Source organism: Pseudorasbora parva, chromosome 19 (assembly GCF_024679245.1).
Source record: "Pseudorasbora parva isolate DD20220531a chromosome 19, ASM2467924v1, whole genome shotgun sequence".
Lineage (NCBI taxonomy): Eukaryota > Metazoa > Chordata > Actinopteri > Cypriniformes > Gobionidae > Pseudorasbora > Pseudorasbora parva.
In genome coordinates this window covers 20,690,768-20,834,946 of record NC_090190.1, presented here as the reverse complement: position 1 = coordinate 20,834,946, position 144,179 = coordinate 20,690,768, and the positions used below count along the sequence as shown (strand labels likewise).

Below are 144,179 nucleotides of genomic sequence, written 5' to 3'. Positions count from 1 at the left end.
AATGGTGTCATTAATCTAGGATTTGGTGTACCAAAGGCTGGCGGTAAAGTTGTCCATTTTGTGAATGCATGCCACTCTGTGTTTCTATAACAGTCAAGAAAAGCAGATGGCAAAAACTATTAAACTTGTGTACAACATGTTTGACCACTAAACTTTTGGTGTTTTGTTTTTCAGGCAGCAACTGTTTGTTTGTTCATTAATGAGCATGCAAACATAAAGCCATCAAATATATCTACACACAAGGGTAAGATCAGATGCTGATGTTGGGTGTTTTTCATCAGGATAGAATCTCACTATTTGTAATGTCCTAAGATTCAATCACAGAATTCCACACATCTTCCAGATAAACCCACTAATCTAATAATGCCTAGCCTGCTAAGATGGCTCTCTATGGAGAACAGCATAAGAATGTAAGATTTGAGATGGTACAAACGTATCCTAATTATAGGAATGTTATATAATTTGTGGCTCAGAGCATCAAATTATCACTCAACATCTGGGCAACTCTAAATGTAGTGTCCCATCCTGCTGTAGTCTGAAACCAGTAGAAGATTGAACTAGCCCAGAGCAGCCAGCAGTCACAGACACGACAGAGACTGAGAGTACAGTTAGCAGCCTGTCCCACAGCAACAGAGTCATGGCAACCCCACAGTCACACAGCTTGAGGATATTTACGGCACTCCTTAGTTACGGTTCTGTTTTGAACTTATGTACATGTTTCATGGCCATACTGGAGTATCCTGTTGCCAAAGCACAATCCCCAACCCACCACTCCGTAGAAGAGGAAAGAAACCACGGCGCGTTGCCTGCTGTTACATTCCTGCACCTCAAGTTCCCCAACCCTGAGAAATAAAATTCCCATGAAAACAAGAGACATCGTAGCACGGCACAGCACGATAAGACCTCTGTTTGCAGCAGATATCCACACATTTCACTGGGCTGCAAAACTATTATACAAATGTAAAACTCAAACATTGTTGAAAAGCTTTAACACACTGTAGAGAAGAAAGACACGTGTTCTGAGGTTTTGGTGGGATTAATTAATTTAATTATCATGCACTTTGAACAATTCTAAGTGTTAAAAGTTCATTCAGAAGTTTAGTGCTAATTTAAAAGGTTGTATACATTGAGACAATAAATTCTGTTTTTGTGAAGACTACTTATAAAAAGTTCCATTTGAATGAGAACTCATACTGCATATGAATAAGACATTATGGGAGTACATCTCAGCATAACCGGTGTCTGAAGCATGTGTCAAAATGATGACGGCCTATGATCTATGGTTCTTATATCCTCTGATCTAGCAGGCAGCGCTCTTCTGGCTTCGAGCCGGGAAGAGCAGGATTGGGCTGATGAGGTATAGGAAAAGCTACTTGAGGTTATGTCCTGTGCCAAAGACAGATTCGATCTGCCTTGGTGGCAGAGGTGTGGACTCGAGTCATGTGACTTGGAATCGAGTCAGACTCGAGTCATGAATTTGATGACTTTGGACTCGACTCGACAAAATGTACAAAGACTTGCAACTCGACTTGGACTTTAACATCAATGACTTGTGACTTCACTTGGACTTGAGCCTCATGACTCGAGAAGACTTGCTACTTTTTGGCCATTTTTCTTTCACACGGCCGCGCTGCTCTCAGTGAAAAAAAGCTGCACCTGTATGCATGCAGAGAGCACGCGCGCTGCCAGCACGACATCCAATCACTGTAGTCCCACGTTGGTTTGATTCAACAGTATCCATAGCTACCAAGTCCGCGTATAACACGTGACTTTGGGCTTCTTTTTTTGGCAAGTCGCGGTAAAAAAATCTCGAGTTACGGGTCGCGGTTTTTTGGGCTTATTTGAAAAAATGTGGTTGCTTGTTAGGAAAATATGACAAGCAACTTCGTTTCTTTACATTTATGGTCGCTGTTTTGTCCAAATACATTGACTGACACTGTCTCTCACAGCTAATAGCCATAGTGCAACGATGCAAGTGCTGTATTCATTCGTCCTCATACATCCCGCCTCCTTCCCCTCTTTGAAGAAAAATCGCGTTCAACGTGCAGGCATGTGATGTGATGTTATAAATGTAATGATAGTTCATAGACGTAAATAGACGAATACATTTTTTTTTTTTTTTTTTTACAAACAATGCAACCAGCAAAGATATACAGAGATGGAGAGGAAACAGGGAGGTAAGCCACCTAATTTAATCTTAATAATATGTTTTATAATGTAGGCTATTTATTATGACTGTTATTATTTGGCTATTATAAAAATAAGAATAAATAATAAAAAAAAGTATAGGCTGCTAATAATAACAGTAGGTATGGTTCGAATGTATATTATTATAAACATGTCTCTATATTGCAGTGCTCTCAGTGTTTTCCTGTGCACCAACTCCCAATCATAGACTGTAAAAAAGTGCATAATAATCCTAAATAGTAGCTGTGTGACATTAGTAATTTTCAATACTATTTAGAGCAGATTGCACATTGAGATGCAGGGCTTATCCTTTTACGGTTTATAGTGTGCATGTTCACCACTGCTCCTTATATGTGTGCAATAACTCCGACTGGAGTTACCATAATCCTTCACGTCACTTTTTCTCTTTTTCCATCTACAAACCTCTTCTGTTCAGTCTTTATTGCAACTTGAAGAATTTTGTAAAATCCCATCTGTATTTGCATTTTAAACTCCACGAGATTTCAATTTAAAATGTTGCAGGGTCATTTATTGATAAATTATTGATCATAAATTATACTGATGATAATAAATAATATAATAATATTGGGCTTGTTTTGGGCCCCCCACCCCTCTAGGTATTCTTCATACCTGAGAAGAATATGAAACAGATGTCAGAAAATCCCTTATAGCCTCACGCTGTATTTGAAACTACTCTTTACTCATATCAGTGTTGTTGTGTTAATATTCATTGTCTATTATACACTACGGTATACGATAATATTTCAGTTTCAGTGTATGCAATATTAAGAATATTTTCACTGCTTCAAAAGTCATAAGAAAGCCCTTTCCCTCCAGAAACTGAAGTCATATGCTTTATAGCAGTGCTTTTCAAAGTGGGGACAGGGACCTCTGGGTGCCGCGAGGGGATGCTATAGGGGGGCCATGGCAAGCTGGCATAAAAAGTATAGCAAAACAAAATAATTGAATAAATTAAATTATTAAAGTAAACCAAATTAAACCAAAAATAAGCTAAACAATATTCCCAAAATGTTTCCATAATGACCATATCTATTTGAAAGTTGAACTGTTTTGCCATATGAGGTCAACACAATACAGGACTGAAGCCGCTGTGCATTGTTCTAGTGTTTCTGTTTTTTTTTTTACTGTATTTGCTTAATGTCATTGTATAAAAAGAGGTTTAAATAAATATAAATCTTACAGACATACATGATTTGTATAATTTTTATTTCTGTGGTAAGATGACTTGAAGTGACTCGAAACTAAAATGGTAGGACTTGGACTCGACTTGAGACTTGTTGGCTTTGACTTCTGACTCGACTCGAGACTTGCCTCATCTTTGACTCGACTTGACTCGGGACTCGAGGGCAAAGACTTGAGACTTACTTGTGACTTGCATAACAATGACTTTGTCCCACCTCTGCTTGGTGGTGTGAAAGATGTAAAGTCACTTGTGGCAGAGTGTTTTTTATCTGGATATAACTGCTCTTTTCCTGTAAGCCTGCTGTTTCTTCCTGATCTCCACACTGGGTGAACTTGGCTGACCTTGGGGAGAAAGAGAAAATTATCTCCTCAAAGTGCCGGTTTCCCTTTCTAAACTTTCCGGCACACCTGTCGAGACAGTGGACAGGAAGTTCAAGGAGGTGAAGGTGTGGTCTGCAGCCTTTTAAACCTACATACCGTACATACCAAGCCTCTAAGGGTACTGATCCATCTGACCATAGACAGGACCAGAAGGTGAACATTGTCTCCCATGCCACTCCTCCTCAGAGTAGGTTGCAGAGAAGGTGTGAAGTGAGGAAGAGGAAAAAAAGATATGAGGGATGTCATCCAGACCAAACACACTCAGCGTTCTCATGCTGTAGAGGGGTGGGTGTAATAGAGGGCACACACACTATACATCAGGCCAATGTTTTGGCTGTCTAATTTTTTTTGTTCCGCCTTTCCCCTTGTTTTAGAGGGTAGTCATGCTGAGGCCTCCACTCTATGGATTTGAGTCTAGATGGTATCACCAGATGTGTACGGCTCTATTTTCTACCTCCTTGATATGCAGTTTGTTGGAGGGAGTGTTGCCAAATTCTCAGATCTGATGACAACATAGAGTTGAAGGCTCTTTCTAAGCCTCTTGGTAGGGCTATCCTTTGCATAGAGTGTAGGCCTCCCCTTGTTCTAGAGGGTCATCATGCTAAGGCCGTCGTTGTTTTAGAGCTAAGTCTAGATGTATCACCAATTGTGTATGGCTCTCTGTGAGCCTCAATGGTGAACAGTCATAGAGTTGAGTGTGGTTAGGTTTCATTTTAGGGAGACATCCTGATAAGGCATTAACTCCTCAGAGCTCCACCTCAAGTTTGATGGCCTCCTTGAAGGCTTTATTAGTGTAGAGTGTAGTTAGACCTCCCTTTGTTCTAGAGCAGAGGTGGTGAACTCCGGTCCTGGAGAGCCTCAGTCCTGCAGAGTTCAGCTCCAACCCTGATAAAACTCACCTGCCTGTAGCTTCCTAGTAACCATTCAGACCTTGAATAACTTGTTCAGGTGTGTTCGATTAGCCATGAAGCAAAACTATGCAGGGCTATGGCTCTCCAGGACCAACGTTTAGGTCTCCTCTCTGTCTAGAGAGTCATTCTGCTGAGGCTTCCTCTCCCCATAGTTCTGCCTTGGTAGCAATATTGAGTTCTAGGGCTCTACAGAGCCTACTTAATACCACTATTCGTAGTGTAGAGTGTAGTTCTGCCTCCTCTCATTTCAGAGGATCATGATGCTGAAGCCTCCACCCTTTAGAGCTCAATTTAGATGGTATCACCAATGGTGCATGGCTCTCTTTGAACCTCCTTGGTGGACAGTCATAGGGTTGAGTGTTGTTATGTCTTCTCTCGATTTAGACTTGTTCTGCTCCCTAGAGCTCCACATAGATAACATTCTCAAGTTGAATGGTTCTCTTAGAACCTCCTTGATAAGGCTATACTTAATTAGAATAGGTCTCCCCTCGTTTTAGAGGGTCGTCATGATGAGACCTCTGCTCTGCAGAGCGCAGCCTAGACAAGGGACCTTAGGGCAGAGTGTGGTAGGCCTCCTCCTTATCCAGAGAGTTGTTCTGCTGAGGCTTCCATCCTCAGGGCCCTGCCTGCATAACGGTCTTGAGATATATGGCTCTCTCTGAGCCTCCTCGAAGACCCATCAGTAGCATAGAATCTTTCTGCTCTTCAGTCCATCTAGTCAGGTGACACCAAGGTGTCTGGCTCTTGTAAGCCTCCCTGGCAAAGCTGCTTTTTAGAATAGAGTATGGTCTGGCCTTCTCTTGTTCCAGAGGTTGTTCATGCTGAGGCTGCCACTCTCCAGAGTTCTCTGTGCTCCATGTACACAGTGGTACTATTGTGTTGGCTCACTATGAGCCACCTTTGGTGAACTGTTTACGGATTGGGGTAGGCTCGGATTCCTATGTCCCCCGTAAGTGACAGGATTGTTATTTATTAATGCGTGGCCGTATTCACTTTAAGGTATTGATGATATACGATACAGAGCCTTTGAGCTGCTCATGAGTCGAGAAGCTTCTCTTCTCAGGGAACCAGAGTTACATTTGTAACCTAGATGTTTTCTATAAAAAGTGTTTTTTTACAGGGTGCCGATCCCACCTTGTGGCTATTTTGCGATCAGAAAGAATCCTCATTGCCACCTCTGTAGATACACTATAGAACTCTGCAGAGTTAGTTAATGTGTAGACCATTCTCTTAAACTCAACTCAACTAAAACTGTTTACATAAAAGACGATCATGCTGATCCATGTCGATAGATGGCAGTACAACGTCTAACACCATAGTGGTATCAGTCCTGTAAATACATGAAGAACTGCGATGCTAACAGTAGCTGAATAACTGTTAAATCCACCTTTAAACTTTATCACTTTAAGGGACAGTTAATCTAAAAAGGAAAATTCTGTCATTATTTTCTTTATTTTTGAAGAATGCTTTTGGAAAATATGTGAGTGTTGTTGTGCCTACAATGACAGTCAATGGGGTCCTAAAAATATTTGTGTTGGACCCCCAACAAATATATATTTGAATATGAAAAATGTTTTTCAAAATATCTTCTTTTGTGCTCCACAGAAAAAAGAAATTAAGGTTTGGAACAATGGAGACACCAAAATAACATCAGAATATCACCAGATTTGGGAGTAAAATCTTTTTCTACAGAAATGTGAAAGTCTAGGTTGAACCACTTACTGTTGGTCGGCACATTTTGTCTCTTTTCTCTCATACAAAACCTGACTGACATGCTTCAGGAAATAGCTGCAAGGAGGGAAAAATAAACAATTCCATTCTACCATGTTTCTTTCTCTGCACCTGATGGATTTCATGAGCTTGTTTTGTAACACACTGTCCTCTGTGTAATTTTGTCCCAACAAATATTTAATTGCAGGCCATGTCTGCCCTGCAGGCCTGTCTAACATTACATCATGAGGTGGGAAATTTCTTTTTTTGTTTTGTTTACTGTTTAATGTAATACCATTTGATGCCAGTCCAAACATGAAGCAGGCATGCATAGTTTCCCACATCACTTGTATGACGTCGAAACATTGTTGCGTTCCGATGGTATCTGATAAACATTCTTATCTATCATCTGCCAAAGTATCTTGAATTATCCATAGGTTTGCCTATTAATATTCAGAAAAATAGCAGTCAGACCATGTGCAGAAACCAGACATTTTCCCATGTGCACGCTCTGGAATCTGGGGTATGATTAATTGAAAGGCTGGTCACCAGCATCTTTTGCATTTTCAAACATTATGGAAAACCATCTGGAATTGAAATATTTTCACCCCTCTGGGTCGCGTGGCATGACTCCGGTGGGCTACACCCCATTCTGGTAGTATTTAAAGAGGGGCTCTCAGCTCTCCACTTCACTACAGTCCAGCAGTCTAACCGTGATCACAGACACCAGACAACCAAAACAAACCCGTGGAGTGTGCTTCTGTTGGAAACTCTTTGAGGAAATGGCTGGAACAGTATTCACCAGATTATGCACCGTTCTCTTCTTGCTTATACACACGGTGAGTGAACAGAGCAATAATATATTCAAAATGAAAAGATATATAATATATAATATATAAAATCTTTATATATTATATGTAAAAGCTATAAAATCTTTGCAGAATTTACATAAATTAGCTGATTTGATTTTGTAAATTAATTATGTTTTATTTTACTATCATTTATGAGATATAACACATAGTAATTAAATAATCAGTGTAAAAGTGTATGGTTCTGCTACTATCTGCAGAGTTAGTTGGGGATGTGGTTAACATCTTAACAATAGTTTTGGGTAATTGGCCTAATTAGGTTTACTTTAATGCATTCAAATAAAGTTTCCCATGATAACATGTAATGAGGAGATTATGTAAGTCATTATACTGGATTGTGTTCGCATGTGATTTTGTGATGCTCAGAACAGTGATCTCAATGCAAACTGAGTCATTCGAAAACAAATATTCTGCATACTTTAATGTACTATTTATAAATGCAAATTGTTTTTAATAAATATGCCCAATTTATTATTATTTACATATATTTATTTACTGTTTTATATTCAGTACAGCAGTCACTTTTTAAACCTGTAATAAATCATTTTAAACATGCTTCATATGTTATTACATTATACTCAACTTCCTAAATTACAAATCTACATAATTTGTAATGCATTTTGGCCCCTTGTGGCCATCAAGAGTATTATGTGATGATAATAATTAATTTGTCCCAGGCAGAATAAACAGCAGTCAAACAATGTAAAGAAACCTAATTTTTAGCTCTGTGCGTGCTCTGGAATCTGTGGTATGATAAAATTGTTATTACCACATTTATGAGAATCGCTAAATCTGCTGCACGTTAAAACCCTAAACATTGTGTCATTGTTCTGTGCAGGCGATGTGTCAGGAATGCTCTCAGCCCTGCGACTGCCCAGCTGAGAGCCCTTTATGTCCCGTAGGCACCAGTCTAGTGCTGGATGGCTGCAGCTGCTGTAAAGTGTGTGCCAGACAGGCAGGAGAGCCTTGCTCTTTCCTGGAGCCATGTGACCATCACAAAGACCTTTATTGTGACTACGGAATGCTCAGTGACACTGAGACAGGCATCTGTATGGGTGAGTATATGAGTGCAATGTTGTGTTTTTGGAATGTAATTTAAAGGTTACACATTTGTTATATAAAGAGGAAAGAACAGAAATGGATATCAATGTCTTTGCATAGATTGCACTACACTTTTTGTCCACAAGTAGGAGCCTCTCATTGTTATGAAGTTGCCTTATGCCTGCTGTATGTGTTGTAGCTCAAGAGGGTCAGACGTGCGACCTGGGGGGTGTGATTTACCGCAGCGGTGAGACGTTTCAGCCCAGCTGCAAACATCAATGTGTCTGCATGAATGGGGAGATTGGCTGCGTACCAACCTGTGCCAGCAACATACGGCTGCCTTCTCCAGACTGTCCCTATCCACGACGCGTCCAGATCCCTGGGAAGTGTTGTGAGGAGTGGGTGTGTGACCAGATCCCCCAAGAAGACACCTTCCAGTCAGCAATGGCTGGTAGGTCAATCGGCAAGTACAATTTTCTTTCATTTTGCTTGACTAGGTTGAAACTGCTGCACCTTTTTCTAAATCTCCCAAAAGCCCTCTGTCGTTGTGTCTGGAGAAGGGGACTGCCTATCAATAAAATATAACGTAATATGGTCCTGGGCCTTGTGAATTTACACATTTCAGGTCCTTTTCCATACTAAACTTATTTTAACAGCCTTTCACCATTACAATTTACAGTTTAATATAAGTTGTTGTAATTGGCACATGCATATAACATCCACTTTATCTTCTTTTAGCATACAGAGGAATAACTGATCAGGGTGTCCAGCCTGAGAGTGCAAGGGACAACTGCATCGTTCAGACCACTGAATGGAGTGAATGCTCTGCAACTTGTGGCATGGGTGTGTCCTCTCGTGTAACCAATGACAATGAGCAATGCCAGCTGGAACGGCAGACCCGCATGTGCATGATCCGTCCCTGCCATGCAGAGCTGGAAAGGGACATAAAGGTAAGATGGATTGAGAATACAAAGTAAAGCTGAAAGTATACTTCCCTTGTCCATGTTCCACTCCAGACTGTATACAGTCCGCATTAAATAATTTTTGCATCCTCTATGTATAGTGTATATGACCTAGATGTGTCCATCCATGCTCACGATAAACAAAGTATACTTTGAAAGGTACACTCTAAAAAATGCTGGGTTAAAAACAACCCAAGTTGGGTTGAAAATGCACCGACCCAACAATTGGGTTGTTTTAACCCAGTGGTTGAGTTGTTTTAACCCAGTGGTTGAGTTGTTTTAACCCAGTGGTTGGGTTAAATGTTGCTTAGGACAACCCAAGTGCTGGGTAAGAACACCTCAACCATTGGGTTAAAACAACCCAATTGTTGGGTCGGTGCATTTTCAACCCAACTTGAGTTGTTTTTAACCCAGCATTTTTTAGAGTGTATGGAGCGGAACATAGAATATGATGTATGTAAAGGGCCTTAAGGCTGAAATTATGAAGCCATTGGCATGATGTGGAGGACAAAAATAAAATACATTTAATACATTGGTTAAGAATTCGTTACCATGACATTTATTTTAGTGCGTTATTTATTTCAGTACGTTCTACTACTTTGTTCCCTTGTTTTAATTTTGTTCAATCATGGCCATGTTGCAACTAATTGTGTTGTGGACATGAATTTGACAGATTTCACTTTTTTTTCATGTCAAGTGAAGGGCTCCATACGAAAAATACTTTACGCAAATCGTAAATCATAATGCCATGCCAGCATGCATTGTTGCATGGTGCAATATGGCGGCCATTAGTGTAAAATGTGTTGTTGTGCAGTTCATTTTAGCATTGAAAAAAATCAAAATAGACTAATTAGTTAAACAAGTTAGTTAAACTGTCACCATGTTTATAGCTATTTAACAGCGCAACATTGACATTTGAAAAGTAGAGACAAAAGTTTTTATAGTAAAGCCCATTTGTGTCTGCAAACAGGCTCTGGGCCTACTAGTGATTTAAGCATGAAAAATGTAGAATGCCTGCACTGTAAAAAAAAAAAAAATCAAAAATAAGTTGCCTGGTTGCCTTAACATTTTGATTTCATCTAAATAATTTGAGTTAACACAATGAACATTTTTGAGAATTGGCAACCTTTATTTAAATTTTAAAAGATTTTGTAAGCATATTGGGTAATTGTGTGTGGGTTTTTTTTTGATGACGCAGTGAAACATGCAAAATTTTGCTTTTTTCATGATTTATCACGTTTTTTATGTGGTTCATATACAATATTTTGAGTTTGTATTCTTAAACCAATTTCCTTCATTGTATCAACTCAATTTTTTTTATTTCAATAAACTCAATTTAAGGCAACCAGGTTACTTACTTTTTTAAGTTAAACCAACAGTATTTTTTTTACAGTGTGGGCCGCCTCCTTGAAAATGTAACAAAAGTAACACGAAAACATGTGCAGAATGGGACCCAATGCATGCAGAAAGTTTGTTTCTGGCCTTTATATTTTTCTTTTTCAGTAAACCCATAAAAACATCTTAAATATTAATAGCCAACCTCTTTCACCATTACAGAGAGGGAAGAAGTGTGTGCGGACCCCAAAGAGTCAGCGTGGGATGCGTTTCGAGTTGTCTGGATGCCAGAGTGTCAGGCTGTATAAGCCAAAGTTTTGTGGGGTGTGTACAGACGGCCGCTGCTGCACACCCCACACCACCGTCACAGCCGAGGTGGAGTTCCGCTGTCCTGAGAGCGACACTTTCAGGAAGAGGATGATGTTCATTAAGACCTGCTCCTGTCATCACGATTGCCCCCGTGAGAACGATATCTTCCTTGCCTCAAACTCGAGGAGAATGATCGGGGACTATGATAATGACATGTGAGGAGCTGTCCAGTGTAACACACACATACACACACTGACAATCAAGCACATGTGCACATGAGGCAGCTCCGTGTTTTACTGAACCCTGAAATACTCACGTCCTGTGAGCATAAAAAACTAGAATGTTTGACATGAAGTGGGCTTAAATAATGGCCCAGCAAAACTTTTCTTCTCTTGTTTGTATTTTGTGATGCTCTGAAGTCATCTGGCTGTTTGACTGGTCATGCTATAGCAGACCTGAAGCACTGAGAACTTTGTGTTAATGGGATAGTTCACCCAAAAATGATAATTCTGTCATCATTTATACTCATCCTCATGTTGTTTCATGCCTATGAGCTGTTTTTTTGTTTGTTGACAAAAAGGGAGAGTTCGAAAGAATCTTGATGCAGCTCTTTTTCATACAATAAAAATGTATAGTTCCGCATTAGAAATAGATTTAAATTAGTAACAATTTGGTCACTATGTACTGTGTGTTGTATAAAGAAGGGCTGAATGATGATTCTTTAAAAATTCTCCTTTTTGTTCACTGAAAAAAAGGCAATGTGGGTTTTGAATACTGTGAGGCTATATAATTACATATTTTTAAATAATTTGTATTATTATTATAATTATGATTATTATTAATGATTATTTTTGGGTTAACGATTTCTTTAAGACATTGTGTAGTAATGGAGTAGTTAATTTCAAGAACGTTTTCCTCAACACAGGAAAAGATTGAAATGACAATAATGTAATCGTACAACTGATATGTATTTTTTTTCCATTAATTTGTAAAATGTCATTGGGTCATCATTATTTACGATTATTTTTACCTTACAAGAAGGAATATTTAACACCGGACGTAATACATTAAATGTTTGTATCTAGTTGAACCCAATCTTTCAAGTATGAAAATCTAAAATGAGTCCCAAGGTATTTTGGGAAGAAAACATTCCAACAAACGAGGCTCAGATAATGAGATACTGCCTATGTTGTTTACTGTTTATTTAATAGAAAATTAATGGAAAATGATTGAACAATGACGAATACACCTTGTGTAAATACTGTAAGAAGACCGTGTACAGATTGTACTAATTTATGTAACTGTCGTTTAACTCTTAAATGTAGTTTTTTTAATGTACTGTATTACTCTGTGTTCATTGTAATCACCTGGCAATGATACCAGCGAGTTATTTTCTGATGCACTTTTATTTTCCAATAAAGAAATTATATTTTTATATATACTCCGTGGATTATTGAAGTCACTTAAACCTATAGCACTATATCAAGAATAAAATCCAACTAAAAGGCAATAAAAGGCAACAATTGATTGTGACTAATATATAAGTATAATTAATAGAGGTCTAAATAGGAAAAAAGTGCTGCAACTACGCAATTCACTTGGCCCTGTCAACCAAGCTCACAATAACATCACTTTGGCCACATTTACATAACAGGGTTCATGTGACCCGATTTTTTTCCTCCCATGTGGCACAGATTGATAGAAACCACAAATGTGTAATCAGGAAAAAAAGCACATGGATTCTGATATTCTCAGATCGGTTGCAGGCCTCACTCATATGTGGAAATAAATCTAAAACTGAATAGGAACGAGAGTGGCGAATGACGTCTACTCATTAGGACAACCAACCACGATCACATGACTCTTTTCAATGCCCAGGCTGCAACAAGGGCTTTCCTCTTTTTTTCTCCGCCTTAAGAGACCAATGCATTGCAAAATTATAAAGATAGTGTTGAAAGTTTGTATTATCATATAATCTGTGTCCATTGCAAAGTGAGACATTTTTATTTGCAGGTTATATGCCAAGCTTATAGTGTAATGCAGATATCGGATATGGGTTACTTTTAATAGAAGATGTAAGCTGATCATCAAAAAATTGTCAACAGATATAGTCAAAAATCGCAATGGGTCATCAAGACCTGCAGTGTAAATGTAGCCTAGAGTCTGACTCTTACTTAAAGGGATAGTTCACCAAAAAATGAGAATTCCCCCATGATTTACTCACCCCCGAGTAATCCTATAGTATATGACATTCTTCTTTCAGACGAACACAATCAGAGTTACATCAAAAAATGGCCTGGCTCTTCCAAGCTGTATAATGTCAGTGAATGTTGCTTATTTGAAGTCCATAAAAGCCCATCTATTCATTATATAACTGCTCCACACGGCTCCAGGGGGTTAATAAACGCCTTCTGAAGTGAAGGAATGTATTTGTGTAAGAAAAATATCCATATTTAAAACTTTATAAAGTAAAATTTCTAATTTCCGGCAGATTGTTTTCTGTATTCAACTTACAGAAAAAGCAAGTGCTTCTCGAAGTTCAAAATGCTTACACTACGTCTGACGAGCATAACAGTTGTGCAATGTCATCAGACACTCCGCCAAAAGCTAGAAATGTTACTTTATACAGTTTTAATTATTGTTATTTAAAAAAAAAATATATTGACTCCCGCTGATTTTTTAATGTCTAGTTTCTATATAGCACTATGAACTTGATAAGTTGTAATGGGACAAACATTAAACACTCGTTCAGGGCAATGTTCAGCAAGTTCTGCAAATTTCATAGTGGTACCATAATTAATTTATTCAGAATTTGAAACAACAGAAAAATAATTATTAAAAGTTTCAGCAATAGCTGCTTTACATGCCCTTAACTACAGTTTGTAGTTACTTGAAGTCGACATAGATTTAAAGGGGTGGTTGCATGTGATTTCACTTTTTTAACCTTAGTTAGTGTGTAATGTTGCTGCTTGAGCATAAACAGTATCTGCAAAGTTACAGAGCTGAAAGTTCAATGAAAACGGAGATATTGTCTTTTAAAGTTATGGCAGTTTATTGCCTACAAAAACGGCCGGTTTGGTCTAAAACAAGCTTCTTCCTGGGTTGGTGACATCATAAACCCTAGCTAGTCACCACAGATGTAACTTCTGCCCGTAATGGTAAGGGGCATGGCATTTCCGGACAACCTGTGCTTGGCACTTCAACCAATGAAAATAGATGAAACTACATTTGGCCATCTAACCAATCTAAGACCATTGCGTTTTTTGGAGGGAAGGGCTTCATAGATCAGGAAGCAAACAAGCCTTTCAAAGGACAGAGGAGACAGCGGTGTGGAATAAAGGTCAAATATTAGAAAAATACTGCATTTAATAAAAAAGAAGAAGTATTAAGACATGTTATACCGCGCCTCAAAAACAAAACCAAACCTAAAAGAAAAAAAAACGGAACCACCCCTTTAAAGACGGATTATGCCAATGACATGAGCATTTCCTTTTAACGGTGCAGAGTATTAACAGGAAGCAGCACACATCACAGCAGCGCCTCTAAAGCTGTAAGTGAGCATTTCTATACAAAGACAACTATCTTTGTTTTTAAAAGTTGGTCATTTATAAACTTAATTGTCTTGAAAGTTGGTCAACATGGGGAGGTGTAGCATTCACAATGTAAATGGTAGACAACAAGGGATGGGCATTTTCCCAAAATATTGTATTCGAATATTTGAGCTTATAAAAATTGAATATTCGAATATTCGTTTATTTAAATTAGGTATTTTTTATTATCACCATTTCTGAACAAGCTTATGATTAGGCAATGTACACTTTATATCTTAAGAATATAAAACATTAAACAGTATGTGTAAAAAAAAACAAACATTTATATATATATATATATATATATATATATATATATATATATATATATATATATATATATATATATATATATATATATATATATGCCTAAAGAACAAATTAGCATTATAAGCTCAAGCAGCCAGCGGAAAAAACACAAAATCAGAGCGGCGCCATGTTATTGTGCAGAACGTAAACACACACACACACACACACACACACACACACACACACACACACACACACGAGTCGGTATAAGTTATGGTTGTCGTGTTTGTATTTTTCATGTTTCTTTTTCATGTTGAGAGAAACGATAATATTATTGGATGATTATATTATTATTATCTGAAACGTGCCACTGACAGACGTGGTGGAGACAAAGGATCGATTAAGTGAAGTTTGAGTGAAGCACTTTGTGTTTTCTGTTCTTAAACCCTCGACGAAACTTAAAGGAAGCATTTGTCTCGAGAACATTGTTGCTATAATAAGTTTTCTCGCCCTCACTCGGGGTACAGATGTGCTTACCCGCACTCGTGAACGCAATGATGGACTCTTTCCTCATTCCACTGTTTGGATGTGATTCTCGTTGTGCTGGTGATATTATGACAACTCAGTTTCATTAACTGATTTTATCTAAAATTTTGTAAGATCATTTTCAATTGTCATCTAAGTAATTCCACACATCGCGAGGCAGACGAGGACATTATTGATCAAATACACTCAACTTATTTACCTGCTCCACATCGCCACCTAGTGGATTTAGTTATAACTGTGGAATTTAGAGGGATTTCTCATAGAGCCACTGAATTTACATCACAGCAAATCAACGCAGTAAAATTCGAATAGCATTTTTAGCTTTCGAATATTAATTACAGATAGAATATTCGACTATTTGAATATTCGTGCACACCTCTAAGTACAACCAAGAAAACAGCTTCAATCATGTTGTTTCAATTAAAAAAAAACATGCTTGGGTTTCATTTGGGTAGTGCTAGAGCCTATACAGGCTGCCATTCTTTGTAATAAATAATAACCTAAAAGAAAGTTTATATATTATATTTTCTAGTTAATTAGATTATTTTTTTATATATATAATACACCATACTTTCACCCAAACTGAATAACTAAAAACAAGTTAAAATGCTTATTATGTGCATTTTGAACACTTTTTGTGTGAAATCATAGTTATTTTGTTCATCAAAATTATGCTTTCACTTTAATTGAGCTTCAGCAATGCAGCAAAAATAGACTTGGAGCCAAAACCCCTGCTTCACTGCTGCTCACGCAAAAAAATAAAATAAAATAAATTTTCTGAAATGTCCCTTATGGATGGTCTGAATGTCGGCCACGGAGATGAGAAAGGCTTCCGGATGTTCACATTGAGAGTTTGTTCGCTAGTGAGTATGCTTCAGCAATAGCACCTAGCACCAGGTTATATCCTCTAGCAAGTAAACCTGTGGGTTCACTCACAAAATGGGACACCAGAGAACCATGAGACAGCCAGTTAGGGCATGTATATCTTCCCTAGCAGAGAGAATAGAAACAGCAGTGACATGCCAGCTGAAGTTCTTGACCCCAAGATGTCCGAGATGCCCAAGATTGGACCGTCAGAAAGCTGCTTGGTGAACAGTGAACACAACCACAGAAACACTGTAAGGAGATCGGCCCACCGAAAACCAGCATGTCTTGTTGAAGATCAGTAAATTACTCTTGAGAAATAGCAGCCACTGTTGTATGACGGGTCCAAATGCACCATCCTCCTTCATTTGGCATCCCAACAGTTCGGATTTACTGGTCGACCAGAAGATCTCATACTGCATACAGTTAGACAAGACCTCCACATTCTGCGAGGTGCATCACTGACCTTCAGAGTGTCGCTAGTGTCCTAACCCAAAACCTCATTCAGGATTCATTAAGCCTTTACAGCAGATACAATGGGATTAGCCAAGAATACATATCCAGTTGATGAGTTACAATGCCATTTACAAGGTCTACATTTGAATGCACATGTTGAATCTGTCCAAACTCTCCTCCTTATTTGGTCAGATTACCCTTCATCACCCCAGTAAAACCAGTCTGTCTAGGCCCGCCTGGTCCTACCGCCATAAAGACCAAACTAGGTTGGACCCTGCAAGGTTGCACTCAAGAGACCAAGCATCACCTTCCTAGCAAGCAGTGTCTCTTCACAGCTAATTCAGGGTTGTATACTGACCTGTACAGACAAGTGGAGAAATTGTGGCAACTAGACTTGCTCCCTTAATGCAGTGAGAAAAACTCAGAGCAAGATCAAGAGGCCATGTCACTGCTCAAATCCAAGACTACTAGGGTTACAGTAGATGGTGTAGCCAGATACACCACACTCTTATTAAGAGTGAAATATATGCCTCTTCTGTGAGCCTCCCCTGATACCACTTTATGTTATGCCACAGGAGGATTTGATCTGAGACAACGGGCCAGCAACGTCCCACAAATTCTACACCATATTCCATCCAGAAGCCAAGTTAAAAGCCTGTTGTTTTGGTTGACCCAAGTTTAACCAGATGCACAGGAGTCCTTAATCAGACTACACTGACACTATACCTCCGACACACTGTCATACAAGCATTGTACCATTGAATGCTCTGTCCATATATACAAGGTTCTAACCAGTTATTATGATCGTTTCTTACATTGCCCTTTACATCACAAAAAAGCAGGTCTAGTGTCAGTGGGATAAGAAAAGGGAATGGGATTACACTCAACTTCAAGAAGAGTTGCTTCAAACCTGGTGAACATGGAAGCAAGGGTTAACAGACAATCAGCGAATCTCCCTTCCCAGATGTTAAACTAATTCATGTCGATTTAAAGTCTTCATTAGCCCAAGGGTAGCATAAATACAAAAGTTGACAGACCCCAAGAACTGGCATTACGTCGATTCCAAGTCTAATCCTGCCGACAATATCAAAGGGAGCAAGAGATTAGCCAAGATAGCCAACCAAAGCCAAGCCACTGGAGTAAATGCCCATTGTTTCTCCTCCTGCCCCCAGATCAGTGGCCTCAGAGTCCTCTCCTGCTGCAAGCTACTGAAGAGAGCTGAAACCAATCACTTTTTGTGGACTTGCAGTTCATCACCAACTCAGTCCTGCCTGATTGCAACCAGAACTTGGAGCAGCTACCCCTACATAAGCGCTAGCAGCCAAGGATTATGAAGAAGTCAAACTAGCCCTCCTTCATCAAGCACAGAGCCAACGTTTTCTAGTCAAGATGGCTCATCTTAAGTCAGGCAAACCTCTACTGATGATCAGTCATTTTTTGTATCTTGCTCCAGAGTATGACAGCACTACACACCTCATAAGAGTTTGTGGTCATCTCAGAAACACAGAGCAGCTAGACAAATTTGCTATTCACCCCATAATTCTGGACCCTAAGCATCCCTTGAGCAGACAAAACTCTACATCAGGGCTATTCAAATCTTAACTCAAATCAAAATCTTAACCGTAACTATCTTTAGAACGACAAGTCCACCAGAAGGGGCACAGAGAGGCAGAGAACCTGCAGCATGGCACAGTTGTCATTGTTGTTGATCATCAATTACCCCAAATTATATGGCCAGTTGAACAAGTAACACAAGTATTTCCTGGAGAAGATCAAGACAGCCTGGACTCCAAAGTGGAAGTCAAAAAGAAAAATCTCTGTCCCATCACGTCACATCTGCCACCTTACTACCCTTACTACTATCCCTCACTTGATAGTGCCTTTTTTGAGTTTACATAGCAAATGTAGGGGAGGCTATAGAAAAGGCCAGCTTATATCTAGAACAAGAAACAAAACAAAACAAAACAAAATAAACCTTTCACAATTTAAATGTTTCTTATGTGAGACATTAATGATGTTCCATTAACATTAAATTGAGACTTTTTCTTGAGTCTCCTGTTTCTCACACTTGTCTCCTGAGACAAAAACTCAGACATTTTTCACATTTGTATTCCTTAAAGTTTTAGAAGAGATCTCAACAACATCACATACTGCTCAGATTTTTCTCTTTAGTGAGAAACACTGGAGCTCTCACACCTGTATTCTCTGAAGTTTCATAAGAGATCTCAATAGCATCAAATACTGTGCTCAGACTTTTCTCCTTAGCAAGAAACTCTGAAGCTCTCACATTTGTCTCCTCCTCAGTTTGATGGGCTGAATGTGGGCCCCATCTTGGATAAAGTTGTGGGGCCCAGTTAGGTTGCCCATTATTGTTTATTTGAGGGTCCCATGTGGGCCACATTTGGGCTATATTTAGAATTGTAACGTTTCATTGTTTGCAGTTGGTTGCATTGGTTTTGTTTTTGTACAATTATGGGTAAAGCCTAAAGGCGGGCGTACACGGTGCGATTTTTGGTGTCGTACGAACTCGCAGACGATTTTTTTTTCTCGGGAGAAATCGCGTGGACATCGTGGATGCTCGTATGGTCGCGGCTCGCACCGTGTGAGAGGAAATACGAGACGAGCCGAGCACGTTAAGAGCACCTCCCGACCTTACGATCATTTTTAAACATGTTTAAAAAGTTCGGGGAGTTGGCCCGATTTTTACAAGCTGTCCCCTATTGCCAAATCATGCACAAGCACGTCACATAGGCTCAATCTATATGACTAGCTCAGTGGCTGCCACATACTGCGTTCACACACACACACACACACACACACACACACACACACACACACACACACACACACACACACACACACACACACACACACACTTTCTCTCTCTCACGTGCACTCTTCTCTCTCCCTCTGGTTTTTTCGGTTTTAAAGGAATGGCTGTTCTCTGCTTTTCAACAAATCATTTTCACACCTTTTTTCTTTATTTTTTTGTATATAAAGCCATAGCAGCAACATTGAAAGCTCCGGTGTCTGTGTTACATGAAAACTGGTGTGATCGCGGCCGGCTCGCGGTGCAAACAGTCGTGTCGTGTACCAGCTGATTTGATGCGATGATCAAATTAAATTACTCGTAGCGTCTGCAATATCTCACGACCTTCCGAGTGTCCGAATTCGCACAGTGTACGCCCGCCTTAACCCTAACAACTGATTTCATAAGTTTATATATAACTTCTTAATTTTTCCATTTTATTTTTAATTTTTTTTGTTGATTGTTTTAAGTCTGTAGCACTTTGAGATTTTTTGAGTATTAATAAATGTAGTTCTTCCCACAAACCCAGCTGGGCTCCCTATGTGGGACCTAGATGGTTCACTAATGGGAAATGAGTACATGGGTTGAAAATGGGCAACTCAGTGGTCTAACTCATTCAGTCAAGACAAGTGCAAACACAGTCAATCCAAAGGTTGATTGGATAGATAGCACACAAATATCACCCTTGAAATAATTTGTATTGCTATTTTGACACTTAAACACAATCCGACTTCAATCTAATCAAAATCTAAAAAGGCCCGCACAATTGCAATTTTACCAAATATTATGCCATTTAGTGATAACAGGCATCAAGAGCCTGTGGATACAGAGTAAAAAGGCAATACAAAAGTTTATATTGTGATCACAGAAAAGCGCCATACAGGGACCATTTTAGCTTTTATTCTAAAAGTGTGCACATTGAGTGAAATATTTCCATTCTCAAATGTTTCGTTTTAAATAGATCTTTAATAAATGTTTATGTTGACACAGAACAACTAGTTTGAGCAATGAGATCTGAGGAGCTTTATCCATCTCCTCACTCAGCTGTCTGTGCTTTTTCCCTTTTTTATTTAGTGCTAATTCAAATAACAAATGCACAAAAGATACCCAATATAGTAACACTTTAGAATACTGTTACAAATAATTTGTAATGCCTTCAGAAGGATTTGGTAATACTCAGTCATTATTAGTAGGTTACAACAGGATCTTCACTTTATAATTAAATTATATAACGGCTCCCTCCTCTATCACACCTGATTCAACTCATGAGCTCATCAGACTGAAAAACCTGAAATGGGTGTGTCAGATATAGGAGACATACAACATCTGCAGGGCTGGTGATACTCCAAGACAGGTTTGTAACCATAACCATAACCATTTTTTTTTTACAACACATCTGCTTATGATTCTTATTAAGTGGGGGTCATTTTTTTTAGGATTCTTTAGCTAACTGAAGTCTCTGAGATCCTGACACCTTCACTTCTGGAGACTCCAGGTAGGTTGCAGTTCTGGAAAATTGTGCTGCTGGAGACTAAAGGGTTTCTGATGGTTTCACACTTAATTCTTCACCTTCATTTGGAATTATTTTGCATTTAGCTTCGCCATCTGTTTTTGTCTGACGTGGGGTACCAAAAGGTGGCACAATGGTTGATTCATTTGTTTGGTCTTTTTCAAAGGGCTGTTGGGAGAGCGATGACAGAGGAGTGAGGAGCTGTACTGTTTTTCTTTTATTTGTTTGTGAAATACATTATTTTAGACTATATTTTTTTATTATAAAGTTGTAAATGTAGTCATTTTCAAATTATTCCAAATAAACCTAGCTTAATAGACTAAAGCATGAACTACTGGTTTCTGTTCATTGAATACTTTTAACATTTTAGTGTAGTCAGTGGATTACATGTAATGTTTGTATTTAGGGGTTAACTAGACAGTAAAAGAAATGGACCGAGCGATCCCATTGCCTTCTACGGCGTTAAGTGATGTCAGTATAGGAGCACTTACTTCCTGATGGCTGAGCGAACTGCGCAGGCTCAGACTGAGCTTGACGACGTAGATGTGACGTGAGCCTCCTGTCTGACAGCTGTAGGTCTTCTAGTAGATGTGGAATGTGAAAGCTGAATCACGTTGTTTAAATATTTTTTCCCGTTGCTTTTGGCTCACTATGGGCTTCTCCCCATTCTTCCCCCTTGACTTTATCAGACTTTATGTCTCCATGTCCCCCCGACTGCCTCATAGACAGTAAAAGATTGTTTCTGAGCGTCTCCTCCTGTCTATACGGTAATTTCTCAACTGTGCGACAGGGTCGCGTTGGTTATGACGCAATCGTTAGCCTATTTTTACAAAAACAGCTTCTGCGGGGCGATAGTGTAAGATACAAGGTAATGGAGCCTTTTATTCATTGTCGTGTTTCTTTAGAAATAAACAATGGACAAATGGAGTCTTTAAACGTCTCAGATGTAAAGTTATTCACTGTCAAAGTGACTCAAAAATGAATGGGAGTCAATGGGATGCTAACAGCAGGTGATGGCTTGGTTAGCAATGGCAGCCCCTAGGGGTGGAATGCTTTCCGAGCGCTAGATTACCCCCTTGGTTAACTATAAGATAACCCAAACAGAAAATATGGTAGCCCATCTATATTCCCATTGTGGCCCATAAGAGCCCTACATAACACCCATCTGGATCCTGTCATCAACCCATATGGGCAGACCCATGTAGGTCCCAAATGGGTGCTACCTGGGTGACCCATATGGGCCCAGTATGAGCCCATCAAGAGACCGTCATCAACCCATTTAGGCCCCATAAGGGTTCTGTATGTGGCCCACATTGGTCCCATTTATTAGAACTCATATGGGACTCATGTTGGCCCCTATAATGAACATACAAATGGGCCCCACTTAGAGCCCACTATGGACCCATGATGTGCCCCTGTGGGCTAACACACATGGGGCCCATGTGGAGCCGATGGACAAAATTATACGGGCCCCACTTGGGTTGCCCATGCAGGGCCCAAGTGACAGCCCATCAAAAACACATCCCACATGGCAATGTTGGCTGGGTAGTCCATGAGAAAACAGATTTATATTAAATATAGGTTCATATGAAATTATTTTTTAGTTGTCTTTTAAAGTTGGAGAGAGAGGGCAACACCTTAAGGCTATCATCAATCCCATTCCAGATCTGCGGCCCCCTACAGGCAACACTCATACTAGAGCGCACGTCGGCAACATTTTCCTGATATAAGAGGCTTAATTCTTGTTAGTTATGTAAGCTGGGGGCTGGGGATGGAAACAAGAATACACTATCTGAAGTTCAGCCTGTTAACAATTTGAAACATAAGGCAGGCATTATGATATTCATTTACCTCAGCTAGTCCTAATAACTCAAAACGGTGGAATAGAGGGTGGGTGGGTGAATTTATTTTCTGATCAGGACAAAGCCCATATGACTTTTAAAGTTGAGAGAGTCATCAATGAGGATCCCCAGCCAGGAATTTAGTGTAATAAACTCTTATCTCCTTCCCATTCATTTGAATTTTAATCAGGCACTGAAAAATGTTATATATATATATACATTTATACATTATATTATATATATACATATTTTTTTTATTTTTTACAAGTAGAGTTATGATCATCGACATAGACATACTGTTCCCTCTCGTATAGGTAACTTCTGAACCATTCAAGTGCTAAACCTCTAATACCATAGTAATGCAATTTGTGCAATAAAATGTTGCGGCTGCTGACTGGTGTCATGAGAAATCTTGTCCCCCTGGGAAACCAACGTGGTAGCTGTTTTAAATGCCTGATCAAAAGCTGTTTTCGCAATGTTTTGTTTCATAGTTAATAAATATGAATTCATTATCATACTAATTACACACAAACAAAATTTATTTGAAATATGCAATTGGTTGCTATAATGGAAGGAATGACATGCCTAACATAAAGTAAATTATTTTAATTGATAAACTAAGTAATAATACCATCACAAAACACCATCATAACATAGTAATGCACCTATAATGTAAATAATACAAATATTTAAAAAAAAAAAAAATTTCAGAACTGTTGCACAAAATTAATACAACAGGATTTAAAAATTAGGGCTTTTAAGATAAGTGCAACCGTGGTGTATAAGCTAAGCTAATCGGGTTGCTGTATGCTGACGTACTCTAATTAAAAAACATTAAGAACGAGATATGCTTGATTTCACACACAACTTATACACTGTGAGTGAGTGGAAAAATATTTGCTTGCTTCGTCGATTTCAGGAAGGCTTTTGATTCCATTTGGCATAAAGGATTGTTTTATAAAATCATTCAAAGTGGTATTGGGGGAAAAACATATGACTTGATAAAAAACATGTATAACAAAAATAAATGTGCAGTAAAAATTGGTCATCAAAGAACAGAATATTTTACCCAACAGCGAGGGGTCAGACAGGGCTGCTGCCTCAGCCCAACTCTATTTAACATTTATATTAATGAATTGGCAGATCTATTGGACCAATCAGAGAGTCCAGGACTTCAACTGTTTGACACAGAAGTCAAATATTTACTGTATGCAGACGACTTACTAATTCTGTCTAAAACACCAGAAGGCCTCCAGAAAAACCTCGACATCTTAACTAAATACTGCCAGGACTGGTCCTTAGAAGTCAACTCCCAAAAAACTATGATCATGATTTTTCAGAAGAAACCCAGAAATCTGGAACATAGACATATATTTACTCTAAACAACAGCACAATTCAACACACTTTACATTATAATTATCTTGGTCTGGTTCTAACACACACTGGAAACTTTAAATTGGCAATTAAAACATTAATTGCAAAAGCCCGCAGAGCCCTGCACGCTATACGAATGAAATTATTTAAAATAGACATCCCCATTAGAATCTGGACAAAGATATTTGATAGCGTCATCCTGCCCATTGCACTGTATGGAAGTGAGGTCTGGGGCCCAGCGAGTAACTTCAGCCATAAGGTCTGGGACAAACACCCTGTAGAAGGCCTACATGTAGAGTTCTGTCGAAACATCCTCCACGTCCACAGAAACACACCGAACAACGCAAAAAACAACGCATTAAAAAAAGAGCCTTGAAGTTCTGGATCCACCTACACTCAATCTCTAAAGATGATCTTCAGTTTAAAGCCCTACAAACCCAGAAAAGTAATCTTTGTGTAATGGTGTCAGAACTGATGAACAAAGCGTATACCACTGCTCCTGTAAAATCTGCAGAAATCAAAGAAATAATGAAAAACGAGAGAGAGGCATATATGCAGCATTGGAAACATCAAACCAAAGAGCAAAGCCGTCTCCAATGTTATCTGGGACTAAACAGAGAGTACAGTCTGGCTAACTATCTCATCTCAGTCAGAAACACAACACACAGAGCGTTATTAACGAAGTACAGGCTGAGTGACCACAAGCTGGCCATAGAAAGAGGGCGGCATAAGAAGACATGGCGGCCCACAGAAGAGCGTATCTGTAGAGAGTGTAGATCAGGAGCAGTGGAGACAGAGGCACACTTCCTCCTCCACTGTGATAAATACACCGCCCTAAGAGACTCACTGGACGGGCAAATACAACACATTATCCCTGACTTCCAGTCACTACACCATTACGAAAAACTGAAGGTCTTACTCGGTGAAGGACCTGCTTCCACTTATATAGCACAGCATATCTATAAATGCCACAGATTGAGATGTACTGAGTGAACACATCCTGATTACAGTTTTTTTCAGTCGCTAACAAGCGTTTGTCCAATCACTTGTCACATTTTCAAAACTCTAAACACAATTAGCACAGCATCAGTCTTTTGTGGCCATACCTTTCACACATTTCGTGTCGTTTTCACACAATATGCAGTTAGTGAACACATTTCCACAATGCTTACATTTTCTTAACAGACAAGTTATACCTCCCAACAAAATTATGGATTGTTTTTGTTGTATTTTCGAATGCTAACACACAACATCCCACAATAGAAAAAACAATATTCCAAACCTTAGATACAGTATAAAAACCCCTGCTTCAGCAATGCTATCAGTTCAAAAATAATATATCTCAGCTGATAATAATTCTATTCTCACTTGACATGTCAATATGTCAATAAGGTCATACAGCAATGCATATGTAGAATGTTTTGTCCCTCTAAAGAATACAACGTCTTCCACCCTCTGGGAGAAGAGGAAAGCTCCTCAGTAATGATCAAGAGCTTGCCATTGTAGACATGGTTCTTGAAAATAATGCAATAAAACTGCAAGATATTCAAACTAGAATTGTGGAGGACCATGATATTTTTGACAATATCGATAGCATTAGCCTCACAACCATTACGCGGGCATTGTCCAAACACAGAGTGCGGATGAAGCAGCTCTACACTGTTCCCTTTGAGAGGAACAGTGAGAGAGTCAGGGAGCCCTATTCACCTTTCCTCAACCCCATAGAGGAGTTATTTTGTGCATGGAGATGGAAGGTTTATGACCAACAGCCACATGACCAGATGTCCCTCCTTGAAGCATGCTGGCTGCAGGGACATCACAGTTCGTAATCGCCAAGGGTGGATCCGGCATACCAAGTGGTCTTATCCCAGGTGCATCGACTTGGTTAATATCAGATGTGATGTTGATGAAAACATGTGGCCTAACCCTGAAGATCGCAGAGATTAGATACAGTAATTTTGTGCTTATTTTTGTAGCTTATTTTTTTGCTGTTTTTTTTTTTTTATTCAAAATGTTCTTGTGTGTTTAATGGATATTTTGTTCACTGTAAGCAATACTGTAAAACTTTTTTCTGTTCTATCATACCCTGTATCTACTTTACCTCCTGTAGTAAATAGTAAAGAAGAAAAAAACTGATTTGTTTTTTACTAGAATGCTTTTGAATGTGAACATACTTTACATGTGGACATACAGTTCCCAACCAAGATATTTAGTGCAAAACGGAGGATTGCATGTTTTGCATGCAGATACCTGTAAAATTGAAACATAAAAGTCTAGGCAGTCTTTGTAATGTTAACAATAGCCAGAATTCTGAAACCTGGTATACTTTAATTGACTGCATGTACCTTGTGAAGTGAAAAGAAGTGTTATTCTTTGACAGAATAATTCCATTTTGAGTCCGATTTCCAGTGTTTTGGTAAAGTTAGTGTGTGCAGAGAAAGATGTGTTCTATTTTGAAATGAAGAGTTAGTGTATATTTAACAAAATGTGTTTTTGAGAATAAAATTATCCATTTGGCCAATTGTGTTTTGTAGGTGTAAGTCTGTGTTAAGAGTTTAGAAAAAGTATCTGAAGTATGGGTAAGTGCTTGTTAGCGACTGAAAAAAACTGTAATAATATATGTATTGCTTATTATCTGTATATATAAATATAAATGTGAATATGTTTGATGTGTGTTTCTGTTTTGCTTTGTGAAATGCTTTGGCAATATGTACCCATGTATGTCATGCCAATAAAGCACAATTGAATTGAATTGAATTGAATTGAATTGAATTGAATTGAATTGAATTGAGTGAGTGAGTGAGTGAGTGAGTGAGTGAGTGAGTGAGTGAGTGAGTGAGTGAGTGAGTGTGTAAGTGTAAGTGTGAGTGAGTTAAAGTGAGTAAATGAATACGTGAGTGAGTGAGTGAGTGAGTGAGTGAGTGAGTGAGTGTGTAAGTGTAAGTGTGAGTGAGTTAAAGTGAGTAAATGAATACGTGAGTGAGTGAGTGAGTGAGTTAGTGAGTGAGTGAGTGAGTGAGTGTGTAAGTGTATGAGTGTAAGTGTAAGTGTGAGTGAGTTAGAGTGAGTAAATGAATACGTGAGTGAGTGAGTGTGTAAGTGTATGAGTGTATGAGTGTAAGTGTTAGTGTAAGTGTGAGTGAGTTAGAGTGAGTAAATGAATACGTGAGTGAGTGAGTGAGTAAATGTGTGTGAGAGTGAGTGAGTGAGTGAGTGAGTGAGTGAGTGAGTGAGTGTGTAAGTGTATGAGTGTAAGTGTGAGTGAGTTAGAGTGAGTAAATGAATACGTGAGTGAGTGAGTGAGTGAGTGAGTGAGTGAGTGAGTGAGTGAGAGAGAGAGAGATAGAGAGTGAGTGAGTGAGTGAGTGAGTGAGTGAGTGAGTGAGTGAGTGAGTGAGTGAGTGAGTGAGTGTGTAAGTATATGAGTGTGAGTGAGTTAGAGTGAGTAAATGAATACGTGAGTGAGTGAGTGAGTGAGAGAGAGAGAGTGAGTGAGTGAGTGAGTGTGAGTGAGTGTGTAAGTATATGAGTGTAAGTGTGAGTGAGTTAGAGTGAGTAAATGAATACGTGAGTGAGTGAGTGAGTGAGTGAGTGAGTGAGTGAGTGAGAGAGAGAGTGAGAGAGAGAGAGAGAGAGAGAGAGAGAGAGAGAGAGAGAGAGAGAGAGAGAGAGAGAGAGAGAGAGAGAGAGAGAGAGAGAGAGAGTATGTGTGTGTGAGTGTGTTAGTGTAAGGTTGGATTGCCTGCAGTGGTTCTGACTGCAGGGTTGCCGAACGACTAAAGAATCGTTATCAGCGTGATGGTAAAAAACTGTACATTTCTTGTCTATAACCACCCACAGCAACTTATACCAACGACGGAAATAAGCGCAGTTACAATAGCAAAATATGTGGGAGAGCGTTGCTTTAATGTGACTATATTGTATTGCAATAGGGAGCACTTCAAAGTCAATACCAAATCAAAACTAGTTAGCAAATCATTTATAATTGAAAGAATTTAATGACAAAATCTGGTTATGGTTACACTTAAAATAGTTACAAAATAGATGAATGGGATGATAAAACTTATACCATTAATCGTACCCAGCATGTATAGAATGTTACCTGAGAGATAGGGAGAGATAGAGAGAGATAGAAATATAGAAAGAAAGAGCAAAAGAGAGAGCAAAGAGAAGAGCCAAAGAAGGCTAGGCCCCTAGAATCGACAGCCAGAGAAAAAGACAGTGTCAGAGGAAAAAGACCCCGAGCAACAGTTGCAATCTTCTTTTATCCATCCCTTGACCATGTGACTGAAACCCTGAGACATTCAAACTGACCAATCAGACCAAACTTTCCCCACTGTACTACAGGTGTGGCACACATTTGGCCTACAGGCCCTCAACATCTCTTTGTCTTGAATCCCAAACAGCCCCACTGATAAGAGAGAGAGGGGGGTGGAACACAGTAAAACAAATGTCTTTGTTCAAAGTCAAATATCAAATATCTTTGATTATTTTGAATTTTGGTGAGTGAGTGAGTGAGTGAGTGAGTGAGTGAGTGAGTGTGTAAGTGTATGAGTGTAAGTGTGAGTGAGTGAGTGAGTTAGAGTGAGTAAATGAATAAGTATGTGTGAGTGAATGAGTGAGTGAGTGAGTGAGTGAGTGTGTGTGTGTGTGTGTGTGTGTGTGTGTGTGTGTGTGTGTGTGTGTGTGTGAGAGAGAGAGAGAGAGAGAGAGAGAGAGAGAGAGAGAGAGAGAGAGAGAGAGAGAGAGAGAGTGTGTGTGTATGTGTGTGTGTGTGTGTGTGTGTGAGTGTGTTAGTGAGTGTGTGAGTGAGTGAGAAATGTAATTCTCCCTTTCAAGTTAATTATATAAATTAACATTACTGACAACAACCTAACAACCCTTCGCTAGTATCAGGGACTGCACCTTTAAGTAATTATAATGTGATGAGGTTACAGAATTAAAACTTGCATACAAAACCACTACTAAAAAAGGGCAATACTAATGATTTGCAGAACTGTACTAAAATGTTGTTTAGTCCTCAAAATAAAGGATTATTTGTTCCCTTTTTTCACTACCAAAACAATGATGTCACAACCGAAACTTCAAGACTTGTTTTGGTTGTGACTGTTTTGGTAGTGACAATTTTAGATAATTTGAGCCTAGTTCGAAGATGGTAATCAGCACATGGTTAGCAATTAAGAACAGATATACACATATAAAAACAAAATTTTATGGAATAACATCCAAAAAAGTGTTCTTAATCGCAGAAAAAATGTGTTTGACAATGATATTCCTTACACAGATTTTCACACTTTAAAACACATTTACATCAAAATGATGGGACAAATTTATTCACCAAGTAGCATATGAGAGAGAGAGGGACACATTTTTTTTACATAAACTTTCATGATTTAAAAATAAAATATAAAATTAATATTTTTTTATACTTCATTTTTTTTAAACAATCAAAAAGATATGTTTAAAAACAAGAATGTTTCAATATAATTTTCACAAGTTGAAATTTAGATGTTAGGGTTTGGGACAGCCACCTCCTAATTGAAAGTACCCAATAAATGATGATTTTATATATATATATATATATATATATATATATATATATATATATATATATATATATATATATATATATATATATATATATAAAGCTTACTGATATTTTAAATGTTATTGTCACAATTCACCAGTGTGAGTGCCTGTGATCACCACCAGAGGGCACTCCACCACGGACTGTCACTCCATCACAAACTACATTACCCATAATCCTTTCCCCGGACTCATTAGCACTTACTGTTTACACCTGTGTCTCATCACCTCATTACCTCTGCCTATATATGCCTGGTTATCTCTGTCATTCATTGCGAAGTCTTGTTTAGTGTCACAACTGCATTTCTGAGCGTTTCTCTGGTTTCATGTATCTTGGTCTTTGATTTTTTGCCTTCTCCGTGGATTACCCTTTTGCCTGTTCCTTCTGTTTTGTTTGCCTTTTCGGACTGATTTCCTGTTATGACCTTTTGCCTGTTCTTTTGACTACGACTTTGGATTACCCTTCAATAAATACTGCGTTTGGATCTTCAACCAACCTTCTGTCTCAGAGCAGTTCGTTACAGAAGACTTCGCCAACATGGATTCAGCAGTATGTCTTGTCCGTCCATGCCAGGAAACTCACTCACTCGAGGACCACATCATAGACTTTCTGAACATTGCAGACTTTACCAACCTCCCGGACTTTATGTTGATTGACTTTTTTTGCCATGGACTCAACAAACAGTTACAAAGCAAACTTGTCCGTGATGGTCCTCGAGGGTCCCTGAGTGAGTTCCTTGATTATGCCCTTCAGGTAAGCGGCTCTGCTTTCACAGTGGGTGTCATGGAGGATGATCGTGACATTTCCACTGCATCTGCCAAGCCTGTGTCTTCTGACAAAATAGCAACTGAGCCTGTCTTTGGACAAGATGGCCGCTGAGCCTGTGTCCTCGGACAAGATGGCCGTCGAACCGGTGTCATGGGACAATATGACCGCCGAGCCGGTGTCCTTTGATAAGATGGCCGCTGAGGCTGTGTCTTTGGACAAGTCAGCAGACCTTCCAGAGCCTCGTGTCGTCTCAGCAGACCTTCCAGAGCCTCGTGTCGTCTCAGCAGACCTTCCAGAGCCTCGTGTCGTCTCAGCAGACCTTCCAGAGCCTCGTGTCGTCTCAGCAGACCTTCCAGAGCCTCGTGTCGTCTCAGCAGACCTTCCAGAGCCTCGCGTCGTCTCAGCAGACCTTCCAGAGCCTCGCGTCGTCTCAGCAGACCTTCCAGAGCCTCGCGTCGTCTCAGCAGACCTTCCAGAGCCTCGCGTCGTCTCAGCAGACCTTCCAGAGCCTCGCGTCGTCTCAGCAGACCTTCCAGAGCCTCGCGTCGTCTCCGCAGACCTTCCAGAGCCTCGCGTCGTCTCCGCAGACCTTCCAGAGCCTCGCGTCGTCTCCGCAGACCTTCCAGAGCCTCGCGTCGTCTCCGTAGACCTTCCAGAGCCTCGCGTCGTCTCAGCAGACCTTCCAGAGCCTCGCGTCGTCTCAGCAGACCTTCCAGAGCCTCGCGTCGTCTCAGCAGACCTTCCAGAGCCTCGCGTCGTCTCAGCAGACCTTCCAGAGCCTCGCGTCGTCTCAGCAGACCTTCCAGAGCCTCGCGTCGTCTCAGCAGACCTTCCAGAGCCTCGCGTCGTCTCAGCAGACCTTCCAGAGCCTCGCGTCGTCTCAGCAGACCTTCCAGAGCCTCGCGTCGTCTCAGCAGACCTTCCAGAGCCTCGCGTCGTCTCAGCAGACCTTCCAGAGCCTCGCGTCGTCTCAGCAGACCTTCCAGAGCCTCGCGTCGTCTCAGCAGACCTTCCAGAGCCTCGCGTCGTCTCAGCAGACCTTCCAGAGCCTCGCGTCGTCTCAGCAGACCTTCCAGAGCCTCGCGTCGTCTCAGCAGACCTTCCAGAGCCTCGCGTCGTCTCAGCAGACCTTCCAGAGCCTCGCGTCGTCTCAGCAGACCTTCCAGAGCCTCGCGTCGTCTCAGCAGACCTTCCAGAGCCTCGCGTCGTCTCAGCAGACCTTCCAGAGCCTCGCGTCGTCTCAGCAGACCTTCCAGAGCCTCGCGCCACTGACCAGAGTCCAGAGACCCCGCCTCCTGCCCCGGGTCCAGAGAGGACCCCGCCTCCTGCCCCGGGTCCAGAGAGGACCCCGCCTCCTGCCCCGGGTCCAGAGAGGACCCCGCCTCCTGCCCCGGGTCCAGAGAGGACCCCGCCTCCTGCCCCGGGTCCAGAGAGGACCCCGACTCCTGCCCCGGGTCCAGAGAGGACTCTGACTCCTGCCCCGAGTCCAGAGAAGACTCTGGCTGGACCACCTGCTCTGCTGTGGGGGTCTTCAACCTCACCTGCGCTGCTGTGGTGGTCATCTGCGCCGCCGTATCATGTATCTTGGTCTTTGATTTCTTGCCTTCTCCGTGGATTACCCTTTTGCCTGTTCCTTCTGTTTTGTTTGCCTTTTCGGACTGATTTCCTGTTATGACCTTTTGCCTGTTCTATTGACTACGACTTTGGATTACCCTTCAATAAATACTGCGTTTGGATCTTCAACCAACCTTCTGTCTCAGAGAAGTTTGGTACAGTTATAGTGGGTTTCAATAGATAATTGAAGGATCTTAGTAAACATCTAAGATTTGAATAATTAAAGGGATTTAAAATGTGTTTTTTGGATGTAGGACAGCAGTTTGCACCAATTCTGTAGGATGGCCAATATAATACTTACATTTGCATATTTTACTAAATGTTTACTGCAGAAGTAGGTATACTGAGTGTCAGGATCCCAAAATGTACTCATTCTTCCTGCTGAAGTTTCACGTCTTATTGCCTGTATCCACTTTTGTCTACTTAAATGCTTGTTTTTTTGGGTCGACATCTTATAAAAATTTAGTTACCGATATATGTTTTTTTTTAGCTTGTTTGCTGTATACACCTTGTCACATATCAGGGTCTAGACATTGTTCTGTTTTTTGTAATATGTCCGAAATGACAAGGGGGCAGCCTCACGCAATACAAAGTCAATGGAGAGAGTTGGATTGTTTTCCCTCCAAGTGTGGGCGTGGCCTAGCCTAGAAATCTAGATGCACCTTAGCGGCAGCAAATCTAATCTGCCCGCGAGTGTCGTCTACAGCAACTCTCAATACCCTTCTGAGCTGTAAACGCCAAACTCTTGCCAGGCCAATCACATCGTGTATAGAGTCGGTGGGCGGGGCCATAATGACGACAGCCGAGTTGCGCTTGCTTGCTTCTAGAAAACACAGAAACTGGCAAATGGCGGTCTTTCGAATCAGCTTTGACCGTGAATCTGGAAGACTTGGAGTTAAGCTTTTCTCTGAGAAAAAAACAAAGAACACCACTGAAGTCATTCTTAAAAAGGGAAGATGTGTTCTGAGTTTTGCCGACCAGATACGGCGAATGTTTAATCTGTCAACGAGCTCCGTTTCACCTTCGTTGCTCTGGTTGGTTGTAGCACTATCCTATCGCGTGCAGAAGGAGTTTGAAAGACAACCGTTTATCCCGCCCCTCGGATTGAGTCCTGTCAATGGTGAGTTTCCAGACCAAACATCTTGATGTGGGTCTGACTTGTCAGGCTAGGCGTGGCCTAAATACGCTCTGTCTCTATGGTGAGGTTCCAGACCCAACATCTTCTTGATGTGGATCTGGCTTGTCAGGCTACGTCACGTCTTTTCCTGTGTTCAAAACTCGTTCACTTCTTGGAGGGAGCCCGGTCCAGAGCTGTTAAGGGTGTCACGTGATTTTCTTGCATCTATCCTGGACATTGCCAACATCAGACCGAAAATATGGCAAAATCATTTACTATGGCGATAAGCATATGGTGATTTTTCTTAAGTAGGCCTATTTAAGTATTACTCAAATACACTCCCTCAAAATATTTTGTTACAAACTACATTTTATTTTTCCACACCTGCAAAATACAAATTACAAAATACACTAAAGTAATTAAATACGTATTTAAAATACATTTAATTGAAATACTGTCTATGTCTGTACTTGACTGACATGAAAATAATGTCATAATGCAAAAAAAAAAAAAAAAAAAAAACATAAAGGCTTTACTTTCATTCTTTATTTTGTTATTGTTGAACATTTTACACAGGCCTATTCCCTCCTTGAGTAGGCTATCCAAAGTTTATATGTCTTGTTTAAGGGCTAGTAGTTCGTATAACTCGCTGGGATTTTAATCTACACCCCTTTTCCTAGTCAGACCAGCCACTACAACACCCACACCGCAGAAAAGGAATCGTGATTTCAACATTCGGGCACATCATCAGAGAAGAGCTGTGACGCTCGCCTACGAAAGAGCCCAGCGTCGACAAAAACGATAAGTATTATTATACTGGAAAACCACCGCACAGGGAGAAAGGACAGCGCCTTTTCTTTGCCTCAGGTAAACACTTACCATTTCTGGTTTAGCCATTTAAGCCGGCTGGTAAGAATGATTAAAAATACATATTACTGTATAGTAGTATCGTTATTTCGGGCACAGCAGGTGCGACTGGTTTTCTGAAGTGTAACGTGTGAGAGGCTGATTGACAGATAATGTTGCTATAGTTACAGCAGTGACCGTTAGAGCGGTTCGCGCTGTCAGCTGGATCAGCGCGTGCATTTACGGATCTAAATAAAACACGTCCAGTTGGATTTATTACGGATAGATGGTCATTCTCATTGTTTGCACGATTACTGTTACTGCATTATGCTGTCGTGAAATCTGTCAATTCGAAGTCGTGTTGAATTGCTGTTGTCATTTTATATTTTATTTCAACACCCGACCACTGTCGGTTAGTTGCAGCTGTGTAAAAAAAAACATATTTGAGGATGTGGCTCAATTTCTATCCGTTTTTTTTTTTTTTTCGTGAGTTATGTAATATGCATTATTATGGTGTTATTTATCGTACTGCAGAGGAATGAGCAATCTCTCGCCCATCTCCCCCTCAATTAAATGTGTGGATTTAAACGTGGTCAAGGGGAAAGAATAATAGCTAATAAGAAAAGTTATTGTTCATTAGAAATATTTTGTTTTAGGTAGGCTACAGCTGCTTTGGGCATTTGTGCATACACAATATCTTCTAATTACGGTGAAAATCATAGCTTAAAGCATCCAGGAGTCTTCGTATTCTTACAAGACATAAAGAGGTCACATTTCTTCATTATAGCATTGTACAAATGTGACCGACAAGAGGCGTTTAAAAGAAAACCCCAAACTGCAATGGCACTAACGGCCTCACCAAGCCCTGGAAACTGGGTTCAATTCAAAACCCAAATACAAGCTTAAATACCACAACTTTTTAATAACCCTTTTGGTACACCACAGAATAATAGGAAAAATAAGAAGAATTGGTCTGGAGAAGGACTGATAATATGTATTATTAATGACCAGAGATTTTTGCTTTGCATTACAGCAGCAAAGAGCTTAGTTCAAATCAAAAATATAAATGTATAGAGAAACACATAACAAACAATATGCTTGGTTTATTCACAATGTTCAAAATTAATATTTAAAATGTGCAAATAAAATGTACATTTAGGCCTATAACAGCTTATCACTGGGGCAGCATAATTAAATGGACAACTTTGTGCTATACCCTAAAGTAGCATGAACTTTTATGTTCATTTTATGTGTAAGTTTTATGTGTAAGATGTCCCTTTAAAGGGTTAGTTCACCCAAAAATGAAATTTATGTCATTTATGTCATCTTCGGAACAGTTTAAAGGGATAGTTCACATAAAAATGAAGATTAGTTGTTTATCTGCTTACGCCCAGTGCATCCAACATGTAGGTGTGTCTGTTTCTTCAGTATAACACAAATGAAGATTTTTAACTCCAACCGTTGCTGTGTGCCAGTCATATAGTGGTAGCCTGACGTGGTCATACTCAATTCTAGTCAGAATATGAGTCTGAAACTGCTCCATTGGGCTGTGATTATGAGGCGTGTTTCAACCGAACCAGGAAAGAGATCAATTGGACAGACCTACAACCAATCAGAGCAACGAAGCGACGCATTGTCAAATGTCAACAGACAGAGCTCAACTACTGTGTTGCCAAGTCCGCGATTTTTCCACGGTTGTTTTATATGTCCTAGGGTTGAGCGACTATTATGTGATATATAAACCCATAAGTGCGAATTTTAGCAGGCTATCTTGCCAAAATAACACTCATTTTAACCCCCAAACACCATTTTTCCCCCAGAGAACCCCCCGAGAAGCTATTGTTTAGGGCTAGTAGTTGGCGGATTTTGTTGTAAAAACTTGGCAACCCAGTCTTCACACGTGCTGGAATAAACGATCTTACCCGGTGTTGTAAAAAAATAAAATAATTTATTGATACGCAGAGTACTTACCCAACATGATCATCATCTTTGAGATAAATTATGAAGGTGAATGCATATACAAACAAGCTCTCCGTTTAGGATTCGAGTAAATATAATCCAAGCCCCTTTGATGACGTGCATGATTACGTTACTGTTTATCATCTGTCCGTCATCGTCTAAAGCCCGCCCTGATGATTTCATTGGTCCGAACAGTTTCTGTTCGGGGATAATTACTCCTCAATGGAGCGATGCCAGACTGAATTGCCCGACCTAAAAATGTTGTGGGCGGGGCTAATCTCGGCTGGCATCCAGGCTAATATAGTGGGGGTAAATAGGTAACGATTCTTTGAGAGGAAAACATACAAACAAAAAAACATGCTTAGGGCAACGTGCACAAAAACCCTGCTGCTCCTCACGACACATGATTTGTTAAGACACGGACCGATCTGTGAGAAAACGAACAGTGTTATTTTTTTTTCCCCTCATATCCCGACGAGTCTCATCAAGTTTTCCCATCGGCAGTAACTTCTGTCTAGCGAGGTCATATATATATATATATATATATATATATATATATATATATATATATATATATATATATATATATATATATATATATATATATATCAGTGGCGATTTCTTTAAGACTGCAAGGGAAGCTCGGCTTCCCTTATAATGTCACAAAATTAATGGTCAAATATGTACTATTAAATTAACATTGTATTGACTAAAAATGCGTTAGAAAACGTTCATCTCAAAGACAAGTTCGTTCAGAATCAGTTACATATAGCAGGTCGGCTGACTCGATTTCCTTAATACATTCCCGCAGCGTCACAGTGCATTTCCCTATTGAAGCCCAGCGTCCATTGACTTCAATGGGGCTGCTTTGAACGTTTTTTTTCAGCGTTTTTTTCGAAACTAGACGGTCATTGGATAAACGCTGCGATTATGTCCCGCCCACGGACGCTCAGCGTCTCTGGGAGTGAATGGGGAGTGGGCTGGCCCGGACTCCGAGCTTCTGCGTGATGATTGGAGGGTCTGCATCTCCTTTTGACTGACAGCGATTCTGTACTATAAGGAATCACTGAAGCTATTCGCTCTCAGTCCCATCGCGGATTTCTCAAGTTCAGTCGAAATAAAAACTGCTGCAACCTATTTCTTTGATATTTGCTTGGCGAAATTGCTTGATTTTCATCATACATTTCACACAATTATATACCACATTCCTTGTTTCAGTTTTACAGAGTTTAATATTTTTTTAGATCGTTCATTCATTCACAGGGTAAAAGACCATTTTCTTGAAAAGGAACGTAGGGCAGAATTTACTTTTAAATAAATAAGACAATTGGCCGAAAATGAGCTTCCCCTCTCTGACAGACCTGTAGCCGCCACTGATATATATATATATAATCCTCATTAGTGCCTGCGCAGATCGATTGAATGAGGAATCTATATGGTATACATCTATGATCGCGCCAGCTTGACCTCATCAGACGGAAGTTACTGCTGATGGGAAAATTTGATGAGACTCGTTGTGTCCCGATCGTTTCGAGTCTTAACAAATCAGTGTGTCGTGAGGAGCAGCAGGGTTTTTGTGCACGTTGCCTAAGCATGTTTTTTTGTGCGTATGTTTTCCTCTCATAGAATTGTTCACCCCATTATATGACTGGCACACAGCAACAGTTGGAGTTAAAAATCTTCATTTGTGTTATACTGAAGAAACAGACACACCTACATGTTGGATGCACTGGGGGTAAGCAGATAAACATCTAATTTTCATTTCTAGGTGAACTAACCCTTTAAGATATTTTATATTTAGTCCGAGAGATTCTGTTTCTCCATTGAAAACGTATGCACAGTATACTGTTCCTTTCCAGAAGGACCAGTAAGGTAATAACAACATCATCAAAGTAGTCCATATGTGACATCTGTCGGATAGTTAGAATCTCTCGAAGCATTGAAAATACATTTTGGTCCAAAAATAACAAAAACTACGACTTTATTCAGCATTGTCTTCTCTTCCGGGTTTTCAATCCTCAAACAAATATTACAACGGTTATGAATCAGCGTATTGATTCATGATTCGGAAATAAATACATTTGATTTTTGCGTGAACTAACCCTTTAAGTGTACCGTGATAAGCTATTGTACCCCTGAAGGTACACAGTTTGCCCATTTTTTCTGAGAGTGCAGGTTATGTGAACATATTATGCAATGAAATAAAGTGCAGGTGCATTAGGGTCTGGGCTTATTTTTAAGGTTTATTTTCAACATAGAAATAGTTGTGGGGTAAAGCTGTCATTAAATGCTCAGATGGGCAATGCTTTTATAAAGTAGCTGCTGGTGGTGGTAAGTCTGTATGGGTGAATTGAGAGTAATGTGCTTTATAGTGTTTTTAATGTGTGAATGTTATCTTTGTGCTGCTGATGTGCACTCCTGCACAGCTTTGTTATTTAGTCTAATAATAGCTATGTCGTCTGCATAGCTGAAGATTTTATTGAAATGTATAATGAGATATGAAGTGGTTTATCTAGAGAGAAATTTTATCTTTTTAAATCTTTTTTTTTAATCTTTTTTTTAAAATTAGGTTTGAAATTATAATCATTTTTTTTCTGTCCTTTCTTGACTGATATTATACAGAGTCTTTCATTTTTAGCAGTTCAGCACAAATAATGTTATATATGGGTTTATCTTGAACTTGTTAAGTTTAACATCATTTTTTCGGACAGTTTTCCGGTTCTTCGACAGAGTGGTTCTAACAGGTTTTTGAACAACTATAAGCCACCATGAATAAACACAAATAGATTGCACTAGACTGAGAGGCATTTATTTAGCAAAATAGATTATTTAAGTATTTAAATAAATGAAACATTCTATAAATTAAAAAAATAACGTTCACCCAAAAATGTAATTTCTCATTTTCATATCATTTCAAACCTGTATGACTTTCTTTCTACTGTGGAACGCACGCATGCACGCACGCACGCACGCACACACACACATTTCACCCTGTCCTTGCAATACCCATGTCATACCAATGAATGTTGACAGAATTTTCATTTTCAGGTGAACTATCACTGATGAAGTTAGCCTAGTTTACTTAGGACCTAGTTTACTTTTTTACAATCACTTTGCTACTATTTTCAGAACCTTGATGTCATTTTTCACAACTCTAAACACAAAACTCACAACCAATGATCAAAATGCAAATTGTTCAAAACTCTAATCCTTTTTTCAGTTGCTTGGATACAATGCACACACAACTTTTTTTTTCATTTGTTTATTTAACAAAAATCACCCGTGCAATATGACACAACTTAACATCAAAATACTACTATTTACAAAAGGCAATTCACACATTACATTTCAAATGAGTGTCTATTAATTTCCTTACAATGATCTTACTATCAATTGATACTGCTGCTCAAAATGATAAGTAACTGTTGCATTACTCTTAATGCATGGCTGTATGGAAAAAGAAAAACTTCCATGTTTGCTGTAAATCATGAAAGTTTCAAGATAACAAGATTGATTGTCACCAATTAGTGTGGAGCATGAACCAATTAGACTACAATATCCATGGATGTAGCAAATTCCAAGATGTTTTTGGCTGATGAAAACATCCATTGTGATGAGAACCTGTGGCCAAATCCACAACACAGAGTTGATGACAATGTAGACGTACAGTAATCACTCCTGTTTTGTTTCTTTTGAGGAACACTGCATTTGATGTTTGACAGTACGGTCTTTCATAGCTAATCATTTTTGCTTTGATTGGGGGGGGGGGGGGGGGGGTGAAATGCTGTTTCATGCATACTGAGCTTTTTACACTGTTAAAGACTTGGATTCCCAACACAGACAAAGTTTCAAAAACTAATGTTGGACGTTTGATGGAGTATTTCTTTGTCAAAAATTCTCTTTCCGGTTTCTCACAAGTTTCGGAGAGTTTTTTTTCGAGTATGGGGCGGCTTGACGTTAATAGAGCGGAAGGTCCTTGTATGGGCCGTACGAGCTCTTCTTCCGGTAGGGCGCGCGCGTGACTAGAGCGAGAGAGGAAATGCACGCCCATAAACACTGCTCTCAGGTGCAGATCCACTCGTCCGTGAACACTTATGACGCGCCGCGCTCCACTTAATTCCTATGGGTGACGTCCAGCGACTTCAACGCTTCAGCACAGCAACAACATCGCTTCAGGCGCGTCTCAAAGTGGATTTACACGCCACTGCTGTCACAGGACTTCACCAAACCAAAGAAGTGTGTTTTTGACGGAGCAGTCCCAGTGATAAAGGTTCGGTCCTGCTTTGGAAGCAGCCGGTGAGTAAAACTGCTTCAAATGTCTGTGCTGTTGCTTATCGTCGCGTGAGTAAACATCAGTAAACGACACGATCGCGTGCTTCGTCATTCAAATGCGCTAACGGACTCCATTGTTGTTCTATGTATAACGTTACACTAGTCTGACGTGTAAAACTGTTGTGCTTGCTACTGCTAAGGTTTAGTTACATACAATAGTCCATAAACCGAATCATGGCCTCATAAACTGCGAGTAAAGACACACAAATGTGGACAGGCCACTAAATACAGTACATACCATAGAGACGGACGTCCTGCTGTTGCTGTTTCTCCTGTTAAATTTATTTCAGCCTCCGAATGATTCTGGATCATATCTATTAGCTGAGATCTATAAGGGTTTCTCCACGCTTGAGGACGTCACCGCTTTGTGCGCATTCGTCATTCTTTAGCTCCGCCCACACGATATGCCCCCAGACGCTCATTTTTTTCCGGAAAGACTCGGTACAGCCTATATTTCTTTTATAAATATAATAAAACTAAAGACTTTTCGGGGATATGAAGGATGCAATACTACTCTATAGGTACTCAAGATTGACATGAGATTGACTGAAACTGAGTGTTTCACCCCCCCCCCTTTAAATAAACCTATGTTGTGACTGTACATCAATAGTGTTTTGCATCAATATATTACAAACTTTGTTCAATGATTCCACTGTGTCTGCAGTATTCTCTCTCCTACTGCAGTACTTTTACAGAGATGTACAGAGATGTAGTACCATAATGAAACCTGTATCCCCTATTTTGTTCTACAATATTTAATGATTGTACGAACAAATGACACAGTGAAACTATCGGTTGCTTGTGTGTGGGTGATCTATAGTTATGTTACAATGGTATTTCACAGTAAATTTGTGTTTTGAACCAATGATTGTGCAAGTGCAAGATTTCTTAAAAGATGTGAATGCACAATGCAATGTTTTGAACATTAGACATCCTGTGTTACAAGTGATAACCGTTTTGAGTTTTGTGTCTAGAGTTATGAAAAATGACATCAAGGTTCTGAAAATAGTAGCAAAGTGATTGTAAAAAACTGTATTTAAAGCAATGTCATTCATACATTTAAACCATCGTTTTGGGGCTGCTATGGAGTACAGTTGCATGATTTTGAATTTTCTGGTTAAAACTGCGTTATTTAAAATTAGATTTTATAAAAACAAACAAACAAACAAACAAAAAAATAATAATAAAGAACACCAGGTTTGTTTTGCTTGTTTGTATGGCTGTACAATTTGGCCAAAATGTTTTGCTTAAATATTAATATGACTAATAATAATAATAATAATAATAATAATAATAATAATAATAATAATAATAATAATAATAATAATAATTTGTATAAATATTATTGCCAAGTAAATATATATAATATTACTATTGTAATAACATTTTAATTATTAAAAGTAAAAAAAAAATAGTTAAGGATAAATATTACAATAAAATAATTAGACAATTATTATATATCTTTAATATGTCTACTCTTCTGTACATTGGATAAAAACATATGGCTTATCAAATTTATTTAAAAAAAATATATTTTTTCCTATTTTACCCAAAATATGTGAGCATTATTGAGCGCTAAACACATGTTTCTTTCATACTGGAAGCCAGAGGGTGCCCTCAAAATATGCCGCCAAGCAGTAATATAACGTAATAACTTTTTCATAACTTAATAACTCATAGTAACTTAACTTAATAACTTATTAGTTATATAACTTATAAAGAAATCCCTTGCATTGCATTAGGCTATCGCTGTAGCTAAAAAGAAAATAGAAATGCTTGGACTGATTAAATAATACATAAAGACAATAAACACACAAATGTGACAATATATGGTTTATCTTCTTCAAGCATCAAACAGATAAGCTACTGTAGCTCAAATTGCTCAATAAGTAAATACTGGTTCTGATAGAAAGTTGTCAAAATACAGTGCTTCGCAGTTTGTTGCGTATGGGGTTGCATAGTGCACAGACCAGTCAGAGTGCCTATGCTGACCCCTGTCCACGGCCAAAAGCGCCAACAGTGGGCATGTGAGCATCATAACTGGAGCACGGAGCAATAAGAAGGTGGCCTGGTCTGATGAATCACTGTTTCTTTTACATCACGTGGATGTCCGGGTGTGTATACATAGCTTACTTGGGCACATGGCACCAGGGCACATACAATGGCACATACAATGGGAAGAAGTCAAGCCGGTGGAGGCAGTGTGATGATGCTGTGTGATACTTTGGTCAGTGTTCTGCTGGGAATCTTTGGGTCCTGCCATCAATGTAAATGCTACTTTGACATGTACCATCTACTTAAGTATTGTTGCAGACCATGTAGTACCATTTATGTAAACGGTATTACTTGGTGGCTATGGCCTCTTTCAGCAGGATAATGTGCCCTGCCACAACGAAAAAATGGTTCAGGAATGGTTTGAGGAGCACACCTTCTGTGGTCTTGCAAAGTCCATGCCTTGACGGGTCAGGGCTGTTTTGGCAGCAAAAGGGAACCAACAGAATATTTAGGAAGGTTGTCATAATGTTGTGCCTGATCGGTGTATGTAGGCTATGCTGTACATTATAAGCAAAAAAGGTTAAAAAAACAAAACATAATTTGCATATTTGATATAATGATATTATATAATCTGCAGGTACAGTTTTTCTTCAACTTTTAAGTGCACTGTCAATACAAATAAGTACACTTCTTTTTCAGTAAAAGGTTAGACTTGTACAATACTGTAAGCAATATTGCAAATTATGGCACTTTGTCACCTATACCAGAAAGTCAGTATTAAATCTCCCCTGTTAGTATACATTCTGTGTAAATGGCCAAATAAAAAAATAAAAAAATGCAATGCACCTTAGATTTTATAAGTGTTCTGTCAACACATTTTGTTTTTGACAGGTTTACTGCGCCATGTTTTTTTCCTGATGAAAAGCAACCTTTGGAACAGAGTTTAAGTTAAATAATTTTTCTCTACAACTCTTGTGGATCAAGTCATGCTCTTCATTATCTTCTGGAAATGGAATTCAGGGGAACAAGAATGGCCATAGAGATGAGCAGCTTTGTGATAATGAAACATGAGACACCTGTCTTCAGCTTAATGGGAGTTTAGTTTCATTCTTGGCAACATTAAATATTGAACCATACTCGTGAGTGATAAGAAAAAGTATTTATAGAGAGCTAGCTCATATTTCACTCGAGTTGGAGAGAATGGTCATTTTTGGAAATGTTATAATAAACATAAATCTAGTTATGCCAAGTCCTAAAATATGTTACAAAAATAAGTTTCTTGTAAAAAAAAAAAAAAAAAAAATTCTATCCAGGAAATTAAGAACAACTTGGAAAAGTCATGTGTCCTTTGAATTTCGTTGTGGACAATGTGCAGCCTTGAAGTCAATGATTCTTTGTACAAAAGTGAACAAAAATGTCTTTGAAATCTAAATTCATATTTTAATAATATATTATATAAAATAGGCCTAACAAATAAGATAAGATAATATATTATATTAAATAGGCATAACAAAAGCTGGTCTTCCAAATTAAATGTCTTTTAAATTTTAATAGTTTAATGTTATATGCAGCCAGTAAATCAGTGCACAAAAATCTTTATACTCTTTGGAAGTGAAACAACATGTTTTCTTTTACATTAATTTTGTTTATGGTTTGTTTATGGTATGGTTTTTTAATGAGGGCATGTCAACTTCGACTAAGGGAGAGATGAATTTGCTTGGACTTATATAAAAGTTATACAAAAGTTAACTTAATAATACTTTTATATCTGGCTGTATATTTATTGCTAATATGTTTTCTTTGCCTCTCTTTTTTATATTTCGCATCCTGGACTGGATTATCCTTCATTGGCTGATGATTTTGCTGGAAATGACTTGAACTGATTTGTGGTGAGTTTGTCATATTACTTCCTTTCTTTATATTGAGATTTACTGTACAAAGCTCAGGAAAAGAACCACTGTTCATTCATTATTGCAGGTCACTCAATAAACTCCACATTTGCTTAGTGCAGGCACCTGTCGTCCCAGTGCCACTGACAAAATGCTGAGGAAAAATGCTCACTTCTGCTGTGATCTCATAATACTTGTTATTAAGAGTTACATTTTGGTTAAAGTGAGGAAATCGCTTTTAAAAAAGGGGTTCAGTAAGTATCAATGTATCAGCCCTTCATCTGAGAAAGATGCTGTACGGAGTATTTAGATCAGTATCTGTGCTGTCAGAGATGAGGCCTGAAACACAACCTCAGGCTGAAGAGGTTATCACCACATCATCACTATAAAAGCTTTTCACACTGTTCAGCCACTGACATATGGTGTTAACTGGGAACAACTGATATTTGACACTGCTTAATAAGAAATAGGGTGTTTTTTTTAAAGCAATCCTATTATGCACTTTTAGGAAGTCTTTATTTTGTTTTTTGGGTGGACTAGAATATACTTAATGCTTGATTGTTCAAAAACACATTATTTTTCATATTTATTACATTATATCAGCACCTCTCCCCCCAGTCTGGCTCGAAAGTGCCATTTATTTCCTGTTTCGCTGAAGCCCCTGCTTCCAAAATACAAAATGTGCTGTGATTGGTTAGCTGGCCCGGAGTGTTGTGATTGGCAGCATTAAGCACGTTCGGGAAATGTCTCGCCCCTTGTAGCTGCAGTACTTAGATGTAAATAGTAAAGATGGCATAAATTTCAACCCAATTCAAGCCTGATTCAAACTTATAATAATTTTAACAAACAAGAGGATCGTGCAAACGGATTTCATGTGTGAAAACAAGGATTTAAATATTAATTTATGTTTTTATGAATTTATGATTAATATATATATATATATATATATATATATATATATATATATATATATATATATATATATATATATATATATATATATATATATATATATATATATATATATATATATATATATATATATATATATATATGTATACTCACCTAAAGGATTATTAGGAACACGTGTTCAATTTCTCATCACATGGCAGTTGCTTCAATGCATTTAGGGGTGTGGTCCTGGTCAAGACAATTTCCTGAACTCAAAACTGAATGTCAGAATGGAAAGAAAGGTGATTTAAGCAATTTTGAGCGTGGCATGGTTGTTGGTGCCAGACGAGATAGTCTGAGTATTACACAATCTGCTCAGTTACTGGGATTTTCACGCACAAACATTTCTAGGGTTTACAAAGAATGGTGTGAAAAGGGAAAAACATCCAGTATGCGGTAGTCCTGTGGGCGAAAATGCCTTGTTGATGCTAGAGGTCAGAGGAGAATGAGCCGATAGATTTAAGCTGATTTAAGAGCAACTTTGACTGAAATAACCACTCATTACAACCGAGGTATGCAGCAAAGCATTTGTGAAGCTACAACACGCACAACCTTGAGGTGGATGGGCTACAACAGCAGAAGACCCCACCGGGTACCACTCATCTCCAATACAAATAGAAAAAGAGGCTACCACTGTTTTTTTTTTTTTACCTCTGTGCAGGCTGGTGGTGGTGGTGTAATGGTGTGGGGGATGTTTTCTTGGCACAGTTTAGGCCCCTTAGTGCCAATTGGGCATTTTTTAAATGCCATGTCCTACCTGAGCATTGTTTCTGACCATGTCCATCCCTTTATGACCACCATGTACCCATCCTCTGATGGCTACTTCCAGCAGGATAATGCACCATGTCACAAAGCTCAGATTATTTCAAATTGTTTTTTTAAACATGACAGTGAGTTCACTGAGCTAAAATGGTCCGCACAGTCACCAGATCTCAACCCAATAGAACATCTTTGGGATGTGGTGAAACGCGAGCTTTTTTTTTTTTTTTTACAGGTGTACTACAGGTCATTAGGAAGCTTTGGTATATGACTATTGGGGTCAATGTTATTCATTTTATGTTTTATATGTTCAATGTTCATTGACAATGTATAATTTATGCAGAATTTATGTCTTTGAAACACTGGAAATTTTGTAATATAGATTTAATGTATAGCAATGAGGAAAATGTCTCCCTTGATATGTCAAACACATGCCTTTATTAATTTTTCCTATACATTTTATAAAAAATGCATACTTGTGAACTAGAGATTCAAAAAATGACATTATTTAGTCATTTTAGTAGCTCCCATGTAGTTTTACAAATTGTCAGCAGATGGCAGCAGAAAGTCTGATGGGGAAATGGAGGAACAGGTGGTCACAGGCTTGAGCTCTGGATTAACAACATGGAGAGAGAGAGAGAGAGAGAGAGAGAGAGAGAGAGAGAGAGAGAGAGAGAGAGAGAGAGAGAGAGAGAGAGAGAGAGAGAGAGAGAGAGAGAGAGAGAGAGAGAGAGAGAGAGAGAGAGAGAGAGAGAGAGAGAGAGAGAGAGAGAGAGAGAGAGAGAGAGAGATAGAGAGATAGAGAGAGACTCAAAAACACCCAGAGGAAGAGAGTGATTACTATAAATGTTTTCATCAGCCTTTTTCAGAACATTTCCAAAAAATTTCCAAAAAATTTATTTATATTAGATATAATTTATAAATAACAATATATTATGTAAATGTATGACACATTTATTTAATAAATAAGATATATTTTAATGTTTTATATTTTGTCATATATTTATTATTATTTGATTTTATTTCACAATAATTTTTTATGATGCATAAATGTTAAACTTACATTTTAGTAACTGTCTTACAACTATGTCTTATTCTATCTTAGATCTAAGTCTTAAATTGTCAAGAACTCACGGAGAACCATCATTGCTTTTGTTGTGCGTAATACACAACACGCACGTAAGGCGTAATACACGCACGTAAGGCGTAATACAGCCTTTTCTAAATGTCTTTCTTCTTTCTGTACTTTCATGTTGTTTATGATAGTTATTGCAAAAGCATTATCTTCATTACTATGTTAATGTAATGCTATTACAGACGCCCCTGTTTTTGGGGTGTAATGGGTTGTGTTTGAAACAGAGCCAGTGTGTTGACAATTTTTGGCTGCACTAACGATCCCCAAAATCGCTTGGCCATAATGGCGTGAGCACGCCTGACATGACATCAGTCATTCAGTAGGAGCCTAGGAGGTCTCCTTTGGCCTGTCAGTTTAGAGATATTTGACTAATGCTGTGGTGGTTGACAGAGCAGTAATTAGGGGTTTCGTGCCCAGCTGGTGCCCACTATCACAGATGTTAATGGAGAAGATCTGGGGGTGGGGAGAAGGTTCTGGAGGGACAGGGTGGGGTGGGGTGGGGTGGGGTGTGAGTGTCTCCACTCTGTCGCGCCCATCTCTGGGGACTTTGACTGTCTGGTTGGTGCTGTCACTTTGTTTTAGCAGATGTATTGTAAAGCACCCACCCTTTACATTATCTACTGGAAGGGCCAATGCTCCTGATGTGGGAAACCACATTAGAAGCGAGAGACAGAGAGCCATATACTATTATTAATTCATGAAAGCAGCCACTGATAAAAGATCAAGTTTTGTTTTACGGACCAAAAATAGGTTGATTGATGTTCTGCTAATGTATAGGTCCCTCTTAGTTTTTAACAAAAACAATAATAGATATTTGGGACTTTTTTTTATTTTTATGTGTGTGTGTCTTGGCTGAATGCAAAGCAAATAAATGTGAGCAAATAAAAGTGCATATCCACTTTTTGTTTGTGCAGTTAGGGCGGCACCATCATGCATTATTTACTAGTAGTGATGGATGATGCCGTATTTTGAGAGCAGAGGGAACACACCCAACCCTCCAGTCATGATTATTGTGTGGTTTGACAAAATGCTGAGATTTACAATCCTATGAAGACATTATATGTCCATTAATAGCAGAAGAAAGCTCATATATCTGATATATCTATCTACTTCACCAGATTTTTTTTTTCCTGAGATTTGGAGCGCTAATTAATTCAAATACATTTTTTTAAATTAATTAGCGCCCCAAATCTCATACATTTTTTGGTGTAGCAGATAGATATATCAGATATATGAGCTTTCTTCTGCTATTAATGGACATATAATGTCTTCATAGGATTGTAAAAATAAATAAATAAATAAATGAACAAACAAACCAACAAACAAACAAAAATAAATAAATAAATAAATAAATAAATAAATAAATAAATAAAATACAAAAATAAATGAATGAATGAACCAATAAATAAATAAATAAAAATAAATAAATAAATTACCAAACATGCAAGTGCATTATGTGTGCACCTATCAATTTTGTTATGTAAGTACAGTAGTTAAAGACCCCCCCCCCCACACACACACACACACAAGAACACTTACTGTGTTCATGTTTTACAATTTTACTGCTTTTGAGTTGGAATACAGGGACAGATTTAGTGGAATGGTTAGGCTTAAGGTTGGGTTAAGGGTAAGGGTCAAGAGTGTATATATAGATTGTTATTTAGAGAAAATAACAACAACTGTAATTTCAAGTAGGTATTATTTTTCTATAATATAACCAGATGTGTTCGGATAATCTCCTTTGGACCTTGCTCCAGAAACGTGAGATTAACGGACATAACCAAAACACTATTCTTAGTCTTTAAGGCAAATTTACGGCTTTTGTGGATTCATTTAGTTAAGAAAATAAGGAGTACAATTTTATACTGTGTTTCTTTTGCCTTATGCAGATAAATATACCACATGTTTTAAGGCCTTTTCCCACTCTTTGTTCTCAAAGATGTTATTAGTAGATTTTGACAGGCTAGGGATCTTGATTAGTATAAAATTGCTGTTTTGGGATGCTACATTTATCTTGCAGATGTTGGTTTCTTTTTGAGAAATATGTATATATTTTTTATTCACTAATCATATTCCTGCCAATGTAAAGTGGATATATGTTCATCAATGAACCCTATACAATCCAGACACAGGTAGATCCATCTGTCCAAATCTGCCTTGATTTTGTTACCACGGAGGTGACGTTAAGATGTTATAGCCTATTTAAGTTTGCAGGGACATGGATTCCAAAATAACAGAACCTTTCAACTGGCCACCTAAATGAGAAACCGAAACCAGGCAAGGCATTAGTATTGCACGGGGGGGGGAACCAATGCTTCAGACTTGTTGACATTTATTTTATAGCCTATTTAAAATGTTATAGACTATTTTATGTCTATTGTTATGATAGCACCAACTTCTTTCAAGAAGTAGTTTTTTTTTTTAAGTAGGTCTACAATGTAAAAACAAGGTGCATTGTATCAAATTATTAGTTTAAATGTTAGTACATAGAAGCACTTATATAAAGTGAGACCAAATATTTACATGTTCAGTGGTAGAACAAGTTGCTTGTAGCCTACTTTCACAAAATAGCACCTATTCTATCAATTTCTGAGATTAAATCCTGTTTTCAAACACTAAACACTTATTTTAAATAGCTGATGAAATATATATTTTTTCAGTCAGTCATGCCTATTCTGAAACAAAGTAGCAGCTGAAATGAAAGATTTACAAAACGAATCCATTTGATCCCGTTTTTAAGTCTCCTTGGTTACGATGCTGCTGCAGCCTTAGCGCCAGGGACCGAAGCTGTGTGATCTCACATACGATTGGCTAATTTCTACCTCTGCTCGTTTCCCATTGGTCGCTTTTACAAATACGCTTGGCTCATTGCATAGATAGCCCCCCCTTTTTACTAGAATCTAAACACCGTTTTAAAAAAAGGTTGGATAATTTTGTACATGGGTTTGCTTGAGTGATATCTTTGTGAAAGCGATTTCAGGATATTTAGTAGTGGATTGTTTTTACCCGTTGATGAATTAAAGGGAAAGGTAAGAGGGAAATCTTGCTGCTGGATTGTGTATTGTGTGATGCTCGCGAGGACGGGAATCTGTTGACATTTTTTTCACATTCGGCGCCATTTTCAGACATTCCATTCACGCGCACCTGCTCAAGCGCTGTGATTCTCAATATCAAAGCATTTTGATCGACAGCTGTCAGAAAAACTACAAACGCTTTAAAGTTATAGTCGTTTGACGAGCGCTCTGATTTAACGTTATTGTATTGTTTCGGCGCACTGTTGGTGGGCTGAACGTATCTCACACGTTTAGGGCACCCATGACAAATGTTTTAATTGTTTTGCTTTTTGATTTAGTATACAGCAATTTATGTCACGCAAAGGGTTCGCTTCTGTGTCGTTTGTGTCTGTTATGTCGTGTCGTGTCGTGTCGTGGGAAATTGCCCCGTTAGGCTGTAACGTTATCAGAAAAGCGAGTGTGTTCTTCATGCAGGTATATTTACTTTAAACAAGGTTATATTGCTTTGTCAATGTTAAATACGAAAGCTCGCTGTGTCTAATGTGGTTGAAACTCGGTTTGATAGGGGTAGGATAATTATCATCTAACCTCAAATTAAAAGGCGCTCAAGTTACCTTTGTTCTCTTCTTTCTTTCTTTCTTTCTTTCTTTCTTTCTTTCTTTCTTTCTTTCTTTCTTTCTTTCTTCAGGAAATCCAAACGTGCTTCAAATAGTAACATCTAAATAAACTTTCATTGAGTCGGCAATGACATCATAAACCTAGCTGAATTACACCAACAAAATAAGATTTTGCACAGTTTGACTTATACAGTTCTTTTGCATCACCAGTCTGTGTGAGAACTGTAAAGCTGATATTATGATATTTAAAGGTCCCATGACACTGGATCTGCCATAACAGTCTTGAAGTAAACAAATCACAAGCTGTGAGGTCTGGAGACTTTGCATTGCCTTTCAAACCCAGAGGCCTTGTTATTGTAATAACTACCTTCACGTTATTGTTTCTGAGGCTTTTGCCTCTGTGGCCATTCAGAAAGGTTATGCAATCAAACCCCATTTATAAATTGATGTGCTGTAAGCCTTCCCATGTATTTGTATGAAAAAAAGAGATGTGTAATAAAAAAGCGCCTTTTCCTTTTGATTGAACAATGTTCTCTCTGATGTGATTTTCTGAACGCGCATGTTCTTTGCATGGTCTTTGTTATTGTTCTGCCATGCAGCAAAAGCACTCAGGGATATCAGTGTGTTTGTGAAGTATTACAGTTAAGGTTCCTTAAGATCTTTCCGGACGTTTGTGCGTTCTTGATGGCCCAACAACTTCTGCATATGATGCAGTTCAGTCCAGATGGAAGTTTAACACACCAACAGGGTTATCAGGGTGTGTGTGTTTGTAGACGCTGTTGTTACAGTATACAATATTGTGTGTGTGTGTTTTCATGAGTCCATGCGCAGCTGTAGTGTTAATAGTTGAAGTGTTATTGTTTGGGGCCCTGGGTGTTATGCTATAAAAAAGTATAGTAGTTTAATATGGTTCTGTTATGCTATCTGTTTCTCATTGATCTGGGATGTGTTTTCCAAAATTATATTAATAGATGCCACCAATCTCTACTATGAACTTGCAAACAACATTTTATTTCCCTAAATCAAGTTTCTTGGTACATTTTGAGTCATTTTCTTCCTTTCTGTTATGTTTTGAAAATATGTTTTCCTGTCGTTTTGATCTTCTGTTGTGTCTTTCTGCTTCTTGTATGTCTGTTTTTCTTCTTTTCTGTTATGTTTAAAAAAAATGTTTTCCTGTCTTTCTGATCTTCCATTGTGTCTTTCTCTATGTCTGTTTTTTCTCACTTTGTCGAGTGACCGCCCCCCATCCGTTTTGTGTCCATGGAGATCAGGTGCTCTATGTGGTCATTGATTGGTTTGATTGTTCTGAGTTCATCCTCCTGAGCCCCAGTGTTTGTGCACATTTAGGGCCTCCTGTAAAGCCACTTGCCTTTCGGTGGTCCCAGAGGAACCTCTCAATCTCGTTAATTTGGTCACATTTGGCCTGTCTATCTGCAGTTTGCTGAAAATTGGCTTCTTAATTTGGTTGATCAAATATTTGTCTTACTGGAAGCTTGTGTGCATTTAAATCTAGAGGGTCTTTAAAGGTGAAGTGTGTATTTTGGCATCATTAATGCACCAATTGGAATTACAAAAACAACTAGTGTTTTACTTTTAAGAAAATGTGAGTGGTACTAGGTTGTTGTTAAAAATGTCTGTGGTTGCTAGTTGATATAAGTTTACATGCTGCAGGTTTTTTTTTTGTGTGTAGTGCTGTAGAGCTACATTCTTTAAGTCCAAGTATTCACCTTGTTCTTAGGGTAAGAGCAGGCGCAGCCGTTGTAACTTGATTGTGTCAAGGCTTCCATTTCCGTTCACATCCGGTTTATTTTAGCTGTACTTTAATTTATTATAGTAATCATAAACAAACTAGTTTGTACTGAATTGGAATTTCTTCCAATTATCTGCCTATCACGGCAAATTAATCGGATTTGCAAGTGCTCAATCACAGAAAATAGCGTACTTCTGTGTTGTTATACGTGAATACATAACAAGTGTAATCAAACATTTGATGGATCCCATATGGCAAAAAAACAAAAAACATGAGAAAATGTTTTTATATTATTTTAAATATACAAAAATTTAAATATTAAAATAGATTTTCTAATTCCTTTTTTTATATAAAACATTTAAATATTTATAAAATGTAAATATATTTATACTGTCCAACATTTATTAATATATATTTAGCATTTACCTAAAACGTATTTTATGATTAGAATTTTTTTTTTTTGTCCATTGATATACATTTTGTAATATATTTTGACAGCTGTGCTGTTTATTATTAGCATATTTGAAATGTATTTTGGCCAGAAAAATTACTGTATGGGAATAAATACAGCTTTTTAGGGCCCTATCATACACCCAGCAAAATGCGACGCCAGGCGTGATGGTCGTTTCAGCCCAACGCAATTATCATTTTCATGTCCGACGCCGCGTTGTTTAAATAACAAATGTTTGCGTGCTGGTCTGAAAATGAGGTGTGTTCAGGCGCAGTGAATGCCGCAGTTTTTTTTTTGTGTTTTTTAAATGACGTGTTAGTAATATGCACCTATAGACAGGTGCACAACACGCACACTCTGCTTATTACAAACACAGGGACTCGCCACAGCACACAAACATAAAAAAAAAGAAAATAAAGAAAGAAGCTCTCTGGAGATGAGACTCGGATTGGTTTATTGCACCCAAAACACACCTATGAATCATTAAGAGACTATAGAACCCTGTTTTTTTTTTCCATCTAGCTTTTTTCCGTCTTTTTCTTAAACTAGCAAAAGTGGATTCAGACATGCCCTGAGTGCACCTGCGCCATGCGTACTTAATTCGTACTAAAGCATTTATATATTATATTATATATTTAAAAAGACTTATTTACTTTGTTTGCCTGAAACTTTTAAAATGTTTAAAAGTCTTAAATGGACAAACAATGATATACCATCACTATGTTTCTCATTTATGTGTCTGTAGCAAATGTAAATCAGTTTTGCTCAGGCTAGAGTTTTCTGGGTCATTCACAGCTGGCTCCTGTCCTTGAGCCTAGGGTGAGCAGAAACCCGGTGTTTAAAGATGGAGACCAACATGCCGGTGAGAGGAAGAACAACTGACAGTGAGATCCAGATGCTTGCTCCCCCTAGAGAGAGAGAGAGAGAGAGAGAGAGAGAGAGAGAGAGAGAGAGAGAGAGAGAGAGAGAGAGAGAGAGAGAGAGAGAGAGAGAGAGAACATTTCTCTCTAATCCCGCACAGGACCCCGATTAATTTTAAAGCCGCTTTCCAGTCTTAAGCTCACTTTCTGCATCCAGTTACAAAAATGCACAGCACTTAGGCTTTCTACTACACTGTTTACTCTGTCTTCCCATTGTTTACTGTCACCATAGCCCCAAAGTGCCACTGTTAGTGTGGCATCAGTGGTAGGTACGAAATAAATGACGGTAAGCAGAAGGTTATGAGACGTATTATGAGACGATGCACCCATAGAAAGGCATTTCCGTATCTGATCAAGAGTCAAAATTGTGTGTAATTTAAAGGAAGTGTATGTAAGACTGTGGCCAAAACTTGTACTGCAGGTGTCTCCCCTCTCCCGCTCTCCCTGACTCGAGGTTGCCATATTGGCTACAGGATCCAGCAGAACGTTTGTAGCTGCAGCTGTGGTAAATCTGGCAACCCAGATGCCGAAACACTACTGACTTTGTGATTGGTCGATAGATGGAGGGCGGCGCTTCAGGCCAAAACACAGCATGTCAACATCAGTTGAGGGCTGCAACAACAACTTTTAAATGAAAATATTCTGGCCGGACTACTATTGTCAGTGAGTGTGTTTACATGCACGCCAGTAAGCTGATAACTCAAAAAAATCGGCTTATTGATGAAATAATCAGTTTTCCCCGTTTACATGCAAACCAGTAAACTGACAACGCAAGTAAACCGCGTTTACATTACTTTATTAATAAACCGGGTTATTTCCTTGTAGTGACGTCAAAAATAATAATGTCCGTATATCTGACTCTGAGTTTTTTTTTTGCGTTTGCAAAAAAAAATTAGCGTTTTTGTCACCTATACAAAATATCACACATGCGCAGTTCAATAAGCCAACAGAAAGCAGGTTAATGTTTTTACATGCCGTGCGGAATCGGGGTAAGAGGCAAAAAACTACCTGTCCCGTCCGGTTTATGCTTACGCCGTTTATGACCTTACTCCGATAAACGAAAATGGGTTACTGCGTTTACATGACCATGTTTATTGTCGGCTAAAGGCACAATCTGCTTAAGAACGTGCATGTAAACGCACCCATTGATATAAGTATTTGAAATTAACATGATTTCTTAATGTCTAGTGACATCAGGTCCATTTTATGATTAATTGAAATATATTTCTTACATACAGTTGTTCCTTTAAAGGAATAGTTAAAAAAAAAATTATGCACTCTCAAGAAAGAAGTCCACCTCAGTTAATCCAGACATTTCTAAATCTTTATTGTCTTTCTTTCTTTTCTACACACACACACACACACACACACACACACACACACACACACACACACACACACACACACACACACACACACACACACACACACACACACACACACACACACACACACACACACACACACACACACACACACAGTTACTGTGATATAAAGCTACTAGGTCACAAGGTGAAAGTGGCAGTTTTGTGCCACTGCAGGTGTGACTGTATTTGTGTGTGTGTGTGTAAATCTGTCACTGTCAGCATTAGAGTTGTGTACGTCAGGGACTTTTTTTTGCAGCGGCAAGAAGGCTTTTAGTGATTTTACTTCTAGAAAGTTGCGTTGATACATATTTTTGGCTTTAATATTTGTATTGTGTTGTAAGCTTTTTATAAAAGCAATAAAGAATTGAGGCTAGTGCTGTATCGTGAATAAGTCACGGCTGAAGGGATTGTACTAACAACGCCCTTCAGCCGTGACTTATTCACAGCCTCTCATACCTTATTGCTTACATACACATTTTTTCAATTATTTTGTCAGCTAGAAATGACTCTTGTTGAGTACAGTCCATATAATATACTTTTTTAAATTCTTAAAAGATGTGGAATCCCTTGTTCAGCTGTTTAACCTGTAATACATATGTCATAAACACGTGTTTAAGTTTAGCTTAAAAGATCTATCATAGCATAAAATTGTGTTTTTACCTTAAGTTCATGCCAGGCCTCTAAAGTATTAAAATGCACACTTGTAAAAAAATAAATAATAATGATTTGTTACATTTATATAGCACTTGTATTAAAGATCAATCTGACTGTGTGTGCATTTTAATATTCACAGATTTACACAATTATTTCCACAAGCACAAACTTGATGGCTAACTCCATAATGGCCAAACTTATACTTTGGACAGTGCAATTATGCTATAATTTTAGCTGTTGTCTCAGATAAAGTTTTGAAACACAACGTGTAACAAGACCAGGGTGAGAGAATGAGTACAATGCTTGCTAAGCAATAGATTGTAAAACATGTTTTGACCCTTAATCCCCTTAATGTAAAATCTACACATTTTCACTTTTTACAGTTTGCCAATTTACTTAAGTATATTTTTTATCAAAATGTTTTTATATGTTAAGGGACCGGTCACACTCCATTCACTCCATTGACTTTCATAAACAGGAGATGAGAAACATACGTGTGAAGAAGTTTTGGTTTTAGCTGCATTCCAAAGGTCAAGTTTGGAGAACTTAGAACTATAAAAATAAACTTTAAAACTGCAGGTTGGCTGCACTGCAGGAAAGTGAAGTAGACATTTTTACATTTTGTATTATTGATGTGGCCATCTGATGATATGTTTAATTATTCTAAAAAAAAAAGGCACAGCAGATCGTGACTCGTTTGTTGCAGTGTCTGAAACAATTATGCATCTTTTAGAAATAAATATATTTGATAATTCTAACAGCTTTTCTATATAAAAAAATCACTAGGTTTTAAAAAGTATGAGGGTTTTGACAACCTGAAAAGTATGAAGTTACAGTAACTCCATAAATTCACAAATGCATATTTTATTTTATTTTATTTTTAAGAAGTCTCTTATGTTCACCAATTGGCTGCATGTATTTGATCAAAAATAGAGTTAAAAAAACATGTTGTGAAATATGATTGCAATTTAAAATTTATATTTAAATATATTTTGCAATGCACGTTATTTCTGTGATGGCAAAGCTGAATTTTCGAGCCCGATCTCACAAAAATGCGTATAAATAATACGAGTTTGCAATCTCGTGGAATGTATATTGGTATGCGGTTTTTCACGTGCATATGATACGCACTTTATGCCGTATTATACATACGAAGAAATTGGTTTAATAAATAGAAACTCTATATATATTATTGTATCTGAACCACATAAAAATGTGATAAATCATGAAAATGGCACAATTTGGCATGTTTCATCAGAAAAATAAAACACAATTACCCAATATGCTTACAATATCTCTTAATAATATTTGAATAAAGGTTGTCGATTCTCAAAAATGTTAATTGTATTAACTCAATTTTTTATTTCGATGAACTCAACATTTTAAGGCAACCAGGTAACTTGTTTGTTAAACATTCTTTTACAGTGTATGACATTCAGTTGCCTCTTTTGACATCTGTGTATTGCTGTTGCCTGTTTCATCAAACTTTAACTTCCTGTGAAGATTCAAGATTGACTTTTCCAACTTGAATCAAACCACATCATGAGATGCATTTCATTTGCATTCAATGACCGCTTATCATTCCCACGAGCCATTAGTGCTTGGACCCGATGATTGCTGCTAGCGGCTATATTTTGTTTTTAATTATAGTAGAGATGTAGTATGAATTATATATTATAGATTGAGTATAAATGATTGAATGCTTTCGTGCTTTGGTGTTGCCACCCCTCACGATTCTCATACCACCCCCTTGCCACCGTATTAATAATTCTCTAGATGCGATTCTGCCCCTGTGAGCCAGGCCTTTAGGCCATAGATACTTATTATTGAGCCCTGGCACACAGCATCAGTCAGCTGGCTTAAGACGTCCAAGTATGTTCTCAACCTAATACTTTTCTATGAAAATGTTCAAATGTTTGTCTTTGAAAGAGCTGTTTTTTTCTGTAACGTTTCTAGCAAATTAGCTTAAAGGTTCAGTGTATTATGATGATCTATTGACATAAATGCAATATAATATACATAACTATGCTTCAGTGGCGTGTAAAGACCTTACATAATTTACCGTTATGTTTTTATTATCTTAGAATGAGCCATTTCTATCTCTATACATCATGGGTCCCTTTACAGTGAAATCAGCATTTTGCATCATTATGTTTCTACAGTAGCCCTAAACAGACAAACAAACTTCTCTACAGAGTGCTAGTCACTCTCTGCTCTCTCCGACGACAACATTTTTGTCCTGTGTCGGCCAACGTAGCTTCTTTATGTGCTCCAAAAGGGAGGGGTGAGCGTTGGGGGATGCAATTCACAACCTCACCACTAGATGTTGCAAAAATTCACACACTGCACCTTTAATTCTTGTAAATAAAAGCAAGTATAGTCTATAAGTTTAATGTTGTTCTGTTTTAATAATTAAAGTGATGCTACACAGTGTAGCATCACTTTAATTATTAAAACAGAACAACATTAAATAAGTTAATGAAAAAGTTTAAATAACCACCAAGTACAGTACGTGTGGTTATTCACACTATTGAATAACCACACGTACTGTACTTGGTGGTTATTTAAACTTTTTCATTTAATTTGGTCTGAGCATAGGGTGATATATAGGCCAGACTTATCATTCCTCAAATATTTGTCAGTATTTAGAAGATTTACAATGATAAAACTCTAACTGTGTTGACTTGATTACTGCAGCTGTAAGGTGATATCTATTAAGTACATATATATTAACATCAAAAGTTTGAAGCAAAATGTATGTTTTATTTTAGCTATATAGCCCAAACCTTTACTCTTCCAAAGAACAGGAGTACTGTGAAGATAAATGTGTGAAGATAAACAGTCATGATGTGTCAAATGAAATCTGATCTTTGGTGTTTTTAGGAGAGTGATGATTATGAGGATTGCTTTGAGTCAATAAGTGTGTGTATTCCTCTATAGAGGTTGTCGGTCAGGTCAGAGGCGATGGGTCTCGCATATGTCCACTTTTCACAGTCTCTGAGAGGCCAAAACACCCCACACACCATCTGTCACCACTGCACCAATTTGTGTGTGTGTGTGTGTGTATGTGTATGAAAGATAAAGGCCCCGTCCACACGGAGACGCGTTTAGCTGTATACGTATACATTTTGTACCGTATCAGCGTTTCGTCCACACGGATCCGGCGTTTTAGAAGCATGAATCCGAAATTTGCATTTTTCGAAACCGGGTCCCAAAGTGGGTAAATCTGAAAACGATCATCTTCCGTTTTCATGTGTACAGCGAATCCGTATATTTTCTGAAACGGTGATGTCATCACACTACGTCCAGCACGGTGAAGAGTTAAGGGATACAACTACGGGCACTGGGCATGCGCACATCAATATTGCGTCATTTAATTACCGTTTCTGCATTATTGTAAGGGTGTATTTTGGGTTGGGGTAGGTGTAGGCATTAATAAAACACATCTGTTAAGTAGCAAATGTATTTATTGTTATTTTATTGTGAGATTTTGCCTCACCTCCGACCACTGCTTTACCCCTTCTAGCCACAACTCTTCTTCTCTGTTTTTAGTGTATTTCTGTGGCAGAATTACAGCACCACACACTGGCCTGGCATGCAAACTACATCGTTTTATTCCGTTTTCGTAAACTCGTGTGGACGCAGATATTTCTTGAAACGAGGAAAAAAAAAGATCGGATTAGGAAAACGCTGGCTTCGTGTGGACGGGGCCAAAGAATATGACTGTATCAACTATGCAGCTGCATTGGACTGTTTCCTTCTGCACCTTGGTTTTACATTTTTCACTTAGAAATTGCTAGTCACATTAACAATGATCTTTGTTTACAACGTTGATAAATAATTTTTACAGTGTGGGATCTGATCCGAGTGATTGAACTGTAATGCATTGTAAGTGCGTTATAGCGATATATAATTGAACGTGTGTGTGTGTGTGTGCGTATCTGCACTTGATGCATAACAGGATGATGGTGTGTGTGTGTGTGTGTGTGTGTGTGTGTGTGTGTGTGTGTGTTCAGATGAAGTGTAAAGGGATGATATTGTGCGTGGGCAGGCCTGTGTTCATTTTGATGATGATGTTGTGATTTGTGTGCATAATTTAGAAAGCTGTAATTAGATAAAGTCGTGTGTGTCCAATAGCATTAATGGAATAGAAGTGTGTTTTGCTTCACAGTGCTCTCTGTGCTCTCACTTGTGTATTTATATAAGAGTTGAGTGATGTTTTTGCATAAGAGAGCTGTGTGGTGTATTGATGGATGGCAGATGCGACAGGAAGATGGTTAAGTGTGTGAGAGTATGTCTGTGTGTACGTTATGGGAGAAAAATTCCCCATTTTTTGGTCCCCATGATGAAAAATGAATGATGCTTTCTGAAATTGCAAAAGTCCTCTGTTTGGGTTGTTTTTTGGTTAAGGGTTAGGGGATGGGACATACAATTTGTACAGTATAAATATATTGTCAATGGAAAGTCCCCGTAAAACATGAAAATCCAACGTGTGTGTGTGTGTGTGTGTGTGTGAGGGGGAGGGAATGTTAAAGAATGGATTAGTGTCAGTGCAGTGGTGTTAGTGACCAGAGGATCCAGACAAAAGAGCTCCAGAGAGAGAGTGAGGAGTGATTGTATAATGTATTTATATAGTATTTATTTACATTCATTATTTTATCAAATATTTATTTAAATGTATTATTATTTTTATTAAATATTTTATTATAATAAAATACATAATACATATTTATTTTTGACCAATTAATGTTTATTTTTTTGTATTTCTTTATTTTATATCTACTTTTTATTTTTTGTATTTTTTCCTTAATTTTTACTATTAATATTATTTATTCATTTATTACAGTGAAAGAGTTTTTACAGTGGAATATATTTTTATAATTTATATTTACATATTAAATGTTAATTTAAATAAGTTCATATTTCATTATTAAATTTTAACATATTTAAATGAACTTTTAATAAGTAGCTAAATAAAAATGATTAAATATATTCCACTGTGATATTTCTCTGTGATAAAAATATATATATTAAAACATTAATAACATGCATTTTTTTATTGAATTCATTCATTCTTCATTAATATATTGTAATTCATATTGTAAATACATATTATAATAAATACATATTATAATAATACATATTATGTATTATTATAATACATATGTATATACATATATTGTATAGCGTATTATAACAGCGATACTCTACCTTATTTAAACTTTGGCTTTTCCTTTCTTGACTGTTGATTTTATTTACTTTTTGTAATTTGTAGTTGTTTTGCCATTCACTGACATCCTGATAAAACAGTGGTGTCCGATGTTCACAGAGGGTTCAGGACTTTAGCGTGTCTAATGTGTCTCTGTCTCAGTTCAGTGTGTTTGTTTCTGTCATTGTTGTCTCAGTAAATCTATGCCGTCACGCCCACGGCCCCTCCTTCCTCCACCCCGCACATTAATAGCGGCCATACAAAAGCATTGTAACACAAATGCATGTCGACAGGCCTCATATTGGCGGCGAACAGGATATTAGTGGTCTGACAGAGCCTGTAGAAAGAATGACGTTGATTTGGGGGAAATTTTGGACTGCCTGCGGGAAAAAGAGCTATGTGTTTGTTTTCTGTTATGTCACTGGAAGCTTCCAGACATCCACACACCCTGAAAATGAGATGGGATCTGTAGAATTATACCTCTTTGCACAGCTGAATACAAGACAGTTCTAGGTCGTAAAATGGCCTATGCACCTGCTGTTCTCAAATCAGGAACTGACGCAAAAAAAAACTAGATCACTCCCATCATTATTAACTAAGTTATTCACACTGCAAGTGCCCGATGTCGAGCGTTGCAACAATTTAGCTGACAGACACCTTATTACTATTTTAGTTACACAGAGGCTGCAACCGCAATCTCATACTTCCCTACTAAATAGCAGGGCCACAACCACCATAGACATTGAGAGGGGTGGGCAAGCCTCCTCCAATAATTAGAAATGGCCAAATTGTACAGCCCAGTATTTAAAATTTTTTGCACTGCTCTGCTGCACTCCATTATAAAGCTCTTTTTATGATGTTAGGATGACAAAAAGGTTTAAAATTAACATTTTTAGTCTGGTCTGCTTCAGAGGTCTTACAGCGCTCCTCAATGTCAAAGTATTTGAGATGGCCAATTAAATAAAAGTAGGCGGGGTTTACTGTTTAAAGAAGCAGAGCATGAATTCCAATGTGAACAGTTTAACGTTTAAAGAGAGTGAGGTAAGAAGCAACAAATTTAATACATGGCAACTTTTTTTTGCGATAGAAATATTAAACTACACCGACAATAACAAAGTACTCTAAAAACGTACTTTCACATTTTTGACATATTATGCATACGAATAAAAGTACATAATTTTAATGCATATTAATGCAAATGAAATTATAATGCAAATAGTTATTATTATTTCCCAACTCGAATAAGACCTAGAATTTCTATACACTATGCTTCTATAGGCTTTATAAAAAATTGGTCCCCCCCAATGTTCAAGACATGGTTATGACCTTGCTTTATAGTAAAAATCCATAAAACAGTAGGCGAATAGTACCTGGATGCCCTACTTCTGGTGAGATTCTAATATGCACATCCAAAGGACACTTTATCCCATGAGGCCACAGGAGAGGATTTGTGAATGACAGTGAAGCGAGTCAAATAGTGCTGGCAGGTTGCATCGCAGTGTCGACTTGATGAATGTTGTACGTACAGAATACATTCGGTCATTTATACTATATAGAAGCTACTTTTTTAATGGTCACAAATTACTTATTTAATTATTTTGCCGCCATTGACTGAAATGTACGGCTTTCTGTGATTTCACCGTTAAATGATGGGGGCACTATTACACATCTTCTAAATGATTACTGAATCTCTGGGTTGAAACACATGTGAAAAAGAAACAGAAACAAGCAATATCATATGTAAGCAGATCATCAACATTAAACAGCAGATAAATCAAAATTTCCTAATGTTACTGAATGAAATGTCGACTCAAGATGATCTATAGGCCTGCAAGATTTGGGGGTGTTGATGGATTTACTCCATATATGTTTTGATCATCACTCTGAATCCAAACTGGATGTAGTGCGATTTTTCTCAGCTTTTTGCTCAAAATGTTTTTGTTTTTTTATGAAACCCAAATTCAACTGTTGATAAAAAAAGAATGCATGAAGCTAGAATAAAACGTTTTTTATTATTATTATTATTATTTAAAAGCAGAGTCTGTTCTTTCTTGTACTTTTGATGTTCAGATATTTATAGAACAATATATTCTGGGGGAAGTCACATTCATTTACATAACACTTTATACAAAACAGATTAAAAGCAGCATCACATTAATAAGAAAATAATAGTGTTAATGTTGTAAAATTCATAAATTATTACATGAAATTCAGTTTTAGCTGTAAAGCAGTACAGTCATAATTTAGCTAAATTTAGTTTAGTGTTTCATTTCAATTCAATATCTGTCAATGTTGAATAGTTCATCATTCATGAAATATGTTCAATTCAGCTATAAGCAGCTCTACAGAAGACAATAGTGTCATTTATTCAGCTCAAGTCTGTTTAATGTTCATTCAATTCAGTTCAGTTCAATAAATGTTGATGTTGCAAAGTAAGTGTCACTATCCAGCTCAAGTCAGTTCAAATGTTGTTCTCACCTGATAGTGTCAGGTTGTTGTATTTTGTGTCATAATTTGGCTCTCAGATCAGTGGAAACGTGGGCCGGTTCTAAAAGAGTTTTGCAGATCCCCTAGCAGAGCACTAAGTGTGTGCATTTGCATAGGGTCAGTATCTTATCTTGGACAGATGTGAGGAGAGAAGATTTGTGAGAATCTTAGTTTGGCAAAGTCACTTTTTTTTTTTGCTTGCGTTTGTGCAGCTGGATGGTTCAGTCCTAGATGAGCAGGTGGTGGGTGTCTGTAGTTAAGTTGTTGATGGCTTTAAGTAGATAAATCGAGAAGTTTAGAAGTTCATTTCCTGTTTGGGTTGATTTCACAATGGGAGGTGTAACAGTGCTTTTTGCAGTGTCAGACACCTGTATGTGTACACCGATTAGACATAACATTATCCACCTTTCTAATATTGTATTGGTCCTCCTTTTGCTGCCAAAAGAACCCTGACCCATAGAGGCATGGTCTCTGTTAGACCCCTGCCTTGAGGTTGTGCTGTGATATTTGGCACCAAGATTTCAGAAGCCTATCCTTTAAGTTTTGTAAGTTGCAAGGTGGGGCCTCAATGGATCGGACTTGTTTGTTCAGCACATCCAAATGCTCGATGGGATTGAGATCTGGGGAATTTGGAAGCCAAGTCACCACCTCCATCTCGTTGTGCTCCTCGAAACATTCCTGGACCATTTTTGCTTCGTGGCAGGGTGCATTATCCTGCTGAAAGAGGCCACCAGGGAATACCGTTTCCATGAAAGGGTGTACATGGTCTGCAACATTAGGTAGGTGGTACTTGTCAACTTAACATCCACATGGGTGGCAGGACACAAGGTTTCCAGCAGAACATTGCCCAAAGCATCACTGGTGCCATGTGTTTCCCAGGTAAGCGACGCGTGATGTAAAAGAAAACTTGATTAATCAGACCAGGTCACCCTCTTCCATTTATCTGTGGTCCAGTTCTGATGCTCACGTCCCCACAGTGAACCTTGTCCACTTTTGGCTGTAGACAGGGGTCAGCATGGGCACTCTGACTGTTCTGCGGCGATGCACTGTGTATTCTTACACATTTCTGTCAGAACCAGCATTACCTTCTTGAGCAATTTAAGCTACAGTATAGCTCATCTGTTTGGACCACACAGGCCAGCCTTTACTCCCCAGATTCATCAATGAGTCATCAAGTCTTGGCCCCTCATGGCCCTGTTGCCGGTTCACCACTGTTCCTTCTTTGGACCACTTTTGACTGATACTGACCACTGCAGACCGGGAACACCCCACAAGTTCTACAGTTTTGGAGATGCTCTGACCCAGTCATCTGGCCATCACAATTTGGCCCTTGTCAAACTTTTTCAAATCCTTATGCTGGTCCATTTTTCCTGCTTCTTTCCCATCAACTTTGAGGACAAAATGTTCACTTGCTGCCTAATATATCTCACCCACTAACAGGTGCCGTGATGAAGAGGTAATCAGTGTTATTCACTTCATCTGTCAGTGGTCATAATGTTATGCCTGATCAGTGTATGTATGTATGTATGTATGTATGTGTGTGTGTGTGTGTGTGTGTGTGTGTGTGTGTGTGTGTGTGTGTGTGTGTATGTATGTATGTATGTCTTTCACACTTGTCTTTCTGTCCATTCAGTTATATTGTTTTTCCAAAGTTCATATTTTCCATAACTTTTTTTTCCTAAAACCTGACCCTTACACAAACCTCAACCTAATTCACACACATTTAATGACAAGTTTTTACCTTATTTATATGTTGATTTCTTGAGAATAAAGTAAAATAAAAGATATCTGCTGTAACATGGAGATTTAATGCATCTTAGTGCCAGACTAGTTAATTAAATACTCACTCAAACACACAACCGTTCTGCATGAATGGGACATTTTCTTTAGTCCACTGTGTTTGCTGTTGTCTGTCCTCAAGAGACTGCTTGGGCTTAAACTTGATCCCTCATAATGAGGATTTATAATTATTCTGCTAATGAATGGGAAAGAAAAATCACTGAATGGCAGACCTGTGTGTGTGTGTGGACAAGATGATTCAATAGGGAGCTATAATTTGAGTCTGTGTTTATTTACTTGTCTGTGTGCTGTGCTCTATTAATTAGCAAAAATAAAAATAGCCTTTTTTTGTAATGTGGTCGAACAATGAGTCAAAGACCCATTTCAATGCAATACTACACCAGAGGGAGATTTTTTTAGTTTCTGTACAGGATATGCATGGTCCAGGCAGAAGATGGAAGGGATTATATTGAGTTGGAAATTGGTGAGGGGAAAAACATCCTCGAGTCACTTGCTAATGGAAGTTCAGTCTGAATCTGTATGGGACAGCAGAACCGCGAGAGTGCATGTTTTTTGAAGACTCAGCGAATCTCCTTTGATGTAATTCAGGTGCAGCTGGTTTCCAGCTGCCATGTGACCAGCTTGTGGTTGTCCAGGGCTACGCTGACATGTGACAAGGACACAGCAGCATAATATATACTCTGAGATCTCTGAATAATATTATCCATGTTACACTGTGTTCTGCCACACACTGATTATGTTACATTATATGCACTTTTTATTTGCTGTGAATTCGCTTGACCAATTTGAACATGATGCATAATCTCCATTGGGAAATAATTTTAACTCCCTTTTCTACGCCCCATGACGCTTTGTGCAAATTACAGGTGTAATTTCTGTTACACTGTAAACAATCAGTGAAATGTTTGCTCCATACAACCCTCGAACATTAAAAGGAAATTTAAAAGGGTAAAAGCATCAAAAAAAAGTACATTCAACAGACCATGAACAGCCCCAAAGCCACGGTTCTTACCCCAGCAAAATTACGGGCGGGGTTAAATATCACCGTGGTAATATATCTGTATTTTGTGACATACGTTCTCATGACAACTGAAAGTATGATGTATTGCATGCGCTTGGGCAAAGTTTTGACACGTTCAATATAGAAAGCTTCAACATGCTTTTTTTGGGTGTTAAATAATGGCACAAACTTGCACAAACCTTAGTGTTATGGTTAGTAGCACAGGCACAGGCAATAGACTCCAAAGAGCCAAATATAAACCTATAACACTAACTCTTAGGACCACAAAAGGCGAACCCACAACCATAATGATTACCGGACAAAGAGTGAGGAACAGGGAAGAACTTAAATAGCAAACTGAAACGAGCTAACGGAACACAGCTGAAGCGAACATAACTAACAAGGTTAACTATGGTGACAAACAAGTGGCGGGAAACTAAGACAAAGGAACATGTGACAGGATGAAAACACAAACAGGCTGACATGTGACACTTAGTAAATCACCTTGCATGATTCATTTAAATACTCTCCCCACATAAATTTTGCGTGTAAAAGGGAAACTACTACAAATGCATATGCAATAAGGTTCCTCAAATCTGGCCCCGAATGGCCATTTTCCTGCACACTTTGCGTTTTCACACTATTTTGCAAAACTTTTGCTCTCGGTAGAAAAAACATTTGCATTCTTTCACCAAAATGTTTGCATTCCCCTGAAAAAACGTTGTATTATGAAGTATAGTTTTTTTTGTCCCATCTTATATTATTTCCATCACCAGAAGTTTCTGTGGGAATACAGTTTTGCCAGCGAAAGGTCCTTTGGGCCTTTGTAGTGCAACAGCATGGAGGAAGGAACAGTACATTTTTTTTAACATTTTACCAAATGTATCGCACTATGTGTCGTATCAACATTAGGGGAATCGTTACACTCCTAGTATTTATTAAATCTAACACAAAAATTTGAAAGTTCTAGATAAGTCAACTAATCAGCTGAAACAACCTGTAACTTGGTTACATAAATACTATTCTAAAGTAAAATTCTTGACCCATTTTCAGTGAAACCGCACCGAATCTAAATCATAACCAAATATCAGATTTCATGATGCATTGCATCATTTGTAAAGAGACAAAATCTCTTAAAAAGACATAAGCCCTGTTTCCACCGAAATTACCCGTAAGATTAGTCCGGGGAAGTAGGACTGCGCTACTTTACAGTTCCCACTGGATTTTGTCCTCTGCATATAAGCTTAATAAATCCTGAACCGTCAGATAATCAAAAGCTAGCTGTCAGATAATCATTCATATTTTTTCAAACTCCATTTTTGATTCGAATAGCAAACGACTCTTACTGCACGCACGCACCACAACAGACTTTGGGTTGAAATATGATGCTGCGCACCCAAGTCCCACCCCTGAATGTTCCTTATCTTTGAAAAAGTACTACCTCAGCAGCAAGAACGTTTTGAGGGGGACATTTTTACCCAGAACTTTATTTAGACCTCGGTTCCTGCGGTAGAAACACACCAAGCCCCTAGTTCCTGGGGAAAGTTCCTGGGGTGGAAACGGGGCTTAAAGGGGGGTTGAAATGCTGTTTCATGCATACTGAGCTTTTTACACTGTTAAAGACTTGGATTCTCATCCTAAACAAAGACAAAGTTTCAAAAACTAAGTTGGACGTTTGATGGAGTATTTCTGTGTCAAAAATACTTCTTCTGGTTTCTCACAAGTTTCGGAGAGTTTTTTTCCGAGTATGGGTCTGCTTGACGTTAATAGAGCGGAAGGTCCTTGTATGGGCCGTACGGGCTCTTCTCTCGGAAAGGTGCGCGCGCGCGTGACTAGAGCGAGAGAGGAAATGCACGCCCATAAACACTGCTCTCAGGTGCAGATCCAGTCATCCGTGCAACACTTCTGTCCCACCGCGCTTCACTTTATTCCTATGGGTGACATTAAACGACTTCAACGCTTCAGCACAGCATTCCGGGAAGGCAGCGCTGCATTTGAACCGTTTTGAACGCAGACATGACGGGAAGCGTCGGGACATCACGCTTCAGTCGCATCGCAAAAGTGGATCTCCACGGTCACTGCTGTCACAGGACTTCACGAAATCAACAGTTACCAAAGAAGTGTGTTTTTGATAGAGCGGTGACGATAAAGGTTCACGGTCCTGCTTTGGAAGCAGGCCGTGAGTAAAACTGCTTCAAATGTCTATGCTGTTGGCTATCGTTGCGTGAGTAAACATCAGTAAACGACACGATCGTGTATAACGGTAGTTCATTTATCAATGGAGCATGCAATCTATGGTGTGTGTTTAAATACATTTGTTTAGCTGACCAATATAGGTGTCAGTTTGTTTATTATAAAACCACCCAAATATAAACCTAGTGTTCTCACAAAGCATGCTTTGTCATTCAAATGCGCTAAAGGTTAACGTTACTCCATTGTTGTTCTATGTATAACGTTACACTAGTCTGACGTGCAAAACTGTTTTGATTGCTACGGCTAATGTTTAGTGGCATACAATAGTCCATAAACCGAATCATGTCATCATAAACTGCGAGTAAACGCACACAAATGTTGACAGGCCACTAAATACAGTACATACCACAGAGACGGACGTCCTGCTGTTGTTGCTTCCCCTGTTCAATTTATTTCAGCCTCCGGATCTGATTCTGGATCATATCTGTATTAGTTGAATCTGATCGATAGCCGTTTTCTTCTCCACGCTTGAGGACGTCACCGCTTTGTTTGCGATCGTCATTCTTTAGCTCCGCCCACACGATACGCCTCCAGCCGCTTGTTTTTTCCCCCGGAAAGACTCGGTACAGCCTATATTTCTTTTATAAATATAATAAAACTAAAGACTTTTTGGAGATATGAAGGATGCAATACTACTCTATAGGGCTGCAGCTATCGATTCTTTTTGTAATCGATTAATCTACCACTTAATCGATCGATTAATCGATTAATCGGATAATAATTACTTTTTCTTTATTAAAGAGCAATAAGAGACACTAAGACGCGTATCTTAAAATTAACATCTAATTTGTCTTCTTTTTAGAAAAATTCAGTTTTATTGCTGAAATTGCATACATTAATAACTGTGAAACTAAATAAATGCATACAATTGCCATATTATAATAAATAAAAATCTATTTCAAATTACTTTATAAAGGTAAACATAGTTCAATCTAAAACTAAACCTACAACCAATAAATCTAAATAGTAGTAATATAAATAACAATAATGCCAATATAAATAATATAAATATTCTATAAATTCTATATAATATAAATATTCTAATATTCTATAAATATTCTATAAATAATATAAATAACTAAACATTGTATTTATGTTGTGCAACTTAACTTTCATGTATCAGCTTCAGCTCAGGCATGACATAAGCATTTACTGTCTTATTTACTCCTTTACTGAAGCAAAATGTATTGGACAGGTTAACTTGGAACAAGAGATGAGCGGATCAGCTCTATCGTCACCGAATCAGCTGTTAGAAGCAAACCATCCACCAGCACCCGATAGTCACAACTTCAAATCCTCCGTGTTAAGCGCAATGCTATCGTCACATATTAGCTACACTGAAGTAGGTTGCTAAACAAAACAAAAAAAAATATTTTGGCAAAATTACATTTACATAAACCAGGGTCGACAACCTATACATCACACGGAGGAATAACCGCTAGAACGTGATCAAACGCGAGATATGTTTAATTCAGTTAAAGTACATCACACATGCTGATCTTTTGAGCTAATCATTCATCATTGTAACACAGCTTGTTTTAAGTTAGTAGCTATAAATATGATTAAAGTGTGATATTTAAATTACACAAATCAATGAAAGCACGCAGCTCTGAGCTCTGAAAGCACGAGCGCTGCTCATCACACACACACACACACACACACACGGCGCGCGCGTTACAGCTTGTTCTGATATTTGTTGCGCCTATATTGAGAACATCTAATGGTGCATTTCGAAGATATTATCAAGTAGGATATATAAAGTCTCATTAAAGATTTCACACACATCACAATGACGGTGATCCATGTGCAAAGCTGCAAACTCCATCGCGTTCATGTGTTTGGAGTTGCTCGTATCTCATCAGCTGACGCGTGAACTGCCGCAAATGAAACTTAAATGTTCAGCGTCGCATCCTGAAGCTCAACACACAGTTGTCTTCATTTAAAAACAGCGATATTAAATGATATTACCAGTGCTGATGCCCGCCCGCTCTCTCTCTCTCGCATTGCGGTCTTTGATCTCGACATGAGATGAAAACGAAAGTTAAAGAACGACTCGCATTCATTGCGTTTTAGCGTGATATGAGAGTTCCGTGTCTTTATTAAAATCAACATATTAATGATTTCTCTCATCCACCTGCAATGTTTGGGATGTTTATGCACCTGAACCGCGGATATAACCGCAATCTGCTCATACTCCGAGTCCTTACACAAAAAATGTCTTTCTGCAATATCTGTGTGTAGTTAAATGGACTAAGCGAAGCGTCGAGGCAGATGATTTTGCCTCGAGGATTTTTTTGATTCGATTAACTCGAGTTACTCGATGAATCGTTGCAGCCCTACTACTCTATAGGTACTCAAGATTGACATGAGATTGACTGAAACTGAGTGCCTGCCCCCCCCCCCCCCCCCCTTAAGTACATTATTGATGACCTCAAGCCTCGTCACTGTGGCTGAAATGAGTGCAAGCTGACGCAGCCGACCTCAGTGAATTCACTGTGGTCTAGGCAACCAAGGTCAAGCTACATCAGGCTTCGTTAGACCACCTACCCATAATGCTTTAGTGTGTAAATCCTCTGTGATGTCATTAGGTCTGGGGTAGGCTGGCTCACGTAACACCTTCAATGCTAAAGTGTTTTTTTGTTCACTTATTGGATAACACTTGTCATAATTGGATATAGCTTCACTGATTATTTCAAAATAGATGGTTGCCTTCTAAAAGAGCACATAAGATTTACTTTGTCATGTGTTTGCTGTGTATGTGTGTGAAAGACTGTGAGAGGTCCATTCATTGTTTATTTTGTTTATTTACACTCTTCAATGTTCAGTGGCGAATGCAATCTTTAGAGAGCTGTAGTTGTGTGGTATTTAGCTTTACTTTCACAGAATCTCTCTTGCACCCATAAGCAGGGGTGACTGAGGGAAAAAAAAATCAATTCACTTCATGCATTTTGATTCTTTCTTAAACAGTTCTGCTTAATTCACAACCATTTAGAATCAAATTTTAGTTGTTTTTTTAATTAAAAAAAATATTAAAACGTAATTGATTATGGATGCACCAATATGAAAATTTTGGCCAATACATATAATTCTTTATATTTGGGAGCCGATAGCCGATATTGTTTGTTTGTTTGTTTGTTTATAAAGCACATTTAAAACAACCAAGGCTGACCAAAGTGCTGTACAAGGCAATACACAAAAACAAGAGAAATGTTAAAAATAAATAAATAATGAAAAGATACAAGACAAAAACACTCAAGTGTTAAATGCTATAGTAAATAAGTGTTCTTTAAGTACTGATTTAAAATTAGAGAGAGATGACACCGTTCTGATCGAAATTGGTAGGCTATTCCAAAGGTTGTGGCCTGCTATTCCAAATGCTCTGCTATTCCAAATGCTCTGTCCCCTCTATGTTTCAATTTAGACCTGCGAACCGTGAGAAGTCCAAGATCCCCGGACCTAAGTGACCTTGATGGAATATGCATATTTAGCATTTCAGAAAGATAACCAGGTGCTAGGCCGTTTAAAGATTTAAAAACAAGAACTAAAATCTTAAAATGTATTCTCAAATTAACTGGTAGCCAATGCAAGGAAGAAAGAATTGGAGTAATTATGATCACATTTTCGACTACCTGTCAACAGCCTGGCCGCAGCATTTTGAACCATTTGAAGTCGATCAATAGAAGAATGGTTAACTTCATGATACAGTGAGTTACAATATTCGAGACGTGATGTGACGAATGCATGAATCACTATTTCAAAATGTTTGACAGAGAGAAACGATTTAACTTTGGCAAGGCGTCGTAAATGGTAGCAACAGGTTTAACAACAGAATTAATTTGTTTATCAAACGAAATCTAGAGTCAAACAAAACACCAAGGGTTTTTGCATAGGGAGTAACATGGGAACTTAGTTCACCAAGGTCCAAGTTCCCATTGTCATAAAAATCACTTGGACCGAATATTATCACTTCAGTTTTACTGTCATTGAAAGCCAAATAGTTGGCTTTAAATTTTGGATATATTAGCTGATGAATCTAAATCCACATTTTTATATAATTTTTGAGAGCCTATAATTCCCCAAGCAATGTTCTCATTATAATTTTATGTAGCCTATATGACAGGCTTGTGATGCACTTTTCATTTAACTGTATTTTCCTTTTTTTTAGAAGTGGTTCCTATCATATTTCAAGCAATTCAAAAACATCATGGCAAACAGTGTCTTAGCTGAAGGAAATATTATTTATTGGCTTTAATATATCGGCGGAATTTTCTTATCGGACCGATAATGATGAACATATTCAAGACTAAAATGAGCATATATCCGCCGATACTGATATGTTGGCTGATATATAGTACATCCCTAATAAAATAAAAAAAAGTCCCATAATTTTATTTCCATTTACTCTGTTGTTCCAAACCTGTATGATTGTCTTTCTTCTGTGCAACACAAAACAAGAAATTAAAGACATGCAATTAAAATTAATGGGGACTGAAGCTTTTAGGCTTCAACTAGCTTGACAAGCCAGACCCACATCAAGATGTTTGGTCTGGAAACTCACCATTGACAGGGCTCAATCCGAGGGGCGGGATAAACGGTTGTCTTTTAAACTCCCTCTGCAAGCGATAGGATAGCACTACACCAACCAGAGCAACGAAGGTGAAACAGAGCTTGTTGATAGATTAAACATTCGCCGTATCCGGTCAGACAAACTCGAATTACATTTTCCCTTTTTAAGAATGACTTCAGTGCCGTTCTTTGTTCTTTTCTCAGAGAAAAGCTTCAAAACTCCAAGTCTTCCAGAGTCGCGGTCAAAGCTGATTCGAAAGACCACCATTCACCAGTTTCTGTGTTTTCTAGAAGCACGCAAACACAACTCGGCCGTCGTCATTATGGCCCCGCCCACCGATTCTATACACGATGTGATTGGCATGGCAAGAGTTACAGCTCAGAAGGGTATTGAGAGTTGCTAGACGACACTCGCAGGCAGATTAGATTTGCTGCCGCTAGGGTGCGTCTAGATTTCTAGGCTATAGTTCAACACTACAAAGTATCATAATAGGAGTCCATACAATAAAATATGCCCTTTTTACAGCTTTAGTTAAATGAAAGCTTTGTTGGTTTGAAAAATGCAAATTATTCACCAATATGCTTTCTGTCTAGTGGGCTAATAACTGCTCTGACTGAATTATTGAATCAGTTCTCATGAGCAGTCATTCAGTCATTCAGTCATTCAGACTGGTTTTTGTGAAGTGGATCAACTGATTTCCATTAATTTGACATCAGTATGTCTCTGATGAACTGCCATGAACATGCCTAGCAAAGAATCTGATTAACCATATGGGCAATTGGGCACATGGCCATGTGGCACTATGTCCTGAAGAGGCACCAACACAGGGTCTTAAGTCGGGTGCACACTTTACATTTTTGGCCATGATTTTGGCCTTCTGAGACACATTTTGTGAATCCTATCCTAAAAGATCCCTCTGATTCTAGGCCAAAATCTGTAGTCTTTGATTGCTAGTTTGACATGTTCACAGACAGCTGATTAATGACAATTGGGATCACCTTTACCAGATACAATTCTGCCAGTGTCAAGTTTTGAGGCACAGTCCTGCAGTGTGGCCTCTCCTACGACAACATCAAACCAAAAACCAATAGGAGCACAGAACCAGATACGCAATACGGAAAAGTCTTTTTGCAGTGACTGTTTTTTTTCACTGTCTTCACCCTAAAATGAAAATTCTGTCATTAATTACTTACCCTCATGTCATTACTTACCCTCATGTCGTTCGAAACCCATAAGACCTTTGTTCATCTTCGGAACACAAATGAAGATATTTTTGTTGAAATCCGATGGCTCAAAAAGGCCTCCATTGGCAACAATGTCATCTCCTCTCTCAAGACCCATAAAAGGCACCAAAGATGTTGTTAAAAAGCCCATCTCACTACAGTGGTTCTACAATAATTTTATGAAGCGACGAGAATAGTTATAGACTTATACAGTGATGGCCGATTTCAAAACACTGCGTCCTGAGGCTTCGGAGCTTAATGAATCAGTGTATCAATTCATGATTTGGATCACATGTCAAACCGGCAAACTGCTAAAATCACATGACTTTGGCAAACCGCTGATTCGATACACTGATTCATAACGCTCTGAAGCTTCAGGAAGCAGTGTTTTGAAATCACTATACAAGTCGTTATTTTGTTTTTTGCCTAAAACCTGTACATTAATTTCTACTGCTTCTGTTACACTTTTGCGGCAACCAATCACAGACTGGCTTATCCATCTAGTGCGCTATTGGCGGGTTTAACACGATGGCGGATAGATAAGTGATGGGTCGTTGCCTGTTGATCACACCTCTTGTGGTCTGATTGGTTGAAGGACTGTCCAATTGCATACAGGGTTTGAATAATAATTTGAATAATGCTTGCCTCTTGTGCAGTAGACTCCCCCGATCAATGTTCAATATTAAATTGAGCTTGGTCTGGTGATAGCCAGACAAGAACGGAGGTCTTATGGGTGTCGAGCAACATGAGGGTAATTAATGACAGAAATTTAGATTTTTGGGTGAACTAACCCTTTAAAGACTACTGAGATCCCACGTGACATGGTTTACAAGTGGTGATCTGGCAAGCAACAATCCTGAAGGACTATGAAAATGATACAGTGCACTTGGCTTTAGAAATGTTTAAAAAGCATTGACACATTCCTCACCATTAAAAAATCTCCTCCTTTTCTACTATTAGAGATAGGGTGGCTTAAGTTTACATTAAGGGCACTGAGCTTTGGTGTTTTTGGTGACCTGGGACAGCCTTCCACATTTACTTCCTGTCACTTGCACACGTTCTGTGGCCACGAAAAAAAGATGGACAGCGCCCTTTCACTATCTTCTATTGGAGAAAAGTGAAGCCGCCAATGTCCGAATATTTTCACACTCTCAAAATTCTTAATTTCATTATATTTAAGATGAATATGATTTGAATATGTATGCAGTCAGCAATTTTAAAATGCTATGAATTAGATATGAAACTTAATTGAAACTTTTCCTCCTCCAGTGACTGCCATGACGACAGACGAGGCAGAGAGCGTTCATAAGAAACCGGTGTGTGAGCAGCAGCAGGAAGAAGAGGATCCCACTGCCCAGGAGCCAGGCCCAACTGATACAGCTCAGGATAGTCCCTCCGCCACCTCGCCGCCCCCTGGGGGCTCGGAGGAGGAACAACAGCTAAAGCCGCGACAGCGCACCTCCGCTGGCCGTGGCCTCTCCCGCCTCTTCTCCTCCTTCCTGAAGCGCCGCTCGCAGTGCTCGGAGGGCGAGGGGGTGGAGACAGAGAGAGCCAGAGAGAAGAATAGCCAGGAAGAACCCAAAGCTCCTATAGCAGACCCCGAGCCAGAACTGCGCATTGAGGGTGATGTTGCTCTAGACCAGCACTCAATCAGCAGTGCTGAAAACCAGGTGAGGAGAGAAATATATATCTTTTGTAAGGAAATAGCCTATTACTTAATGACAGCCTATCCGTAATTTTCAACATGTTTATAATAAAACATTAATTAAATCATTAAATTTTGGATTGATCTAGTTTTCTAGGTCTAGTTTTATAAGAGAAGTCATGGATTTAGTTTAAGATTTAGTTTAACACTTTACAGCAGTTGGCATTTATTTCTATGGTCTTCACAAACAGTGATTGACTGTTGTTGAGGTAGAGAGGGTAGAGCCACGAGGTTGATATGGTTACACATTTTGGTTTTTGACTTTGCTGCTAATTGCTGCTATTCAGCACATTATTACAGTTTAGGTAGTGTGACATGAGCTGCATCTGGAAAAACTGCTGCCTTCTGAGGCATCAAGGCACGCCCAAATCCAATGTTAGTTTCACTTCCTGTCTCCCGAGATACCTCCATGTGATCGATTTTTGAAGGCAGCATAAATGTATCATTCGCTGCCTTCGATATCCCACAATTGTCAGTTTGTGTGTACGTTTTGACCAATGTTTTCCACTTTTGATGTCATCTCTAACGAGAAATTACTATTGTAGTAATTTAAATATTAGCTTGGTTATCACCAAATCTCGCTCTCTTTTGTTGTAGATCATTAAATTGTTACACGGCCTCAGACGTATGCCCAAAATCAGTTTTATATATCAAATATATTCAGCAAAATGTTCCTCTTTAAAAAAATGTTTTTCTAGCTTCTAGCTAACTAAAGAGTTATGAATGGGTTAATGAAAGGCTTTTCTGAGGTGTAAATGTAGTGGATAAACATTCGTAAAATGTTTTCTCATAACATTTTAAAGCCGCGATCGAAATACAGAACATCACACAAATATATAAAAGAACATTTTGATAAATAAACCTAAGAAAAATTCCTGCCTAGAGAGGAAAAAAACACATTGAGTGCGTTTACATGCACGTTCTTAAGCTGATTATGTCTAAAGGGGGTCGCACACTGGATACGAAGCTCAGCGAGGCGCCTCAGGTTTCTCACACCAGACACGCACATAAACGCTAGCTCGACTTCTGACAGAAGAGCTGCATGATGGGTGTATCTTGTAGCACAGGGTAAAATCAGTATGTACATTGACGATTTGCGGGAAATATAATATACATTTAACATAAAACCTTGAAATGGCCGCCGGTTTGTGTACTTACAGTCTATGGTGTACACTCATTGAAAATGTGTTCGAATTTTAAAGGCGTCACGCCCCTAAAGGCACACCACACAACAGAAGCGAAGCTCAGCGCCGTGCCACGTCTTTAAAATATTGAGCACCCCCATATTGTCAAAATGAATGACACCCGCAGAGTTCTGACTGTGAGATTGGTGGTCGAATCCGGCTCCGCATATCGATGCATCAAGTCTTCGACTATTCGGGGTCACTCCTAGACAACAGTATAAAAAACATGTAAAAAGCCAGTTCATGACACCTTTAAGCAAAAAGTCTGAGCAACGCTTACCCTACTGGTGTGTGGGCTTAACAACATGCCAGATATGACCTCAAGGTGACAACTGGGTGTTCAAACTGTTTGCATGTAGCAAGGGATGTTTGTTCAAAGGCTAACTGGACTGTGGAGCTTCGCACGTCTCACATTCACACATTGTTATGGTCAGAGGTTGCGTGTTAAAGCCTTTCTCTGTGCAGCTCTCATCTGTGCCAGCAGCACTAAAAGCTTTCTGAGAGGTTGTTCATACTGAACAGACGCTGCTTCTGTCAACATGCCTCAGCTTTTTCCTCAACACTAGCTTTTTATTATTTATTCTGCTCTTGTTTCTTTTGAATAGACACATTAAACCAAGTGATATGGTTGCAAAGCTTTTTAAGACGTCATTTGCTAGGTTTCTATCCAACTATTTTTGCAAGCATTAAATTTGCACTTAATGGCCTGGTTTCACAGACAGGGCTTAGATTAAGCCAGGATTAGTCTTTAGTTCAATTTGGACATTTAAGTAACATATATAGAAAAATACATTTCTGGTGTGCATCCTGAGACAAAACTTAAACTTAATTTACGATCTTTCAGTGCAAGTTGCTTTCTGTTAAAACATTTTAATCTGGGACTAAGAGTTTATGGGCCCTATTTTAATGTTCTGAAGCGTATGGTGCTGGTGAACTTAGGTGAACTGTCCGAATCCACTTTTGCTAGTTTAATGACAAAAAAACGATCTGCAAACTAATGGTCCAAAAGGGTACCTAGTCTCTTAATGAGTCATGGGTCTGTTTTGGGTGTAACGTGCAATAAACCAATCAGAGTCTCACCTCCCATTCCCTTTAAAAGCCATTTGTGCTTGCACTATGGTGGATTTGCTATTTATGTGACAGAATTTGAATATTTGTGTGAAATCCTGGATTTAGACATTGCTGATTTTGTATTAATCTAAGCTTTGGTTTTTAACTTGTTTAATTCTATCTTCCTCAGCAAATTGTAGCAGATCAGAAGGAAGACGCCGAGCTGGAGTCAGGCAAAGGAGAAAAGGGGGAGAAGGGGGAGAAGAAGGACAAGAAGGAGAAGAAGGAGAAAGCAGACAAGGAGAAGCCAGAGAAGAAGGAGAAGCCAGAGAAGAAGGAAAAGCCAGAGAAGAAAGAGAAGGCAGAGAAAAAAGAGAAGCCAGAGAAGAAGGAGAAGCCAGAGAAGAAGGAGAAGCCTGAGAAGAAGGAGAAGCTAGAGAAGAAGGAGAAGCTAGAGAAGGAGAAGCCAGATAAAAAAGAAAAAGCAGAGAAGAAAGAGAAGAAGGAGAAAAAAGAGAAGAAGGACAAGAAAAATGAGGACAAGGCCAAAGGAGAGGAGGGAGAGAAAGACAAGGAGCATGAGAAGGAAAAAGAGAAAGTAGAGGAAGAGACAAAGCTGGAAGATGCGGGTGCGGCAGAAACAGAAGTAAAGGAGGAAGGAGAAAACGAGCAGGAGAAAGAGGAGGAGGAGGAGGATAACGCAGTGGTGGAGGAGGAGGAGGAAGAGGAGGAGGAGGGGAAGAAGCAGAAAGCATCTCGCCGCCCCAGGATCATGCACTGCAAAGTCAAGCTGTTGGATGATACCCTCTTTGAGTGTGAACTGGAAGTAAGCGACATACACACACAAAGCACACAACCGCCGCTTTTGTTGCTTATCGAGTGCGGTGTATCATTGTCTAGTCCCAGGAGAGTGACTCTGAAACTCAAGCATTGCACAAGGGCTTTTACTTCCTTTGCTAATTGACTCTCAGACTACCAAGAGACTGTTCGTGCTGATGTGACAGTTTGGCCTGCTTTTGTTGCGATCATACTGTGTGGTTCTAAAAAAATCGACTGAGCTGACACAGTGTCTACTGTCTGCCGAGAAAGCATTCTAAGTGAAACAGAACATCCTTATTAGAAGCAACTTGACCCGCAAGTCTCGCTTTACATTCACAAATATTTCTAATGTTAGCATGTAGCGAGCTAAGCTAACAATTCGTGACCCACACAAGAGTTTCTATCAGAAACTAGTCTAGCTTATTTTTAACATTGTAACTTGAATGTGTTGAGTCTTCCTGCCTCATGCCCTCCCAATTATTTTAGCTGTAAAAAACTGTATGATATGCTGCTTGATATTGTTATCGTATTATTGAAATTTTTATTGTAATCATAAACGCATGACCCTTTACAGCTTTATGTTATTCTTTTAATTGTTAAACATATTACCTACGAATTGAAGTCTCTGCACATTCAAAGAAAATAGGTTACCTCTACATTGAAAAATAAGGTGGATACTAAGTCAACTATTTATGTACAACACTATATGCTTTAAAAATAGTAATTGAAACAGTCAGCATAATTCAACAACGGTTGAAACTGAAATCTGTTTGTCACATGACCTCCTCTCTTTGCATGCAATCTATTGATCTATTTATCTATAGAAAATGTCTTAACCTTTGGCAGACCCATAATAGTAATTAATAATAAAAAAGAAAATCATTCGCTTTTCATAATAGGTATATAGGGACAAAAGTTGTTATCTGCTTAAAATGCTCAAATAATAATTTTCCAAACAGGGGCTTTTAAGTTTTAACTACATTTCTTTGTTTCCAGAAACATGCCAAAGGCCAGGAGCTGTTTGCAAAGGTGTGTGACCACTTGAACCTGTTAGAGAAGGACTATTATGGTCTGGCCATATGGGAGACACCAACCATAAAGGTACCTCAATCTGTTAGCACTCACTCACACTCTTTTAATGTTTACAGCTATTTATTTCTTGACAGCATGTTTTCTTCAGGTTTAAAGGGGTAGTTCACTAAAAATGAAAATTCTGTCATCATTTACTTACCCTCAAGTTGTCCCAAACCTGTATCCATTTCTTTCTTCTGCTGAACACAAAAAAGACATTATCGAATATGGGTTGATGGACATTTACTTATTTTGTTTTCCATACTATGGAAATTATGAAAGAATTGTAATTTTTAAGGGAAACTATCCTTTTAATTTACCTTTTGGAGTTTTAATTCTGTTTTACTTTAAATGAGGGATGTATTGTTTAATTTCTTAAAACTAGAAATCATTCGTAAAATCAGGCTTTAGCAATAAAGGCCTGATCACACCATAACTATAACTTTACAGTTTTAATAATTTATTTATTTATATGAGAATATATAAGTCCACAGCTATTGCAATAACTATAAAAAAGGAACAATATCATCAGAATCACTTAAAATGATGAACAATAAAAACATTGACAGCTAATCAGAATCCATCCAACTTTAAAAAGCCTGAGCATATAAAGCAATAAATGTGGTCCCACTTTATATTAGGTGGTTATTATTAACTATGTTAACTACATTGTACTTATATATGAAAAAATAAGTACATATGTACTTATTGTGTTCATATTGTATTGCAATACACTGATATTGAGGTGGGATACGGGTAAAGTTATGGACAGGTTTAGTGGGATGGGTAAGTTTAAGGGTAGGGTTAGGTATAAGGGAAGTGTCAACTGTGTAATTATAAATGTAATTACAGAAACTGATTACAGATTTAATTACATGCAGGTTTTTTTTTAAATGTAAGTACAATATGAAAACATATATGTACACAATAAATGCAATGTATCAAATTATGTGGTGTGTGGACGCTAATATAGTTGGTGTAAACAGGCTTTTGGTTAAAGCTCCCTCTTTCTTTCAGACATGGCTGGACTTTACCAAGGAGATCAGACGGCAAGTACAAGGTGAGAGTAGCCTCATGCTGTTCAGCTCTTTGACATGTATAATTATTATCAGAAAGTCAGTCTCTATTTTTCTGTTCTCCGATTGTAATTCATGTTTGCATATATCTAGGCACCAACTATGATTTCACATTCAATGTGAAGTTCTACCCACCTGATCCTGCCCAGCTATCAGAAGACATCACCAGGTGAACAGCATTTTATTCTATAAATAGGCAGACTGTCCACTCACACATCACGGCCTCTCTGGAGCTAGGGCCAGATGAATTGAAATTTTCATTGACCTTTGAAGTCACCCATCAGTCTTTCCTTAACATTTCCTGTCCCTGATGTCTAGGATTATAGCCATATAGAAATATAATCTGTGAGAACATCCAAATAATAATAAAAAAGTTATTCTCAAATTACTGCAGAAGGCTGAAACTAGCATAAAACACTTGCATCGAGTCTGGCATCACATTGCGCCAGGTGTATGATAGGGCCCTAGATGGTGCAGGCTAGGTCCTTAACTCAGACTGCTTGCAAACACATCGTTCTCTATAGGGCACAACTGATTCAAATACTTGGTTAGCATTTGCCTTAGCAGTGCAGCACGCTTTCAGAAACCCTCCACCTTTTCCAGTTACACCTATATAGATGTGCTCAGGTAATTCATGTATGCTATATTGTACAGCAGCAGCATGTCTTACTTGCTCACAACTGCGTGTCGTGTATGTATTGGCAGTAGCAAGTACTGTACATGCTCTGCAGCAGCAATAACAGCAGCGGCATAGCAGATCTATTTCGCCAAGAACAAATACATCAACATCTTCATATCCATTACCATGCCAAACACTCCGAGTGTTGTCATGACAGATTTTTCTCTAGTCACTAGTCACAAGTCACTAGTTGCCACCTTCTGGCGCACCAATGTAAATAATACAATCTTTTTAATTAAAGCATCAAATTACTTTCAAAGGGTGATTTACACATAGACATCATAGTGTTTATATCTGACTCTAAACTATAAACGTTTATCCCAGTTCTGTGATCATTTTAATTATTGTAACACAGAAATAATGATCCTGTGTTGTTGAAAAGACTGTTTGCAAAGCTACTTTATACTTATACATGACAAAAGCTCTCTGGGTCAGCGAACCCAGTGTGTGTAGGTGAATTGAATCAGAACCAGGTTAATACAATTAGAAAATTCCCTTTCTACTTTTATCCAATTCCATATAGGACTGTATCTCTCTCTCTCTCTCTTGCTTGCTCACTCACTAATTTTAAAACTAATCTCTGATACTTGCCAGATTAAATCATTAATAAAATGGAGAGCCTCCTGCTGTTTCCTACCAAGTGAGCATGCAATTCTCTAGACAGTTTCATTATCACACTCATGAATTAAAAAAAAAAACCTTTCACCCTGAATAATCACAGCGACACACTGACGTCACTTTACTGCTGTTGTCATGGTACCAGTTTTGGACTCTTGTGTATTACTTTCTGCTACAAAAACTTGTCCCAACATGCAATAACCTGGCACATAATGTCATTGAGTTTTTTAGCTTAAATGAAATTACTTGCACTGCGCAGGTACTACTTGTGTTTGCAGCTGCGGAAGGACATCAAGAACGGCCGTCTGCCCTGTTCTTTTGTGACCCTTGCCCTGCTGGGCTCTTACGCCCTGCAGTCTGAGTTGGGTGAATACGACCCAGAGGTTCATGCCAGTGATTATGCCAAGGAGCTCCAGCTGATCCCAGGACAGACCAAAGAGCTTGAGGAGAAAGTCATGGAGCTCCACCGCACATACAGGTGATCATGACTGTTTCTTGTTGGTAGGCTGATTATTAGATTTTTTTTTTTAAAGAGAAATGTCAGAGGATTTCAATATAAGAGAAGAGGAGCTTGAATTTGTTGCCCAGCCCTATCCACTAGAGGCGTCAAAGCTTACGATACTCCTACATCACATCTTTTGGCGGAAGTCGACTTGCGTGGGCCATCTGGCAGAAGCTAGTTATTTTACTTTTTAAAGCTTTAAATATGGCAGTTTTTCTTACACAAAGGCATTGCTTCGCTTCAGAAGGCCTTTATTAACCCCCCGGAGCTGTGTGGAATATGTTTATAATGGATCGATACACTTCTTTGGGCTTTCATCCTCCATTCACAGCCATTATAAAGCTTAGATTAGCCAGGGCATTTTTAACTCTGATTATATTCATCTGAAAGAAGAATGTCATATACACCTAGGATGGCTTGAGGGTGAGTAAATCATCCCAGCAAACATTGGTCCGACGGCAACGTCGTGTCCCTGGCCAAAAATAGTCGCGGTAGGACGGCATGAATCAGTAAAAATGTGTAATACAGAAACATTTCTTAAAAATGTATTCAGATACGTTTGTTCATGTCTACAGTTCTCTGGAGTTGTATGTATAATTATTACTTTGACTTTTAGCTCCGTGTAGTTCAATATACACCCTGTTGTGATTCGGTTGTGAGAGGACGTCACCTGGCGACGTCTTTTACACGTGCAATTATAGTCCATCCTGACCCTTATGTTATGAAATGCTTGTGAAATATGCAAACGCTGTGCTTACCTTACACATTGGTTAATGCTGCAATAATTAATTTAAGTGCACCAGGTAGTTTTTAAGAGGTTGTGAATATGACGTCAAGCGAGAAAAAAACAGGAATAATCTTTATGAAATACACGTGTATTTCATAAAGATTATTCCTGTTTTTTTCTCGCTTTTGCATGCAAAATAAATATATTTACTTTATCTCATTTAATTAATTATAATCACAAAGTGCCCATGTGGTTAAGTGATTGTAAAGCTGCATTTAGTAATGTTTTCCCAATCTGTTTTATGTATTCGTTATTATTTTTATGTAAAACAGATACATTTCCATCCACCATTTAGGTTTGAGTTGGATGAAGATAGCCAAAACTGTGCTGCCAAGATGTAGTAACAATATATAGTAATAGTGCGTTATAAATAAAATCTATTATTATTAATACAGCCTGCGATATTACAAAATCCCGCGATAGGATATTATCTCGCGAGATATGCTCTCCCGGAAACCGGATGGGACCGTTGAACAACCACGAGGAGAGGAATTGGGGAGTTGTATCGATATATTATTAAAAATCTACTTTTGGGTAAGTACATTTTGTATTATTTGATTAACATGCTTGAGTTTTACTTGTTTGACACGAATGAAATGGAAGAAATTATGCTACATTGTCAACTGAAATGTACTGAGTTTGGCCAAGTAGAAAAGTTATTTCGAACATATAAATAGAAAGTATGTTAAATGATACCGTCAAAATTATTACTGTAACTTATTAATGTATCCTTTATATGATGTAATTTGGGCCATATACCAATCAAAAAAATATATTGTTCCTTAATATACTTTTTATTGGTACCATTTATCTATTTAGGGGACATCTCAGCCCACCTGTCTTTCACTTTCTCACAGACACAAACCTAATTAAGGGTATTTCTCACAGACACACACCTAGTTAAGGGTATTTCTCACAGACACACACCTAGTTAAGGGTCCTTCTCACAGACACACACCTAGTTAAGGGTCCTTCTCACAGACACAAACCTAGTTAAGGGTCTTTCTCACAGACACACACCTAGTTAAGGGTCTTTCTCACAGACACACACCTAGTTAAGGGTCTTTCTCACAGACACAAACCTAGTTAAGGGTATTTCTCACAGACACAAACCTAGTTAAGGGTATTTCTCACAGACACACACCTAGTTAAGGGTCTTTCTCACAGACACACACCTAGTTAAGGGTCTTTCTCACAGACACAAACCTAGTTAAGGGTATTTCTCACAGACACACACCTAGTTAAGGGTATTTCTCACAGACACACACCTAGTTAAGGGTCTTTCTCACAGACACACACCTAGTTAAGGGTCTTTCTCACAGACACACACCTAGTTAAGGGTCTTTCTCACAGACACAAACCTAGTTAAGGGTATTTCTCACAGACACAAACCTAGTTAAGGGTATTTCTCACAGACACACACCTAGTTAAGGGTCTTTCTCACAGTCACACACCTAGTTAAGGGTCCTTCTCACAGACACAAACCTAGTTAAGGGTCTTTCTCACAGACACACACCTAGTTAAGGGTCCTTCTCACAGACTCAAACCTAGTTAAGGGTCTTTCTCACAGACACACACCTAGTTAAGGGTCCTTCTCACAGACACAAACCTAGTTAAGGGTATTTCTCACAGACACAAACCTAGTTAAGGGTATTTCTCACAGACACAAACCTAGTTAAGGGTCTTTCTCACAGACACACACCTAGTTAAGGGTCCTTCTCACAGACACACCCCTAGTTAAGGGTCCTTCTCACAGTCACACACCTAGTTAAGGGTCCTTCTCACAGACACACACCTAGTTAAGGGTCTTTCTCACAGACACACACCTAGTTAAGGGTCTTTCTCACAGACACACACCTAGTTAAGGGTCTTTCTCACAGACACACACCTAGTTAAGGGTCTTTCTCACAGTCACACACCTAGTTAAGGGCCTTTCTCACAGTCACACACCTAGTTAAGGGTATTTCTCACAGACACACACCTAGTTAAGGGTCCTTCTCACAGTCACACACCTAGTTAAGGGTCTTTCTCACAGTCACACACCTAGTTAAGGATATTTCTCACAGACACACACCTAGTTAAGGGTCCTTCTCACAGACACACACCTAGTTAAGGGTCCTTCTCACAGTCACACACCTAGTTAAGGGTCCTTCTCACAGACACACACCTAGTTAAGGGTCCTTCTCACAGACACACACCTAGTTAAGGGTCTTTCTCACAGTCACACACCTAGTTAAGGGTCTTTCTCACAGACACACACCTAGTTAAGGGTCCTTCTCACAGACACACACCTAGTTAAGGGTCCTTCTCACAGACACACACCTAGTTAAGGGTCCTTCTCACAGACACACACCTAAGTTTTTTTTTTAGGGCAGCACAGTGGTATTGAAGAGGGAGCGGACAGATGCTGATCCCCCAACTGATGGACCCATCTAACACCCATTTAAAGCAGAACATCTTTTATACAATAAAATAAAATGTAATGCTTTTATGTGTTGATTGTTTTTATTATTATATCATTTTACTTATTTTTATTGATTTTTGTCATTTTCCCATGTAGCACTTTTGAGATTCTTCGGAATGAAGTGCGTTATAAATAAAATGTATTATTATTATTATTATACACGTTGTTCCATTGTTTTTTTTATTTAGCTGTACTCCATTAAGCTATTTTGAGAATAAATGCATGTAACTTACCTCACATTTTCCCTTTTATTCATTTAAAAAAAATATATATATTCTCTTCCCTCAGATGCTGTGAAGATGTGGAACCCGAATGCTCCAGACTCTGAGATTGATGCAGCGATGGAGGAACACCTGAAGCCCTATACAGGAAGAGCTGGGGTGGTGCTTACAAAAATGAGCCAAAAAACTTTAATGTGTTTAAGCCAGGGATAGTTCACCCAAAAATGAAAATTCATTGTTATCCCTTTCAATGTTCTGCTGAACACAAATATATTTGGAAGCCAGTTTGTAACCAAACAGATATAACCTCCCATTAACTAACATTATATTATTTGCCTACTTTAGTAGTTAATGTGTTGAGATCTGTTAGGTTACAAACGTTCTTCCAAATATCTTTGTGTTCAGCAGAACATAGAAAGGTATACCGGTTTGAAACATGACAGACTTTTCATTTTTGGGTGAACTATCCCTTTATATAGGCAGTATCACTTTACAATAAGGTTGTATCAGTTAACATTAGTTAATGCATTAGTTAACATGAAACGAGCGATACATTTGTTACTGTGTATTTGTTAATCTTTGTTAACGTTAGTTAATAAAAATACAGCTGTTCATGTTAGTTCACAGTGCATTAACTAATGTTAACAAGATTTTAATAATGCATTAGTAAATGCTGAAATTAACATTAACAAAAATAAATAAATTCTTTATAAGTGCAGTTCATTATTAGTTAATGTTAACTTTGAACCTTATTGTAAAATATTATCTTAAAGGCTAATAATTCAGTATTTTGAATTTGGTATTTTAGTTTGGTTAACAGATGTTAAACAATGATGAAAAATAAATAAAGAGGAAAAGTTGTGGCTGTTCAAAACAATAAAATGTTGTGGTAAATCAGAACATGCTGTTTTTTTTGCTTATGTCCTCAATGTGTTCTTGTTTGTGATGCACGTGATTAAAACGTTGTATGGAGGTTCAGGTCTGACTGGACCTATTTTGGACCTTTTTTGAACCTTTGTCAAGATGTGTTAAACCTCACGTCATAACTGATTGCCTTTCACGATGTTACACAATGGGTGTGTAATTATTTTATATATGCAGGCTTATAAATACACGTAAATTATGTAGCAACACATTTAAACAGCCAGAAGACGTCGCATTTAGACGTCCAGGGACGCGCAGAAGAGACATGCAGTTCACGGCCAGATGACGTCAAAGACGTCGGTTCAACTTTCATTTTGGAACTATTTTTCAACCGTGACGGGACGTGTAGGATTGACGTCTTTTCAACGGTCATTAAACGTCCAAATGTTTGCTGGGATGGGATAATTTTCATTTTTGGGTGAACTATCCCTTTAATGCAGGGAATTAAAAACACATTTTCTAGAGGTTAAAGGTGCAGTAGTATTATTAATACTATGTAGTATTATTGCAGTAAAATATCCAAAAACCACTAGGCCAGTGTTATATATTTTGTTCAGTTGAGTACTAACAATATCCAAAAAATTGCTATTTTAACTGAGGACCGGGACGTTTCAGCATAGCGTTTGAGCGAGTCGCCTGTCAATCGCGTCATATCTGCGTTACCTCAGTTTTATTCTGCAGAAACGCTTTTCTTTTAGCAGTGTGAACATGTCACAGGAGCGCAGAGCAAACGCACAGAGTAACGTCATAACAATTTTAAACACACTTAAATGTATCTGATATGATAAACAGAGTTGCTTTACCTTATAATCATGACCGGATAAAGCGGAAGTGCGGGAGCTCAGTGACTGTGTCCTGTCCCGTCATAATAAAAGTCCCGCTGCTCGCGAGCCAAGTGCTGGTTAAACAATCGCTCCAGCAGCCGTGCTCAGCTCCACAGCACTCGGTCCTGCTCTGCTTTACACTACAGTAACGTTAATAACCGCATCCATGAACATGATTTCTGCCCGAGTCCTATTTTCCACCGGCTGTGAGGTGAAGACCACATGTCCCAAGATACTGCGCTCACACTTGGCGTCATCAAAATACACCTTTGTTTAGAATAGGCGCCCTCTAGTGGACGGAAAGTTGCATAGTGCACCTTTAAGATTAAAAGATGTATTTGCATTTCACATTCTTTTTACAGATCCTGAGTAAAAATGAGATAAGAATTTAGAGTGTTTTGCCATTTCAAATAATATATTTGATAATAATTATAATAAATAATATCATATAATTGCCAGTTTGCATTATATATATATGTTTTTTTTTCTTCTTCGGCAGATCTATGAGTCCGGCCCAGGCTGATATGATGTTCCTGGAGAATGCCAAAAAACTGGCCATGTATGGGCTTGATCTCCACCAGGCAAAGGTACAGTAGATTGAAAGAAGACACTATCCATGAATGTGATACAAACAATAGGGCTTTTTGCCTTCAGAAAATGTTTGTCATACTAACATTAAATGAGATGTTTATTGTTTTTCCTTTTTTATATATTTGCAACAGTTTGAAATCCATAATTTAGTTATTTTCTATCAACAAATTTAAAATATACATCAATATCAAATTTTAAAATAAACGAAATGCAAAAATATGATTTTCCAGCAGCATGCTTTAAATTAAGTTGGTTTTGTAGTTATTAATAAAGGTTTGTAGTTTATTTGATGATTAGTTTTTTGTTGTTGTTGATTGGACTATAATAGTAATAATAATAGTAAATACATTTACAAGCCTCCATTTAATGCAGCGTGCTGTGACTTAAAATACATGTATATTAGAGCTGGGGAATTTTCATATCCAAAAGTTTGTGTTGACATAATATATGTGTGTACTGTGTATAATTATTATGACAATATAAATACACACACATACATGTATATATATGAAAAATGTAATAACTATATATATAAAAAAAAAAAAAAAAAAAAATATATATATATATATATATATATATATATATATATATATATATATATATATATATATATATATATATATATATATATATATATATATATATATATATATATATATATACAATATGCAAATATGTCTTAAATACATGTGTGTGTGTATTTATATATATACATAATACTTACGGTATACATATACACACACACCTATATTATGTAAACACAAACTTTTATTTTGTTTGTGGTTAATTGCGATTCATTTTTCCCAGCACTAATTCAAATACATGCCTCAATTAGACAATGAGACTTCCCCAACATTGATTAAACCATCAATCTGAGCTGTCATAAAAAACATTAGTTAGACTGAAATGTCCTTCACATCTCAGGAGTGCTTTTGATAAAAGCATCGCATGTCCTGCCACTGCTCAGATTTGGTATCTGAAAACCAGGTCAATCTGTTTGCACGGATTTAAATACATTATAGAATTTGCTATTTTAAAAGTGAAGTGGGGGCGCTCCCTAGTGGTAGAGCTTTGTGAATGGCAACATGTTTGTTTAACACTGGGTTTTACTACCTCAAATATTTTAAGTCAAAAAATGATATTAATAATTTTTTTCTCTTTCTGTCAGGATCTGGATGGGGTGGATATAATGTTGGGGGTTTGCTCCAGTGGCCTGATGGTGTATAAGGACAAGTTGAGGATTAATCGATTCCCCTGGCCAAAAGTTCTCAAAGTCTCCTACAAACGCAGCAGTTTCTTCATCAAGATACGGCCATCTGATGTATGTGTACACATACTTAAAATACTTTAAGTTATATTACATTTCATTTCAAGTTTTATTATGGTAACATAACTTGCTAAGTCTTAAATTAAGACATATAAAAAAAATTCTCCACAATTTAAACAAGTTACAGCCCACCCAGAAATGAAGGGAGCTGTCATTGCTCACCCTCATATCATTTCCAAACCTTACATCTTCCAGCTCTCAGATGAAATATGGCTACATTAGACATGCTTTGTCTAATTTGACATCAGAAGTTCCCTTTCAGTTGGTCGCGTTCGATGTACGTCGGACTTAGACCGACGAATCGGGATCTGATCCCGATTCTTCGGTCTAAGTCCGACGTACGTCTCCGTTCCCTTCTTTAGGGAACGAGGGTTACATACGTAACCGAGACGTTTTGCATCATATTGCTCAGACGTAGCATTTTAATATTCCATTTATTTTCATGACATATACTATTTGAAACATTGTTTGATAATATTATTCAGATACTGATGTTTTGGAATGTAAAATAAATTATTCACTGTCAAAAGTTTAATACAACATACTTAAAAATACAATAAAAATAAATAAATAAATTATACATACATACCTACATACATATATATGTAATATATATGATATATAATAATAATATATATGGAATATATATATATATATATATATATATATATATATATATATATATGTGTGTGTGTGTGTATGTGTGTGTGTGTGTATGTGTGTGTATAGATGTCTATTTTTTAGTCAGCATAATTAACTGGAAATTTCTTTAAAATTCTCAAATTAAGCCCATACATGAAGCCAAGAAGGCTCACTTATAATCTTTTTATATTTTTTATTTTAATATTTAATAATTATTGGGGATTTTTCTGTTCATGAGAATCACCTATGTGTGCAGTTTGCTTTTGTTGCAATATATTTCTTTTTAACATTTTAAAAAAAATTTTTTTTTAGCTGGAACATTATGAAAGCGCCATTGGCTTTAAACTGCCCAACTACAAGGCCGCCAAAAAACTGTGGAAAGTATGTGTGGAGCATCACACATTCTTCAGGTATTAATATCAAGCAATGCATCATAACATGTATTCACATCTTAGTGACTGTTTATTTTTATAAATTAATTTGAGTCCAAGTACATTATCAATAGATGTAAACTGTTCTGTCCCAGGTTGACATCCACAGAGGCAGCCACCACTCCCAGGAAGTTCCTGGCTCTGGGATCAAAGTTCCGCTACAGCGGGCGTACTCAGGCTCAGACCCGTCAAGCCAGCTCTATGATTGACAGACCTGCCCCCCATTTCCAGCGCTCTGCCAGTAAGAGGGCGTCCCGCAGCTTAGACGGAGGTGTGTTACCATCTAAGAAATTATTTTTCTGCCTACGGGTACTGAAAGTTATATTGAAAATGGAGGCAGATGATTGGTAAACTTTGTTGGATTCTGGCCAATCACTGCTAGTCACCACAGGGAGTTTGACATCACAAGTGTGATGCTTGCTGTTGCTCTCATGGATCTCATTTGCTCTTTAAATCTCTCTCCTTCTTTCGACCTCTCTCCAGTTCTCTAATGTACTTCCCTTGGGGAAGTTCAGACTCTTTATGTAAGTTGTTCTGCAAGCAACTGTTTTTATTTGAGTTGTGAGAAGTCATTTGTCTATGGTGACATTACACTGAAGGTCAGATAAATTCTGCAGGCTACTCTCTCTCTGTGTCCACAGCAAACAAACCCACTAACAGCTTTCTCAGTCCTCAAGTGTGGGTTTTGACACCTGCTGGCCAATCTGGGTCAGAAATGTTAAATCATGTCGTAAATTGTGTATATATGAAACAAGTATGAGATTAAACTGTGGCAAAAGAAGTCAAATTCACAGTGCTCATGAAAGAGTAGGCAAAAAGTACCTGGATGAGCTACTGTTTCCGGTGAGAATCTGAATACGATGGACATTTTACTATCCCATGAGGCCACATTAGAGGATTTATGAATGACAGTGAACGATGTAACTGATGCTGGTAGATCACATGATAATGGCAACATGGCAAATGTATAGGGGTGTAGCGGATCGCAGTTGATCCGTGATCCGTACGGACCACGACCCACGGTTCGGCATGCGCGTGACCCGTGGATTTATTACGCATTTTTTTAAACTTGCGGATTAATCTTAATTGTTTCGCATCATGTGTTCACGTGAACAATGCTTGTTAATCAGTCAACAATGGCTAGTGAAGGAGCAGAAGAAGCAGTGCAGCAGTGGGGATCGTTTTCGCACCGGCACACATTTTTCGTTGTGCTCGACGCGCTGAATTAAAGTGACAGCGCATTAAAACAAACATGTATCGATGCAAAAATCTAGTAATTCCACCACAGATGCATATAATGTAAACTCCACTCTGTTTCTAAGTCAATAATGATAGATGATATAATGGAGAGCACTTTTTATTTCTTGGGGCTGGAAAAACGAAGTTCTTTATCACCTGCAGGATTTCTTGTGAAGAGATTTTAAAAAAAGAAAGAAAAAAAAAAAGACGAGTCGGCTATTTTTGTCTATTGTAAGTTCTAATTTAAAATGTTTGTTATTTTAACATTGTCTAGCCTATGTTTCTAAAGTAGGTACTAGGCTATATAAATGTAAAGTAATGAATTGAATAAAATATTGTTTAAATGTAGTGCGTTTAAACATGGTTCATCACTCATCTATAAAAGAGTGTTTAGGAGGCCTACAATTAGAATTGCAATGCTGATAAGCCATGTTTAGTAACTTAAAAAACAAAAAACGAATTAATGAATACGTGTTGAACACAAAAGAAGATATAAGGTAATCATAGATATAAGGCAGTTTTATCTATTATTTATACCACAAGAACAAAAAAGTCAAGTGACTTTGACTTTTTTGAATGGCTACCGTCAAATGTCTGGTCACCAACATTCTTCAAAATATATTATTTTGTGTTCAACAATGAAAGAAACACGTACAGGGTTGGAACAACTTCAGGGTGAGCATATGATGACAGCATTTTCAATTTTGGGTGAACTATCCCTTTAAGTGGCCCTTTATTTCATTGGATGTTAGATTAACTCCAAGTACAGGTTTAAATTACAGTTTTTAAATATATTTTTTGTGCACATTATATATATATATATATATATATATATATATATATATATATATATATATATATATATATATAAGTGCACATTCAATACATTTAAGTTTAAATGCACAAGGGCAGATTTTTATTTATTTATTACTACAAAGTATTTAAAGGAATTTGTTCTATTAAATGTATTATATTTACATTATTTACTGTGCGTGTGTGTGTGTGTGTGGGCATTTTTTTGTGACATATGAGGACACAAATGTGTATAATGACATGGGTATGGCACAGGTATTGCAAGGAGAGGGTGAAATATGAGGACATTGGCCATGTCCCCACTTATCAAAATGCTTATAATTTATAATAATAATTATAATAATTAATAATAATAATTCCTTACATTTATATAGCGCTTTTCTAGGCACTCAAAGCGCTTTACATAGAAGGGGGGAATCTCCTCAACCACCACCAGTGTGCAGCATCCACCTGGATGATGCAACGGCAGCCATATTGCGCCAGAACGCTCACCACACACCAGCTGATTGGTGGAGAGGAGCCCGAGTGATGAAGCCAATCAGGAGAGGGGGATTATTAGGAGGCCATGATGGACAGGGGCCAGTGGGCAAATTTGGCCAGGATGCCGGGGTTATACCCCTACTCTTTATCGAAGGACATCCTGGGATTTTTAACGACCACAGAGAGTCGAGACCTTGGTTTAACGTCTCATCCGAAAGACGATTATAAATCATACAGAATGAGTTTTTTTAGAAAGTAAATATGCAGAATGTTTCCTGTGATGGGTAGGTTTAGGCGCAGGGGCAGTGTAAGGGGATAGAAAATACGGTTTGTACAGTATAAAAACCATTACGCCTGTGTGTGTGTGTATGTGTGTGTGTGTGTGTGTGTGTGTGTGTGTGTGTGTGTGTGTGTGTGTGTGTGAGCCTGTTTATGTGGTTTATGAGGACACAAATTTGTATAACTACATGGGTATTACACTGGTATTACACTATAAATGTGGTTTATGAGGACATATCAAATTTCCTCATAATTCAAATGGCCTTAAAAACATACTAAATGATGTTTTTTTGAGAAAGTAAAAATGCAGAATGTTTCCTGTGATGGGTAGGTTTAGGGGCAGGGGCAGTGTAAGGGGATAGGAAATACGGTTTGTACAGTATAAAAACCATTACGCCTATGGAGAGTCCCTGTAAACCACATAGACCAACGTGTGTGTGTGTGTGTGTGTGTGTGTGTGTGTGTGTGTGTGTGTGTGTGTGTGTGTGTGTGTGTGTGTGTGTGTGCGTGTGTGTATGGAGTAGTCAGGTAAGAAACATGCAGAAATCAGACTATTGAAATCTACCGGCCTTACATTTACTGACAGTCCTTTTCAGAGTACAGTCCTATGGAGAGTGTTCCAGTTCAGTCTCTTGAGGTTGCATTTCAATTAAAGTAGCTGGCTGTGTAGATGGTAACAACTCACTAGAGTTTGGAACAGAGCCATGTGTCTCTGAGGTAAAGTGGAGGTGATTTCTTGTGGTATAAATAAACTGTGGTTGCTTTAGGCAGTTCAGGTGAACTCACTGTGGGAGAAAAATCACAGATGGGGTGTGATCCAGAAAAGAAACCCTGGTTAACCCACTGTTAATTTAATCATTCATCCCTTAGGTATAATACAAACAGATTTAATTACCTTCTGCATTCATGTGATGAGATGTACACTGTTGGTCATTTATTACAAACAAATTCCTTGAAGGGAATCTTAGTCTTTAAAAAATTTCAGGTGAGGCAATCAGCAAACTACCCTCTCTGAAATGCTACAGAATGATTGCTGTTTTGATAGTAGTAGTTGCTTCCCGAGAATTTTAAATGAAGGTAAGTTTGGTATTGTTTATTCTTGTGGATAACAACGCCCAGCATGTAGCTATGAAGACTCGAAAGTCTATGGAGAGTGAGATTTTGAGTTCCTGAAGCAATTGTGTTTGTTGAGTTATCTTTGATTGGCAGGTCGGTCTTTGCCCATAGCATTTCTCACAGTCGGACAGGAGCTTGATGAATTCAAGAGGAGTGAATGGGCGGGAAAAAAAATATAGGCAGAAACATGAAAGGAGGATTGGTTTGTCCTCCTGGGCTGCACTCTTTCCTGAAGTGGAGCTTTATGCCCTTTATGGTTTTCTTCTTTCCTCCTAAAGTTCCTACTCTTACGACGCCGCACCTGTCACTGTGTTTACATGATTTTGAAGGTAATTTCAAATTTGAGATAACTTAAAAGCCTTTTTTTTTAAATTACCCTCGTGAAAAAAACTGTGTAATTGTATTGAATGTGCACTTAGTGTAATTAAAATCTATATAGTGTATGTATAGGATAAATGTACCTATTGAGCTCAAGTACCCATTAAGCACACTGCTATCTTTGAGCTCAGATAATAAAAAAAAGGTTTTGCGCAGATGCTATAGAACATTGTTAGTTTATCTGTATAAGATTGTGTGCTACCCTAATATATGCACATGCATTACTTATGTACATTAATCATCACTCATTACTTACTTGTACTTTTAAATCCATTATATTATAAATTTACATATAAGTTTATTGATGTTCTGTGGTTTTACACTTCTATAATTTTTTTAAGATTTCATATTATTTTAAGGTAAGCCTAATACATTGTAGTGTACCCTCTACTAAATCAAAGCTTCAGCATGACATCATTAAGAAAAGGTATAATTTCATAGATATTTTCTATAATAGCTATTCATATTCAAATATGTATGAACTTAATACATGACCTAGATTATTTATTTAGCAGAATTGTTTAAATGGATAGATTTAATATTTATTAATTTAAGAAAAGTTTGCTGTTCTAATAAAGCTCAGTGTGCTCCCTTTAAGCTCTTCCACACTAAACGTCTGCGTAAATACTTCGGAAACAGACTTTACATATTAACTAATGGTTGTCACTTCAAGTTAATTTTTTATAAAATTATTCTTTAAAAATGTTGTTTAAAATAAACAAGAATTTTGCCAAAAAACATGTTAGCTTAATGGGAAGATAACATGTACCCTTTAAGCACAGCCAGACTTGTTGCATTTTGCATTTAATGATGTATACCATAACTTAAATGCTTTTGTCATTTATAATAAAATGTAATATTAACGAGAGATTTATCTTATTTTAACATTACTTTTTGTACTCAAACCAATCCCCTGTGCACAAAAATGTCTCAATGTAGATATTGGTGAGCTTGATAGGTACATTTACCCTAAATATAGTATTAATTACATAAAAGGCCAATTGTGTGCTTAAAGGGAGTCCACTGTCATGACTATATTTCTTAACATATTTAAAAAGGGCACTTTGTAATATTATCAAGTTAAAATATTTTATAGTAAAAAAAATTTAATTATATGCTTTAAGAAGTAAAGTATTTTTATTGACTATTTACTAACATAGTAAATCACATGTAAAGTACTTCATTAATTTTAACTGTAGCGTGTTATAAATATTACATTTACAGTTTGCATATAATAAATGGTACTGCAAATGTGTAATTAAAATATATTTAAAACAACATTAAAAGTATGTTTTATGTTTTAGTAAATTCAGCAGTACATTTGAACAAAATTTCTAAGAATTGTCAAACTACATTAATTCCTACTTATGTGGGCTTAAAAAAACCTTCAAAAATTCAGCATTCAGTTTCAAACATTCAGTTTTCACTTGTAGGAAATTAATTGAAAGTGTATTATTTCAATAATAAGTACTCTTTTCAAAAGTATGCTAAACCTTTTTTTTGAGTGAACTAATTTAGGTTTGAATCATTATATAATTATCACAATAAGACCAAGAATGTGTATTATTGCTTGTATGTCTTCTGTTTCCCATCAGAGGTGCACAACAAACACTGGTTTTACGGCAGACAAAACTCAAACAATTGTCACCATCTACGTTAAAGTGAACGTATTTATTTTTACTGCATGACTTTAGTGTAACATGCTTTTTTTCTCCTCTGTCCCATTCATTTCTCTCTGACAGCCATGGTTTCGACCCCAGATAAGAGCGCTCGTCCCGTCAGCGCTCCCATCATGTCTCCCATCTCCCCGGGTGATGTGGCTCCTTCCCCAGTGGCATCTGCTGCCCGTACTGACCGTAAAGAGACGTCCACGCCCACAGGCCGTCTACGCTCCACTGAGAGGAAGAGTGAGGTCAAGGCAGAGGCCCATGTGACAGATGGCTCTAAAACACACAGCACCAAAGCAGAGGGCACACCTGAAATCAAGGTATGGCGCACAAACAAATATATACACTATAGTTTATCAACATGAAATTAAACGAAATATATTATAAATCATAATTAATACTACTGTTATTAATACTACTGTTATTTTTTTAATTTAACAAAATTATATTTTGCTTTAGATCATTTAAGTGTCTTATCCCTTTATTGTATAAGTTAGTATAGATGAAAGCCTCAGAAACTTAAACAAAATTTAGAAATGCTTTTATCCATAAACCATTTTATTAATCTGCAGTACAGATCTCCTAACTGACCTCTGATTTATTGGAGTAAGTGATCAGAAAGCAAGGCTAAAAGTACATGTAAGATGCCTTAAGGCCTTTTCATAACAAGAATGACAACAGTTCAAAATAGAAACAAAAAGCATCTTTACTTGAGACCACAAATGTTAGACAGACATGATATTTAGGTCTATTTGAGGTAGCAAGAGTATGCATACTCTCTCTGTGCTGCTGCAGACGGTAGCCCGGCGAGAACGGCGGCACCGTGATGCCCCGGTGGTGACGGCCACCAATGGGGAGAGAAAGAGCCAGGTTTGTGCTCATGATTTCAGGCAATCACTAAGGCTGTTATTATATGCATTTTATAAAATTGGCCCTTCACTAAGCTCCACCCCCCTTGATTACTCTTGTTCGCTCAGACAAGCTTTACAAACCCACGTTCTGAATCAAAATGCAAATGAACTATGTTATCATCTAAGTTATTAACATTAATCTATTTTGGAACATATGTTCTTACTGATATTACACATTTATTAGGGAATGAAAGCTGCCTCATAGTTTAATGTACTTCTCAAGATCCTTGTGTTATTATAAGTACCATGGAAATAACATTTTACAGTATTTTTGGACAATACCTGTACAATTGCTAAATTAAATAAATTCAGATTCTCCAAACAGACAACTTCTGTAGACTTTTTTTCAAAAGAACAAAGGGTGTTTAATAAAATTGTAGAAACCAACAGTTGCTTAAGATGGATTGGTCAGTCATTTTAAGGCGGGGCTTAGCAAAGGAGCAATTGTATAATCAGTAATATTATTTTCAATAATAGAATAAGCAAAAACGTATGTTAAAAGATTAGTGCATGCTTACAACATCATAGTAACATGTTATAAGGCATAAATGAACAGCTGTAAAGAAATCATAACCATTATGAATCTTTTTTTTTTGATGCAGTAAGTGAGTAGCTTACAAGAGGTAACTTGTTTTGTAGACACTTACATGCTCTCTTCCTTCCCCCCTGGGGTCTAAACAGTCACCACGGGCGGACACAGAGATGGTGCGCATGAGGAAGGTCAGAGCTCGTTCCATACAATTATCACAGCATGAGGACGATGCCATTGTACTCATAATCTCCTCACTGTCCATGCTTTACAACAAAAAGATAATTTATTACTTTTTCTCATCTGCTTTGGCTGTATCTTGTTTGCACTTGTATGAGTTTGGCTGTACCAGACAACACTGTAGCTGCCAGATACATATTGGCAGCACCATTAACTCAGTGCATTCTGAGGTTTACAGAATTAAGTGTTCACGCCCCAAGTAAAGATGAACATTATGACATTGTTATTGTGGCATTTACTCTAGCATGCATTGTCTGTGATCATGTACTGTCTTTTCCATAGATTCAGACCTAAACTTTGGTTTTTAGGGAAGCCAAACTGTTCCCCTGCTGCAAACCTGAGTTACTCCAACTTTAAATCCAACTGAGATAAATAATATGAACAAATTCATTACCATTTTTAGAGAAGCGATTTAAAGCATAATTTAAGGAATGTTCAAAATATTTTAAGCTCTATCAACAGAAACATCCTGATAATGTAGAACAGAATATATAACAGAGATATATACACTACCAGTCAGAGGTTTGGACATACCTATTTTCCTGAAAAACCCATGCCCTGGATGATTTCAGCAGTACAATATTGTCAAAAGTAGTGGGAAACCCCTCCAAATCATTGAATTCAGGTTCCTTGGTCAAAGTGGGGCATACAATCAAGCACCTAGGCATGCAGACTGCTTCTACAAACATTTGCGAAAGAATGGGTCACTCTCAGGGGCTCAGCGAATTCAAGTGTGGTACCGTGATAGGTTGCCACCTGTGCAATAAGTCCATTTGTGAAATGTCCAAATTACTAAATATTACACTGTCAACTGTTAGTGGTATTATGATGTTAATGGAAGCAATTGGAATCAACAGCAACTCAGCCACGAAGTGGTAGGCCATGTAACACTTCAGCGGGGTCAGTGCATGTTGAGGTACACATTGCGCAGAAATCGCCAACTTTCTGCAGAGTCAATAGCTACAGACCTCCAAACTCTGTCTGGTCTTTAGATTATCTCAAGAACAGTGTGTAGAGAGCTTCATGGAATGGGTTTAAAAGGCCGAGCAGCTGCATCCAAGCCTTAGATCACCAAGTGCAATGCAAAGTTTTGGATGCAGTGGTGCAGTGGAAGCATGACCCCACTGGACTATAGAGCAGTAGAGATGTGTTCCCTGAAGTGATGAATCACTCTTCTCTGTCTGGCAATCTGATGGACGAGTCTGGGTTTGATGGTTGCCAGGAGAACGGTACTTGCTTGACTGCGTTGTGCCAAGTATAAAGTTTGGTGGAGAGGGGATTATGGTGTGGGGTTGTTATTCAGGTAATGGGCTTGGCCCCTTAGTTCCAGTGAAAGTAACTCTTAATGCTTCAGCATACCAAGACATTTTGGACAATTTCATCCTCCTAAATTTGTGGGAACAGTTAAGGGATGGCGCCTTCCTGTTCCAACATGACTGCGCACCAGTGCACAAAGCATGGTCCATAAAGACATGGATGAGCGAATTAAGTGTGGAGGAACTTGACTGGCCTGCACAGAGTCCTGACCTCAACCCGATAGAACACCTTTGGGATGAATTAGAGGCAGGCTTTCTCGTCCAACATCAGTTCCTGACCTCACAAATGCACTTAGAATAATGGTCAAACATTCCCATAAACACACTCCTACACCTTGTGGAAATCCTTCCCAGAAGAGTTGAAGCTGTTATAGCTGCAGAAGTGTCGTGAAACCCACCTATTAAAGCACTGGTCATTCACACCTGAGAGTTGTAAAAGACTGAAGAAATAGGTGTGTAAAATATAAAAATGTATATTAGAAACTACTAAAAACTTACATGAACAAATCAAAAACATTTGAATAAATTCTTCTTAGAAACATTAACAAATCAGCATTATAACTTTACAGAGCTATGGTCCATATGAAAAAGTAAGCAAGGCTGAATCTGTTGAATGTTCGCATTGAAATCAAGTCAGTCAAGTTAAATCTTTACTGAATGCGGTCTAGCAGCTTGTTCTGTGAGAAAAAGAAAGAAACCATTTTGAAAACAACAAGTGTTTTTGAATGGAAGAAGACTAGTCTGCAGATGGTCTGGAATTTAATGTTAGTTGCACAAGTCAGCTTGAATGGTGGGAAAAGTTCCAGTGTGAAGCATTTATGATGCATGCGAGTGCTGTTTAAGGTGTGGGAGAGATGCTGTGTAAAAGATGGGAGGGAATAGGATCAATGGGGCAGGTTGTAGGACGGTTGGAGAGGAGAACTTTAGAGACTGCTGCCTCCATAGGAGAGTAGAGATTTGCATGCGAGTCGTGGGTGTTTGTTAGTTTGTTGTGTTGAGAATTGGCTGCTCCTGATTGTTACTTTATCTGTGAAAAATTGGCAAAGTTGTCAGCCATTAGGGAGGATGTGGGAGGAAAGAGGTGAATGCCTTCTCAGTTTGCTAGTGTCTGAATTACTGTTGATCTTGTTGTATAGTTGGATGCTTTTGCAGGCAACATTGGCAAAAAACGAAGACAGCAAAGCAGTGGATCTCTTTGACTTATATGCATAAGCTCTCTAAAGATGTGGTCTCACTTGGCAGCACATGCAGCATGTCATTCTCAAATTCCCAAAAGGCCTTGACTAAACATAACAGGAAAATATTTATGCATAACCTACTCTAGAAAAAAAGCTATAACACACAATAAATGTAATGTTTTTAAGACCACCAGACTTGAACTGATTCTAAATTTCATCCTTAATAATTCAAACTTGTTTATGAATTATGATTTCTGTTGTGAAAACCACACACAGGTATTTTGCACAACATATATATGCATGGTTAGAGAATGTGACCCACTGCTACCTACTCAAGTCAGCAGAATTGTTAGGATTTGCATACTTTCTCCTGAATAGTCCCCTATCATAGAAGTGAAAGAACAGATAAGATCTAGAAGGGTTGTTAAAGCATAGAGCATTATTTCCATTTATTTATTCCTACCCTTGTGAAAAAGATGTGTATACTTTAGCAATAAAAAAGAGAGAAATTATTGAAGAGATAATGCGCTTTAAAAGAGTACAAACTTAAGTGCAAATTAAACTGTATCATTGTTTACATTTATTAAATGTGGTTAGATGTACTTAAAGTCCTCATGAAATCAAAATGGACCCCATTTACTTTGTTAGCACATATTACATGTCTTAGGGTGAACAATTAATCCGTGCAAGTTAATACACAGAAAAAATAGTTATAATCTTCAATCAAAATCTCAAAAGTTACTTCCGGTCTGGAATGGCGTTGCCTTTCCGATGACAGCAGTTTGACGGCTTGGGTTTGAATATCCTTAACCACTCCCCTCTAACCGTGCTGAGGTAAAACCCTGCCCTCTGTTCAATATTCCGTTTATATTCCGTTATGTTCCGAAATACGTCACAGCACTGAATAAATCTCAGTTGCTACTTCCGGTTCACTGGGTCTTTAAGTGGGTTAAAAATACTCTAAAGTTCATCTTTACATGTAATTTCATAATTACTTCTATTGTCTTTGTAATGTGGTATACTGCCGAATGTACTGACAAGAATTTGTGGTAAACTAAAATATACTTTAATTTAATTTCTATTGAAACATGTATATAATATATTTAAATATATTTGAAATTGCACATTCATAATGATGTAGCAGCTCAATACATTTCAAATGTAATATAGAATAACACACTACAGTTAACATTGTAATAAAATACTTTAAATTGGCTTTATGTCAGTCAACACATTCAGATAAGTATACTTCTTTAAAGGATTTACAGTCAAAAATAAGTTTTACTTTAAGGTACATTTTAAAAGAGCCCTTTTTAAAAAAAGTGTACCGTGTTAAGAAACATGAACATGGAAGAAAGAAAACTCTCTAACTACACTTAAATGTACTTAAAAGTAATGTTATATATGTTTGATTCATATTATATCATGCAAGTGCACATTCAATATAGCCTGACAAGCCAGACCCACATCAAGATGTTTGGTCTGGAAACTCACCATAGACAGGACTCAATCCGAGGGGCGGATAAACGGTTGTCTTTCAAACTCCTTCTGCACACGATAGGATAGCGCTACACCAATCAGAGCAACGAAGGTGAAGCAGAGCTTGTTGATAGATTAAACATTCACCGTATTCGGTCGGCTAAACTCCAAACACATCTTCCCTTTTTAAGAATGACTTCAGTGCCGTTCTTTGTTCTTTCCTCAGAGAAAAGCTTAACTCCAAGTCTTCCAGAATCGCAGTCAAAGCTGATTCGAAAGACCGCCGTTCGCCAGTTTCTGTGTTTACTAGAAGCACGCAAACGCAACTCGGCCGTCGTCATTATGGCCCCGCCCGCCGACTCTATACACGATGTGATTGGCCCGGCAAGATTGAGGGGAATACAGCTCAGAAGGGTATTGAGAGTTCCTAGACGACACTTGCGGGCAGATTAAATTTGCTGCCGCCAGGGTGCGTCTGGATTTCTAGGCTACAGTCAATACAATTAAGTACATTTATTTTTCACAAGGGAGGTCAAACGCTTTTAAGATCATGAGATATAAAAATGTGGTCAGCTATGTCCAAACTTTTGACTGGCAGTGTGCCTTTTATATACTGTAGATAATCATGTAGTTATACTCTCTAATATTCATCTTATAACCAAGATTATCCAAAACATTTTCAAGACAAGATTTACACCGGTTGGGCCAGTGTTGCTTGGTCATTTAAATGTAGCATTGATTTGATAACACCAGACAATTACAAAGTTAAAAGTGTTTCACAAATTATGGCAAAGAGGATCTTATTTTAAACTCATTACACTTCCATAACTTTACCCATTGCACAATTATCCCTGACTTCGCAGTCACCCCTGACCTTTGACCTCTCCCCCCTGTCTAGTTGCGTCTGCTGTGGTTCATCCATATTTGATTTTTATCTCCATCCCTCCACATCCCCACACACTGAATGCAACTGCAGATCAAAACCTTAAAAATGACCCAAGAATCATTTCACGACTTTCTCTACGCTCAAACACTGCCAACTTTTGTCCCCCCTGTTCTTCACAGAAAAGAGCTAAGAAAATTGAGGGTGAAACTATTTATATCAGACATAGCAATTTAATGTTGGAGGTTTGTATTGAAACTCTGGAAATGTCTTGTTTTTGCTGCTGCATGTCTCACTGCATGATATTCTGTTTCATCTCGTTTCTTTCTTCATTCTTCTCACCGCACACTTTTTTTATGTTTTGTTTTGTAGCTTAACCCTAAAGGCTTGGCATGCACTATTTACCTCACTAACTGTAATGCAAGTACTCACTTCTATTTATTCTTTGTTTTTTAGCATTATTTCATTAAATATATGATTGGGAGTTTTGTTTTTAACTTATTTTTTTATTACATTTATTTACATTTTTTCTGTTATTAATTTCATGCAAAATGCAGCTAGTAGTATTTGTTTAAGCACTTATAAATACATCTGTAGATGCCTTTTACAGGCTGTTAACATTATTGCCTTTTATTTAGTTTAGCAGTAGGCTCTATGCCTTCTCTGTTTCAGCTTTTCTAAACATGTCTAATGGGCTTTTCACACTTTAAATTAATAACCAATTTATAAACCTGTATCATGTTTCCTTTCCATGCTTCCTACTTACCACATTTTGAGATTTCACACTAGATTTAGCCTGCAGGCTGGCCTGCAAATTGACGTCATGGCTAAACAGTTCAATAATAATGATTGAAAAAGAACAGCATGTGTACAGAACTGACCAACTGTGGAACTGACACCACGTAAATCTATATATAAATGTCAATAGTACAGTCTCTTCATCACTACTTAATCTGTTATTTTTAATGGACACTGAAACTAAACACAGTGACCGAGCAAAGCACATGGCTATTTATTCAGGGAATTCAGGATTTCATGAGACTTAAAAGTGGTCTTTAGTCTGAGTTAAAGGTTCAGTGTGTAAAATTTAGGAGGATCTATTGCCATAATTGCAATATAATATACATAACTATGTTTTTAGTGGTGAGAAAAATAAAGAGCCACAAAGAACAGCGGATGACATTAAAGAATGGCTTTTTATTTATTTATTTTTTAATTCTTTAAATTTAACAATTTATTAAAAGTTTTAAACAACCCAGGCTCATTGGATATACGTGACTCTGCCTACATTTTTGCAACACCCCAATTATGTACCTCCAGGTACGTTTACCTGCACTTTTGGGGTAAACCGTCCACCGGAGGCGCTAAGTGGTAATATTTTTTCTCCATTCCAGATGCACAACATGACACCATGACTGATCTCACAGAATAAAAATTATTCTGAGTAACTAACTCCACTCCTACCCTAAATCTACCAACTCTCAACAATATAAAACATAACAGTAACGCCCGTTTCACACATACTCCGTCTGCAGTGCGTGTGCGGTGCGCGTTGCGTTGCGTGTTGCGTTGCAGGAGCCCCACACATGTAGTTCTTTCACATATGCTGCGTTTGCCGTCCGCAACTGATCCGCTGTTGCATACCACAAACACAGCATTGAGTCATTATTTTTTATTTAAAATCCAAAAGTTTTACTGAACATGCCTCGTCAGAATTCCAATTCTCTTTGTTTACTCTTTATTAGAAGTCAGGTTACGTAGCCTACTACATTTAAACAACATTTTATTAAATTCATTCATTCATATTTATATACTTTAGATTTAGCTCACACAAGTGGCAAAACATTTAAACATAAGGTTATAGCCTTAAATCACAAACATTTTAAATTAGAAACTTACAATAGGCTATTCAAAAACAGCCGACTCTCGTCTTTTCTTTCGTTTTTACACCCTTTTAAAAGAAATCCTGCAGGTCAAAAAGAACTTTGCTTTTCACCTCCAAGAAAGGACGAGTGCTCTCCATTATGGCACATTTTTTTTACTTAAATGCCAGGTAAGGTGTCGTTTTGTTGCTTTACTTGAGAAAAAAAGCCATGTGTTGGCTTTGAAACAAGAGTATATTTTAAATGATATGCATCTGTGGTGAAATTACTAGATTTTCGCGTCAGTACATGTTTATTTTAATGCGAACAATGTTCTATCACTTTAATGCAGCAACGCAGCGCAGCAAAAAATAGACTCGGTACGAAAACGATCGCCTCACTGCTGCAGACGCAACACTCCTGGAACGGACTGGCGGACCGCATCCGCGTGCAGTGTGAAAGCTGTCATCCGTTAACATGGGTACTGAAAAAAAAAACGCACCGCACACGCACTGCAGACGGAGTATGTGTGAAATGGGCGTAACAGGCAAATAAATGTACAGTCACATTTATTTATTGCAAAAACTGACCAAAAAAACAGTATAAAAGTATTAACTCGTGTTGCATTCCAAGTCTTCTGAAGTCATACGATATCTTCATGTGAAGAACAGAGTTGATCTTAATGTTTTAGTCATTTAAATGATGATCGCACTCCTTTGCGAACAGAACACACACGCACTTGTTCATTCATATTTCTGATTCAAATGATACACAACAAGTTGAATGACGCGATTGGTCACAAGACACACGAGAGCCAATGGCATTTTACAATCAAAGCTGACGTAATGACGCAATTGGTCACGAGACACACGACAGCCAATGCTGTCAAAGCTGATGTGACGTTTCTTCCGGCGGCAATATTTGAAATGTATTATTAATCTTTGGCGGATGGATTCAACGTTACTGATCGCTTTTGGGGATTTTCTTCACACAAATCAATCGTTTGGCCTCGGAACACTTGGAATATTTGTACTTTCTGAATAAATTATGTATGCAGTCGTATCTGCCTGTTATATCCTGTTTTTTATAATACACAAATGGGTAGGTTTAGGGAAGGGATTGAGTTACACTTTCAAAATGTGTCTGAATATGTGTGTGTGTCCACAATGTAAATGGATTTATAAACATACTAAATAGTTTTTTTGAAAATGTAAAAATGCAGAATGTTTCTTGTGATGGGTAGGTTTAGGGGCTGTGTGTGTGATGGGTAGGTTTAGGGGTAGGGGTAGGGGCAGTGTAGGGGGAAAGAATGTAACGACGTTGATAAACACGCTAAAAAGCGATTATGCGTCTTGATAGCACGCCAAAATGGCATACGAATTGCCGTGTCTTATATACGCCAGTTCATGAGATCAGTCTGGGAATGGAGAAAAAATATTACCACTTAGCGCCTCCAGTGGACGTTTCACCCAAAAAATGCACCTGGAGGTACATAATTCGGGTGTTGCAAAAATGTAGGCATGCAGAGTCACGTATTTCCAATGAGCCTGGGTTGGTTTTAATGTATAATTAAATATATAAATAGATACAAAACACAATTTACTTAAATTCACAGTAAAAGTTAAGTAACCTAACTCAACTACAATAGGCCTAATAATAACACCAAATAACAGCAATAATACTGATGATATTACAGCACTAATAACATCAAAGTAGACTGTATTCTTGGTCTGCTGCAAACCAGCTTAAGTTCAGCATTATTTTGCATTAATATGACCATATTCTCTGGCTAAATATTTTAGAACGCATTGCCTTATTGTTTCCATGGCAATGGGTCATGCTTCTCACATGACACAATAGCTGCAATTGAGCTGTTTGATAGCTCAGCTGTATCGGTTTATTTAGTGTTTTTTTCTTTTTCATTCAAAATATTCACAAACTTGTTACCTATGACATTGGCTATCTGATAATCTGATTTTCAAATATGTGTAAGTGAATGTGTTTTGTCATAATTATCATGTTAGTTGATCTATAATGCGCGATGGGCGCCGCCATGTTATTTTGCGCCTCAGAGAATCTGATCTGTCGGATTTACATCATGTAAATTCATCCTCATCTCACGAAATACATGAAAGTAAGTGGCCTCAGAGAAGAATAGAGTAAACTATATAGTAACTTCATGTGTGTCTGATTTGAATAAAAAACAGTCAAATTATAACTGCCAGAAAGAAGTTATTGCTACTTCCATAGAAATCAGCATGTTTTTGCTGCTACTTATGTGCATTTAAATGTCTGAAACCTAAAATAAACGTGATGTGGTTGAAAACACTGAATCGTTGTGAAATGTGACGAGCGCTAAGCGCATCTGTCTCTGGCTCAGCGCCAGCCAATGCACGGAAGCACGTTGGATGGCACCGAAATGAGGCGCCGAAATCTGCATTCTAATTTGGTCCGGTACATACTGGTTAAATAGGTACCAGTGCTATTTTGGCACTTGGTTTCAGTACCCAACCCTAGAAGTCACCATTTTGCGTTGTCATGTTTCTACAGTAGTCCTAAACTGACAAACTTCTCTAAAGAGCGCTAGCTACTCTGTTCTCTCCGACAACACCATTTTTGTCCCGTGTCAGCCCCCGTAGCTTCTCTGTGTGCTCTGAAAGGGAGGGGCGAGCGTTGGGAGGGTGCAATTCAAAACATCACCACTAGATGCCACTAAAATTCACACACTGCACCTTTAAAATCAAATATTGACCCAGGGTTAAACAGTGTGAAAAGCCCATAAATGTTCTGAAAATGTGTACTGTTCAGCCAGATGTTGTAATCATTGTGCACATGAAGCTACTAATGCATGTTTTATTTATTTATTTGTTATCAGATTACATATTTATATTAATGATTGTAGTGTTAATTATACTGATTATACAGCCTGTCCCAGTCATATATTTACAGACTATAAAAAGCTAAAAAAGCTGTTTGTCACTGTTGTCCTTGCGAGGTATGATGAGTCTGATAATGAGTCCGACAACCAGATGGATTTTGTGACATTAACCCTTTCAGCCACACCATGACCTCTTCTCTAACCCTGTGACCTCTGTATAACCAGACATCATGTGTAACACTGTCTCCATCACATATGGTGTTTGAGCCAAGCACTGTTTTTCACTTTGCTTTGTCTCATAAATCAACTAATTAACAGACATGTGTCAAATCTATCATATGCTGCATTGAATTATGACAGCATATGATTAATTTAGTACACTATAGCTTTAGAATGGAATATAGACCAGTTTGTAAAACAGCATGTTTAGAGATCAGAACCCAGCATTTGACCCATGTCTAAACTCAAGCTTTGTTCACACCTTGAGCTTGAACTGCTTCTCTAATGTTAAAACCGGTGAAGTGCTTACATGATTACCACCTCATCTGCCTTTTATAGAAGAGTTTAATTAATGATACGGTAACACTTTATTTTAGGGTTCAATTCTCGCTTATTAGCATGCATATTACTAGGATATTGGCTATTTATTGTTACTTATAAAGCACATACTAATGCCGTATTCTGCATGCCTTAAAGGGATAGTTCACCCAAAAAATGAAAATTACCCCATGATTTACTCCGCCTCAAGCCATCCTAGGTGTAAATTACATTCTTCTTTCAGATGAGTACTATCAGAGTTAAAAATGTCCTGGCTTATCCAAGCTTTATAATGGCATTGAATTGCAGGCTAAAATTTGATGCCCAAAAAGTGAATCCATCCATAATAAAAGTACTCCACACGGCTCGGGGGGGTTTAATGAAGGCCCTATGAAGCAAAGTGATTCAATGATATATATTTCCAAAATCCATTTTTAACACGTATCTAGCTTCCGCCAGACCACCTTCCGTATTCAACTTGCGAATAAAGTGCAACTGGTTCGACGTATGCCATTTTGAACTGAGAGGTGTTACACTTTCTTCATAAGTTGAATATGGAAAGGGGTTTGATGGGTCTAAGCTAGATATTTTACTTCATAAAGTTTTAAATATGGATATTTTTCTGACACAAGCTCATCGCTTTACTTCAGAAGGCATTTATTAACCCCTCGGAGCCGTGTTGATTACTTTTATAATGGATGGATGCACTGTTTTAGGCTTCAGATTTTGTGCTGCCATTCACTGCCATTATAATGCTTGTATTAGACAGGAAAATCCGATTGTATTCGCCTGAAAGAAGAATGTCATATAAACCTAAGATGGCTTGTAAATTATGGGATAATTTTCATTTGTGGGTGAACTATTCCTTTAATCCTACCCAATACATAAACGCTACAAAAACTACCTTACTAACTATTAATAAGGAGTTTATTGAGGCAAAAGTCAAAGTTTATAGTGAATGTGTTCCTAATACTAAAGTGTTACCAATGATATAACAACAGAAATTAAATGTTTTACAAACTATAGTGAGCTGCCTGCCAGACTAGCTTTTAAGACATCATAAGCATGCTCCAGCAAAGCCGTACAAAATAGTGCTTCACACAATTATTTTTATAGAGTTTATGTTAGCATGTTGCTAAGCTAACGACACAATATTTTCAAATGTAAAAAAGATTGGTTTGATATATTTTCTGTAAAGGATACACACAACGTTACCTTATATTTCTGCCAAAACTGTATCTTTGGAGGCAGAATAAAGTTGCTAACGATAGCCAAATGTATGCCAGACTATGTGTACAGTGCATGTACAGTAAATTTTATCATTAGCATAGTACAGTACGATTGCAGCTAGATTTTTCTAACCTCGCATACTCTATACATTCAGCTCATGCGTGCATGCTTAAAAGGATTTATCCCAAATTTACGGACGAGTGTCACAAACATCTTGGCTTCATTTGTTTCCACGTAGCAGCTGTCTGAAGTTAGTGAATGTAGATGATGAGGGCTGGTTTCTCATGAGAGTGTTTCACTCTTGCAGATGTTCTGTTGGGCACTGAGACACAGATCAGTTCTCTCCATTTTATTTCCAAAGTCTTGCCTGTCTACTGTAGTTAAATGAATATAGATCAGCTGAGATTTTAGTCTGTCTCTCTCTCTCTCGATCTCATTAATCACAGTCTGTCTGTACACACATGGACCGTTTGTTTTGGGCACTCACATAGACTCCTCTCTGAGATGAATATGCATAGCTTCATAGTGGCTGAGCATACTGATTACCCAATGCCACTGAGAGGAGATGATGGGTGACAAATCAAGCCGCGAGTGATGAGAAAAAGGGGAAAATCCTATTAGAAGACAGTGAAAGTGGAAAGAAGATTTCTGTGTCTTGGTGGCCCATGGGCGATCTGTAGAATGGCTTTGTGTGTGTGACATTCGCTTGACTGAAAGCCGATGTGACTAGGGATGGGGATCATAAGAAATGTAATGATTTTGGTTCCTTAATGACTCCATTAACTATAATAAAAATATGTAAAATAATGATTCAGTGAGTGAATTGGTTGATGAGTTCAAACCCATGACTAATGTGCAATTATCCTCTTTATTATTTTTTTGCTATCTATTTATATTTTTTGTATCATCTTGTATACATTCTTAAAAGTAAAGGTTCTTTATTGTCATCTATGGTTCCATTAAGAACCATCAATGGAACCTTTCCATTGCACGAAAGGTTCTTTAAAGTGGAAAGAAGTTCTTTATATTGTTTTAAAATGTTCTTTGGGGAACCCAAATATGGCATCTCTGTAAACCTTTATTTTTAAGAGTTTTTTCCCATCATCGATTCAGACTACAAGCTCACAACCAACTCCAGATGGAATCTGTGCCTATTTAAGAATTGTTTACGAAACCAAACATCTTAAAATTATCAAGTGCCAGTGTATTGGTAAAAATACTTGATTCCCAACCCTAGATGTGACATCACTTGAGTTTAGGGTAAAATAGTGATTTATTTAAGATGTAAGATCATCATACTAATGAGATATCTTCATTGGTTTATTTTTCTCTCTCTTAATCTTCATCTGTTCCTTCATCTTCCTGTGTTCTCTATTTTTTCCCTCAATTTTGCTATCGGTTCCTACATTTCTCTTCTTTTATCATCTTGTGCTTTTTTTCTTTTGACCTTTTTGGTATACTTCTCTCTGCCTGGACCTCTATTTCTCTCTCAGGATGTGGAAAAGACACAGACCGAAATCATGCGTCATCACACGAGTATCAGCGAGCTTAAGCGAAGCTTCATGGAGTCGGTGCCCGAGTCGCGGCCCAGCGAGTGGGACAAACGTCTGTCCACCAATTCGCCCTTCCGCACCGCCAGCATTAATGGCCAGCTGCAGCCCGATGTGAGTACTGGGGTTACGGAAGGGGTTAAAGGTCACACTTCTTTGTATGCCTTGCTTGAAGATAAAGACTAAAAAGCTTGAAGATATCACCCATGCTTTTCAATGGTAGTTTCATTCTAAACTTAGTTGGAAAATTGATGACTAAAACGCTTTTTCATATCTAGGAATACACATTAGAAATTTATATATTAATTCTGTACTAAATAGTTTCTGATTTTTCAGTTTAACCAAATCATCTGATGTGTATTGCACACAAAACTGGAAATCACACACTTCACTTCACACACACATACACAATTGACTGACTGCTATGAATTTTTTGGGAGGCAGGTTGAAAAGTGATCAGTGTGCTGAAAAGTTGCGTTTTCAAGATAATGAGTTAATGCAATGAGCGCTTTTGAGGATGAACTGTTTTTCCCCCCAGCGTTTGTCAGTTTAGTGACACTTTGGTGGTGACTGGTGAGTAAACTTTTCTGGAACAAGTAGATTTTTTTAAAAAGGGCAAGTGAAAGAGTTTAGCAACCAGACATTAGGCCTGATTAAAATGTCAATTAAAAAAAAATCTATCTATCTATACCAATCAGGCATAACATTATGACCGTGAAGACGGTCAAGTGATTGTTATCTTTTAATCACAGCACCTGCAAATTAACATTTGGGCAAGAAAAATGGGCGTAATGATTTGTGCGAGTTTGACAATGGCAGTATTGTGATGGCCAGACGACTGGGTCAGAGTCCATCATATGGATGGCCTGTGCCTGTTCATTGCCTACCTAAGGGAACACATGGCACCACGATACACTATGGGAAGAAGGCAAGCCGGCAGAGGCAGTGTGATGCTTTGAACAATGTTCTGCTGGGAAACCTTGGGTCCTGCCATTAATGTGGATGTTACTTTGACACGTACCACCTACCTAAGCATTGTTACAGACCATTTACACCCTTTCAATGAGCTGGTGTTCCTTGGTGGCTGTGGCCTCTTTCAGAAGGATAATATGCCCTCCGCCCATACAGTAAAAACAGTAATATTGCAAAATACTATTACAAAATAAAATAATGTAATTTTCTACTTAAATATATTTTAAAATAAAATTTATTCCTGTGATGACAGCTGAATTTTTCTGCATCATTACTCCAAATAACTCAACTACGTTGGTAACAATGGAACTATGCGACCATAGTTGGCTAACAATACTTTAGGGAAACGCATCGCATAACAGTTGTTGACTTAATCACTTCTGTCATGTAAATCTTGAAATAAATGAGATTTGGATCTTAATTCATGCCTGCAGTTACATTTTGCATTTTATTGTAGTTTGTAGTGTTTTACTTTAGTTTTATTTAAAGAACCATACTTCAAAATGTTTTTTTTTTTTTTTTTTTTTTTTTTTTGGTTTAAAATACTGCATATTTACTGCATATACTCTGCAATGTCAAATGATCCTTTAGAAATCATTTTAATATGCTCATTCTAATATGTTTAATGCATGTACCATTTTTATTATTGTTATTATCATTATTAACATGTTGAAAACAGTTGAGCTGCTTAATATGTTTTGTGGAAATGGTGGTGATACAACCATTCCCACAAAACATCCAGGATTCTTTGATGAATAGAAAGTTCAATGAACATCATTTATTTACATTTATTAAAACATTTATCAAATAGATAATAATAATCTTTTGTAACATAAATGTCTTTTTGATCAATTTAATGCATCCTTGATGGATAAAAGTATTAATTTCTCTCTTACCACAAATGCTCGAATGTTATCATTTTTTACACAAAAATGTTAGACAGAACAAAAAGAGAAAAAAAAAACAATAACAAATGTTTCTTGAGCATAAAATAAGCACATTAGAGTGATTTCTGAAGGATCATGTGACACTGAAGAAATGTATTAAATTGGTTCAATTTATTTAATAAAAAACAATTTATTTTAAACTAAAAATCAGAATATTATTTAGTTTCACAATATTACTGTTTTACTGTATTTTTGATTAAATAAATAGAACCTAAGAGACTTCTTTCAAAATTTTCCACCCACTAGTTTGTCTCATTGGTTAGTCATTTGATTTGTCATTCCGTTCAGCTGTTGCCTTTGATTGTTCCCTGGATATATCTCTTGTTTCAATAGTTTGATGTCTGGTCTCATCAATGTATACTTACCTAAAGGATTATTAGGAACACCTGTTCAATTTCTCATTAATGCAATTTTCTAATCAACTAATCACATGGCAGTTGCTTCAATGCATTTAGGGGTGTGGCCTGGTCAAGACAATCTCCTGAACTCCAAACTGAATGTCAGAATGGGAAAGAAAGGTGATTAAAAGCAATTTTGAGTGTGGCATGATTGCTGGTGCCAGACGGGCCGGTCTGAGTATTTCACAATCTGCTCAGTTACTGGGATTTTCACGCACAACCATTTCTTAGGTTTACAAAGAATGGTGTGAAAAGGGAAAAACATCCAGTATGTGGCAGTCCTGTGGGTGATAATACCTTGTTGATGCTAGAGGTCAGAGGAGAATGGGCCGACTGATTCAAGCTAATAGAAGAGCAACTTTGACTGAAATAACCACTCGTTACAACCGAGGTATGCAGCAAAGCATTTGTGAAGCCACAACACACAAAACCTTGAGGCGGATGGGCTACAACAGCAGAAGACCCCACCGGGTACAACTCATCTCCACTACAAATAGGAAAAAGAGGCCACAATTTGCACAAGCTCACCAAAAATGGACAGTTGAAGACTGGAAAAATGTTGACTGGTCTGATGAGTCTCGATTTCTGTTGAGACATTCAGATGGTAGAGTCAAAATTTGACGTAAACAGAATGAGAACATGGATCCATCATTCCTTCCTACCACTGTGCAGGCTGGTGGTGGTGGTGTAATGGTGTGGGGGATGTTTTCTTGGCGCGCTTTAGACCCCTCAGTGCCAATTGGGCATTGTTTGCCACGTCCTACCTGAGCATTGTTTCTGACCATGTCCATCCCTTTATGACCACCATGTACCCAATCTCTGATGGCTACTTCCAGCAGGACAATGCACCATGTCACAAAGCTCAAATCATTTCAAATTGGTTTCTTGAACATGGCAATGAGTTCACTGTACTAAAATGGCCCCCACAGTCACCAGATCTCAACCCAATAGAGCATCTTTGGGATGTGGTGGAACAGGAGCTTCGTGCCCTGGATCAATGCCAAGTCGAATTAAGGCAGTTGTGAAGGTGAAAGGGGGGTCAAACACCGTATTAGTATGATGTTCCTAATCATCCTTTAGGTGAGTGTGTATGTGTTGTGCTATGATCATCTGTGTAAAGACTTGTTTTGTGATTCTTCTTCTTTCTGGTGTGATTATATACAACCCAGGTGTGACAGTTGTTACCTATCCAAAGAGGCTAGTGAAATTTTCTCCATTGATTTCGTTCCCGACATCTTGGAAAATGCAAGAGTTGAATTGGACTCTGCAATTTTTCACATGAAAGTCCAAAAGCAAAATCGTCCAAAAGTATTCTACCAATATATTAAGTGTTTCATCAGAAACCTGGTACAAAAACTTGTGCTATTTATCTTTTGCATGATGATAAACTGCATTTGAAGTAATTTATTCCAAAGTCATCAGGTACATCACTGAGTGAGCTGATTCACAAAGTGATTTTGTTTGATGAATTGAGTATACAGTGAGTGTGGTTAAGGAATCACTGTTGTAAGGTCAATTGTGATGTGTGCTCTTTTTCATGCAATTAGACCTCATGTGAACTAAGGTTTTCAGGCTGTAAAAGGATGCAAAAGCACCAACAAAAAGTCCATTTGATTTATCCTATATTCCAAGTCTTTTAAAGTCATACAGTTAGCAGTTTATATTCTTCTAAATGTCTCCTTTTGTGTTTCACAGAAAAAAGGAAATTATAGGTTTTGAATGACGCTAATTAAATGTTTATTTCTTTTGCTGAACTGATACTTTAACATGAAAAATTAGAAAACTTTTTCATGCAGTTTTTACAGATACAGAAGGCATCTACACATGTTGGTCACATATCTTAAGCACTTGATTTATCAACTCTTAGTGTGTGTTTGTGTGTGTGTGGGCACGTGTGCACACAGGTGAAGCTGCCTCCTCTCCTACCTGTACACAGAGTAGCGGGAGGCATATCAGAGGTAAACGTACTCTCATTTGGCCGCTACTTCCATGGCTGTGATGCTATCGCACCTGAAAGACTAACTGTTCTTTATGTAGATAAAGAACAACACAATCCGAATCACAAATGGCCGCTGGATGCTATGGTCATGGCCCAGTCAGAGTAGGAAAACTCCTCTCTCTCTGAATCTGCTGCCTACGGCTTTTATAGACCCCTGACAACGCCTTCTGCCAAAGCCACACCCCTTTACTGCTGCTGCTGCTGCTGCTCTCTGAATGGCTACTGCTGGCTTTCCTCTGCTTTGATCTGCCAATCGCATGGCTGGACTACACTGCATAAATAAGCTGCATGAGTCTGTTAGTTCATTGACAAGCAAAGTAGGTATTAAAGGAAAAAAAGGCAAATAGGACAAGCAAACAATAAGAAACTGACGCCTCATCCTCTTCATTTCATTCTCTTTCCCCCCCCCCCCTTTTCCCTCTTATTCATGTCCTTGTGGTGTTCCATCCTTTCCTTCCCCTTGTTTACTCTCCTCCATCTCTCTACGCAAAGTCCTGTCCTGGATCACAGTCCTGTCCTCCTCCACTTTCATCCATAGCTCCATCTCCACCTCGATCCTCCTCCTCTCCACAAGCAGGAGTGTCTAGAAATGCTCAGAGAGGGGCACATCCACTTGCCCCACGCCCCTCCTCTGCTGAGGCTTTTTACATCATGTACCAATCTCAGACCTGAACGCAATACACTGCCAAATGACACACTCCTCTCAATTAATAGAGACGCCATTCAAAATTTGAAATTCATTCTCTCAAAACAGTGTGCTTATCCATAGCTTACCCAAGCACACATCTAACATCGATCATCTCTGTGTTTAAGTGTTAGCACTACAGATGAGAATTATAAGGAACTGAATGGTGGATTTCTTAATAATTCAATATATGATTCCTTTACACATTTTGAGGAATCATTCCCCACAATTGGCCTTAAATATGCAGTATTTATATATAAAAAAAAAAAAAACATTTTTAAACATTTTAAAGTATGGTTCTTTAAATAAAACTCTAAAGTAAAATACTACAAACTACAATAAAATGCAAAATGTAACTGCAGGCATGAATTAAGATCCAAATCTCATTTATTTCAAGATTTACATGACAGAAGTGATTAAATCAACAACTGTTATGCGTTTCCCTAAAGTATTGTTAGCCAACTATGGTCGCATAGTTCCATTGTTACCAACGTAGTTGAGTTATTTGGCGTTTCCCGAAACGGTAGTTCCAACAAACATTCACAAACGTGTGTGATTGACACTACACCTTCAGAATCAGAACACTTCAGAATCTCGCCGAAGTAGTAGGTCATCTGGGAACTTTTTGCCTATTCTTTTAAGAGTCCTGTGAATTCGGACAAACTTATTTAGGTTTTCTCCTACTATATAGGGAAGTATGCAATTTTGGATACATCCTGCTTGACCCTCTTCCAAAAAAAAACCCTGACTTCTACTCTACTACCTGTTTAAATAGCTGGGGTAAGCGCTCAAGTGCTCACCCCCCAGTAGTAAGTAGGATAAAAAAATAAGGGTAACAACTAATACTGTTAAAAACGACAGCCGAACGGTGGTTTGAACGGTGAACAGTGACATTGTCACAAACGGTTTGAACGGTGGATTTGTGACAATGTCACTATGGTTTCGGGAAACAGTCGTGACTAGCTGGTTTATTTCTCCAATGACAGACAATGATTCATTTGACTGATTCACACAGATCAAAGTCATGAGTTTCATACTAAATCTTGATCAATTAAATTGAAAGAACCTGTTTGTAAGAGTCATTCATTTGTAAATCAGACTTGTAATTGCATTCAGCAAGAACATTGCAACAGAAAAATGTTATCCATTTTGAAGCACTCAATCTTTTTTTAAATATTTTTTATTCAGACTGCAACCTCTCAACTAAAAGTTTCTTTAGCCGTTGTGCTGCGGATTCAGTGCCACACAAAATACTGTTTAGTATTTAAAAGTATAAATTAAGAACTGTTAACAGAAATGAACAGTAAACCAGTTCTTAGTTCCCAACCTTAGTTAGCAATGAATGTTCTTTGCGGATGTAGTAAACTCTGAACTAGCCAATGACAGAGTGTTCCGTTACAGACGCATCCATTTATCTGATCCTCTAAGGATCTTGCATAGTAGTCCAACCCACCAAAACCCTGCTGGTTTTTATGGTGTTTTTTGGTCAGTGATGGTTATTTGCACTGCCAAAATAATGTCTGCTGCCAATCCTAATGTAAATCAGGTGTCCACCATGCCATCAACGCCATAAAAACCCTCAAGGCCTTTGCTTCAATCCATCTGGCCTGCTAAAAGCACTCCGGCCAGATGCTGAGCCCAAACTCATCGAACCTACCCAGAAATCTTTACTACCCCCATCAATCTCTCCCCATGTCTCTCCCCATTCCACATGTCTGTTCATTGTTCTGTGTCTCTCTTGGTGTCCCGTTGCCCTGCACAGAGATGGAAGTGTGCAGCAGGCACGTGGAGGCAACAGCAGGTAAGGGTCAGGTGGGTGCCCGTGCCAGGAAGGCTGCCACTACTGCAGCATATGGAGGAGGATGAAGATGATGATGACCTTGATGAAAAAAAAGACAATGAGGCTCAAAAGACAATCCACGTCTCAATAGCCATGTCAGAGGAAGAGAGCCGTGCTGCCCGAGTCTGCCAGCTGTACCAAGTGGTACTGCATCGCCCCCCTGTCTCCTTCCTGTTGAGCAGCCTGCTGGTCTTGACGCTGATGCTGTGGTGGCTTGTTTTCATTTGAGAAAAAGTGGAAGAAAAGAAATAGATATCAGGAAGGCAGCTGCTTCTCAGGACTGAGCTTTTCTGGATTATGAGACAATAAGGAGGGAGAGAGGAAGAGGTCCTTCCTGTTTGGTCCTGTGAGGTCCTTTTCTGTTTGTTCCTCTTGGATTCTTAATGATTTCGCCATTTCACAGTGGATGTCAATTGACAGCTTATAATTTTAAACTATTGACATAAACCAACTGAATGCAACAGCACTATGTTATCTTAATAGGGTGTAAACATTCACGTTTCTGGACTCACTACTAAAAATAACCATTCAATTTCAATTTCAAATTACTTTTTTTTTGTTTGTTGGTGTTTGCAAGGTGAGTATGAATTAAAATTAGACTGTTCATGTTCTTATTTTGCCTAGTTTTTTCATTGAATTCATCTCTAACGATTTACCACACAGACTAAACATTTGTTTGTTTAGTGTTGTTTTTAATTTGAACTTTAAATGTCCCATGGGATGGAATTTTGTATTATTTTATAATGTTTCCTTAGGTGTACTTATATTGTTAGTATGCTTTTTACATCATAAAATGTTATACTTTAGAAATAAAAGGCATTTTTCTTTCCTGATATTAGGCCTCTGGCTTGAATGCTCTGTTTCAAGGGGGGTGTCTGCAGTGAGACTGCAGTGAAAACGCCCACCGTTATAATTGGCTGACATCTTTGCATTTGAAATGAGCATTAGATTACTGTATGATGCAGAGAGGGCGTGATTTAGTGAGGATCCAGCCAGAGAGGCGGACTGAGCTCTCTTGGACCAGATAGACAAAGATTGCTGAGAGTTATTTTCTACTGAGTTGTTGAGAGCGCTGTGAGCATGAGTTTATTTTGTTTGTATCTGAGAGTTCTGAATTAACATTAGTCCCAGTCACGCCCACCCTGACGTTTTCCTCCTTTGAGCACTGAGTACACAGGCAGTCTGTTGATCACGCGACATCCATATGAATACAGTAACAGTTTCTGTTGAACATAACAGCGTTATTCATTATAACGGCAGTTTAGACAGTTGGGACAATTTTGTGTGCAGACTCGCGAGTTGTGATTTACCACTTCAGACATAAAGAGTGTTCTTTGATCGCTCTTTGTAGTTTAATCTTCTAAATAACATATTTGTTGCATGCTACTAACAGAAACAATGTAAAGTTGTTTGTTTAGTCACTGGCTTGATTCACTGATGCATAAACAGCAGTAAACGATTTAGAAAGAAAGTCTGTGTGAACTTGAATTATTAGCTACACATCAGAAATCACTGATCACAGATCAAGGTATTTCCAGGGAAAATAAAATGAACCCACTGGTTCGTCTGAGGGTCAGAGGAAGTAACTGAAAAAAGACTTCTGTTTTCATCTGTACATGCAAACATTGAGCAACTGCCATGCTTTGCTCATTCACAAGCCATGATCTCTAGAGGAAAAACAAATATAGCGTTCGCATAGGCATGCCAAATTCTCTGGGCGGAGGAATGGGAGGTAACAATTACTGGTATGACGTCATAACAGGAAAATTCAAGATCGACTCGTCTGAGCTCTCATTCTCTTAAAGGCAGAGGAAGAAAAACAGAACTCAGTTTACACTAATCAAAATTTCAAGCCACTTGGGGACAATATTCAGGCTAGGGGGACTCATATTAATGTTGAAAAACCTCATAAAATGAAAATTTCATGCCATGGGACCTTTAATATAATTATGTTAATTTCCCATTGACCTACACTATTATTAAAAAGTTTGTTTTCCAGTTAAAGTTGAACTGATAGAGTTGATGTTATCATAGTATGTATTTTCTATACTACATTGTGAGTGGTCTTTTTATGCATTTATTTGCATACTGATTTGTGATTGATCTTTCAAATATGCACAACAAAGTCCTAAAACCTAAGCTTACCTGAAACATTGACACCATTCTTTTACTGCCTCACAAACACTGCTAATTTTAGTAAATGCAGTTGCAGCTTGTTTTGTTGTTCCTTTTGAGTTAGTTTTCCCCCGCTAGCTGTGCATCTTTACCATGTGACCGGTGGGTTTCTCTAGACAACTTTTTAGCACACTGTGCACTTTGCTTCTCTTTGCAGATATAAATTTATTCTCCACTGCCAGCCAATGCAGAATGAAAGGGACAATTTCTGTAATACCGCCAAAAATGAGTCTTCATTAGTCAAAACGTACTTCTTTGCGAAGTGTATTTATGTTTTATCAGCCCTTAGAAGATTATCCTTTCAGCGCTTTAATTACACACCCCTTGATTATAATATACTGTTCCTCCCCTGGGACTCCAGCATGCATCAAAAAAATCAGTACTACTGTCATGCTAGCTTTAAATAAATTGTCTTGTGTGGTATACCACCATAGCCTCTATTCACATTAGCCACGTTTCCACTGTCGGTCCCAAGTGAGTGTGCTAATGTGTGGTAGTCACGTTTCCACTGTCACTTCCGGGCTTGATCGGGCATCGTCGGGGCTTCATTTGGGCCAAAGGCCTGGGTTTTTTAGCCCTGCGAATACCTTGGTCCAAAGCAGAACAGCTCAGGCTTGAGGGGTGGTTACAAACAAAGACAAAGTTTATCTGAGTCTGGAGATGGTAGCGCTGCAGAGGATTTCTTAAACTGCTAACATCAGCATTAAAGACTTTAAAATCATTTTAGCTTAACTCACTTTCAGACTGCAGCGAGTGTTTGAAATAACTTCTGTTTATACTCTGATGGATTCTGATCACCGTATGAAGCAGAAATATTTATATGCGATGCAAAAGACTATGCGCGGTAACCATTACCATAGTAAACTTGGTAAATATGACCGCTTGAACAAATCAGACAAATCATATAGGCAATTATAATTGTGAATTTAATCTGTCGGTACATCTCGTCTCGTTATGACAGACTGTCTGATATCCATATTTATCTTTGCATGTCATAAAATAAAGCAACTAAATGTGATGTAATCATACTGTCCTGTGACTACAAATAAATAATAATTATTAATAATAATAATTTGTTCGATTTATATAGCGCTTTTCAAGGCACTCAAAGCGCTTACATAGAAGGGGGGAATCTCCTCAACCACCACCAATGTGCAGCATCCACCTGGATGATGCAACGGCAGCCATATTGCGCCAGAACGCTCACCACATACCAGCTGATTGGTGGAGAGGACACCTAGTGATGAAGCCAATCAGGAGAGGGGGATTATTAGGAGGCCATGATGGACAGAGGAGCCAATGGGCAAATTTGGCCAGGATGCCGGGGTTACACCCCTACTCTTTTTCCGAAGGACATCCAGGGATCCACAGAGAGTCAGGACCTCAGTTTAACGTCTCATCCGAAGGACGGTGCTCTTTGTCAGTATAGTGTCCCCATCACTATACTGGGGTGTTAGGACCCACACAGACCACAGGATGAGCACCCCCTGCTGGCCTCACTAACACCTCTACCATCAGCTACCTGGTTTTCCCAGTTGGTCTCCCATCCAGTTACTGACCAGGCTCAGCCCTGCTTAGCTTCAGTCGGAGACCAGTCTTGGGCTACAGGGTGATATGGCTGCTGGCAAACAGAAAGAGACGCGACTGAATAAGTGCGTTTCTGTGTGACTAATGTGTAATCTTGACACAAATTAATTAATTATGATCAATGCATCACTTATTATTGTAAAACTGTGGTAAAACATTGATCATTGGGTTTTAAATATTTAAAGGTCCCATGGCAGGACATTTTTATTTTATGAGGTTTTTCAACATTAATATGAGTTCCCCTAGCCTGAATATTGTCCCCAAGTGGCTAGAAATTTTGATCGGTGTAAACCGAGATCTGGCTGCCTTTGAGAAAATGAGCTCAGACAAGCTGATCTTGAATTATCCTGTTATGACGTCATAACAGGAAAGGTTTCCTCCCCTTCCTCTGCTCTGCCTGCCCAGAGAATTAGTAGAGAATGGGTTCAGTTTATCAGTCGCGATGTCAGCAGCACAGGCTTTACTATATGGATTCAACAGCACCGCCACAAACAGTGAGTAACCGTGTTCATTAATGCCTGATCTGGGATCAGTGGGTTCTGATGTGTAGCTAATAATTTAAGTTCCCACAGACTTTCTTCCTAAATCGTTTAAAACTGTCAGTCCCGCCGCTGGCCGTCTTGAAGCATCAGTGAATCAAGCCAGTGACTAAAACGATCAACTTCACTACATTTCTGTTAGCAGAATAAAACAAATCTGTTATTTAAACTACAGAGAGCAATCAAAGAACACTCTTTATAATGTTCAGATCGGTCAATCACACGTATATCTGCAGTGCACACTTGGAAGCTCTAAGGAAGCTCTTACTGTATTCATGTCGATGTCGTGTTTGCTGTTAGCTGTGGTGAAAGCATTTTATGAGAGAAATAACGTTACAAAGTTCACTCGTGTTTATTCAGAGCTCTCAGATACAAACAAAAAACTTGCGCTCTCAACAACTCTGTACAATAACACTTCCTCGGCAATCTTTTCCCAGCTCTATCTCTCTTTGTCTCTCTCTTTTGACTGGCAGTGAGTGCTGCTGCTGCTCACCTCACTAAACTACGCCCCTTCTGCACATAATCTCATTTCAAATGCAAAGATGTCAGCCAATCAGAACAGTGGGTGTTTTCACTGAAGACTCACAGCAGACATGCCTCTTAAAACAGAGCATTCCAGCCAGAGGGCTAATATCAGTATAGAAAATTTCTAAATTATGACACTTTTTGATGTAAAAACTATACTAACAATATAAGTACACCTTAGGAAACATTATAAAATAATAAAAAATCCATGTCATGGGACCTTTAAGTAAACAACAAAAATGCCAACAATCGGCTGCTTGTATCATGTTCCTTTTGCAATCTTGCTAGTTTCCAGGGGTTTCCTTCTGATTAGTTCTCTGATAAAACTTCCATTTGTTGGTGAAATGATGGGTTTGTGTGACGTCGTTCCACAGAGGTGTGTTACGGGCATGTTTTAGTGGAGCGCTGTGGAGCTTCTGGAAATGCAGCGTGGTTTTGAGCTCGGTGCTACAGGTCTGAGGCTATTAGCCCAGCCCGGCCCATTGAAAGCCCTGCTTCGCACTGGCCCAGCATTGGAAACGTGGCTAATGATTGACAGAATAATGCATATAAGGGAGAGAATTTGTTGTTGTTGTTGCTCATTAATTTATTGTTGTTTTTTTCATATTAAATTTTATATTTAACTAGCTTAATTTATCTAATAAATAAAAAAAATAATGTAATCATTGCACTTCTATGGACTTAAGTCAGAGTAGATGGCATATTTAATTTGAAAAATGTCAGGTGTCTGGTTCACACTGGTGTACTAACAAATTTTCAGTGAAGTGTCTATAGCATAACTGTTATTGCACCATGAAGATTATGTTCAGTACACATTTGGTGTGTTCACTCTGTTGCCTGATTTGCATAATTTATTTAGTGAATCAGGTGAAAATAAATGTCAAACTCAGTAGGTACACTGTAGTGTATTCTCATTCAGTTAGATCTGCTGATTTTCTCGGGCCTTGATTTATTTTGTTTCACTGTATTTCACGGACTCATTTGCTTCAAATTGCATATGATGTCTGCTGTGACTAAGGTCTATTCAATGATAAAGACAATCCAAGGTAAAATCAATAAAAAACTTTTCTGTCAATTCATTTTCAGCTCTAGAGCATCTCAATATTGCCTAATATTGATTTAATTTGCATATCTCCATATCAATAGCAAAAACACAATTATTATTATGATAATGATTGTCTTTAAGCACAATGTCTTTTGTGATTTTGTGGTTATAGCCAAATTAACTTTATCCCCAGAGAACTGCAACTGCTTCATAGGATCATCTTAAGAAGACTGAAGAATATATCCAACTATCCACAATAGAGGCTTTCTCTGTATAACTAAGAGCCTGTATCCATTTCGTATGAAAACAGATTATGAAGATGTTATCACTTTTTTTAAATCTCTTTTGCATTAGATTTTGTGGGTTATTGGATGGTAAAGGTATAATCCATAACATTTATATTATAACCCCAAAAACTGCATAATTAGGTTTAGGCTTTGGAAGTGGAACTCTATGCTGCGTCATCAGTAGATGCTATGGAAATGCTTTGCGCAAGCCGGTTTCTGAAGGTAAAGATTTATTACTCCAGATCAGGGGTCCCCAGACTCGGTCCTGGAGGGCCACTGTTCTGCAGAGTTTAGCTCCAACCCCAATCAAACACACCTGAACCAGCTAATCAAGGTCTTACTAGGTCCTATAAAGGCATTGATTAGCTGTTTCAGGTGTGTTTAATTGGGGTTGAAGCTAAATTCTACAGGACAGTGGCCCTCCAGGACTGAGCTTAGGGACCCCTGCTCCAGATGATGCAAACAATCTGCATTTTCTCTTAGGATCGGAGCATGCTCTGTCAGCCCTCGAGAGTGCTGTTAGCTGTGTTGTAAGCGTTTCAAGTCGAGCTATTGAAGGATTCTGTCCACAGCGAAAGAGTGTCTCCAGATGCACCCCTAGAGGTCTACAGCACCAGACCTTATCCTCCTTGCTATCATCCACTCCTTGCTGCGATGGTGACCATTAAACGGCAACTGTGGCTAAACCTCTTGGGGCTCAATAAGCTAGAATGATCTTGCCTTCTTGATGCCCCACTCTCGCCTTCCGGACTTTTTGGCACTGCCATTGAGATTGTGGTCAGAAAGTTCAAGGAGGCGAAGGTTAAATCAGAGGCATTTGAAAAGTGCATCCCCTGCTGCTTTGAGGGTCCTTCAGTCCTCTCTTTTGACCCTGTTGCCAAGCCCAGCTGGTGGCAGGGTCAGAAGGTGAGTGTTGCTGATAGCGCTACACCTCCGAGGAGTTGGGGCTCGAAGTGGCGATCTCACAGAAAGCCAAAAAAGGAGGTTGTTACGGCTAAGAAACATAGGTCGCTGAAACCCTTTTGTTTCTGAGATTTTGGGGTTCAAGAGGTTGCTCAGTTTTTTACTCCTGGAGTTAAGGGAAAAAAGGGAATGCCTGTAAATAGGGGGAATGGTATTTAGAGTGCTTCTCTTCTGGGGGGTGTCTTCATTAGTATTGTATTGCCACTTGCGCCCCACCTTTTCATCTGTTACATCTGTTGGTGTTGGACACAGAAGAGGAGAATGGGAAATTGGGTTGTGCTACACTCTAAAAAATGCTGGGTTAAAAACAACCCAAGTTGGGTTGAAAATGGACAAACCCAGAAATTGGGTTGTTTGAATGGGTCCATTCACTGGTTGAAAAACAACCCAATTTCTAACTTGGGTTGTTTTTAACCCAGCATTTTTTTAGAGTGTAATACAGGCAAGGAAAGTGGGTAATGCCACAACTGGCCCCAAAGTTTCTGGTTTCTGAAACTAAAGGCCCATTCACACAAAGAACGATAACTATAAAGATAACTGTATTAGCGTCCATACCAGTGGACAATAAGTTCTGTTTATTCCAAGCGCGTGCTTGTTTGCCATTTTAAATGCGCGAGTTTGTTACATCTGGATTGGTTCTGATTGGCTGTCAATGTTTTTATCGTTGATCACCAGAAAAAAAAAAAAAAAAAAAAAAAAAAAAAACGATTCCTACGATATTGTTTCTCTGTGCCATGATAGTTTTAGCTGTGGTGTGAACTCTGCTATTAATTTATATTGAGAATGATATTTTAGTGTGTTTTCTCTTTCTCCTAATGATACAGTACTTTGAGTGTCTTTTGTTTGGCCCCTTTTAAATGTGCTAATAACTGAAAAGAGACTTGCAGACCTAATGTGATTTGTCACACCAAGCTGTTCTTTAAATGCCACATGGTGAACCTTTGAATTTAACACTGTGTTCATTTCCTATCGTTATCTGTCAACTTGATGTCATCTTTATTGAATGAAAACATTATTTGACTAATGTGCCAACTGTTCCTAAATCAAAAGCTTTTTTGGCAGAGTGCCTATAGATAAAATATAAAAAAGCAAAACTAAAGTAATTTGTCATGGGTTTTAAATGCATATTCTGCATATCTGAGCTAGGCTTTATGGGCAATATAGAGTGGTAGGCTGCGAGGAGTGATGATGGCTTCATTCAGGTCGTCTCAGTCAAGAGGATGTATGTAGTTTCGGAATAAACACTCCTCACCCTTAATGGAGGTAGGCGTTTTTGTGAAGCTCTCTGAGGCCTTGTGTTGTAGCAAAAGTTCATTCAAACTGTGACCATAGTCATTGTCAATCATCATTGTCAATTATCTTCCTTGTAATTTACGTTAAAGACCCCCTGTGGTTAAAAGTTTCTAAGGATACTGATTTTTAGAAGACAGCTGTCTGACTCTGAGATGGCGAACGGGAACATGGTTTGTGTAACATTAGCAACACATTATTAGCTGTTTGATAACGTAGTCAAGCAAAAGGCTAATCATATTAATTACCATTGTGTCCAACGTTTTAGGGAGCAACACATAAAATGCATTACCATTCTGATACATTGACTAGTAAAGGAGCCTGTATAATTCACTCTTCCACTTCTTCTTCTTCTAAATTAGCTTCTGGTCCAAACATATATGGCTGAATTAAATATAAAAAAATATATAAATATATATGCCACTGTGCAGCATTTACTACAGTGAAGTTGACTGAGTGACTCAGGAAGGACTCTGAGCTCATGTGATTGAGTGTAGGCGGGGCTAATTAGCATATTGTTCAGTGTATACTAAATGAAGCAAGGGTGTAGAGTTACATTCAAGCTATTTAAGGCATATATATATATATATATATATATATATATATATATATATATATATATATATATATATATATATATATATATATATATATATATATGGAACAGTAAAAAAAAAAACATTTAAATATGTCATTTTGGTGGTCAAATTATTGACAACAGGGAAACTTTAATATACTTATTTTGTGGAGCAACTGCATATCATCTTTGTGTGGCTACACATCCAAAGAAGCTAAAAACTGTTTTCCTGAATTACTTCACAGCTGTTGTATCAATTAGTAAAAGCTTAAACGGTCAAATTTACATTGACCCTTTAAAAAAGCATAAAAAAATTCATATTTTAAAATAAATTAATTATGTTCAACACAAGCTCTCTGACTACAACATTACTGACATAGTACAATGATTGGTTACAGTGTTCAACTTCAAAGACATATCGGGAGTAGACATAAATGGAATATTGAAACTGCAATTGCGATATATTTGATCAATTGGGCTGCACTTATGTTAGCATATTTCTCTGTATGGACTATTAATCCAGATTGGTGGCAATTTTATACCACTTACATTTAAGAAATCCAATCAGTGTGCCAAATTAAAAGTTTTTAGATTACCACTCCACCAAAACACATTTATTTTTTATTTATTTTTTGATTTGCAAGGTTGAAAAAGTAACAATGAAATGTATATGGCTGTATTTATTTTTTTATTTTTTTGCCAACCATTCAAAGTTTTACCAGACTAAGCATCTTTTTCTTGTCTTGGCATTTTTTTTTTTTTTTTTTTTGGGGTAGTCAGCACAGAATATTAATCTTACAGACATGACCAAAGGTTCCAGATGGTGTTTAGTAATTGGTGGTGTGTGGAGGTGAAGTTAATGTAGTGAGAAAAGCAATTCTCTACTCACTGTCTACTGTGTTTTGACCCCTTTCACAGTCTCCTGTGGTGAAGACAAAAACGATTACTATTTCTGATGTCACCAACTCGCTTCGCAGTGAAATCACCACCAAGGACATCCCGATAGTGCACACAGAGACAAAAACCATCACCTATGAGTCTTCACAGGTGAGGGGAGTCGATTTTTGAATCAACCCTGTTGTCTGATGTGAAAGTTGCAATGTTGCTGTCATCATTTTTGTTTGTCCTGTGTTTATTTCATATTTTTCTGTTCCAGTATTTGTCTGAATATGTCATGGAATGAACTTTACACTGGGTTGAAAAATATATCAGCATCAATCAATACATATTGGTATCCACATTTTTTAAATAATAGGCATTGGTCAATATTGGATAATTAATTGACGAATGTTGGATTTTGGTACTGTTGCCTATATTGGAACACATCTGTATTCAGAACAGAACATATTGCTATCCAGAACCTCTTATTCTGTTTGTGTTCAGTCTCTTTTGGAATCTTTTGCAGCGCTGGCACTGTCAGAGTGCATTTCTGAGTGAGTTACCTATTACAGAATCTCTCTCAGCTGTACTGTCTAACCAGAAGCTAGTTTTTCAAAGAATATCTAATCAGCATCACAGAGTTCCCACTGCTATAACAATGAGGGTTTATTTGATCTCTTTCAAAATACACCAACTTTAAGATGGAAAAACTTTTATCCATTTTTCATACTGTATATTGTAATGCCTGAATTCACTCCTAACATATACATCTTACTGGTTGCATTTTATTGTACAGCATGCGCACTAACAGTGTACTTACCCAAGAAATTACTCGGTAAGGTAACTAGATTACACTTTATTTTAAGGTTTCATTGTTACAGTGTAATTATATATTTAAGTACTGAATAATATTAATTACTACATGTACTTACTAAAGGGTTAGAGAGGTAGGATTAGGGTTTGGTTGAGGGCTAGTTGCATCTAAAATGCATAATTTGTATGCATTGTACTGTAAAATTAAGTGTTATCGGTAACTACATAGGTTAAGGTTAGGTTTAAATATAAGGTCAGGGTTAGTACCTAGTTATAACTTTGTTATTGTAATTACTAAAATAAGTGCATAGTATGTCTGTGCAGAACAGGACTATAATAAATTAAAGTGCTACCAACTCACATTTTGCATTTCTACTCTCATTTAAAAAAAATTTTTTTTCCCCCAAACCAAATAATACAGATTTATAATATTCATTGTCATCTCATCTATTGGCAAAACTAAAAAAAAAAAAAAAAGTACTTATTGGCTTTTTGGTTTTACACATAATTTCTATATAACAATGAATTTCCGATTATTTTACTAGGAAGTATTTGTCTGAAGAAAAAAAATGTATGTTGTATAGTAAAATTTCGCATTCTCAGTGCGAACAGCAACTGGTGATTGAAATAATATGAGATGGGAGGAAAAGCTGCTTCAATGCTTCTGCGAGAATATTTGAATGTATTGCTACCACATACACAGTTTCTTGAGGAAATCCTTTTGCAACAGAACTCAAACATTTGGCAAGTTTGCATTGAAATATAATTTCCCATCTCATGTTTTTTTCCATTACCGTGTCCCCTTTGGGGCTCCACAGTTTCTGGAAATAGCTGTGGGAATAAGCAAATCATGAGAGATATAATGGAGGAGTATTCTGTGTGTGCTTGCCAACAGGCAAATGCGCTGTCAGAGAAGGAGTCTGGGATGCTGTTGAGTGCTCAGACCATCACCTCAGAGACTGTGAGCACCACCACTACAACCCAGATCACCAAGGTACATGTTTTTTCACATCAAATTATGCAATGAATGAAAAGTTCTACATCATATGTTGCTTAAAAAACTAATTGTGGTTAAATCATCTTATTTAAACACAATGTAAAACTTATTTAAATGATCAAAATGATAAGATTGCTGCAAAACATAAAGAAAACTGATGGTCAGTAGTTTCAGAGTTTGTCTTGACAAACTTTTATGTACTATTACATACTTCTTTTTCCACACAAAACTTTGGTGTGTAACTTGTCCCTCATCCTTTTCTCGTAGACCCATGAATGGTGTGAAAACTTTACAATATCCAAGTGATTTTCAGCATACTAAGTCTGGGCATTGTTCACAATGGTGACATAAGTCTGCGTACATGAGATAAAGCCATTGTTAATTACAATTTATATCACCATTCTACAGTATCTTTCCATTTTGCAAGTTAGTCAAAAATTGCCGTACTGCACAGTTGAGATATTTTCTTCACTGTGTCTCTGGCTCTCTCATTCTCTCGTTCTCTTCCCTTTCTCTGCTCAGACGGTGAAAGGCGGGATCTCAGAGACCCGTATCGAGAAGAGAATCGTGATCACTGGAGACACTGAGATTGACCATGATAAGGTGAAATGGACATGTAGTAATAATCATGTCGGCTACACAGTAAATGCAGAATGTTTTTACAGACATTCTCATTCTAAAGAGCTTTTTAATTGAACAAAAAATTGTAAACACCCCTAATCCCTTCGTCCAAAGGAGTTAAAACTGCATATATCAGTTTTGATGGTTCTGATAACCTCAAACATAACATGCATGGATTAAAAACTTGCTACATGTTTTTAGCTTAGCAGTTTGGTTTAAATGCTGTCCTCTCTGGTCTAGGCTCTTGCTCAGGCTATAAAGGAAGCAAAGGAGCAGCACCCTGATATGTCTGTCACTAAAGTGGTGGTGCATCAGGAAACAGAGATCACCCCTGAGTAACTCCTGTATGAGACATAGGTTAGTATCCACATGCACAAGCACAACCTGTTATTATAAGACCAGGGTTGGTAACCTTTGTTACATGATTACAGCAAGGGAGAATAATATTATATGCATTTCATTTACTTTAGAAATATTAAAGTGATCTGCATGCCAAAGGACCTCTTGCAGTAATGCTTATCCAGTTCTGATATATATAGGAAGCTTTAAAAAAAAAAATGAAATGAGCAGAGTGGAAAGTGCTGCTTGTTGAGCTGGAAGTTGCAGTTTGGTAAAAGTTAAAAGAAAAATTATGATCGATTTAGAAGAAGAAGAAAAAAAAAATTCTTCGTTTTTATTCTTCAAAAAAATGTGTTACTGATTTTTCATTTTGCCATGCAGATGAAAACTGTTAAAAGAAGACTGCTGTGAATATAAGCAATTCAGTGACAAGATGATACAAGACTTCAGTAAATCTACAAAATAAGATCTGCTGCAGGCATGCACTTTTTGAAGATATTGTGACCGAATTGCTTAAATCCTCTGCATTCAAGTTAGAGCTCATTTTATGCTTATGCCTGACATAAAAACAATACAGTTCTGTGTTGTATTTGAAGTGCAAAAATATCTAGGGTTATGTATGTAAACTGCGTCAGTTTCTAATGTTTTGGAGACACATCCCGTGGAACCTGGTGTCTGAAGCACGCTTGAAATCATGCCGATCTTATTGGCTGACGGCAGTCCTGACGTCCAATGAGCATGTGTATATAAAAGGGCGCCTGCATTACACCTCATCAGATTTGGATTGTCTGAAGGGAGACTCACAGGCAACATGGCAACGTAATACACCATCTTGTTCCCTTCTCAGGTTACATATGTAACCCTAGATGTTCCCTTTCAAGAGTAACTCAACACAGCATCAGTTACTGATGCTATGGGGACATTAATTCCCACTACGCCATGCTGACCAATGCCTGCCATGCAAACACAATCTTGTCAGGCTAAACACTCAATGGGTCTTGGCCCAAAGTAGCATATAGGCATCAGCAGCCAATTAGGATGCATTCTATGACACCATAACCATGCTCCCAGAAAGTCATGTGTTAAAGGCACTAGAAAAAGCCCTGAAGCTTCCATACTCAACCATATCTGATATAGGGAGTCTTGCATTAGATCAATCCACCAGAACAGGACTGCCTAGACTAGAGCTCCTAAGAGCAGAGCTACTAGGGTAGACTACAGACATGGCCTCAGCTAAGTCCACAGTTCATCTAGAAGCCAACCAGGAGATCGACCTGGAGAGGCGACAGAGAATGTATTGCTAATCATGATACTAACCATTCTGCTCTGTGAAAAGCCCTGCTCTAACCTTCAATTAGCCTGCAAGCTCTACTCAAAGAACGGGGGAGGGCTACATATTTTATTTTGTCAGACTGAACCTTACAGATATGCACAAAGGAGCATAGCCTTACTTTAATACCCAGTCTGATAGATTGGGTAAGGCAGCAGATGACAGAGTGGGCCACTCTTGTGACTTTGTCCACTGTAGTTGTGAGTATAAAAATAAAAAAACTGACCCTAGAGAAGGGAACACCTAATCACTGTTTTAAACCCCAATATAGAAATTGAGTGGACATAAACTACAATCAACTTCACCTGTTGAGATCTCATACATTTTCTGACAATTTTATTTTTCAAATGTAGGCTTAAATCTTTTTATTTTTCTGAGAAATGCTTGGTTTTCACCGAACACGTAGTCATATCGTATTGTATCGATATCGAGATATCTGGCATGAAAATCGAGATATGAAATTTTGTCCATATCGTTCAGCCCTAAGGATATATAGCCTAGAAATCTAGACGCACCCTAGCGGCAGCAAATCTATTTTGCCGCGAGTGTAGTCTAGCAACTCTCAGTAGACTTCTGAGCTGGAAAAAACAAACTCTGCTCAGGCCAATCCCATCGTGTATAGAGTCGGTGGGTGGGGCTTAACATGATGATGGCAGAGTTGCGTGCTAATTGTAAACAAAGAAGCTGGCAAACGGCGGTCTTTCGAATTGGCTTTGGCCGCGACTCTGGAAGACTTGGAGTTAAGCTTTTCTTTGATAAAAGAACAAAGAAGGGTACTGAAATCATTCTTAAGAAGGGAAGATGTTTGGAGTTTTGCCAACCAGATACGGCAAATGTTTAATTCATCAACTAGCTCCGCTTCACCATCATTGCTCTGGTTGGTTGTAGCGCTATCCTATTGCATGGGAGTTTGAAAGACAACCGTTTATCCCTCCCCTCCCATTGAGCCCTGTCAATGTTGAGTTTCCAGACCAAACATCTTGATTTGGGTCTGGCTTGTCAGGCTAACGTATACTCATATGGATGCAAATAAGCAAACATTATTTTACTCCTGCTGCCAACCTAATATGTTGGAAAAGCAAGAGACAACAACAGCGGCGACTAAAGTCACAAAGAATACCGTTTTCACTGTTATCCAGCATACCTCTGCTACCCCTTCAGTTTTAAGCCACACATCACCATTCAGCTTTATGCTCTGAAAGGTTAAATAACAAGGGGGATGCTAACAGCGACAAATAACTTCTTGTTAACCTTTTACTTTGAGAAGCATGCCAACATAGCCCAGACTATAATTGCTGAATACAGATCACCGAGTCTCCAGAGGGTGCATTACTATTGTCTTAGTTAATTTACTTTCAACTCCATCAATACTGAAGAAAGGGCAATGACAGGAAAAAATGGGTCGTATCATTTCACCGTGACTCACTTTTTTTTTTTTTAGCCTACTGGCATGCTATTTCCATAAAAGATCTCACCATGGCTGTTACTCTTAACTGAGCTGCCCCATCTGCTGTTTCTCGTTTCTGTTTGAAATTGGTGACAGGTTGACTATTTACGACCGATAAAAATATTATTTTTATTTATTTATTGAATGTCCAGACAGCATACACTGGGCACTATAAAATGGGCATGGCAATGCACACTTTCTAAATTGTGCAGTGTGCTTGCTCGCCATTCTTCAAATGCTGTCTTTCACAGCACACAAACAAGCAGCCTTTTATATACGCACAGGCGCTCCGTGTGATATCGACCAATACAGTTGCTATGATTTCATGCGTGCCTCTGACACTGGAATTTGCAAGACACGTAGACCCCATAACGTCAGCAACTGATGCAGTATTGAGTTGCCCTTGAAAGGGAACAACTTTTGCCGGAAAAAAAACAAAAAACTTTCAGTCTGTGATTTCAAGAGAACACTCTTGAAAAAGATCACCAACCATTGTTTTAGGATATACATTCCAAATTGATGATTTCATACCATAAAATGCTTCCCCTTTCAACGTTGCACTCAATATACATTTCAAGCAAAGCATTACTGCTGTACAAATGCAATGTTTCATCTCTCCCTCTGTGGCCTCTTAGCTTGATGGGTTTATGGCATGTATTTAAATCTTCCCTTCCATGGGCAATAAAGCCATACCATCTCCCATGTTACAATAAACCCATTACATTACAGCATTTCTGAGATTTCTGTCTTTCAAAAACAGCAAGGAAATCACAGAATGCTGCAAGCTTACCACTACAAAGTGAAAAATCCCTAAACAAGATGGTAATGATGGACCACTCCATAGCACACCTCATACAAACAGAAAGTAATCCTTGGGATCTCAGAGAATTAGACACAGACGTGTAAACTGGATGATTTACTGTTAGCATTAACTGTGCTCTAATAAAAACCTCAGTCCCGCGGACAGCACTGTTATACTGACGTACTTACAGCCGTTATACATGCTTGTAGGAGGGTTGGTGGCATTCAGGATTTTAAATTGCAGTTCAGCTCCTGAATTTCAATTGAGGTAGCAGCATGATGCAGAATTTATTTGGATTATATTAATATTATAATAATGATATATGGAATATTAGATGATGCATTAAATTAATTTGATTGCATTAGATGTCAGTGTCAGTATTAATTGTCAGTGTTGTTAATGCAAAAATAGGTTTTACAGTATTTAATAAATAATTATTCATTTTATGGACTATGATGAAAAACAAGACTATTTTAGGATTATGTATATACTATTTTGACCTAGCTTTTACTTTTACATTTTCATTTACTGTTTTAGTCCTTGTGGCATTGTCATTTTATTGTTTTTTTTATGTATATTTTATTTCTACATGTTTTTTTTGTATATATATATATATATATATATATATATATATATATATATATATATATATATATATATATATATATATATATATATATATATATATATATATATATATATAATATTTATTTTAGTTAAGTAATTTTAGTACTTCAACTCTAATTTTTTTTGTTCGCTTTTAGTATTTTTTTTCTCAGATATTTATTTTTTATTTGATCTCAGCTTTTTGTTTTTTTTTTGTTTTATAGTTTTATTACTGTTAAAGTCCAACATCAGAGGACCAGCATCATCTAACTTACTGCAAAGTCAAACATAAAAAAAAAAAAGCAAAAGAATGCTTGGATTTCTGACTGCTTTTGATCTGTAGTTAGTCTCTTAGTTGAATCCTTTTTAGTCCATAGCTTTGAGAAATATGTGTAATGAAAAACTAGTCCAGGAACTCTCAGAGTTAGGTCTGTAAATGTGGTAATTTAGTCTGTTTGTGTGAGGCATTGGGCATCTGGTGCTGTTTAACCAGCTGTCAGGGTGGTATGTATACAGACACAGAACTCCCAGAGAATAATGGTTAATGCTGCCCTGCTAGTTTGTTCCCACAGTGCCCTGTTTTGTGCGTGCAGAGACCCAGTTCACCCCATTCGCCCTGTCAATGTTTACTTCACTTTCTGTCTGCCAGAGAGTGCTTCAGTTTTCATATTTACCATCCGCCATTATCCGTCAGTCAGGTCTGCATGCCACAGGCATTCCCGATTTCTGTCACTGACTCCTTGACCCATTTGGGATGTGTTTACTTTTTCCCTGACCAGGAATGTTATCTCTCACATGATTGTTAATCAAGCTTTGATCTCACATCAACACAGGTTGAAAAACGGGACCAGTCAGGTTTATGAATGTGAAAAAACAACGCAAGAGCCCTCACATCCAGCCCCTTCCCATCAACCCACTATGCCCGCCAAGTTCCCCCACAGAAAAAACACTTCCTGTAGCAGCACATGTCCCATCCAGCCATTGCCGTCTGAATCCACTGTATTCCAGACCCTTAACTTCTGTCAAATCTCAAGCGTCTTGTACTGCAAAACTGAGCATCTACCATCTATTTCTGTCCAGCATCAAAAAGCAGAATTTTAAGCAACGATTCATCTAATTCCCAACACCTTGGACAGACTTTTCCCAAAAAACCTGACTGACCTCCACCTCATTCAAGACATTCCATGATGGACTGAACCATGTTACAAAATCGTTTTGTAAAACAGTGGCAAAAGAGCATCTTTTTATCTCTAATTCATACAGTATTTTTAGGGTGGATTGCAAAGGGATGGTTTACATAACTGGGCGGTGGGAATTTAAAGGAAAATTTTATAGTGTCAATTTGTTTTTGTTATAGTTAAAACTTAATTTAATGATTTTTGCAATTGGTTGATTATACATCTGATTATGGTGTTACAGGTATTTTTTTTTTTTTTTTTTTTTTTTGTTCAGACAGGGCAAAGGAGCGTCTGTCATAATCAAAAAATCTGTTAAAGGGGAAGTTCACCCAAAAAATTCTCATTTTATTTCTTTCAGTGAATACAAAACAAGAAATTTAGCAGAATATCCATGCTGCTCTTTTCCATTCTTTTCCAAGAAAGTGAAATACGTAATACTATTTATTAATATTATTATTAAAGACTTAATAGTAACCCCTCAAAATAATAAATAAATAAATAAATAAACAAAAAAACAAAAAGATATTTTGAGAATGTATTATACAATTCAAATAACAAAAACTGTTTGATTACAGAAATGTCCTTTTTTGGTGTGAACTATGCAATTAAATAGTTTCCCCTCTGTTATTTAATTTTCATTCACATACATTTAAATATGAAAGGGTTTAATATCAATAATGTCGAACGGCATTTGTTGTCATAAGTGTCCCATGTGAACCTAATGCATCAGGTTGAACATGAAAATGTAGGTGAAACTTACGTTTAAATTCCTCAAAAAAAAACTATCATATGACTTTATAGGTCTTTGATTATGGTGCATTAGGTGCATAGACTACTTTTTAAGCCCATTCACTTTCATTGAATGGAAAAGAGCAGCATGAACATTCTGATAAACTTCTACATTTTTGTAAAAACAATGACCGAATTTTCATTTTTGGGTAAACTTTTCCTAATTCAGTAATCCATCTTGTAAAGTCCCAAATTTTATGTTCCTCTTAAATGTGAAAGTATTATTTTGTTGTTGGTGTAAAAAAAAAAAAAAGTGTGTTAATTTCATTCAGAATGCTGGAGCAATTTCAGATGTTTTTCTTGTGTTTAAAAGTTACGTTAATTTGCATATTTGTTGAAGAAATTTTCTTTTGTTTCATTGGTAATGTCATCCTGTGTCATCATGGATTAGGGGTCCAATGAAGATGGGGTAGGGTACTGTAGTGAAACTACATTCTATGATCTTTCTATTTATTTTCATCAGTTTTGTTTTCTTGTTTGTGTGTGTACTTTGCATTTTAGATGCCCTGCTCTCTTAAATGCGGCTTTGACGTTTTTGTATTAGATCCAGAATCCCAAACACCAGCTCCTGCCAGTTTTTAAATGGGATTTGCAGGGATAACTTTATTCATTTTCAGTATATTTCTACTTTTCTACTAGAGGGGGCAGTATGTTCTTACCCATGAGTCTATAACAGATCTGCGAAGCCTTTGAAATGAGCATCCACACACAACCTGAAGTGGTTTTAGATGAATTGGACTTAATTAGCCAGGAATGGAGTTAATTTGCAATTATAGTAATTAAATGTGCTAAGCATGAATCTGAAAGCGATTACAGCTAATTAAAATGTGTTTCTGTCATTCATTGAGGTATTTAACTGCTCTGAATGACTTTAAAGGTCAAGACTGACAATTCTGGTGCAGTAGTTCAATTCTAGAAAATCAAAGTGGGAATTTTTGGGATTTTATATTGTGCATCAACACTGCCGGTGGCAAAAGGGCTCCTGTGGTAAAGCATACTGCCCCACGTCAAGCTGACAAGTCCAGTATGTCCAGTTTTTAAATGTCTATTTTAAAATGTTACGCTTTTATAATAGTTCAAATAGTATCCTGTACAGAGACCAATGTGTTGTAGTTCGTTCGGTGTGTTGTTTTCTTCATTGTGGCACTCCTTTTCCTAGGCTAGTCTGGGGTGAAGAAAAGAAAAGAATCATACATTTGTCCTCAGAGGTTCTTTTTCTCCTCATCACAAACATCTTTCTTTTTGCCATCACTGAAAAAAAAAGACAAATGTACAATATAGCACCATGCACTGAATAAACTCCAACTTATACACATTCTTCACGTGGTTTCATGAGATTACTGTCTCCTTGTGTGTTTCTTAATACACGTTCCAGGTTACATTTGCAGTTTTCCATTAAAATGAAACTATTGAGTTGATATCAGTCCCTGTTTTTAATCTCCTCGCATCCAACAAACACCCAATTTTTTTACAGTCCAATCAATTCCCAATAGATAAAAAGTCCTGCACAACTTTTTCCACTTTAACACCGTTTCACATGGAAACATGTCATGTTACAGAAGTAAAATGGGATGTAAATGTGATGATCTTCATGTCAATTTGATTTTAAGTCTCTACACTCTAAAAAATGCTGGGCTAAAAACAACCCAAGTTGGGTTAAAAATGGACAAACCCAAAAAATTGGCTGTTGAATGGATCCATTCACTGGGTTCAAACAACCCAATTTCTGGGTTTGTCCATTTTTAACCGAGCACTTTTTAGAGTGTAAGGTCTCGTTCAGACTGTCAGTCCAAATCCATTTTTTTTTTTTTTTTTGTGCAAAGCCGATCGGTTGTAGCAAGTCTGGACCACCAAAAATCACATGAAATCCGATTTTTACCATTTCGAGCTACATTCATAGTACTTTGAAATCCTATTCAAATCACATTTCTGGAAATCCGTTTCAGTCTGACCGCTCTGGGGTGAGTTTCCCAAAAGCATGGTCGCAAGTTCTGTCGTTATCTACGTATCTACGTTATCTACATTATAACTTAGTTTAACCAGTCGGTGTTTCCCAAAACCATAGTTCCAATGAACATTCGCAAACAGCATCGCAAACTTGTGTGGTTGCAACAGCTCTCGAGCTGTGTTTAGAAGCAGAGTTTTTGTTTGCATGATATGTGGACTTAACACATCATGCAAACAACGATTACAAAATTACGTAAATGACATGTCTTAAGTTTGTCAAGAGATTGAAAGCACTGTTTTTGAAGAGTGTGCACATGCGGACGTGCTCTAGTATGTAAAAACACGCATATTTGAATCTGGAAATAAAGTAAAATAACTGAGGAAAAATAAGAATTAGTCCTCAGGTGCCATGTTCATAATTTATAGCAAAAAAAAATCTAGCATGAATTCAATCTCAAAATAATGAATTAAACCAAATAATGTTATTACTCCATCACCTGCATGACCACATGGTTGAACAACTTGCAACGATACAATTTCGGTAAAAAGTCGTGACTAGCTAGTTGATTTCTTCAATGATGCAACGTAGGCTACTATGGTAGCTAAGCAGTAAGTTATGTCGTTGTGTGGGAAACGCACCCCTGATTGAATTCCTCGTGGTTTATGTGACTTTCTCGCGCCATGTAAAACATAAATGCCAGACGTTTTTATAGAAAACATGCTAAAAGTCGCTTCAGAAACAAGGTTGTTTTGTTGCAAAGTGCTGGGCGAACAGAAAATGATAAATAATAGAGATATGCTTTCAAATTGGCCTAAATGACAGCATGGAATAAAACCACACATACCAGCCTCACGCAGTTCTGGCGCTGCTCAGAAGACGCAGTAGTCCTGCATGCGACGGCTGCACAATGCCTTGTTGTAAATAAGAGAACATCTGTATTGAAAACCTCTCATGTTGTGGTTGTTGTTGTTGTTGCTGTTTTTGGCTTATGCCTATACCAACGCAACGGCATTGCCATAGAAACCAATGCAGATATCCCAGAAAACAGAGCGGCATGGACACGCATATCGGATCGGAACATTGCGATATACAGTGTGGACGTCAATCATTTTAAATCAGATTCCAATCGGATTCACAAATAATCGGATTTGGACTGACAGTGTGAACATAGCCTAATAGTTCTCAATGGAAGACTCCAAGTAACTAGCCTAGAAATCTAGACGCACCCTAGCGGCAGCAAATCTAATCTGCCCGCGAGTGTCGTCTAGCAACTCTCAATACCCTTCTGAGCTGTAATCGGCAAACTCTTGTCGGGCCAATCACATCGTGTATAGAGTCGGTGGGCGGGGCCATAATGACGACGGCCGAGTTGCGCTTGCGTGCTTCTAGTAAACACAGAAGCTGGCGAATGACGGTCTTTCGAATCAGCTTTGACTGCGATTCTGGAAGACTTGGAGTTCAGCTTTTCTCTGAGAAAAGAACGGCACTGAAAAAGGGAAGATGTGTTTTGCCGACCGGATACGGCGAATGTTTAATCTGTCATCAAGCTCTGTTTCACCCTCGTTGCTTTGGTTGGTTGTAGCACTATCCTATCGCGTGCAGAGGGAGTTTGAAAGACAACCGTTTATCCCGCCCCTCGGATTGAGCCCTTGAGTTTCCAGACCAAACATCTTGATGTGGGTCTGGCTTGTCAGGCTACCTAGTAACCATTTTATAATTTTCAATTGATTTTAAAGGTGTCATGAACTGGCTTTTTTCTTTTTTTATACTGTTGTCTGAGGTCAACTAATGACGTTTGTGTGGTTTTTACATTCAAAAACATAACTAATAAGTAATAGGCTATTTTCTACACTTTTTTTGAGGCTGTCTTCTGAACGCTGGGTTTTGATGGGCACTGGAGACTTGAAAGTCAACGGCTGGGATTGGATAAAATTTGCATATTTAATGAGCTTCAGCTCCGCTGTCATATCTAGCCCCTGTCAGTTCAGTTCTCATGAGGGAAAGATTATTTTGAAAGCAGCAACTGCAACTTGTCTTTATCAAACAAATGTATTTATTTCTCATCCACCCGCGATTGTATTACATGGCCCGCACCTGCACGATCGGTCAATATAATGCCGGAGACGCACTGTGAGCGTGGCGTTTCTGTTGCGCGTCAGCCGCGGGCCGGCTGTGTGACGTTTTCTCTATCTTTGCACACCAGAAGTGTGTCTGACGCGGCACTGCTGCTGCCATTGATGTACAGGGGTCTCTTCTATTTCTAGCATGCACGCGTTTTCCGCACAGCCCAAGCTCCGACCCGTTAACATGGGAGCCGTAAAACCCGTAAAAATGGACACGCCACGCAGCCGAGATGCTCACGGTACGTTGCAGTGTGTCCCCGGCCAAAGCGCAAACTGCGCGCTCACACACACACACATTTTTGACATATGGGGACATTCCATAGGCGGAATGGTTTTTATACTGTACAAACCGTATTTTCTATCCCCTTACACTGCCCCTAAACCTACCAATCACAGGAAACATTCTGCATTTTTACTTTCTAAAAAATCCTATGATTTATAAGCATTTTGAAAAGTGAGGACATGGCCAATGTCCTCATATGTCACCCTCTCCTTGTCTCCATGTCATACCCATATCATTATACACATGCGTGTCCTCATATGTCACACACACACCCAGATCAAGAAAGAATTCCTGCAGGTTAATGACTTTGACTGCAGTGGATTTCCTCATGACCCTGGAGACAGGTGGTATTAAGTGTGAGCACAGGATGACACTACAGATTCTACAGACACTACAGGTTCATCAGGAAGGTTATAGACAAATGTGGAAAACAAATTTAGCTTAAAGACTGCACTAAAACAGAGGAATGTGAATGATATTCTTGCCTTTGCTTTAAACTCTTTCATCATGCACTTTATGCTTCTGTTCAGTTGCCTAACAATGGGCGGCACTAAAAGATGTAGCTGTTGAATTAATATATTACACAGCATTCAGGGTTCTTTCTAGTCATTAAATATTTCCTGTTTTAAAATTTTAATTAAATTAACCCTTTCATGCATGGTGTCCACTACAGTGGACAGTTATTTGGAAGCCATTTTGAACCATTTACATTTTAGTACCGTGTCCCAACCACCAAAAGTGTTGTCTACGATTCCATCTTATTGTCTTTGTATCTCTTTGTTGCTTTGAGATATTGCATCATACATTCAAAATGGCGCAGCAAAGAGGAGATGCACCAAGTACCTCAGGAATAAGTGTTTTTTATTCTCAGATAATCAGACCGAAACAAAAATATTTTTCTGCTAGATTATAACAAATACTTTTATCCAGATTTTAACAAAAAAGTCCAGTGGCATCATGCTCCAAAGGGTATACTGTGCCTATTGGGCTTATATTTAGATGTTTTAGTTAAAATTATAATATAATTTACACTTGAATAGTTTTATTAAACAGCAATATTAAATGCACTCAAATTTTTTATTTGAATTTACTAAAAAAAGCAGCGTCAAGTGGTTCCACAGAACTATATTGAGTGCTTTACAAATAATTTTGTTATGAACAAAAGAATGTCAAGTAAAGCTGACAATATCTCTAAGTAATACAAACCATTTTAATTGGTCACTGTTACATAATATTTATATGTGTAGTTTACTTAAAGGTGCATTATGCAACTTTTCTGTCTGCTAGAAGGCGCCTATTCAAAACTAAGATGTAGTTTGATGACGCCAAGTTTGAGCGCCGCATCTTGGGACATGTGGTCTTCACCTCACAGCCGGTGGAAAATAGGACTCGGGCAGAAATCATGTTCTAGAGTGCGGATCGGGCCGCATTTTTCTGTCCGAGCCCGACCCGCGTCCGACAGAGCAGTCACCGAGCCCGACAGGCATTAAAATATTTATGTCCGAGCCCGACCCGAGCCCGACAGTTAAAATCTATTTTTTCCCCTCATATACTAATGACACGTACGTTTGTTTGTGTGGAAAGCCCGCTTTTATTAAGCAACATAAGGAAGGCATTCTGAAATGTTTACAGACGAGCGCATCAGCGGGCACACGGGGCATCAAACGTTACACAGAGCCCAATCAAATAGCCAACTGAAATTAAATGAACAAAGGTCTGCTAAAAATGGCCCAAGCTAACAGAACAAAACATTAACGTAACACAATTGAAATGCTTATTGAAATGAAAGTCATCTTACCAATTTTCTCAAACTGTATGGTTCCTAAACTGCAACATGGGATCTATTTACATAATCTATCCATCAAAGTTTAGGTTAATCGAGGTTTTATGCAGAAAAAGGATTGCATCAACTGTGGACGGCTTCAAGGCTGTCCTGCTGCCAGCAGCGCTGAAGTTGCGCTCACTGGAATGACAAGGATGCCGCGGGCAATATGCAGGCACGTGTTGCGCGTTGTTGTCACGGCGACATAAACAAATTTCCGCGTGCAGGAAGACGGATGTTAGGGTAATATTTTACATTTATTTTAATCACAAAAACAAACCATTGCATCAAGTTAAACAGGCCCATTGGCTACTTGCATAATAAGCAGTTTTAAATTTAAAAGGTTCAATGCCTTATCGCGCTGACGTGACCGAGCCCGACCCGAACCCGAACGTCATATCTAAATATCTGTCCGAACCCGGCCCGACCCGTCGGGTACCGTCGGAACCCGTCGGGCTCGGGTCGGGTATCCATCCTCTAT

The 144,179-nt window shown here is 38.1% G+C and overlaps 2 protein-coding genes across 10 annotated transcripts; both read left to right on the top strand.

Annotated features, from left to right (window-relative positions):
• Nucleotides 1–7,098: 7,098 nt before the first annotated feature.
• Nucleotides 7,099–12,299, top strand: ccn2b (cellular communication network factor 2b). Of its 2 annotated transcripts, none has more exons than XM_067425333.1 (5): nt 7,099–7,231; nt 8,100–8,316; nt 8,502–8,753; nt 9,041–9,252; nt 10,822–12,299. In XM_067425333.1, the coding sequence occupies exons 1-5, from the start codon at nt 7,175–7,177 to the stop codon at nt 11,125–11,127; spliced, it is 1,044 nt and encodes a 347-aa protein (XP_067281434.1). In that variant the 5' UTR covers nt 7,099–7,174; the 3' UTR covers nt 11,128–12,299. The 2 variants fall into 2 exon arrangements, with proteins under 2 accessions (XP_067281434.1, XP_067281433.1); XM_067425332.1 differs by having other exon boundaries at nt 8,502–8,765.
• A 21,620-nt stretch (nt 12,300–33,919) lies between these two features.
• Nucleotides 33,920–138,840, top strand: epb41a (erythrocyte membrane protein band 4.1a). 8 transcript variants are annotated; one of them, XM_067425983.1, is made up of 22 exons: nt 33,924–34,101; nt 37,666–37,774; nt 75,700–76,082; nt 78,542–79,177; nt 80,167–80,271; nt 81,259–81,301; nt 81,411–81,486; nt 82,874–83,092; nt 88,836–88,923; nt 90,096–90,248; nt 91,209–91,306; nt 91,423–91,598; nt 97,375–97,619; nt 98,095–98,169; nt 98,892–98,930; nt 104,018–104,080; nt 111,836–112,006; nt 128,640–128,768; nt 130,309–130,407; nt 130,933–131,013; nt 131,272–131,388; nt 136,389–138,840. In XM_067425983.1, exons 2-21 carry the CDS (start codon nt 37,684–37,686, stop codon nt 131,368–131,370), a joined length of 3,069 nt encoding a protein of 1,022 aa, XP_067282084.1. In that variant the 5' UTR covers nt 33,924–34,101; nt 37,666–37,683; the 3' UTR covers nt 131,371–131,388; nt 136,389–138,840. The 8 variants fall into 8 exon arrangements, 7 of the variants coding, with proteins under 7 accessions (XP_067282088.1, XP_067282084.1, XP_067282087.1 ...); XM_067425989.1 differs by lacking the exons at nt 33,924–34,101; nt 37,666–37,774 and adding exons at nt 49,990–50,129; nt 104,208–104,255 and having other exon boundaries at nt 75,682–76,082; XR_010899305.1 differs by lacking the exons at nt 131,272–131,388; nt 136,389–138,840 and adding an exon at nt 129,105–129,154 and having other exon boundaries at nt 33,922–34,101.
• Nucleotides 138,841–144,179: the final 5,339 nt, after the last annotated feature.

Excerpts from the sequence above, each read along its gene's own strand:
- ccn2b (XM_067425332.1), top strand. The coding sequence starts at position 7,175 with ATGGCTGGAACAGTATTCACCAGATTATGCACCGTTCTCTTCTTGCTT. Across the intron at positions 8,317-8,501 it reads TGAGACAGGCATCTGTATGG|CTCAAGAGGGTCAGACGTGC; the intron begins GTGAGTATATGA and ends TATGTGTTGTAG. Across the intron at positions 9,253-10,821 it reads AGCTGGAAAGGGACATAAAG|AGAGGGAAGAAGTGTGTGCG; the intron begins GTAAGATGGATT and ends TCACCATTACAG.
- epb41a (XM_067425983.1), top strand. The coding sequence starts at position 37,684 with ATGACTGGCACACAGCAACAGTTGGAGTTAAAAATCTTCATTTGTGTT. Across the intron at positions 88,924-90,095 it reads TTGATCTCCACCAGGCAAAG|GATCTGGATGGGGTGGATAT; the intron begins GTACAGTAGATT and ends TCTTTCTGTCAG. Across the intron at positions 130,408-130,932 it reads CTACAACCCAGATCACCAAG|ACGGTGAAAGGCGGGATCTC; the intron begins GTACATGTTTTT and ends TTCTCTGCTCAG.